Source organism: Desmodus rotundus, chromosome 2 (assembly GCF_022682495.2).
Source record: "Desmodus rotundus isolate HL8 chromosome 2, HLdesRot8A.1, whole genome shotgun sequence".
In the NCBI taxonomy this organism is placed as follows: domain Eukaryota; kingdom Metazoa; phylum Chordata; class Mammalia; order Chiroptera; family Phyllostomidae; genus Desmodus; species Desmodus rotundus.
This window is the reverse complement of record NC_071388.1, coordinates 60,814,565-60,958,743: the sequence shown is the minus strand read 5'-3', so window position 1 is coordinate 60,958,743 and position 144,179 is coordinate 60,814,565. Positions and strand designations below refer to the sequence as shown.

General features: G+C 36.9%; 1 protein-coding gene across 6 annotated transcripts; it reads right to left on the bottom strand.

Moving 5' to 3' along the window:
• Positions 1-49,535: 49,535 nt before the first annotated feature.
• Positions 49,536-141,661, bottom strand: NRIP1 (nuclear receptor interacting protein 1). 6 transcript variants are annotated; one of them, XM_045200056.3, is made up of 4 exons: positions 141,345-141,661; positions 121,743-121,799; positions 95,039-95,162; positions 49,536-56,725 (listed from the first exon to the last, which is right to left on the bottom strand). In XM_045200056.3, exon 4 carries the CDS (start codon positions 56,379-56,381, stop codon positions 52,941-52,943), a length of 3,441 nt encoding a protein of 1,146 aa, XP_045055991.2. In that variant the 5' UTR covers positions 56,382-56,725; positions 95,039-95,162; positions 121,743-121,799; positions 141,345-141,661; the 3' UTR covers positions 49,536-52,940. The 6 variants fall into 6 exon arrangements, with proteins under 6 accessions (XP_045055991.2, XP_053774240.1, XP_024422034.2 ...); XM_053918265.2 differs by lacking the exon at positions 141,345-141,661 and adding an exon at positions 140,522-140,916; XM_024566266.3 differs by lacking the exon at positions 141,345-141,661 and adding an exon at positions 139,834-140,049.
• Positions 141,662-144,179: the final 2,518 nt, after the last annotated feature.

Here is a 144,179-nt window from a genome sequence, read left to right as displayed (position 1 = left end):
CAGTAGCACTGACCCTTTTTCCATCTATAGATTCAAACTACACTCCATTTATTTGAGAATGAAAGTAAGCCAAAACCCAAAATCTAAAAAAAATAAAAATATATAAAAGAAAGAAGGCACGTCATTTTAGAGAAACTTAGTGTCCTTTCCTCCTACTCCCCATCCCCATCTCCCAACTCTTAGTTAAATATGTGAATAGAAGTAAAAAAGCAACACAAGGAGACTTGAAGACAATTCCAACAACAAAATTGGGTATGACTATTTGTTGGACCACACTGCATTTCTTAGAGGAACATACAGTACTTAGGAAGGCAGAGAAGAATATGGGGAGAAAAGCACTACAAGGTTTCCTACTTATTAGCTATAGACCCAGCTTATGCTAGGATACAAATTATGATAACCCATGTCCATGAGAAACAAACAATTTGGTATAGGCACAAGACTAGCCATCAGGAAACAAAATTATATATAGTGTTGTATTCTCTTAAGTATTAACATGTATATTATAAAATCTAAAAGGTCTAGAGATGAGAGGTAATGCCAGCACTCAGCCCAGTGTCCAATACATATTAGACTTGTAGTAAATACTTGATAGGTAACTGAGAGCTTCATAAATGAATGAAAAAGTCTTTTAGAAGTGAATCCTATTTAGGATCCTGGAGGGGGATGTCCAACACCAGGTCGGTGTCTTCTATAAATGATATTTCACTTTTCCCTGTCTCTCCATCTTAATGCACATGAGAGAAACTGTATTAACATTACGTAGAAAAGATGGAAAAGTAGAAAACCCAATTTTCCTCTTAATGGTATTGGTGGTCTTAGAGGCTGAAATGGCAATGACTCATGAGGCCTAGCCAATCAAATTATCCCTCTTAGGAATTAATTCTAAGAGATGCAGAGGACTGTGAACAAGGGGCAGTTTGCATTAGAGTCTGGATCCATGCAAGTTCATGGCCCCGGGACAGCCATCGGAGGCTCTGTGAAAAATAATCAGAAGAGGGTTGGGCCAGAGACAAAACTAGAATAAAAGCAGATTAAGAAGCAGAATCCAGAAAAACATGGTCCTTGGAAGGGGGCCGGCTTCAGAAGGAGTGATCTGTTCTGAGAGAAGGGATGATTTAGCCCTGTAGTTTCAACATTCAATTTTATCGGGAGACCTCTTTTCCTCATTTAACTACTTCAGGCCATTTTCTATTCCTTATAACTGAAAGAGCTCAGCTCAAACATTTACCTTTGAGTAATTTTTTTCCACTGAAATTTGTTAATACTGTGTTTTTCTAGCTTTAGATAATACAAACATAAGTTTAGTATTTACTTTTTAAAGCCATGTTAAATTAACTATTCAGTTATGCTAAAAGAGTTTCACATATTGTACTTTCATAAGATTTCACAGCAGTTCCAAGAGAAAAGACTAATTTATTGTTTGTGTGTGTTTCTATTTCATTCAAGTTGTAAAATTCAAAAAATTTAAATTGTTACAAACCAAACTAAGCATATAAGAGTACTATCTATACTTTTGAAAAGAATGTTTTGGGCTAGCACGGGAAACATTTATTGAAATGAAATACATTTCATCAGTCTTTATAGAGTTTTTGTATGAATTTAACTGATTTAACATTTATGCAAGGCTCGAGCACCATCAGAAAAGTTCTAAAAAGAATTAGTTATCCAGCTGATCATGTCCACAATACAAGGACAAGGTAGTACAGAATTTTTCTCCACATAGTTGATCAAATTGCTCAGTGATTTTTTAAAGTACTTTGTTAAAAGAGCTTAGGAGCTTCACCATTTGAAAGCTGACCCTGGCATGAGTTTGGCTCTTGGGTGTTTGTTTTGTTTCGCCCCAGGTAGTGTTTAAAAGCACGTCCCAGCCATCTGGACAATCTAGGTGACCTGAAACTGTCTGCTCTAGAACACCCAAGCTTCCTCTCCAGAGAACTTGGAACTACACCAAGCAGAACGGGGCACTTGTGCAGGAGCCACCCTCACTCTGCTGCGGGTCGTTAATTTACTTTGCTCCTAGAAGGCCTTATTAAGGAGACGTGCCAGGATGGGTGCTCAATGAGGAGACAGATCCTGCAGTCCTTACTCGCACCCAGAGTGTCTGGATAAAAACCAAGGGCCTCTGAGAGTGTGCGTGACCTATGACCAGTCATGTTTAAGGGGGAACGTGCTAAGAGCACGTAGGATTGTAAGTGATCGTACAGTGACCTCACCACCGATGGAAGACGGAAGGCTGGTAGTCTTGTTCTTGGAATACTTGTTCTATTAAGCTTTAACAAAACAGCTTGGCAAGTAGGTTATAAGGTTTGATGGCACTCAAGCCATACGACTGCAAACACTGCACCCCCAAAGTAAGGTCGGTTGAAATGCTTATGCTCCAGCCAGAAGGATACCTACGCCTCAACACAGCCCAAATCACATCTATAGTTTTCCATAGAGCACATCAGATTTGGCCCAGAAAAAAAAAAGTCAATTTATAAAAGTTACAAAGGAAAATTTGCAACATTTCAAAACTATTCAAAATATTGGACCTGGAAACTCAAGTCTAATTCTAAACTGAGACTAGTGGATGTACTATGTGTTCTGGGCTTCAAATCATACATCAATGGAAACAAAGGAAAGAGATTTTGAAAAAAGTATGTTCTCTTATCTTAAATATTTGTATATTGACAGATTTCTAGTTTGTTCTCTTTCCCGCCATGTAGTGGACCCAACATTCTCTTCCTCTTTTTTCCATAAAACCCCAATGTCCTATCAGGCCTCAGTCTGCAGCTGGAATAAAGGAACACTAATATCTGCTCACAAAGTTACAGTCTTCTCTCTGCCACCTTCTTACAAGACTCTTAATGCCCTGAAGAGTTTCTTCTACCACCCAAGAAACTCTGTCACTTTCTAGTGTTGAGAAGCCAAGTGGTTGTGCTGATTCAGACCCTCCTGGCTTTCTGCTGTGGTCCATGGGGCATCTGGGTGGCTGCCTATCTTAGGTCACTGATCCTTGAAGGGAATATGACCTTATCCAGCACAGCTCCTGGGTCCCCAACGCTGTGCAACACTGTGGTTTCACCATGTCACTGTCTTTCCTTCAGTCCTTACTAGTAGGTGGAAATGGGGAAAATAGTTCTAATTCCTGGATTCGTGGGGCTCAGAAATATCCATTTCCCCCACCGAATCCAGGAATCAGATGCCACATTTCCCTCTATATTTCCTTCATTCTCATCTCCCAAAGCCCTTCTAGGTTTTCAAACACAAAGCTTCCTCCTCCTTCCTCTCTCCCCACTTCTCCAAATGCAAATTAGGCATGCAAATATATACCTGGGAGGATTGCTGAATCCAAAAAGCTGCTCTCAGCTTGGAAGAAGCTAAGAAAAGACCACGATCTACATCTACATTTGCTCCTTTTGAACACCAGATGACGACAGTTAATAAAGCTGAGATGCAGAGTCACCTGTACCCCATAGTCTTTTGTGTTTGCACTAAGATGAACATCACAGTTCTCCCTAGCTTGCCAAAAAATCTGAATGAAAATATGCTGAACTCGGGACAAACTGTGCTGGCTAGGCAAAATGACATGGTGCTGTTCACAGGAAATAATGGCAAACAGAAAGATCTTTCCATCTTGTCAGAGAAATAAAATAGGCATGAATAGAAAGAAGAGAGAAAAATGGTAAACACCAGTTGTGAAGTTTACCAAGAGAATTACTAGGTAATAAATGTTCAAGAGATGGGCTGAAGTGGTTTGTAACAGTAATGAGTATATCTATCTTTCCAGTGTAATTTTATGTCCCCTGGTATTATTCATGGTATATAGAGTACAGATAACTTGCAAGTAGAAAAAATGAGTTTTCAACAGACGAATTGAATTAGTCCACTGATTGTAAGTGTGCTACCAATAGTGAGATGGCTCAAGAGTGACCCAGGACAAGGAATGACCCAGCTGAACATTTGCAAGGTGGGAGCTAAAACAGAGAAGAAAGGGAAATAGATGTTGGAATGAAGGAAGGTCACAAAAGCCTAAAAAAAAAGTGAAAAAGGAAGAATACGTGTTGAAAAACAATGATAACCCCCTTGCCAGAAATAAAAACTTGATTTAGAACTTAGTATGTATGCTCTAGAAACCCTCAATTATTACGGCAAAGAGGAAAGTAGTTCTAAAACAAGGTATTTAAAAATATTTAGATTATTATTTTCAAAAATAGAGACCAACCTCTAAATATAAAATCTTCAGATTTCATTCTGCTTTTCGTCTAACAGAGATGTAAGACACATTTTTAGATGCGAAGTTCTGCTCATTTGAATCGAGATATGATTGACTTCTGAAACACAAACTGGGTCATCAGGCTGTACGGCTTTCAGAGTCTGAATCAGTGCTTCCCCTTTTTCTGAGTCAATACGTAAGGATGTTTCCCAGGCATCACAATATTATGTTGGCCTAGTTACAAAAGAGAAAGTTCCTTTCTAAACTCCTTGCGTGTGTGCACACAAGCACGCTTGCTGGTGGGTTAAGAGGCAGCCTTTGGTCTATAAACATTCCCAAGAAGGAAATGAACTACTAGCAAAACTCTAAGACATAAACTAGCAGGACTTTAAAAAAATCATAATTTATACATCCAAATGTATGTTTTAGCTTTTAAAATATCCATTTGTGGAGCTGCACACTTATTCTAATAAGGTTGCTATTGCTCCAAACATTTTTTAGTTAACTCTTCGAAGATGGCCTTCATGTTGTGTGCTACCTTTTTTTGAACGTCATATGGTAATGTATCTTTTGATTGTAAATTTGAGTTAGAAGTGACCAAAAGTAAGAAGTAAATCCTAGGAACAAGAAGGGCAAATAAATTGGGCGATGTCATAAAGATGTAACGTGAACACTAGAAAAGCTTTGTCTGGACATTTCCTTTTGAGTGTATTTACCTTTTGTGAACTATTAATTTTGTTTTACCTCATAGTTTCAAGTCTTTTTAGAGATGATTTTGTTGTCTTTATTTTCAAAATTAGTAACATATTAAATTTGGCTCCTGACAAAGAGAATAGGTTAAGGATGTATATGTGTGTTTCATTACGTAATAAAAGCAAAGAAGCTACAGAATTCAATCATTTATAATTATCAGGAAAAACATGTTGCTCCAAATATTGTTTAATCCACCATTGATGACTGAGCAAAATATTTGCAACTCAAAAACATACTTTAAAAAAGATACATCAAAATATGAAATGTCTTTTAACTAATTTTTTCACCTTCTATGTAAAGGTCCACTCTGCAAGATGCTCTAACAGAAATTTTCATAATGTTTATATTATCATATCATGTTATGAAGGCTTTTTCTCCTTTTGAAAATATTTTTATAATCTCTCCTATACTATTTAGTTGTAGCTATTAATATTTGTACATTTCTTCTGTGATCTGTATGGAAAATTTTTGACAGCAAATGCAATAAAATAATTTTAAATTTTAGAACTGGAATTTAATGCAAAATTATTCTCCTAGCATTTGTATTGTATAAACTCGCCCAAACTTATTTATGCAAAATGTTTCTCTCTACCCCTGTGCTCATTGGCGAAGACTGCTGACTTGGGTGTTCTGTAGCTTCTAAAATAATTATTCAGTATGACATTAGGTTATAGGATGTGGGTTACAAATCCCTGAAGCCTAGAGCAGCCCTAGGAGCAACATTCTACTGTCTTTCAACTTTACCATGCTGCAGCTAGAGTCTCATGTCTTTCTTAATGATTTAATTTGTTTCCTAAAATACAGATACTCATGTACGTTTTGAAAGCCAAACCATATCAAAATCAACAGGGGCAGGAGAACAGTGAAAACGTGCGATGCGGTGAAGGGGTCAAAGCCTAGCATGGAAATAGGTGCGGCTGCATGCAACAAGGTGATTGACTTAGGGCCTAAGTTTTCTCTCTTTCACAATTTTATTTATCGTAGTAATTTTGCCAAAGGGCATAACATGATATCACTTCTCTGAGCTGTAGTCTCTAGAGCAGGATTGCTTTACTTCAGCAGTACTGACTCTTTTGGGGGGTGGCGTAGAGGCTGTGCTGGGCATTGTAAGATGTTTAGCAATATCCCTGGCCTTTGCCCACCAGATACCATTAACAACCCTACCCCCAGTTGAGACAGACACCAGTGGTTCCTGACCTAGCTAATTCCCACCCCCCACCCTGGGACAGAATCCTCCCTCCCACTGCGCTTCCTTCTTCTGAACTGAGAACCATTGTTTAAGAGTAACCATTTAGATGTTTAGAATGATTTTCTGACAGCAAGTTACAGAAGAGGGTTTATATCATGCCATTTATTATTCATGCTAGTTTTGTTTTACTACAAGTAGTTTAGGGTCAAGGCAATATATTCTAATCCATGTAATACAAATTCTTATCAACTATTTCCTACAGTCTTACATTATTTTTAAACTGTGCACCTATGTTCTTGCAGCTGCCTAAAAGGTTCGCAAGTAAGAAGAAAAAGTACTGATTATAGACAATACAAAATTTCATATGGACCTGACTAGCACCTACTAACATATTTGCAACATTTTACAGCGATGAAATTGCTGTAGAGTAAGTGGGTCAGAATTACCACTGGTGAAGTAATACTTGAAATACCACTGGAGTAGAGGCCAGGCCAAAGCCAGCAGAGCTCATCAGAACTGAGAGGCGTTCCTTTGAGGTGATTAAAGTATGAGCAGTCAGAAAGCATTTTCTTTCGAGAAACTTTGTCTGACTTAACCAAGGAAGCATGCAATAAGAGTTCAAACACTCTGAGAACAAGCCTGATTCTGAATGTTTTGCTAGCAGAAGTCCCAGCCTTATTCTTAACCAGCAACAAAATAGATGAACTTCAAATTTCACTCCAAGAAGTATCGGGCTTTATGGAACACAAAGCTAACCCAAGAGCAAAGCAAATCTTGAATAGCAAACAAACTCTGATACAAAGTGAATGAAGCATCCCAGTTACCTTTCAATTTCCTTAGCAACAAGATAAGCAAGCAAGCAGAAAGCATCAGTGAGTTTTAAAAACTCACACACACACACCCCCTTGATGATCACAAATACCTGAATATAAAGATGCTAATTGTACTGAGTGACAAAGTACAGGACACACTAACTCTGGCTCTGCAAGTACAAAACCAGTTATTCTACTCTTCACATTTTATTGAGTAGAACTTTCCCCATAAAATAAAGGCCACAGTGAACTGTGTGAAAGTTTGCAGGGCCTGGGAAGGGGGAAACTGGCTGCGTATCTCCAGAATCATCTAAATCTGTGACCCCCAACAAACTCCAAGCTCCTGAGAAAATGGCCAAAAGAGAATGCTGCTTCACTGAAGGTTAAGAATATGGGAATGCAGGGTGTGTAAATGCAAGCTATGCGACACACGTTGACTTTCACACTCCAGCTGCCTCCCAAGCTGGCTGGCTTATCACACTGCCCTGGAGAAGCACAGCACAAGTTAAGAGGTTTCGATTTCCACATGCTCAGTTACTTAAGTTGTTCACCCCGTGCTGCCTGAATCACGACCACATCTTCTTTGCCAGCGAGGCATGGGAACCTCTTCTCAATGGCCTAAAATTTCTTTTCCAAGTAACAGTTTTTTTCACATGGATTACTCTTTTTACTAATTATTCTCAGGTGCAGCATATCTTGTCACCACCTAAGAACACACTGATTGAAAGCTGAACATTATAAACAGTTATAATCATACACATCCAAAAGCTGAAAGTAAGAGCGGGCTGGGAAGAAAGTGGGAGTAGTAGAGAGAGGGGGAGACAAAGAGAGAGAAGGAGATTGGACAAAATGATAAAATACTGAGGAAAAGAAATAATTTCTATGTAGCAAGTAGGAGAGAGAAGCTATTTCCTAAGGCTTTGGGGGAGGCGGATTGCCCACACTAAAACGGAAGTAGATTGAAAGACCCACACAGTCTGCTTTTTACCCGTTCAAAGATTCTGAAACTGTGTGCCTTATGGGCAGGGTTGAAGCTTCAAACAGGTTCTTTTCCTCCTAAGCAAATTACATTGTTTTGTTCCTACGAGTGTCTCGAGAGACAAGTGATTATTTTTAGTGGCCAAGAAGAAATTATCGCCACAAATAAGGGCAGTTTTTTTTAAAAAAAAATAATAATAATGTACCCAACAGGGTCCTGTTGCTCTGGCTCGCATTCAGAATTAAGTTCTAAACCACGCCCAGTCCTGCAGAATCAGTCTGCAAACACTGCACACCGTCCAGCTGTACTATCGGTGCTGTCACCGTTCACACACAGGCCTTTCACCGTTCCTTTACAGGCACTTCAACTCTCTCCAGGTTAAGAAATTGTAAACAGATGCCTGTAGCCAGAAAAGCACAAAGTCTTGCTACTAAATTTTTTTGAAATCACAAAATGGAACCCAAGAAGGCAGAAATGAATATTTCATATTTAGCAGGTACAGTCTTTGAAATGTCAGGTAATGCATAAATTATTTTGTGATTAAACCTTAATCTGTTCATTTTAAAGATGCAAAGAGCCAGCTCAAAAACCCATTGTAACCCCACCCTAAAAACCTAATTTTCTCATTTTGATGTCTTCTTTAACTACTAATTTTTTCTTTTTTGTAAAATTTCTGCCACATGCTGCTATTTCTTTGACTTTTAATATATTTTATCTAGAGTTCCCATCATGTGTAAATGATATCTTTAAATAATATGTACAGGAGTTTTTAATAAGTTTCCACAACTATCCATTTAAAGCACAAATACTCTTTTTAAGACTCAGTTTGAAAGTTTCCGTGATAAATAGATAAATAATAGCTATTGGACAGCTGAGGAAAATAAACAATCACATATAAGTCTTTCTTTTGTGTTTGATAAAAAAAAATACTAACATTTCATTCATGATGTCTTCTTATATTAAATTTCTCGGAGTCACCAGACCTCGGATGCTAGAAGGGCAGAAGAAACAGATGAGAACAGCTATGAACTGGGAATGAAAACATATGGTGTCCATCTTGTAAGCATAAGGCTCCCTGATATTACTGCCACTCTCGCTGCGTCTAGAAAAGCTGGGATAAGCCAGTAGGCAATCTGGTGTCTCGTCAGAAGAGCGCCAGAAACAGGTGGGGCCGACCTAACCTTTCCTTCCACCACAGATACTCTTAGAAAACCCTACACTTGTCAGCATAATATTGCTTTAAAACACATTGATTAGATGGAAACCAGGGGTTCTAAAACGACAGTTCTTAAGGAGTTTGGATGCCTAAACTGTTGTTGTTGTTTCTTTTATATTTTAAAAATTATATAATTTTAAAATTAAAATAAAATACATACCTTTTAAGTTTACTTGTGAATACTTAACAAGGTATAAATTAAACAAGATATAACATATGATAATCACCCCGCATATTTTCTTCATGCCCCTTCCCAGTTCAACCCCACTGTAGTGACGTCTATCAGCACAGATTATTTTTGCTCGTCCTGGCAGCAATGTGCTGTATGCATCTGGCTTCTTTTGCTCAATATTATGTTTTTGAGATTAGTTCATGTTCTTGTGTATATTACTGGCCCTTTCGTCCTCATTGCTGAGTAATATTTTATTATGAATATATTGCAATTTGCTTACTCATTTTCCTGAATATAGATATTTAAGTTGTTCCTAGATTTTCTTTAATTATTCTTACACACGTCTTTTTGTAGAAAATACATTTCCATATCACTTGAATAAATATCAAGCAGTGAGAACCTTGGTACATAATAAAATGTTTAACTTTTAAGAAAATGATAAATTATTCTTCCAAATAGTTGCAGTGTTTTCCACCACCAACAATGTGTGTTTAAGTCACTCCATGTTTTTGCCAATTTTTTTTGTATTGTCAATCTTTTAGCCATTCCAGCGGGTGTGAAACGCTGTCTAATTATCCTTACATTGTATTTCCCTGCTGACTTTGATGTTCAGTATCTTTCATGTGCTTATTGGCCTCATTCCTCTATGGAATGGCTTCATTCCTACATTTTCTTTAGCAAAGTGTCTGTTAAAGTCTTTCTCCCATGGTCTGTTTAATTTTTACTTTTGACTTATAAAAGTCCTTTATATATTCCGGTTATGAGTTATTCACGAAATAGAAGTGATAAGAGTATTTTCCCAGCCCGTGGCTTGCCTGTTCATTTTCTTGTCATGAGCAGAAATTGTTAATTTTAATGAAAGCCAACTATTCTTTTATAGGTGGTATCTTTTAAATTCTGTCTAGTAAATCTTTGTATACCCCAGGGTGGCAAAGATATTCTTACTTGTTTCCTTCTAGGAGATTTTTATACTAGTTTTTATATTTAAGTTCATGTAAAGGATGCAAAACTTTACCTCTACCCTCTTAGGGCCCCTGGCTGGTTCTGAGAATTAAACTGACAGCCCAGAGTAACAAAGGAAAGGCACACAGATGTTTCCATGTGCATGGGGGTGCCCATGTGAAAGTAAAGGCCCAGATAATTTGCTAGGTCTCAGTGGTTCTATACTGCATTAAATAAAGAAAGGCAATTGTAGAAAAGTAAATATATGGAAAGACCAAAAAAATAAGAGTTATATTAGCAAGGTCTGTTTGTACAGATTTCTCCTGGCCTCAACTCTGTATCGCTGATGATAAGAATATTTCTTTCCTCCCAGTAGAAGGAGGACATCTTCCACAGAGGAATTTTATCCGTTGTTTTCAGGAAGAAAAGTGGAGGTCAGAGTACTTGCCTTACACCTGTACCTTTAGCTCAAAATAATCTTTATACCAAAGTGGTATATTTTAGTATGGCATATTCGAGCACACTTTATTCATAATTCATATCTCTAAAAACTTTTGTGTACTGAATGAGGTAAAGTCAAAATTCAAATTTATTTGTAATGGATATTCAGAAGGTTCCTGCATCATTTGTTTAAAAGAAATTTCTCTTTATCACTGATTTAATTTGCCACTTTAGTCATGTCAAAATATCTGTATATGTATTATAATATTTATTAGTGCATACGTATCATATAATGTATGCACATATAGTACACATACCTATTCTAGATTTTAAAATTATGTTCCATCAATTTATTTATCTATTATTATGCCAGTACCACACTGACAATTACTGTGACATTGTATTAAGTCCTAAAATCAAGTAGTATAAAGCCATCCAGTTTGTTCTTTATTTATTTTGCTTGGTTATTCTAGGTCCTTTGCAATTTTAGAATATCTTGTAATTTCTTCAGAAAAGCCTGATGATGTTTTTATTGAGATTTCATCAAGTCAATAAATAATTTTGGAGAAGGTGGACATCTTAACAATATTGAGTTTTCCAATCCATGAACATGGTATTTATTTAAGTATATTAAAACTTCTGTCAGTAATTTTTATAGTTTGCTCATCTTTTGTTAGTTTTATTTCTAAGTATTTAAGGGTGTTGTGAGACTATTTCGGTGGTATTTTACATTGCATTTTATAATTATTCATTGTTAACAATTAGAAATACAATTGGTTTTTTAATATTAACCATATGACTGAGGCTTTGATAAATTCACTTATTAGCTCATTAGTCATTATTTTGTATGTGTGGATTCTATGGAGTTTTATACAAGTACAATTATGTCATCTGTGAATAATAATGGTTTCATTTATTTTTTAATATTTATGTTTCATTTCTTCGTCTGCCCTCATTTCAGTAACTAGGACTTCTGATAAGTGAAATTAAAGTGGTGCCAGCCATGAAAATATTTATCCACATCTTTCTCATGCTGGTGTTTTACGTCCTCTCCTGCAGATCCTGGCTTCCACAGAATACATGTAGTTTCTCTTCCGTCCAGAGAACTTGTGTAAATATATGTTGTGGTACAGCTCTACTGCAAACAAATCCTCTCAACCTTATTACTTTCTGACACTATCTTCAATTCAGCTTTATTTTTTGAAGGCTGTCTTTATGGAATATAAATTATAAGCCAATGATTTTTTCTTTCAGCATTTTAAAAAGGCTGTTCTATTCTTTCTAATTTTCAGTGTTTGTGATAAGAAGGCAAGGATTATTTTTATCATTGTTCTCCTGTTTGTAGTTGTCTCCTGTATCTGCCTATTTTTAAGATTTCGTATTAATTTGGTTTTATGGTAGTTTGACTATGTACTTATGTGGAGATTTCTTTGTATATACTCCACTTAGGGTTTATTCCATATATAAGTAAAATCAAATGATATCTTTCTTTCTCTGTGTGACTTATTTCACTTAGCATAATACCTTCTATGTCCATTCATACTGTCACAAATGGCAAGATTGCGTTCTTTGATTATGGTTGAGTAATATCCCACTGTTTATGTGTACCACATCTATTTTATGCATTCATTTATCAATGGGAATTTAGGTTGCTTCAAGACCTTGGCTATTGTGAGTAATGCTGCAGTGAATAGAGGTGTATACATTCTTTTGAATTTGTGTTTTGAATTTTTTTCAGATATATACCCAGAAGTGGAATCATTGGGTCATAAGGCAGTTCCATTTTTAATTTTTTGAGGAAACCCCATACTGTTTTTCACAGTGGTTGCACCAGTCTGCATTACCGCCATGAGTGAGGGAGGGTTTACTCCTCTCCAACCATTTTCTTTTGATGTATTGATGATAGCCATTCTAACAAGTGTGAAGAGGTACCTCATTGTAGTTTTAATTTGCATTTCTTTGATGATTAGTGATGTTGAGCATCTTTTCATATGTCTACTGGCCATCTGCATGTCATTTTCTTTATGTGGTATATCATGTTAATGGATTTGTGGCAACCAATCTTTCATTTCAGGAATAAATCCCAATTGATCATGATTTACGACCATTTTAATGTATTGCTTAATTCAGTTTACTAATATTTTGCTGAGGATTTTTGTATCAATGTTCACCAGGCATATTGGCCTATACTTTTCTTTCTTTGTAGTCTTTATCCAGTTTTGAAATTAGGGTAATGCTGGCCTTGTAAAAATAAACTTGGAAGTCTATATTCCTCTTGAATTTTTTGAAATAGTTTGAGAAGGATAGGTGTTAGTTCTTCTTTGACTGTTCGGTAAGTTTCACCTTTGTAGCCATCCAGTGTAGGACTTTTGTTTGTGGGAAGTTTTTTGATTGCTCCCTTGATTTCATTGGTTGTAATCAGTCTGTTCAGATTTTTTGTTTCTTCTTGATTCAGACTTAGAAGACTCTATGTTTCTAGGAATTTATCCATTTCTTCCAGACTGCCCAATTCATTTTAATATTTTCTTACACTCCTTTCTATTTCTGTGATGTCAATGGTTACTTCTCTTATTTCCAATTTTATTTATTTGTGTTCTTTCTTTTTTTTCTTGATGAGTCTGGGTAAAGGTTTATCAATCTTGTTATCTTTTCAAAGAACCAGTTCTCGGTTTCACTGACCTTTTGGGTTGTTTTTGTAGACTCTAGACATTTTTTTTTAATTTCCACTCTAATTTTTATTATTTTCTTCTTTCTACTCACTTTGGGCTTAATGTGTTCCTTTTTTTCTAGTTCCTTTAGGTTTAAGGTTAAACTGTTTATTTGAGATTTTTCTTGTTTCTAGAGGTAGGCCTGTATTGCTATAAATTTCCCTCTTAGGATTTCCATTGCTGTGTCCCATACATTTGGGGTTGTTGCATTTTCACTTTCCTTTGTCTCAAGCTATATTTTAATTGATTTCTTGATCTCATAGTTAACCCACTTATTGTTTAGTAGCATGTTATTTAGCCTCCATGAGTTTGTGGGATTTACAGGGTTTTTTTGTAAATTGATTTCTAGTTTCGTAACATTGTAATTAAATAAGATGCTTGATATTATTTTAATCTTCTTAAATTTATTGAGACTTATTCTGTGGCCTAATATGAGCTATTGTGAAAAATGTTCATGTGCATTTCAAAAGAATGTATATTCTGTTGCTTGGGGTTAAAATGTTCTGAAAATGTCAATTAAAACCACCTAGTCTATTGCATCATTGAAGTCTGCTGTTTTCTTGTTGATTTTCTGTCTGGAAGATCTATCCCTTGATGTCAGTAGGGTGCTAAAATCCCCTACGATACTGTATTACTGTCAATCTCTCCCTCTATGTCCATCAAGATTTGCTTTATATATTTAGATGCTTTTACATTGGGTGTATAAACATTTAAATGGGTTATATCCTCTTGTTGAATCGATCCCTTTATCATTACGAAGTGTACTTCTTTGTTTCTTGTTATAGCCTTCTATTCAAATTCTGTTTTTTCTATACTTGATCTTAGCCAAAATGCCAAGAAGCAATCAAAGTCTGTTTTTTTTTTCTGATATATGTATTGCTACCCTAGCTTTTTTGTTCTTCTTTCCATTAGCATGAAATATTTTTTCCATCCTTGTGTGTATTTCCACCGGAAGTGGGTTTCTTGTAGACAGCCTACATATGGGCTCTGTTTTCTCACCCATCTTTCTTTCCTATGTCTTTTGACTGGAAGCATTTAATGTATTTACATTTATAATAATTATTGATAGGTATGTATTTATTGCTATTTTATTATACATATTTATGTTTCTCTTTTTTTTCTTTTAAAAAATTTTCTTTAACATTTCTTGTAACACTGGTTTGGTAGTTATAAATTCCTTTAGCTTCTTCTTGTATGGAAAGATTTTTATCTGTCCTTTGATTCTAAATAATAGCCTTCCTTGGTAGAATAATCTTCATTGTAGGTCCTCATTTTTCATCACTTTGAATATTTTGTGCCAATTCCTTCTGGTCTGCCAACCTTCTGTTGAGAAATCAGCTGACAGCCTTATAAGGGCTCCCTTGTACATAACTAAATGTCTTTCTCTTGTTGCTTTTAAGAGTCTCTTTTTGTCTTTAACTTTTGGCATTTTAATTATGATGTTTCTTGGTGTAGGTGTTTTGTGGTTCATCTTGTTTGGGACTCTTTGTACTTCCTGGAATTATATGTCTAGTTCCTTCACCAGGTTAGCAGAGTTTTCCACCATTATTTCTTCAGATTTGTTTTCAACCCCTTGCTCTCTGTGTTCTCCTGTTATTTGTATGATGTAAATATTGATATACTTGATGTTTACTAGAGGTCCCTTAAACTGTCCTTATATTTTAAATTATTATTTTTTTCTGTTATAATTGGGTGTTTTCCACTATCTTGTCTTCTAAATTGTTGATTACTCTAAATTGTTCCATAGTCTGCTTGATCAACTCTACTGATGATTCACTCTAATGCATTCTTCATTTCAATTATTGTATTCTCCATTTCTGACTGGTTCCTTTTTAATGTTTTCTTTTTTATTCTAAAGATTTTAATTAGTTATTTATTTTTAGAGACAAGAGAAGGAGGGAGAAAAAGAGGGAGAGAAACATTTATGTGAGAGAGAAACAGATTGTTTGCCTCCTGTACACTCCCAACTAGGGACCAAAACCATAACAACCCAGACAAGTGCCCTGACTGGGAGTTGAACCTGCATCCTTTTGCTTTGTGGGACAACACCCAACCAACTGAGCCAGATAGTCAGGGCATCTTTTTATATGTTTTCTATCTCCATTGTTATGTATTCTATCTCTCCGTTAAAGTTTCATGTGATTATTTTTAAACATCTGTGTCTCTAGTTAAATTTTTTATCTATTCACACATGTAATCCATTCTTTCCACATATTGTTTATAGATATTTTCAAGTCTTTATCTGGTAATGCCAATACCTACAACAGCCCTGCTTTTGCTTCTATTGACTATGTCCCCTATTTAACATGGATTATGTTTTCTACTTTCATAACTTGTCTCCTAATTTTTTATTTTATTCTAGGCACAGTGTGTAATAGAAGAGTAATGACTTAAGTAAAACATTATTTTTCCACATAAAAGTCAAGAACTTTATCTGTCAGAGTGTAAGTTTACTGAGCTAGGTTAACCTAATATATAATTCAAGCTATGTTTGGACATTTTTACAGGTTTAGTTAAATTCAGTTTACCACTGGCTACAAAATAATTGAGAATCAGATCAGGAATGTCTGTTTGGTTTGTTTGGAAATCCTAGCTCTAGTGTTACTCTGGGGATTTATTTGTGATGTTCATCCAGTCTTCAGCTTTCTCAACCATGGGGCATCTCCTTTATTTTTATTTTTATTTTTATTTTTTATTTATAGCCTTGTTACTAGATTTTTGAGTCATTGGGGAGTTTACTTTGCTTTTCTGCCAGAATTCCTGAATTTTAACCTTGGACCTACCAATGACTATTGTATGACTTGGGTGAATTTACTGAACTCTTTCATCTCATTACTAAAACAGAATAAGAATCAGTAATCTCATGTATATTAAGGAGTAACAGCACCAAGGAGATAATATACATATAGGAGGAGCACCGTGTGTCTGGTTCAACTGAATGTGAAAGTCAACATCAGATCTATTATATAAAATCAAATATTTTCTAGATTAATCTCTATCACCAATATTTACAATCCAATAGTATTGAATCAATTGCTAAATTAGCAAGCATTTACCATTTTCTACTACAGGCCCATTTCCTTACAAATAAGAAAACACTACCAGTTTAAGTTATTAGAAGAAACAGTGGAAATACTTAAAAAAATTAAAAACTATATGAACATTGATACAATTTTATTATTTGCAATTTTCGGGTGACCTTCCAGAACTTTAGAAGATATAATATTTTAATGCTGAAAGACATACAGTGTGAATACCCACAACCTGCTGCATGCAAGAAACAGAGAGAAAAGGGAGACCACTAAAAAGTTAATATTCGGTGTTATTTTATCAACCATCTGCACAGGTTTCTAATTATTACTGTAGAATTATAGCCATACAGAGTAGCATAAGGTTTCTGGAGACTCCATTGGTAACTGTGGTTTAAAATAAGAAGTTTGCATCATTGAAATTACCCCATATCCACTGCCAAATGCACATGATCCAGTGGCTAACATGTGATGATACTATTTCTAAAAATTGTGTGTAATTAAATGTCAAACTCTTGCATACATTTTAGACAACTCAGCATTCAAGTCACTTCAGGTCACTGATAAAACTTATTGGTCAATGATCCCATAAAGCAAATGAAAGGATGCTCTATACTCAAAATGACTTCATCTTCTCTAAGGATAAAACCACCACGTAATCTCACCCCCAAAAAAGTCTCCTTGTCTTCATCAGAACTCCATCAATGCCTCAAACAATTATAACAAACTATAAGGAAATTTCATATTACTTGTGGTAAAACTTTATTATGATGAGAACATTGTTACAAAAAAATCCCCAAATAGCTGGGTATAAATAAAAAAATTGAAAGAACATCTTCACCTTATTGTCTCACAATAAGACCTAAGAAAATATTTGCCCTTCATGGTTGCTTGTGAGGTACAATGTACTGTGCCCATATTTATAAAGTCCCTTCCTGAGGGCCAATTAAATTCTTGAACTGAAGTGTTTTCCCTGAAGTTGGGGAAAATGATTTCACTTTTGTAAGTTCTTTTCATATGAATGATTTCTTATAAAATATGATGGTGGACCCAAAAAATGGAATTTATTTTTAAAAAGTTGTGTCTTTATTCTTACATGTTTAAACTTCAGTAACCTTCAAAATACTTTTCATCTGATGCAAAACATCTATCGAGACATTTTTTTCCAATGCTCAAAACAACTTTTGAACTCTTTGATGTTGATGCCTTTTAGTGCTTCTGCTGTTTTTGTTTCACCTCTTCTACATCAGCAAAATGTTTCCCTTTGAAGAGTTTTTTCATCCAGTGAAACCAAAAAAAAAAATGTTACTTGGGGAGACATCAGGTGATTAGGGAGAGTGGGGCAAGCAGGTCACACCATTTTTAGTTAGAAACTGCTGAACACTCAGCATACTGTGGGTAGGTGTGCTCATAAATCATCCATCATGAAATGGACAAATGCATTAAGTCTTCAAAAAATTTACTGAAGCTGAATGCAGCCTCTTGCAACAATACCAGCTGGTACACTGATATAGGTGAGTTCCTACAACACTCACCTAGTCAGGGAAGACTGTACTACAAGGGCCCACCCTCCAGAAGATAATTTTAGGTTTTTTGGGTCCCCCGTAGCAAATTAAGTATACATTGATATCCTCCTTCTCTGAATCACATAAAATTTTAAAAGGCAGAAATATTTTTTAAAGTATTAAAAGCATTTTAAAAATATTTTATTTATTTATTTTTATTGAGAGGGTGAAAGAGAGGGAGAGAAACATCAATTGATTGCCTTTCACAAGTGCCCTGTCCCAGGACCAAACCCTCAATGCAGGTATGTGCCCTGACCAGGCATCAAACTAACAACCTTTCGCTATGCGGTGCAACGCCCAAGCAACTCAGCCACACCAGTCAGGGCAAAAGTATTAAAAGCATTTTTTGAAGTACAAAAAGTAGAATCATTAAACTACAGAAGTTTTGAATCTCTGACATATAGTGAGCATATACAATCAGATCTGCAGCAAAGCAAAACTAGAGGAAACAACAGGCTTTAACACAGGTAGGAGAAACCTGCTATGGAGTTAAGAGGTTTGAAAGTCTCTAAGTCTCTAAGTCTAGTTCCTTTTTTTTTCCCCATTATTAAAAAATTTTATTGTTGTGCAAGTACAGTTGTCTGCCTTTTCCTCCCACCTCTCCCTCCCCACCCAGCCATCCCCACCTCCCTTCCCTAATTTCACCCCCCTCCTTGGTTTTGTCCACGTGTCCTTTGTAGTTGTTCCTGAAAAACCCTCCACCCTTCCCCCGCCTCCATTAGCCCCTGCCATCTCCCCTCTGGTTACTGTGGTTATTGTCCATTTGTTCTTAATTTCAATGTCTCTGGTTATATTTTGCTTGCTTGTTTATTTGTTGATTAGGTTCCACTTATAGGTGAAATCCTATGGTATTTGTCTTTCACCCTCTGACTTATTTCACTTAGCATAATGCTCTCCAGATCCATCTATGCTGTCACAACGGGTAGGAGCTCCTTCTTTCTTTCTGCTGTGTGGTATTCCATTGTGTAAATGTACCATAGTTTTTTGATCCATTCATTTACTGGTGGGCACTTAGGTTGCTTCCAGCACTTAGCTATTGTAAATTGTGCTGCTATGAAAATTGGGGTACATAGGTTCTTTTGGATTGGTGTTTCAGGGTTCTTAGGATATAATCCTAGCAGTGGAATTGCCAGGTCAAAAGGCAGTTTCATATTTAGTTTTTTGAGGAAATTCCATACTGTTTTCCACAGTAGCTGCACCAGTCTGCATTCCCACCAACAGTGCACTAGGGTTCCCTTTTCTCCACATCCTCTCCAACACCTGTTGTTCGTTGATTTGTTTATGATGGCCATTCTCCCCTGTGTGAAGTGGTATCTCATTGTGATTTTAATTTGCATCTCTCTGATGGCTAGTGATGCTGAGCATCTTTTCATATGTCTCTGGACCCTTTGTATGTCCTCCTTAGAGAAGTGTCTGTTCAAGTCCTTTGCCCATTTTTTAATTGGTTTTTTTGTCTTCCTACGGTGGAGTCATGTGAGTTCTTTATATATTTTGGAGATCAAGCCCTTGTCTGAGGTATCATTGGCAAATATGTGTTCTATATGGTAAGCCCAGTTTCAATAGTGCCAAGATTTAAGGGAAAACATTGGAACAGACAGAGGGAGATTTAATTGTAGAGCTTCATTTGGAGCAGCCAGCTAGTCAGTTCTTCCTTTCTCATGCTTTTGTACTATGTGGGCTTTAAAACTGACTAAAGAAGAATTTGGGGTTGGAGAAGTTTTGCAGTGGTATTGATTCCAGGGGTAATGGGAAAGCTTATATCTGGAAGACAAAGTTTCTATTCCAAAGGCTTTCTCCATTTGTTGAAGGCTGGTTATAGAAATTCAAAAGGCACATTAATGATGATTCTCAAAATCAAAGCTAGAGGCAACCAAGAAGCACTAAACCTTTTAAGAAATTCAATAATATAGAAGCTAGGCAATAACAAAAATAAGAATGAACCCCCAAGGAAAGAGTTAAAAAACTTAAGAGAAGACTTAGAATAAGTATACATATAGTCAGAAAGATTTTTAAAATCATTCTTCTATGAAAATATATTTTCTAGAACTCTTAGAATAAAAATTTATCATAAAAATTTTTTTCATTAGGTACACAATAATAGTAGTAATGCATACTACATAATAAATGAATGGGTTGAAAATTTGAGCCAAGTTATTCTCACATGTAGCAAAACATATGGACAAAAGAAGGAAAATGTAAGTGTAGAGTTAAGTGATAAGAAGAACATATCCAGAAATTCCAACATCCAATTTACAGAATGAGAGAAAAGAGAAAATGCAAATAAGTGACAGTTTTGACCCTTGAACAACATAGGCTTGAATTCTGTGTGTCCACTTACATGTTGACTTTTTTCTAATAAATATGTCAAGCACTATCAACATAATCTCTTTTCCTTATGTTTTTCCTAATACCATTTTCTTTTTTCCAGCTTACTTAATTATAAGAATATAGCATATAAGTATAATGTATAAGATACAAAATATGTGTTAATTGACTTCTTTATTTGTGAGACTTCCAGTCAACAGTAGGTGATTAGTAGTTAATTTTGGGGGATGTCAAAGGTTATTCACAGATTTTTGATTGCGTGGGATGATGAAAGTGGTGGAGGTTGGTGCCCCAAACCCCCTCATCGTTTGAGGGTCAATTGCACGATTGAATAAATACCAACAAAAAAATGCTCAGGTCTTGAGAAAGCATGGATCATTAAATTAAAATTGCTAAACTAAACTTTCAAAAAGCTAAAGCCACATGCACCATCGTTAATTTCAGAATTTTATGGATGAATAAAATCATAAGGACTTTTTAGAGAAAATAAAAAGACAAACAGGTGACCAAAAAATAAAACCTGAGATGTCAGCCTGCCACCAGCTTAACATCTCATGAGCGTAATTCAGTGTTAGCAGATTACTGTCTACTGAGTTAAAGAGGGGGTAATTTGACCCCTATAAGCCCATTCACTCAGCCAAAGTGGCATTAATGTAAAAATAACATAAATAAATATTCAGAAAATCAAAGCCTGAGAGTGTTTATTAAGCTAAGCAATCTCTGAATTAGTCAAGGACACATACCAACAAATAAGCAGTACATCCAAAAATAGGACATGATGTAGTTCCCAATAAACCAAGAGCAGTAGTAAATTTATGGTAACACCTAAATAATGATTGATGGGTGATGCAAAACCAAAAACACAATAAGCATTTTGAAAGAAAATTCCAGTTAAACCTACTAGGAGAGGTGGAAGAGTTGGTGAAGAATAAGTTGAAATTGAGATAAGATCCCCATTCTTTTGGGGGAGTAAATGCTGATATTATTAATACTAAATATTAATATCATATACAAATTTTTTAAAGTGTGTTAAAATGCAAAGAGTAAGTTTTAAAAGACTAGGATCTACAGCTTCTCAACACAATGTAAAAATAAATGGATCTTAGAAAAAAATACTTATTTAATAGTACCAGGCTTTCAGTCTTCTTCTTGTACATTTGAGGTTGATGCCAAATGCAGTCATTTTCTGCCAAGAGTTCACTATCTTTAACTGAAATGTTTTCTAGCTATTTGTCTAGTAGTATATTATTTTACAATATATGCTACATCGTGTCACAACACCAAGAATTCCCTTACAGCTTACAATTCTCTGAAGCTAAAGGAAACTATTAGATCTACCCAGGACAAGCTGCCATGTGTCTTCAACTTTCTTCAAGCTGACCAGGTTTCATCACTGGCTCCCCTGCAACGCACTTGAAAAATCTCTAAAATTTCCCATTCCAAGTCATTACTGGGTTATTGGGTCCAAGCACGGCCTTTCTGGAGTTTGCAAATATCTCACTAACGCATTCTAGTATAAATCCCAATCTGAAAAATATCCATGATTTTCATGGATGAGGAATGCACTCTGATATATAGAAACTAGTCTTCCCTTAAGTCATTCAGACACAGGAAAATAAATTCAGAATAGCAAAATCACAAGTAATTTTATTAGCATTGCATCATAAAAATGCAGCCTCTTACAGAACTAGATTGTGTCTCTTCAGTTGGTCCAATGAAGCATCTTGAGGAAGGTGGGGCAAGGAAGGACTTGAAGGAAAAACTGGATCCCTGGGGTACCCAGAGATACTGTTTATTTAAGTACATTGTACCCGGGGTCTTTATTGACATAATGACAAACCTTAAGGTAATTTTTTAAGTTTTGAGTGATGGTTGTTCTTTCATAGATGTTTTTTATGTTTTCATCAGACCATATTTGATTTTAGTAAATTTAACTGATAATTAGATGAATACTTGCAGATATCATTCATACATACAATATAAGTGAAAAAACCACTTGTTTTAATTTATCTGTAATTTGTATCATTTAAATGAAATCATTTGAATAAATGAAAGTTCCCCAGTGTATTTAATCTAATAAAACTAAGAAATAAGTAGTGACTTGTTAGACAAGTGTTAATGAAATCCACCTAACAGAATGTATAAAGTCCTAAAATTACTTAAATGACATAGAGAATACAGTTTGCAAGAACAAGCAAATACTCGGCTTTGTCAAACAGCACACGGAAACTCTCTGTAACAGGAGATTGAATTGAATTGAATCTCATGTGTTGAATTCATTCCTTAGAAGAGGTAAGATTAGAAACGGAGTTATTGACACTCCCAGCAAGTCTCTCCTTATATGCCCAAACACTCTACCAACAAAAGCAACTGATTTCTGGGGTTGGAGGGGCAAATGGAGACAACTGTACTTGAACAACCATTAAAAAATGAAAAATAAGAATTAAAAATAAAGAAAAAGCAAATGATTTCATCAGAGAAGAGAGTATAGGTAGGGGCAATGTCTAATCCAGCCACAGGGACTAGGAGATCCCACAAGACAGCTCATACAATACCAAACTTTCAGACCTCTTGCTGTGTAGACAAGGAACACGGAAGCTCTGGATTTAATAGCACCACCTAAAATGCTGGGAAGGCCTTGATACTTTGTCTTTTTTTTGGCGGGGGGGGGGGGGGTTGGTTGTTTGGTTGTTTTTAACAAAGCAGAAAATTTATGTAAGTCCTACTAACTTTACGGGGTAGACCAATAGTACACAGTAAATGTTTGCTTTTAAAAAGCTTTCTGATGGGAAGGTGAGATGTTTAAAGTGAGAAAAAAAAACAGAATACTTTTGGGAACCTCTGTTTTGGAGAGCTTTGTTTTGTCTCAAATACAAATCTGTCGTGTGTGTGCACACGCACTGACACGCACAACACAGTGTTGACTGAGCACCTCTTTGCATCCCCATTCATACTGCACTCATCCTGGGCATTGCTCTTAAAATAGCAATCATTTAAACTTTTCTACATGCCAGACACTATCTTAAGTGATTTAGGTACAGGGACACAATCTTCACAACAACTCTGTTGTTTTATGATCCCATTTTTTATGCAATAAAACTGAGGCTCAGAGAAGCTAAGTCACTTATTCAAGTTCACAAAACTAGTAAGTGGAAAGCCAAGCCCTAAACTCAGAAGGTGGCCTCCAGGGTCTACAGTCTTGTCACTGGACTTGCTAGGCTGCTTCTCTGTAAATTGTGAAATGACAAAACACATACTGCACGATTTTGTTCTCTAAGTAGTAAGCAAGAATTAAAACTGGACTTTCGCCACACTGGGAGTCATTTCAGTGCTGCCGTCATAGCCATAGTGAGGATTTTTACCTTACTTCTCAGGACAGAGCCGCAGCTCTGCAGCATTGGGACATGTCTGGACAGGGCTCCCATTATTTATGCCAGGTTGCACCACTAAAACAGGTTCTCCAAATAAGGTGGGTCTGTTCCAACATCCATTTATGTTCTTATATATTCATTTGATTTAATCATTAAAATCATATCTGTCCTCTTGGAAAATCAGCTAATTAACTTAAGAGATCCCCCACATTCCCCCTTATCTTTTCTTCCCAAGAATAACTCTCTTTTATGGTAGAGTGTGTAGCATGGACGACTGAAAAACATGAGTTCTCTGAGTTTGCTAGTACATGCCTAGGTCTAGTCATTTAACCATTCTGCACCGTGGATCTATCATCTGTAAATTGTAAGGATTACCACCAGATCTAAATCTCTGATATTCTAGTTCACAGCAATCTGTTTGGACATTTTCATAAACTCCATGAACATTCTAACAAGAAAAACTTCTTGAGAACAGGGGTTGAGTTAATGTTAGTCACCATTGCACACGTAGAACTTAACATTTAGTAAGTGGTCTTTAAATACTTGGTGAATATTAGGAAGTGTAAAAATATTTCATACAAGGTCTGTCTGGAAAAAGTCGAACCATTATAAATATAATGCGAAAGGTTTGTGTGACACTGATGTAAGCTGGCAACCAAAGAGATTGGACTGGAATATGCATGTGTGAACAATGATGACTTCACTGTACTAGTCAGTAGGGGGTGGGAGATACTGTTGAGTGAGTATGTGTACTGTGTGGCCATGGCATTCACAATGACTGAGCAGCAAGTAGAACAATGAATCTGCATCAAATTTTGCATTAAATTTGAACATTCTTCCACGGAAACTATTCCATTGATTCAGAAGGCCACACCTATGGGCAGCTGGTGATTGGCAGCTTCATCATGACAACATGCCCACTCATGCATCACATCTCATGCAGAGGTTTTTAGACAAACATCAAATCACCTAGGTGACTCAGCCCCCCTAACAGCCCAGATTTGGAGCCCTGAGACTTCTGCCTTTTCCCAAAACTAAAATCACCTTTGAAAAGGAAGAGATTTCAGACTGTCAATGAGATTAGGGAAATATAATGTGGCAGCTGATGGCAACTAGGAGAATTGTGTGAGGTCCCAAGGTGGCTACTTTGAAGGGGACTGAGGCATCACTGTCCTATGTACAATGTTTCTTGTATCTTGTATCTTTTTCAATAAATGTCTCTGCTTTTCATAGGCTGGTCAGGCCTTGTGTATTTAATATGTAATAAACAAAAAACAAAACCAAGTGTCTCAGAAAAAAAGCCCTGTATTTTGGATCAGTAAGTGAGGACAAGCCAGAAGTATATGATTTGCACAATTTATGCATTTTCTGAGACAGATTTCATGGGGTTCAGTACATGCTACCACAGAATATGGCATCTTGACACATTGAATATCTTAAGCTGAAGGAGTTTCAGAAAATGGCAAAAGCAAGAAGGCAACTCTGACCTCCCCCCTGCTTTTCTCCTTTGAAACAGCCATAAAACTCCCACGTGAAAGATACCCTCCCTGTGTCAGAAGGAAGGAGAACACACTTATCCTCAGAGACAGGGAATTGGGGGCACGAAATCTATGGTAATAAACTTTGTTAAACTAATGCTTATCTTCCCAGTTACTTCACCATTTTTCTCCTAGCCCAAACCTCTCTGTCTTGTCAATTCAAATGTTTCATTTCCTTGTCTAAAAAATATAAAAGCTTCCTACTTTGGTCACTTCTTTGAGTCTTTGGTCACTTCCTTGAGTCTTCCTTCTCTTGTACAAACCCTCAGCAAGGCACCCCATCCTTCCTCCTCCCCGCCCTCGCCCCACGCCCCACTACCCTGTGGGCTTGCATTACTGCCTGAGCTCCGCTTACAGACTCCCCCCTACCCTACCCCAGCCCGATGAAAATTTGCCTTCCATGACACTGGTCCCCGGTGCCAAAAAGGTTGGGGACGCTGCTGTAAATTTCAATAAAGTTGGCATGCTTCTCTCCTGTTAATCTGTCTTTGTCATTTTAATTTTCAGACCCAGTCAGATACTTTCAGAGGGTCAAGGAAAATTTTTCTTCCCCTACAGATCTAATAACAAGCCCTTTTTCTCATATATTCAATTTTTAAAAACTTGTAAGTACTTTTGCTTCTCCTGCAGTTTTTATTTAATTATTATAGCCTGGCAGTTGCCAATATATCTCATATATATAAGAAATGTCTTATTATGCTACCGTCCTTAATAATTTTTGTATTAATAAATGAATAATATTTTCACTGCTGATATATTTGAGTTCTTAGGAAATTTACAGTTCAACATTGTAGAGGTGGATATGCAAAATGAGCAGGTGAAACATTGTTGCCAAAGTGTTGTCAAGTGAGCACAAAGTGGGCAGTCCTGCTCCTCGTCAGCATCGCAAGTGACTCAAATACTAATTGAAACACTTTGTAAGCACAGTATTACAATGATATTCCTATCCTTAATCTTATAGCTGAAGCTCACAAAATACAATGAAAAATGGAAATGCTATCTAGATTTATGTATTGTCTTTTCAACAAAAATCCCAGTCTCACCAATGCCTACACTTTGTGATACCTCACCCAGTTTGATTTACCAACGTTAATGTTAGGCACACATACACACCCCCCCACGCGCCCCCTTGACACACAAACACACAACATTATAATTATCTTGGGGACCCGAAATGGCCAATGATGGAATGCTGGGAACTCTTCAAAGTTGTTCTGCAGACTTTCTAGGTCGAATGTTAAACAAATGCCACCTACTTTTGTACAGATATTTTGAACTGAAAATATCAACTTGAGTTTTCTTTCATTTCTACAAATTTTGTCCAAAAAATGCTATTACCACCCACAGTTTTATTTAGGTACAGTCAAATTACTTTTTGAAGAATAGTGTTAGTTCTGTACTGTTGTATCTATGAATTGTTCCTTAATAAATGAAGTTTTATGTGAGTAAACTGCTTCCACCTACTTTTGAGGTAATGCTGATAGGATTAAAAAAGAATAATGAAATAACTTTTAAAACTCAACAAACATTCGTTTGAATACAGATGTTGCCTTTTAGTTGAAATGTTTTTCTGTAACTGAATGTTAAAAATCCATGTAGTTGACTTAGATTAGAAACTGGAATTTTATATTTAGTGATGCTTATTTTGCTATTAATGTGTACTTACTATCCTAAATTGATATGGCTTGATAATTTTTACCCAAATCCAGTAATAAATCTCTGCCTTCAAAATATATTCAGAAGAAGAAGAAAATCTCCCCTGCTTGCATTTCTGTTGTTATCGTCCTAATCCAAGCAAGAATATATTTTCTGCTGGATTACCATAATGACCTCCTAACGCTGCTATTTCCACCCCTGCTTTACCACGTATCTACTTTCAGCAGAGCAAGTTAGGTAATCTTGTTAAATGTAAGTCAGGTCATGTTATAATTCTGCTCAAAACTTTCAAATGGCTACTCATTTCACCCAGAAAAAGGGTTAGCCCGTAAATGACCACAAGGTTCTGCACGACCCACCCGCAGACTTAGACATGCACCCCCACTTGCCTTGCTCACTTCACTTCAGCCACACTTGGTCTCCTGTGGTTCTTCAGGCCGACTGCGCTTACTCCTGCCTTAGAATTTTTGCACTGATTACACCCATTGCTCTTTCCCCAGATAACCAAATAACTAAATCTCTATGGCCTTTAAGAATCTGCTCAAATGGCACTTTGTCAAATTCCTATTATCCTATTTGCAAAAACATCTGACCCCAAAATAAAGACTTTCTAATCTACATATTCTCCTCTTTTTCCTTCATTAGAGCATTTTCTAATACTCTCTACAAATTACTTATTTAGTATAGCTATTACTAATTTTCTCTCTCTTCTTCCTTACTAAAATGTAAACTGTGGGGATAGGAACATTTTTATGTTTTATTTACAAATATATTTCATGCATGATGCCTGGGATATTGTAGGTACATCATAGATATTTGTTGCATGAATGAATGAATTTTAAATTCTAACCATTAATTAAATTATTTTATAATTATATTTTATTGATTATGGTATTGCTGTTGTCCTGATTTCCCCCTTTTCCTCCCTCCACCTAGCACCACCAACTCCCTCAGGCAATCCCCCCACAATTGTTCATGTCCATGGGTCATCCTTTAAGTTCTTTGGCTATGCCATTTCCTACACTGTACTTTACATTCCTATGGCTATTCTGTAACTACCTATTTGTACATTTTAATCCCCTCATCTTGTCACCCATTTCCCCCACATCCTCCTCCCATTTGGCAACCATCAAAATGCTCTCCGTGTCCATGATACTCTCTGTTCTTGTTTGCTTAGTTTGTTTTTTAGATTGAGTTGTTGATAGATATGTATTTTTGCCATTTTCATTTGGGCCATATTTTTTTGTCCTAACACACCTGTTAGGTTGTAAGGGGCGAAACCTTATGTATTCACCAGGGCAGGGCAACCCAGGTCACTGCGTTGTGGCACTGTATGTGGGGAGGGATCAGAGGGAACAATACCAGTTGCTCTGCTCTCTGCCAGCTTTCAGTCACTTCCCCTGCTACCCACAAGCAAATTGGGCCCTTCTGATGCTGATTACTGGGTGGGTGGGTTTGTGTACATTCTAGGATCCTGTGGGTCTCTCCAATGAGCTCTCCTGTGAGGCTGGGAGTTTCTCCCACCATTGCAACCCAACAGGTTGCAAACTAATTTTAGGACTGTATAAATGTAACTACTCCTTAACTGTTAAGGAGTCGAAATTACATTTGGTCCTTTGAAGGCAACTGTGGGGCTGATGTGGCCCCTGGAGAAAATGAGTTTAGCATCCCTACTCTAAACTCTTATTATTTATAAAATTCAGACCCTTGGTTGACATGGGGTATCCATCTCATCAGAAAAAATCCTTCTTGGGCTTCTCTTCAAATGAATCTTTCTTTTGGGGGTTCAAAATTATAATCACAAGGAAACTGAGGCTCAGGGATGTTAATTGATTTTTCTAAGGATACATGGTAGCTCTAATGGCTAACACAGGACTAGAACAAAGATCTTTGTATTACAGCAAAATGATTTCCAAATTTCATTTTGGTATGAATATCGTCCCTTGAAAAATAATCACAAAATAGCAATTTGTTATCAGCAAATAACAGGATCCTATTATTCTCACTTGGCCTTGCTATATTCAACTCTAGCTGAATTGCTAGTAAGTAACAAAAATTTGTTCAGATTTGGATAGGCCATAGCAAAGAAAAGTACTGGATATGTATCACAAAATTGGGGAGAAATTCAATAAGCAAAAGTCAGTGTTTACATACCTGAGTATAACTTTCACTGTTGACTGTGTGGTAGGCAGTTATTTAGACATGAGTAGAGCAAGTACAAGAGGCGAGGTATAGAAGGTCACTGGGGCACAAAGCCCCAGGAGACTAGCAATGGGAAAAACCTGAAAAAACAAGGACCTCACCCCTAGGATGACCCTTCTTCCCCTAGCATATCACTGTTCATGTGGTTTAGACCTCCTGACCCTTTTTTTTTTTTTAAATCTTTTGAGAGAGGGGAAAGGAGAGAGAAACATCAATTAGTTGCCTCTTGAATGCCCCCAACTGGGGACCTGGTGTGTAACCCAGGCATGTGCTCTGACAAGGAATTGAACCAGCAACTTTTTGGTTGGCAGGTCAGCATTCAATCCTCTGAGCCACACCAGCCAGGGCCCCCTGACCTTTCATGTTGCTGGTCATGTGATTCAAATCCTCCCCTGACCTTTCCCCCTCTTGCGTATTGCTAGTCATATGGGTTAGACACCTTTAGAGGGGGAACAAACAAAGGGGCCTGAGAATAGCCCTTAAGCATTAAGCCCCCAGGACAATGAGGTTCTGAATTATATAAAATATATTTAGGCCTCAGTTATGTTTGAGCTCCAGGCCCAATATAGCAGCAAAATCCAACCAAGTGATGCCACAGCTCATATTAGGACCAGCTGTGATGACTAATGACCCCTTGCCTGGCATCAACAAATCAGTGGAGGTAGAGACCATGACCCTGAGACGACACACCTGGAAAGCTGATGAACATTCTATTGAGTCCTACCCTGGAACTTTCCCTAAAATCCCCACCCTTAAAAGCCCTTAAAACAGAGGACCCAGCAAGGCTCTCTCTAGGGAGCACACCTGCCCCTTTCCCTAGCCCCTCCCCACCCCAAGGGAGTTTTTCTTGCCTGTTTCTTGCTCCTAAGCTCCAAGGGCCCTTCTTTTGCCTCTCTTACTTGTTTCCTGAGCTCATTTCTTCTATGGCTCACTTATTCTACCTCTATGACCTTCTAAACAAACTTTTGCTTGTATTTGAGTTTTGACTCTGAATTCTTTCTTAGCCAGAACTCAAGTACTGATGTTGCTGAACTGAGGTTTGGTCTGTCTCCACTGGCCTAACACCTGGAGCCATTTTGATGCCAACAACTGGACAGCTGTTAAATCTAGAGCTTAGTATCCCAGAAAAATATTCAATTATCAAAAGGGCTTCACTCACCAGCTGCACATTGTTGAGATTTTCTAATATTTAAAAGTCATAAAGGTTTCTATACGTACTTAAAATGACATTATGGAACATCACTATTCCTTCAGAGAAATTTGTCCTGTTACTATTTATTCAACTATTCATTCAACTGAACTCACTGAAGAGAACTGCACTGCAAATATTTAAATGGCTCTTGTTAGAGACAGAGTGAATCCGCATTAAGTAGGCTGGGGAGCTCCCTTGGCAAAGTCTGAAAACAAATATTCAGAATAAAGTGCCCAATTTTCCATCCAGGACACCAGCCTCAAGCAGTTCCATTATCAACAAGTCTCTGTAAGTTCACATTGTTTGTGCTCAATACATACAAAAGTGGCATTTTAAACTTAACAAATAAAAGTGGTCAGGACAGGGTTGAGGGAAACCCTGAGTCTGAAGCAGAAGGAAATGAAGTCACAACCCAGTTTTCCCTCTGGACCACAGGCAAGTGGTTGACTCTGGAGTCCATAATGACCTACGCGCCGATACTTGGAGTGACTAGTGCCACGTGGCTTCATGGCACTGAACACGCAACAAAGCCCAGGAAGAGAGGGGCTGAGGTACTGAGAAAAGGAATATATCAAATTACATCCTAAAACGTCAATCTTTCCCAACAAATGTAAACACTTAGATGCATCTGAATCATTCATTGCGAAAATCCAGCAGAGCCTTTCCTGGGCAAGCAGGGCAGATTAAGGCAACCATAACTCCTGCTTTGCTCAACTGATTGTCTAGATTGAGCTGACCAAAGTGATGTGCACAGACCTGGACTTGCTCCCTTTCACCTACAAAATTAAAATACCCCTCATGTTACAGTCCCAGAGAACCACGGTGCTAGAGCCAGGGAAATCCTGGAAGAGGTGCGGCACCCGGAGCTGAAAAGTCTGAGATAGAACCATGCGCTGACTGGTTTTATATATAAAATTATGATAATTTGCAGATTGAGCTAATTATCTCCAGCGACCAAATTCACCTGTGACTGTGGCTCATCACCACATTGCCAAAAGCAGGGAAGCTCTTGCAAACTCGGGGAAGAGTAGAGAAGGTCAGCATGCCTGGGAAACAGACTGTATAGGCAGGGAGGAAAAGGGAAAGGATAAAGAGTGACCAGGAAGTTAGCTGGAGGATCTAGGCCAGTAAGGTAGGTCGCTGTCCTACTGATTTTCTGCTTCCTGGTTTCTCAGCCCAAAGTGATATGGCTCCTCCCCACCACTCCTCTGAAACTATGTTTGTCAAAGTCACCCGTGACCTTCTTGTGACCAAATACATGAGTAATTTTCAGGCCTCATTTAACTTATCGTCTAGGCCAGCAGTGTGCCAAAAGCTGGCCAGTGAGTACATCTTGGGTATAGTCATTAAGGGGGTGTAAGGAATTTAAAAATAATAAAAACTTACAAAACTTGATCATTTTTTATTATTGCAATATACCAGCAACTCCAAAAAATGTAAGTAGAAAATACTCCTTCCCAAAATGCTTTTTTTAATGTAAGTTCCATGTAATTGCCATAGTTATTGTTACATTTTAGTAACATATTATTGTTATGTGTGTATATTATAGTTTGTTATATGTATACATATATGTATGCAAAATTCAAATAAATGCATTTTTATTATATGTTCTTTAACAAATATTATATTCTATCCTAAAGCTAATTTTAGGAGTCTGCAGTTAGGAAGTTCACCTGAGACACATACGGGCTCAGCTACACGCATTCATTTCCAGAGTAAATCCATAATCATCCAGACTCATTCAGGCTCGCGTCAAGCGTGGTTTGTGTCTCCAACCCTGTGGTACAAGTATTCACATCTTTCTTTAACCAGTAGGTTCAAAGTAAACATGACAACACAAAGATTGCAAAGACAAAGAAACAGAAATTGAGTTCTTTTAATTCTGTCATTTTGTGTTGCTACACTAGGAGTTTTTATTTGTATTTACGATTGGAAACGGTGAAACAGAGGGAGACTTGTGAGATGTTATTTTCTTGGTAAATACAAATTCTAATCTATACATGAAATAGTTTACTGAGCTGAAATAATACCTTTAAAACTGAAAATTGTTCTTGTTAAAAATGTGCTCATTTTAAAATTAAAGAACAAATCACGAAATGAAGATGATTATTTATTTTTGCATGATGATGACTGAAAATGGTTTCACCGTATGGAGGAGGGACCCTGCCCTGGGTAGAAAATGCATGGGTACTGAGGGAGGCTGCATTCGGCTTCTGTGCCCACGCCATCCTTCCCTAAACACTCTTTGCTTTTGGCATCCATGATACACACTTTTGCAGGATTCTCTTCTCATCTCTTAAAACACCATATTTCTCAGGGTTCTGTCCCAGGTGATCATCTCTCCTTCACCTACAAGGTTCCTCGAGCAATCTCTTTGGCTCCAGTGGCTTCCATTATTGACTGCATGCTGACAACTCCCAAATCTATTCCTTTGGCCTAAATCTCTCTCCTGAGAGAGATTTGGATAAAATAACTTGTTTATCCAACTGTCTGCTGAACATGTTGCCCTCAACATAACTTAAACACCTTCAGTACATTCGTATGAAACTGAGCTCAGTAATTGCACCTGCTACTTGGTGAAGCCTGGAAAATAAGGAGTCTTTCTTGATTTATCCCTCTCCTTTTACCCTATGCCCGCTCACTTACCAAGACTGACAAATATCTCTCCTAAACATTCCTCGTGTCATCCGTCTATCTGCTTCCTCACTATCACCACCATTACCCAGGCCACTGTCACCTCTTGCCACAGAGTCTCCAGTAGCCATATTGTACATTGTAGACAGAGAGCTCTTTCTAGAGGGTAAACCGGGTTGCATCACTAACCCAAGCTTACAATCATTTAATAACTTTCATTACTTTTACTCACAAAATACATATAAAGAGGTTTCTTTTTACCTTCCCAGCCTCATCTCTCAACCAGCATGACCTTATTTCAGTGTTTGAATGTTTCAAGTTATCTCCTACCACCAAACCACTGCTTACACTGTGCCCCTCCCCTGAGTTCCAAGAAATTATTGCTTCCTTTGCAAAGCCTGACTGCAGGTCAGGTTTGGGTTAGAGGCTTTCCTGCGGCACCTTATCAGGACACCAACTGGTAATTGCTATTTGTCTGTCTCTCCTATTAGTCTTTCAATTAATTAGGCTTTACATTCTTTAAGAACAGTCACAGATCTGTCTTATTCCCGCACTGTATTTCTAAGACATTACACAATGCTTTTATAGAGCGGGCACTAATAAGTCTTTTGTTACATAAATGAACATATTTATGAATCTCGTTTCCCCTCACGAGGATTTCTCTGCCCTGTGGATGACGGCCGCTTTGTCCATGGCTGACAGCAACGCTTGTTCCATTGTGACTTATTTCATTCCTAGAAAACTTTTCTTATGCTATATTATTCATAATCACATTAATTCTTTAATTCATAATATATTGTAGTATAAAAATGATACCTGCTATATGAAAGTTGGCAGGTTTTTTCCCACCCTCAGAAAGAAAATGTGGATGGAAAATACACTTAAAATCCACCTCCTGGGATGCAGTGCAGGGCTCTGGCCAACCTGAGAATTGTCCTTTCGATTTAAAATGCAGGTACCAACAGTGATGATCATTTTAAGTCTCTCTCAGTTCTGAGCTTCAGGGGAGTGTGTAGAGTGGATCTTTTCTGATTCCACGTGAAGGAACAAAAAAACTACCAAAGTCAAGGCACTTCTTTAAGAAAAGGATGATGCTTTCATCACTGAAGAGGTCCAACTAAAGTCTAATGCCAAGCAAGAGAAGGGGAGGGGCCGCGGCCTAGTCTCCAGCAGCGCGACCTTCCCTTCATGTCTCTATCAGCAGCAGTGGCTGCCTCCTGGTCTGGTGTTTACATAAAGATGAGAAGCAACTGGACACTCTGCTCATGCTGGCCCAAGGCAGAGCTGACAGCAGCAGGTAACAGGCACCTGGACGGGGCTCCCCGCAGGCCATCAGGGGTTCTAATCAGCTTCTCTTAGCTGGCAGATTTTGAACAGTGGGTATGTTCCAAATGTGTCAGGGCATATTTTTCAAACATCACTGCGGATTCATTTGTTATGTCTTGACTTTTTTTAGACCTTGACAATAAAGAGACCTTTTTAACCAAGGAAAGGAAAGAGAAGCTAGTGCACACTGATATTTTATGACAAGCTAGGATCCACAGCAAGATTAACCTATTTCTTTGAGATCTTTGGGGCCCTATTATCTGTGACTCCTTGTTATTTTCCTTTCTGCAAGTGCAGTTATATCTCTGAGGGTGGAGGGGTTGGGGTGGGAGATTCAAGCTATAGTTTCATGCTTACGTGCTCTGAATTCTGACACATTTCAAAGTGTGTACCTCAAGGTGGAGTCTGAGGAAGCTCTAGCTGCTGTGTGAGCGCTGTGCGTGTTGTTTGCTGTATGTCCAGGATAGAATATAAATACTTCAAGCATGAGAATGTTCTTGTTGCTTTATTATTCTCTCCCCAGCACGGCAAACACACGTTACTTAAATTTTCATACCCATAAAACACAAAGATTTCTAATGTATTTTGTGTGTGCTTACTGGAGTTTGCACCACCTCTAGGAAGATTTTTGTGAGGAACAGAATTGGGAGTGCTGAAATGGACTCTTTTTGGCCCTGATCGGTGTGGCTCAGTTGGTTGGGTGTCATCCCACAAAGTGAAAGGTCACCAATTTAATTCCCGGTCAGTGTACATGCCTGGGTTGTAGGCCTGGTCCCCTGTTGGGGCGCAAGCAGGAGGCAACTGATCGATGTTTGTCTCCCTCTCTTTCTCCCTCACTTTCCCTCTTTTTAAGAATAAATAATTTTTTGTAAATTGACTCCTTTGTAATTTCATATATTTCACAGGCAGCAACAAGTGATATATAAATGTCCTAGGGCTGCTGTAACAAATCACCACAAACTGGGTGGCTTAAAACAAGAGTAATTTATTCTGTCAGTGTTCTGGAAGCCAGAAGTCCAAAATCAGTTTCACTGAGCCAAAATTTAGGTATAGCTGGGCCACAGTCCCTTCAAAGGCCCTTGAGGACAATCTGTTTCTTGCTTCTGCAGCTCCTCATGGCTGCTGGCATGCCCTAGCTTGTGGCCGCGTCACTCCAATCTCTGCCTCCATAGTCACATTGCCTTCTTCTGTCTGCATTCGATCTCTCATCTGCCTCTCATTTGTGAATAGCAATTCATAGCCTTCTGGATAATCTTTGATGTACTTTCTATCTAAAAATCTTAGTCACATCTGCAAATTCTATTTTATCATATAACATTCATTCCAGTGGTTCAGATATGGTGGTCCTTTTGGAGGCTGTATTTAGCCTACCATAAGTGGTAAAAACATCATCTTATAACAATAAATTTCTTCTAGGATACAAGTCATCCAAGGGAAATCAAAGATAATAGGTATAAACCATGACAGAAAGAACCATTCTTAATAAAAATGTCATGCTGACTGTGATTCAGAAATCAGTGCAAAAAGAGGTCTTTGATTTTGGAAGATGATTGTGTTACAAAATTTTGTGATGCAATTGTGTAATATTTGGATCTTAGAACACTTTTCTATAAAAATAATACTCGAGATAGTTTTTATTCTCATGAGCCACAAAAAGCTAATTCAATGTAACTGAAGTATAGAAAGTTTACTTTTGTCTTCAAAAGTCTATGGAAACAATCAGAAAAGCAAAACTCAAAATGTGTATACAAAGGTGGTTTTGGCAACATTATGTATCATAGCATAAAATGAGGATGGGAGAACCTTGGCCATATAGCTTAGTTAGCTCAGTTACTTAGAGCATCGTCCTAATACAACAAGGTTCTGGGTTCAATACCTGGCCAGGGAACATATAAAAATCAACCAATGAATGCATAAATGAGTGGGACAATAAATTAGTGTTTCTCTCTTTCAAATCAATCAATAATTTTTTTTTAAAAAAGGATGGGAGAGAACTTTAAGAAATAAACAAAGAGGAAAGTTTAATATAAATTATAGAATATCCACATAATGAAATAATATTTGGCCATCTTAAATTGATGTAAAAACTATTTAAGACATTAGAAAATGTGCATTCACAACTTAAGAAATAAATGATGGCAATATTTGTTCTGTTTGTGAATTTGTTATTTGGGTTGGGCTTACTGGAGACAGCTTCTCTCTAGCTGCTCCAAAGGCTGGAATCATCTGAAGGGTCCCTAGGTCATATGTCCAGTGATTGATGTTGGTCAGAACCCCTATACATAGGTCCTCCATGGGACCTAGGCTTCCTCACAACATGGTAGATGGGATTCAAGAGCCAGTATCTTAAAAATGAGAGCCAGACAGAAGCTGTATCACCTTTTATGACCTAGGCTTACAACCACACAACATCACTTTCCCCACGTTCTATTCATCAAGGCAGCTGCAAGCCCCAGCCAGTTATATATGGAGGGAAAACAAGACCCCACCTCTTGATGGAGAAGTAAAATTCTGGCACCAAAAAATGTTTTGTGGCCCATTTTGGAAAATACAGTCTGCTACACAAGGACACAAGATATATACAGAGCATAATCCTAACAATGATAAATATACATATTTAATTACTAGCAGATTAGAAGAAAAATAAGTAAAACATTTTATCTTAATAGAGATAACTAATAACTTGTGGTAGACTTGTAATTTTTAATTTCTTCTTTGTGTACTTTTATGAGTCTCCCATAAATTTTATGAGTATATATGATTGTTATGATTGAAAATATAAACATCTTTTTTGGAAAGGAAATTCATGAACAGCACTTTAAACATTTTCCTATGTAATATACCATGTGACCCGAGCAATAATCCAGTGGGCAAGAGGTGCTAAACTCATTTTCAGGCCAAGAATCTGAGAATAAGATGGGTGCACGGCTAAAATGTAGTTGGTCTGGATTCAAAGTCCAGGCTTTTAATCACATAGGTTTGTTTTCCATTGTACCTTCATTCCTGTGGTTGCTCCTTGAAAATGAATTGGAAATTGCAGCCAGTATACTGGCCCAAGGGGAGAATCTCTTCTGCCATCCCCTTTCTTCTTACTGTCACAGTGATAGAAAGCTGATCTCTGCTCCCTCTCTGTGCCTTCGGTTTTGCTCGAGAGGGAGCTGTTGGGAAGAGGGAAAATTAAAAACCTTTGAGAAGTTTCTGGTAAGGTTCAGGGAAAAAAATGGTGAATGCAGAAGTGTGGGGTGGGGACTTGGGAGAATTCTGTTCCAGTGGAAAGGAGTGTAGAGATGGTTTGGGTCCCTGTTCACTAAGGCTCAAATAGCACAGGTAGGGGCAGGTCAGTCTTCATCTTGACCGTGGCAATGCTGAGAATAGATGAGGAGAAAGGCAGCAGGGATGATTTTCCCAAGCACTGCAGTTTCTGTAAGGAAGAGAAGTTTCTGGGAGCAGACCAGTAAAGGAGTGAGTTTCTAGTTCTAGGAGCTGATCTTAAATAAATAAAGGATTTTCATAAGGTGAATACTAATAAGTCAAAAATCACCAACAAATCTTGAAAAAAAAAGTTGTCATGGATAAGTGTGGTGATTGGGGCAGGGTGGGGGTATAAGGGGATTAAATGGTAATGAAAAAACTACGATAAAGTAAAAAAATAATAAAAAAATAAAATTGGTCAACAATAGAAATATTCTTCAACAAGTTAAAAAAAAAGGTGTCTATTTAGCTTAAGAATTCAAGAGCAATTGAACAAGTTTGACCTAAACTGAAATTGTCCTCTGAGTTAAAATTTGTTTCAAGATGTGTTTAAGTTCAAATGGAATATTCGATTTTGGAAAGAAAAGAAAAAGTTTAATAATAGAAACAAATTTAAGTAAACTCAAAAATATATAAGAACATACAGTTATGTGACACCACAAGAGAACGTTGTTATCCTGATCCTGTTATCTATTGTTCTCCTGAGCCTATTGGTATCCTGAGCCTAGATGAAAAGCACTCCTCCCCATTGATTTTGAGTCGTACAGTATCAATACCACCAATTCTACCAATCACCAGTGTTAGATCTCATGTTCAGACTCCTGCTATTTTCTTTACAATCAGCCTATAGAGCCCGTGTTACAAGCTAAGCCTTTTCCTTTGGATTAGTAAGTACTGTGTGAGCCCTTACCACCAGTTAATTTTAACTTCTAGTCTACTGTCTATAGTCTGAACAGGGAAGGCAAACATTCAAATAAAGGAAGGAGACTTGACTTGGGGTGGTGAACACAATACAATATAGAGATGATGTATTATAGAGTCGTACACCTGAAACCTATATAATTTTGTTAACTAATATCACCCCAATAAACTCAATACAATTTAAAATAAAAAATAAAATATAAAATATAATATAATTAAGTTTAGAGATCCAAAGATCCTTGTTTTATGCTCAGGCAAATTAAATAATATAAGTAAATATTACTAAATGCTCATCAATATTTGTGATTCTTCCTCATGTAGGTATATAACTACATTGCCTCCTCCTCTAAAGTTAAGTAGATCAAAGTTTTGTTTTGTGTAATGTGAGGAGGTGTTAGGCCTTTTCAAAGTAAATCAATGCTCAATTCACTGCTCTTTTCCCTTTGCCATGACATCCAGTGACATTTCCTGATAGTGGAGTCTCCATCACCTTGGGTCCCAGAGTGAGGATGACCAGAACAGAGCGCCCTGACGACTCGAGTTAGACATGTAGCAAGAATATGGAATAAACCTCTGTGGTTTTCAGTAACTCAGAGTTCAGAGTTCAGGTTGTGTGATACTGCAAATTAGCCTATCCAGGTTGATAAATCCAATGAAATTGATGGACTTGAAATTAATGTAATCATCACTTTCTTTTGATGAAACCATTAAAAAAGAATTTTTTGAGTATAGGAGTGATAAAACATTTTAATTCCTACTCTACCTCCTGAAAACACATATCAAAAACAAACAAAAAAACTTGTATCAACACAAAACCTTCACACAATTTTTTTTAGCAGCATTAGTCATAATTGTCAAAACTTTGGAACAACTGAGATGTCCATCAATATGTGAACAGACAACTTGTGATACATTAAATGGAATATTATTAAGAAATAAGAAGAAATTTTAAAGAAAGAAGAAATGAGCAGTCAAGCTACAAAACACATGAAGGAAACAATCACATGTTGAATCTGTGTGTACATACGTGACAGCAGGTTGTTGCACTGAGGGAGACCCAGTGGGTTCAACTGTGGACCATTCGATGGGCATGAAAAGTTATGAATCTGAGTATTATCTCAGCAAAACATGAAAAAATAAAATGAAATTGTTGGGGAACAGAATCAATGTAGGTATGATATGATTAATGGGAGGGAGTAAGAGAGCCTTTGAAAATGGTAGTGATTTAGCTTTCAGGGCCAGAAATATGCCATCCTATCGATGGGAACAATGCTGCAGCACCATGTGGCTTGAGCAGATGACTCTGGAGGAATGTGGCTTTGAGTACATTTATTTGATGATCAGAAATAAGATAAATAGGAAGGATCTACTTTGTGAATGGGAGAACAGGGAGCACTGCAAAACAACTCCCTAGCAAAACAATATAATGGATGAAAATTATTTTTGAAAAATACCCTGAAATTTTTCCTAAGGGCACACAGCAAATAAGAAACATTTAGCCCTGGCTGGTGTGGCTCAGTGGATTGAGCACCAGCCTGTGAACTGAAAGGTTGCTGGTTTGATTCACATGCCTGGGTTGCCCACCAGGCCCCCAGTTGGGGCCGTGCAAGACGTAACTGATCGGTTTGTCTCTCACAACAATGTTTCCTTCCCTCTCTCCCTCCTTTCCCCCTCTGTAAAAATAAATAAATTAAAATCTTTTTTAAAAAAGAAACAGAAACATTTATACAAGAACACGTCTATTAAATCTTGGCAAGGGCAGTGAGAGTCTATGGCATTTGAGCCATGACCTGCTCATTCTCCCCCGTCTCAGTTCAGGATGAGAAAAGCTCAACTCAAGTTGGGTGTGTCAACATAAGAAGCGTCCAAACCTGCAGGGGTTTTTTTTTTTTATGAGTCTATTTGAGCCAAACTGACGATATATGCTAGGGAACAAGATCTCAAATGCTCTGGATAATAACAGTTTTGCAGCTTCTTTCATGCATTTGGAGGTGGGAGAAAGCAAGTAGGGATTGGATTATAGGATAGTTCAGAAGAGTAAATGCTTTCTTGAGGCCTGCAAGGGGTATTACTTCTGTTATTTCAAAGGCGTGTTAAACCAGGTGCACAGAAACAATGGACAGGATATGAGCAAAGATATTTGCTCCCTTCAGGCAAAGATATGAGACTTTTTCTAAAGAAGTTAGACTCCTGGGGCATGCTACCTACCATGATCTACTCACTCAGCTAGTAATTTATGACCCGACCAACCTGTGAAGTTACTTTTCTTACTTTCCCCCTTTTTCCCCCATTGTGGTTAGGAAGATGAGGATCTCTCTCTCCAGCTCCCAGTTAAACATGTCAGTATCTCCTTGAAAGGGCCAGGTCACAAGTATTTCTCATTCCTGGGCAAAGCTCTGTGTTATAGAGGCTGAATTCCAGGTGAGTGCTGCCGAAGGTCAAGGATGCTTTGCCTCTACCCAGCCTCCACGCTAAGGGCAGAAAGTCTGCCCTAAGTGTGGCAGGCCAAGAATACTTGCCTTTGATTCCTCTACCTCCAGCTCGCTCACAGGGTAGAGGCTCCCCATCAGAAAGGGTACTGAAACAAAAGTCCTCATAATTCTGATTTGATTTAAATTACGGGTTTAAAACAAATTTTTCCTCCTCTCTCAGCACCCTTCACTAACCTGATCTTAGTCTCTCACCTTGCTCATCATTGACCCCTGAGGCAGCAGAAGACAATAGCCTGGTTCTGACTAATGCTCATAAGATTGAAGCCCTGGCAGGCTAAAGATAACATCTTAACCTAAATTATGTTTCAGCTCCTGAGCCCTAAAATGGGACGACCCCTTGTCTACCTTTCCTTGAAACCAGTTCTGGACTCTAGAGCTGACCTTGGAGTTGTCCTCAAGACATGGAGAAAGGATTTATTATCCTTATCTAACTTCTGACCAATCAGCTCCCAACACGACCCCAAACCCCTAACCCACAGTGTCTTATGATTTTGCTGTGTATAATCTGTTGTGTCTTTCAGAGCAAAAGCTTGCCCATCTCAGGATTGGCCAATTCTAATAAAGTAATTCCTTTTTTTTTTCTTTTTACTGCAAACCCCTGGTCATGCATGTTTTGGTCAGAGTGTGCAGGCACACAGACTTAATTACTGGGGTTCAGTAACAGTTAGCTGAGCAGACCAGAGGTGATCATCCCCGCCCAGCACCCTGCTTATAAAGCAGGAGAGTTACTCTGAAAGAGCAGGCCATTATCTTTACCACAGAAATGGAGCAGCAGCTCAGGAATTTTACCCGGAAGACAGAGGCAGGCAATATGGATAGAGCTCCGAAGCTCCTCCTTCCCTGAAGACAGAGTGTGAGGAGGTGCAAGCTTAAAGAGTTCTCAAAAACAATGAAGATCTTGGTGGTAAGCAAGTGAAAGAGGCTGGTAGCTTCATGAGAACAAGTTAAACTGTAGAGAAGCTAGTTCACCAGAGAGAACCACGAAAAGAGATGGCTAAGAAGAGCCCTACTGGGAACAACAAATCCCAAAGATCGGCCTCAAACACTACTCTTGAAAAAGGGCCCAGTGCACACTCTCCCTCTGGAGAGCAAAACTGCGCCCATCCCTACGCCCTCTCCTTTCCCAGAGGCGTGTATTCCTAAACTCCAGGGGCCCGCGTGAGACTTGCAACCAGGGGAGCAGTGAGCAGCAGCAGTTCTTCCTGGGCTGACCCCCTGAACCTGTCCCTAAGGCTCCCTTTTCTCTGATGCTCCAGTGAGCTGACAGCAGCCCCACTTAGGCTCGCTTTTTTCCTAAAATGTTTCTAAAGAGCCAAAGCAGGCCCATCTAGTCTTTCTAATATTGCTTCTTCTACCTTAAAGTCACACACACACACAAGGCCCAGATTTAATTGGATCAGACAATGGAGATATTTATGTCCCTGGGCATTGGCCAAAATAATAGAGCAGTAAACAGACAATTAGTGGAGCCTAACAGCTGGGTGTAACCCCCAAAAAGGCAGACAGTTTAACAGAGAGATCAGAGGAAGGGACTGTCCAAGACAGCCCTCCCCAAATCTGGTGATGTGCTGACAGAAATGAAAGGAAACCTAAATATTCAGAAAGGCACCCCATGTTCATGGATTGGAAGATTTGATTCAAATGACAGCACTCCCCAAACTGATCTACAGATTCAACACAACCCCCAGCAAAATCCTAGCTCTCATTTTTGCAGAAGTGGTCAATCTTATTCTAAAATTCATATGTAAATTTACAAAACTGACAATAGCAAACAACCAGACCAATGAAAAAAACAAACGAATTTGGAGTACTCACACTTCCTGATCTCAGAAATGACTACAAAGCTACTGTCACCAAGATGGGGTGGTCTTGGCATAGAATATTTATATAAACAGTGGAACAAAATAGAGAGTCCAGAGATAAACCTTAATATTTACAATTAAAATTATATCTTCACGGTGCATGTGTGGCAATACCCAAACCAAATTTTGGTAGGTTGTCCATCCTGCTTTTGAAGAGTGACTGTTACTGGACAGCAGTTGGGGTCCTGCTGCCCTCGGCCACCCTCTAGGCAATATTCTGGAGGCAAAGCTTTAGTGATAAAGGAAAGGAGTCTTTATTCAAGCTTCACAATTTTGGAATAACAGCTTTCCAATGCATTAGTCACTTAAACCTATAAATTAAGGCTAAACTTTAACACCTGAGTTCTCCTAGTATTTCCCCCTGGTTAGTTTTATCTTATTTCTATAGGGTTAGTTTACAAACTAAAACAACATAAGACACAGAAGCTACACAATTTTGGAAGAATGTCAGAGTTCTGCCTCAGAAGTCTTCCCTTCTAGAACACCCAAAGAAGAATAACCCTGCCACCCTCCACCAGGCCAGGCCAGGCCAGCCCCATCCTAGACTGTACCCGCAGTTCCTTCCCATTCAAAATACTGTCTGTCAGCACCCGTCCAAGAGCCTGAGAGCACTTCTTCTATTCCAAATCCTCTCGCCCATAATTCCATGTGCTCCAGAGACATTCAGCTTCTCAGCCAATCCTGTCCTAGGCTGTTCACCATTGCCTTGGGCAACCCCCCCTACAGCCCCTCCCTACTTCTCCCCAGTGGTCTGATCAGATTTCTTGGAATCATGACTACAACAACAAAGTTCTTAGCACAATGGTTTGTAATAGCTAAAAATGTAAACAACCCAAATGTCTATCAACTGGTGAATGGATAAGTAGAATATGGCATATACACATATGGGGAAAGTTATTCAGCAGCAGAGTGTCACCAGAAAGGGACTGGGCCTGAGGCAGGCCTGCCTCAGGCTGGCCAGTAGTATGTGGGTTCTTGACTTTGTGCAGGAAAGATTTCACAACATGAGTCCAGGTGATTCTGAGAGTACATTTATGGAAGCTGGGGGCAGTGAAACAAAGAAAGGGCTTAGGGTAGAAGAAGCAACAGGAGAGGGCCTAGACAGTGCTGTGCTTTGCCTCTCTCGATGAGTCATAGGAAAGGAGAGAGCCAAGGTGGGGCTGCTGTAGGCTCACTGAAAAGTCAGAGAAAGGGGGGCCTTGGAGACAGGTTCATGGGGTTAGCCTGCTACAAGGGGCTGCTGCTCACTGCTCTCCTGGCTGCAAGTCTGGTGGGAGCCCTTGAGGTTAGGAGATGAAAGTAAAGATGCACACCCGAGAGGGAAGAAAGGCGCGGGTGTGCTCCAGAGACAGCAGGAGCTGGGTCTTTGTCCTGAGGGTTCTTATCTATTTTCTAAAGGCAGGAATTTTAGGGGGCATTTTAGGGGAGAATCTCAATAGAATACTTATCAGCTTTATACTGATGTGCCAAAATGAGATTTATTCCCTACTTCATCCTTCCTTGGGTGTGGCTGGCACATAGGGCACTACTTGGATTTCTGCTATCTGTCACCCTGGGTAAGGTGATTTAAGCTATTTACCCTCTGGTTGGAGGGAAGTGTAAACCATTTACTCTGAAGTGTCCTTGGTTAGGGAAGATAGGATTTTTTGACTTTACTAGATGTCTGCAAACTGCTTGGTCGTTTACCTATCTGTCTCAGTTTCTCTATTCCGTTTGTCTCATCTTACTAATTTATCCCAAGAGAATGAAGTACTGAGACATGCCACAGTATGGATAAACCTTAAAACCTTTAAGCTAAAAGTGAAAGGAGCTGTTCACAAAAGATTACACATTGTGATTCCATTTATATGAAGCATCGAGAATACGTGAATCTGTGGAGACAGAAACGAGCTTAGTGATTATCTGAGGCAATGGAAAGAAATGGAGTTTCTTTTGGGGGTGAGAAAAATGTTCCTAAATTGATTATAGTAACTTTGTGAATAATTAAAAATCATTTAATTATATACTTTAAATGAGTGGATTATACAGTGCATCAATTTTATCTCCCTAAATTAATTACATGGGGAGCAGGAGAGAGGGACAGAGAAAGAGGGCGTAGGAGGGAAGGAGGATGCACTCTGTTAAGTAGGGTGCTCTGGCCTATTCCCGCTTGAGCAAAATTTCACTTGGTGATGAGCAGAAGTAGCCTCTAAATACTATACAGTCGTACCTCTGTACTCGTTCGCCTCAGAACTCACCTAACCCTGTACTCGTCACATTTTGACAAGAAAAAAATGTGTCAGCACTTGGTGCTTGTCACACTTGCTAGAATTTGTATGAGTCACAATGCCACCCTGCAAGAGAAAATGCTTCATCATTTGGTGCTAGCTAGTTTTGGCACTTGGCACTAGTTCTGGACTAAAGTAGCCACAAGTACCGAGGTAGCACTATTGTATGGTGCCATTCATCTAGTGGCATCGATGTCACTATTATCTTACGAGATGCACTTTGACTCCTCCGAGACCCTTGGCTTCTGGAAACCTTCCTCACATTACTATCAGTTACAATGTGAAGCAAACAAGAGTCCTGGAGAACAACTTTAGTGTGATTACCTCTCCCTTAATACATCACACCCCAGTTGTACAAGTCTACAACCTAACCTAAGGTGAAGAGCCCTGACCAGTCGGTCGGTCAGTTGTTGGGGCAACATCCCACAAAGTGAAAGGCTGCCCATTCAATTCCTGGTCAGGGCACATGCTTGGGTTGCAGGTTCGGTCCTGTTGGGGCATGAATGAGAGGCAACTGATCAATGTTTCTCTCCCACATTGATGTTTTTCTCCCCCCCCTCTAAAAATAAAGTGTTTTTTTTAAAGGATGAAGAGATGCTAGGAAAAATATGATTTTAAATGTCTGCTCTCACTAGAAGCTCCTTTTGTTTGATGAAAGTTTGAGTATGATTATACCATATTAAAATAGTTAAGATTAGTAGCCTTCTTGATTTGCTCAAACTAGAAAGGAACTTATAGGAAGAGAACAGATTAGGGAGGGTCCCCTCTTCCTTAGCAAAATTAGGGACACTGTGCTTCAAATTTCTCCATTCTCCCTCTAAATACATCTGTTTCTAAGGTCCCTCTAATTACAAAGACACCGTTGTGAAAATCTCCCCTTTATTTGAGATGGACACTCTTGAAGCCAGAGGTTGCCATCTGTTTCTTCCCCACAGTCTTATACTGGGCAGAAATCAAGAGTCATGTTTATCAGTTCCACTTGGCTAGGGAAAGAGAACTATTCCATTCTCACTGCAAACCAATCTCCTCCTGAATACGCTCTGTATTTGGATTTCGGACATACAACAAGCATGACTTCATCCAAGACCTTATTTCTTCTCTTGGGGTTTAGGAACAGGAAGTGTGGTTTTTCTACACAAAATGCAGCAGTTAAAAAATGTTCATTACATTAATTTTGTATCAGAATAAAAGGATGTTACATGTACTAACTCAATTCTACATATATGAGAAATAAGTGTTTTTCATATCAGTTTAACACACCTTTAAGGACCTACTGATGGTTTTTGTTCAGTGGAACATATGTATTACTTTTTTACTCTTTAAACCTGTTTTCTTCTGATGGCTAAGTTGTCATCGTCTAAGCCCTTTAATCACTGAATATTAATGCCAGTGGTTTAGTTTATGTGTGGCACTGGTTTCTTGTATTCCCACACCACAGGGACCCAGATTTCCTAGAGGGTTTGAAATAGCCTAATGCTAATTCCTGCTTCTACCCTGGTGAGGTTCTTATCAAGGAGTTAGTTGTACCACACTCACCGAGAGTATTTTCCGCCTGGGTTTGATTCCATATAGTTTGGGAGAACGTAGCCCTCTGGAGCATGAACAATTTCATGATTGGCGGGAGAGGCTATGCGTTTTTGTCCCAGGACTATCAGCACAGTTGTGTTGGGAAACGTTGATAGCTTCCCTGGTAAAGGCAAAGCTTCTAAGATGCTTCCTGTTGTTTGTAGGAAGATGCTGTACCACAGGTAATTAGCCTTATATCGACAAAACCCCTAGAGTTCCCATTCTCTTTTTAAGAATCAACTGTTGTCAGGAACTTCTGGCAGATGACAGTTATGCAGATTAGAGAAGACAGAGGAGGAATATCTGGGCTGGCCCACAGTTCACAGACCCTAGGGCTAGCAATGGCGGGGAGGATTGGCCTTGCTTCAGGGAAATGGATGGTTCCTATCTTATAAATCAGTTTGTTGGCATGGGAAACCGGGGAGGGAAAGGCCGTCTTTCATTTTTGTGTGTGTGGCAAGAAATCTCTTTCTTTCTCTGACTGGGCATCCGTTTATTAACTTGTATGTATTAGGATTTGGACTCGGTACTGAATGTAAGGTTAAGAAGACACACTACTTGCCGTTAGAAGTACAAGGTAGGTTAACCACTCTGAGTAGTACAATAAGGGAGGTCTACATAAAGCATTATGGGATTAACGGGGGCTGAACAACTTTGCCTAGAAAAATCACACAGGGAGGGTTACTTTATGGAGGTGATCTTTGTCAATTTTTAAAAGACTGAGATGTCTACATGGAAGAGAGAGCAAAGGAGGTAGGTATTTTAGGTAGACAATGTTACATGACTGAAGGCACTGATTCCAAGACCAAGACAGTAGACATGTTCAGGAAACAGTGAAGGGGAGGTTGGAAAACTGGAATGATTGGTGATAATTGGCAGTAAGGTGTTTGATGGTGGGAAAATCAGCCGAAGGTGTGACAAGCAAGGCCAGAAATCAAAGGGCACACTACAAAACATAGCAAGGCTAGCTGGCGCACCCAATGGGATGCTGAAGTCTTATGATTTGCTTGTGAAAAGATTAGCCTCAATCCTTAGAAATCCTCTCACTGCTCTATCCTTAAATGATCATTTCCTGTCAGTTAGCTAAGGGGAAATACCACCTCAGAAAACCATGCCTGCACTGTGGCTCTACTCTGTGGCCCTGTTGGTACAGCTTTCAAAAAACACAAATTAACACTCATACTGTGTTAGGTCATGTTCTTTCCCGGGTGTGATCCAGAGGTGAATGTTTATCAGCAAAATCAGACAGTCCAAAAGGACTGCGAACTTCTCTCCAAGGTTAGAGCATGTACCGAGGAGGACTGGTAAAAGCAGACTGGGAAATAGAAGCTTCTCCAAGTCTTTGTGTCAATCAAAAAGCTGTAAAAAGACAAGAATGGCTCAAATACCTTCTTCTGACTGCAAAAATATACTACTTAAAATTTTGGGTTATTATTGGAAAGGTTTATATATTTACTTTTAGACCCTTAAAAAAGAGGGCATTGTAAGTGCAATAGCATTTCCTCAGAATGGGATTTAATGGGATTTGAATAGTTCTGAGTATTCTCTACCAACTGAAGAGAACATTAATTCTGCTTTTTCTGTTTTTCAGAGCAGGGGTCTTTAACTTACCTGTGAAGATGGCATCTTTAAAACTGTAAATATTACTATACCAACCACTTGGAGAAACGAAGCAGTACGTTAATGCCAAATGATGCAGATTCCTCCACCAACCAACCCTTACAAGGTGCTAGTGTTAGATCCTTCCCTAAGTTTTATGGAAGAAACTAACAATGGCATGGCTAGTAACATTTAAAACCTATTTTCTGTAACCAAACAGGTCACAGCTTAGTGGTATCAGTGGTAGAACAAAATTTTCAAAATTACTTCTTTGTTGAGATTTCCACATTAGTAAGCCTGGACTGACTTTGCACAGCATGGGTGATCATACTCTCACTTGATTATTAGAGACCCTCCATATTCAAGCCATTGGCACGACCTTAGAGTCAAGAATCACTAACTGGTGGTTCTCTTAAAAATCCCTCTTGGACAATATATTACTTGATGTATTTGTCATGCTTTTTTTTTTTTTTTTTTTTTTACCAAATCAATACATAGAGCATGGTTGTAGAACTCTGATTCTGATATGTGTTTATACATACAGCAATGTGTAACATTTCAACATTTTAATAATGTAGAAAAGCTGGACATACTTCTATTACTTGGTATTTTTTAGACAGTATTTATCAACCTGCTAGGAGAGAGGCTGCAAAATTTTCACTGTTGGATAACAATACGCCCATTTTTGTTCCAGAAAATAGAAACTCATCTTTGGGAAGATGCCTTCCTCCTACACTGAATTATCATTAATAATATATTTGTAACAATAAAATCCCCAGGCCATCGGTTCACAAAAACTTTCTTTTGAAATACATTGTTCTCGATTATTTATTGTGTAAGTATATTGCTCATCATTCTCAAGTACTCATTCTTGATACACAGTACTTTTACATGTGCACACACACATTCTTTAATGCAAAATGACTGAAAACCTTTTATTTAAAATAAATTTAACACCCCCTGAAACTTGGGTAAAAAACCTTCTAATAAGATCTTAAAACAAGTATGTATCAAATTAAATTTACCTTGACAGTGTACAAACTCCCATGTTAAAACTATACAGTGATCACTCGTTATATAATGAATGACAGAACTAAGGCTAGGTGGGACAGACTACAGGCTGGTTGTCTTTCTGAGCTATGAGCTTCGACCACCCTATCTCTAGATACAATAACTCGCTGGCCACCTTGCTCTTTTATTCCTTTACTTTTCTGAGAAGGGCAAAGCCTCCTGGAAGGCTTACTGCTATTTTCATGACCACAGACTTTTATGTTTATGAAAAACCCAAACTCAAAGAAAACCCACAAAATAAGTCATTTCAAACCAGAGACAATGCATTTTTCTCATTTATTCAAATTCACTGCAGGAGGTAAACACTAAAAGATTAAAAAACAAAACAAAAAATTCACACTGCAGTATGTACAGTTTCATGACATCACATGAAGAAATTAAGTTTCTAATAAAAATGACAAATTATATACTGAGAGCGCATCAAAGTTGGTTGTGTAAACCCCAGAATTCATACCATGAATGGTAATGTGCCTGTATTCCAGCGTACTGGAACACTCCTGGTATAATGTTCCAATGGGATTAAAAAATTCATGAAAGTAGTTGTGTGAACTCTTTATGTTGAAAAGTGGTTGACTTGATTTTAAAAAGTTTTAAGACCCTTGGATTCAAAGCACATTCTTTCACAAATCTAAACCACAGGAGTCATGTCCAGAAATGGAATACTGTCGTGTTGGGATGAACATCTGATCTGACTTAAGACGTTTTGCCAAATGCACAGATGCACAGGGTCCCCCATGCACTTTTCATGCAGCAGGTAATCACAACTTAAATAAAAGGGTTATTCTATACATTTGTCCAGACTTGCAACTGTATACACACATGCACAAATTTTAAACCTGTCTGATTATATTTACACTTATACATGGAATATACAGAAAGCAAAGAGATTAAAAGGCTTTTCAGTTGCATTAGAACAATACAAAATACGTATTTCTCATTAAGGAAATCACTATTTACATCACCTTTAAAAACCGATTTTAACATCTTCATGTAACAAGTCAATATATATATACATATTATATATATATATATAAAATATATACTCTCACCAGTTTACTCTTCTGTAAGATGCAGCAGAGAATAAACAGGTAATGCTACCTTACTGATGTCAATGAGAGCTGTAGTACCTTTCACCAATGACTTCATTAGGAAATTGTCTAGATATCTAAAATAGTCCTTGAAAATGTGTGTATGTGTACTCCTGTACCTACATAGGCATAAACAAAGTGAATTTATGGGTATACGCCTTTCCTCACTGCTCTTCTTAAAATTATCCTAAACTCAAATTGGGGACATGCTTCAGTAAATTAGAACAGCACTCTGTGGCCATGTTCATGTATTACATATCCTCATTCCCTTAACTGTTAACAACAGAAACAACTAACCGACCAAAGAAACACACACGCAAAAAAAAACAGCAACGCTGGCCCTTGACGTTCTTTCCCCTGACCTAGATTTCATGCTCTTTTAAAAGCCCATTTTTTCCTAGCGTACCTCCAAGGATCCAGATTATTTCACAATGGCAGGAAAAAATGACGTGTTTAAAAGCTTACTGAAATAGTGTAGACAACATGATTGCCACGGCGTCAGTATGGGATGGAGCAGAACAGGCGCACTGGCCAGCGGGATTTTCATTGCAGAGTAAGAATGACTTCATCTCCCCCTGATGTAGCATAATACTCACTCCTATTATCTCATAATATATTCAATAACTATTTACAAATCATTTTGAGAAAAAAATAATCATTTAGGGTTTTAGGTCATATTAGGAAATAACGCCCATTTTTAATATAAAAATCTTAGAAACAACTTCAAGTAGAACAACTTCAAAAAGAATTCCTTCTAATTAACAGTTAATTATATAACAATTTTTTTTTGATAGGTCAGTTGTTAACCTGGTTCACAATTAAAAACAAAAATATCTGGTGAAAGAATTATGAATTGTGGAAACCGAACTGAAAAACACAGACTTGTTTCAAGATCGAAACCCCAGGTGGCTCAATAATGTGTTACATTCTTCCAAGACAACATCAATGCTTACTTTCAACCACTGCTGTAAAGCACATCAGTGTAGTGACTGTGTAGAACTCTGTTCTGTCATGTGTATGTGCCCTTTGTACTTTTTAGTTGATCTGAGTTTAGTGCCTTTCTTGGGTTTGAAATAAATGTTTCCATGTTTGTCAACATTGTTCTTAGGATAATGATTTTAATAGAAGTTAAGGATGTATTCAGGAGAAATTTCTAAACCATCCTAAAATCACCTGAGTTTGGTAAGTGGCCCTGTTATTCCATTCCCTAAGGCTAATTAAGTAGATGGTACTCATTAGAACACATAAATCACAGATTTTCCTGAGTTGTTGAGCCAGATATGAAAGTTTCCCCTCCACCCAATTTTTTTTTTGTCATAAAAAGTGTTCTGAACCCGATTTCCAAAGATATAACAATAATATATAAACTACAATATTGCAAATATTTAGTTAATGTGTGACTGTACTGGGGAAAATATAGGCATCAAATGGTTTTCTTTTCTTCTTTTATAGTCCTGTGTTCTGTGAAAAGTTATAAGCAATGGTTCTCAAACTTCAGTGTGTAGAAGAAACACCGAGGGGGTTTCTTCTTAAAAGTGTTCAGATGCAGATGGAAGACTCCCAGGTCCACTTAGCAGAGATTCTTGTTCTGTAGCTCTGAGGTGCTGCCTAGGAATGTGCATTTTAAAATAAATACTCCAGATGGTTCTAATGCAGGTGGCCCGAGTCCAGCTTTAAGAAACCCTGGCCATAAGACTCACAGGGACCAGAGATGGTGCAAACCGCCCAAAGAAAAGCCATTTTGCTTCTGTTAAAAACAACTTTTTAAATTTTCAGCTATTCAGGAAACCATCTGAAGATAAATGTTAACTTTCTTAATTCTGTAAAAGGAGGAATATTAATTTAATAAAGTAGTTAAAATACAAAAATGAAAATCTGCCCCTCTTTTTTAAAGGATCTATCAAACTTCAATCAATTGTAATCAATTTTTACTAAGTACTACAAGGTTTAAAGAAATATATATTGCAAAGGACCAGGGTGGGGAAGACACACTGGGAACCACAAAATCCTTTCCAAGAGTTAAAAATAAATGTATGTTTGTTTGTTTGTTTTTAGCAAAAGTGAAAAATGTAAGCACATTTTTTTCTAATTTACTTTTGAATTAATAATGAAAAGTGAATCAGCACTGGGCTTTTTATTCAATAATTATCCTTTAAAGAGTTATTTAACAGTTTGGGCTGAAAAAAATGTTATGTAGCCTGACTTCTGAAAAGCAAAATAAAGTACCCTCATAAAGGCAGCAAAATGCATTTATCCACTATGGATGGAGATTTACATTTTAATTTATGCCTATTGTCTGTGACTATAAAGAACTTCATTAATAGGCTACTCACAGTTGTCACCTGATGCATACAGAAGTGTTAAACAACCAACTGCTAGTTCAGTTGTCTCCTCATGACATCTAACATAAAGCAAAAAGCAGTATGCAAATTTAAACATCACCAGTAACCAATACTTTTCAAAATGAAAAAAGTTTGTTATACCATGCTTTTCTCAAATCATGCTCTTATTTATACAGATCTCAAGTTCATACTAATTAGTTTTAAAAAATCCAAAGCTGCTATCAGGTAAATTTTATTCTGATTCTTTTTTTATTGTTAGCATATTTCCCAGAAGTCCATAAACTTCTCCATTTGTGCTGTGTGGGCAAGAGGCATTATTTCCCATATGGCTATTATAAGGGCTTCTTAAATTGAAGAAAGAAGCTTTAGTTTCTGCAGTAGGAAGTAACTCTTCTTTGATTGTAACCTGTGGGACACTTTCAACAGATGAAGGCTCCCTCCAAATGTCCCTGTCCTGTGTTTCTTGACTGGTAACAGAATTGCCTCCTTTCTGGAGCATGTAATACAGTATTGGGTTAGTTTTGGTTAGTCTCGGAGAGTCTTTTTCATACTCACTCTTATCCACATCTGCAATAACCCACTTAATGGGTCCCTTGTCACTGGGCATGGAACACCCATTCAAAAGCCCAGACTCCGGTCTAGACCCCGCACAGCCCAAGTGCTCGGGAAAAGGAGGACTCATGGGAGTTTTTACTACTCCTGGGTATGGAAATGTCCTGTTATTCATGCAAGTGCTGGGCTGAGCAGAACTGTACATCAGTCCATTTACAGAAGAAATGCTCAAGTCAGGTTTGCTATTGGTCACATTACTTTTGTGTCCTTTCCTTTTATTCTCCACGACAGAGTTACTCCTGTGCTGGGAAAGATCTCTAACACAATTTTCGGAGAGAAGCAGCTGTTTCAGAACATTGAAGCTTTTGCTCTCTCTGGCCCAACTCCTATGTTCACTTTCACTGGCTGAACCATGACTGGCAGGGTATTTAAATTCTAGATCATTTCTGCTGAATTTCAGCTCTTGCTGGTTAACCAAGGACCCATACAGTACCTCTGGGCCACTGTTGTTTTTCATCTTTTTAAATGGGTTTTCTAATGGCTCAGTGTAAAGCTTCCTTTTTTTAGGGACCATGCAAAGATTCTTAGATTCTAAAAGTGTTAGTTCACTGTTCCTATGACTATTGTCCAGATCATCTGCTGGGTAACTCTCTTGATTTTGTCTTAGCAATCGACTTAACAGACCATTCTTTGAGAAAGAAAAATCCTGAGGTGAAATGGGCTCCGATTTAAAGTCCTCGGAAGCTGGTAAGGCAGCTGCACTTCTCTGCACGAGAGGAGCCATACCTAAGAATGGGGCACCCTTAGCTTCATGGCTCAAGTGCACATTTGTATTATGAATGTGTAAGTCATCGCAAGGCTCAGATTTTATTTTTACCATCAAAATTTGTTCACTTAAAGCTCTATCTGTATGTTCCTGAGTACTTTCATCTCTTAAAGGAATTTTCTCTTTTTTTTCACTCCTCCCTTTGTTGGGGTTTCCCAGGAGCAACTGAAGCACAGTGCGCCTTTCAAGAAGATTTTCTATTTCAGAACCAGAAAGTCTCGGTTCAGAACCTGTTGCTTGACAACTGAAGGCTTTATTTTCTTCAATTGCGTTTGTTTTATTTGAGAGCAGAGGGCTACTGAATCTGTCGATCATACCCAGGGGTTTATCTGCATTCACGCTGAGCTGTTTACTGGGTCTCTGCTCTTCCCCTGAAGTGGAAGACTGCATTCCACACTGCGCTAAATTCTGTAACAGTTTACTTGCACTGAAAGTTGCAGAGTTTTGTGCACTTTCATTTTGGACTGGTTTCTCTTCTTGCGATTCTTTGCTTTTTGTGAGGTCCATCAGGTGGTTAGATGTGGCATTTGTTGGCTTTTCGGACTGAGTGCTGCAGGCATACGGTGAGGAATTCCATTTGATGACCAGAGAGTGCTGGGACAGATTGATGGGAGACTCTGCTTTGGTGGATGCAAGTAATGGAGGAGTGCTCACTGGAGTAGTCCTGTGTGCACTGGGACTTTCTATTACAGACGTTCTCGCGTAAGTCTGTTTGCTGAACTTTGTCACATCGCTCTGTACTTCCTGAGGGCTGCTGTTTCCTTCTACATTTTCTTCATTCTTATGGCCAAGTAGCAATTGAAGAAGTGTTACTTTCTGGTGTGAATTTAGCTTAGAATTCTTTGAGGTATCTTGATCTTCTTTGATATCTACGTCGGGGACTTTTGGATCCCAAGTGTTCAGCAAGGATTGAGTTAAGTTATCCAGAGAAACAGGCTGGTCAGGTTCTGGTTTTTCAATTCTGTGTTTGCAAGACAAGTCTATGGGAACACAGTTGGAGTAAGAACTTTCATCACCACTGCTATCATCTGTGAAACTAGGGTTGTTATCTGAATATTCATCAATAGTTGTAGGTGTACTGCTATCCTCAAACATGCTTCCTCTCTCACCGTGACTGTGTCCATTCATTGGCTTAGGTATGGTCTGGCTTTTAAGAAGATGTAAAAGCAAGCTATTACTAGCAGCTTGTTTTATGTTGTTTCTTTCCTGTGAGTTTTTATAGCTTGCATTTTTGGGGGAAGAAGGAACAGTACCCACTGGATTTTGAAATGTACTTTTGCTAGCCATTAGTTTGCCTGATGATGTTCTTGCCTGACCATTAAGATGGCTTGACATTCCTTGTGAGAGCTGGAAGCTGCTGACGTCCTTCTGGCCGTTTTCTTGTAACCTGGCCATAGCAGCAAGTCTCTCACTTGCCACTTGATTTGCATTTTGCGTTTTTAAAGCATGTTCCCGAGAATACTGCTGTAAATGGGCTTCGCTCGAAAGGAGTAATGCTAATTGACTACAAGCGACACTAGGTTTGGGTGAAGTGGCAGGACTAGCCCTTTTTTCCACCATGCTTGCAACAGCCTGTAATCTTGCAGCACAGGATAAGGGTTCACTCATGACCTTTGTTCCACTTTGCCCAACATGATGAGGTGACTCCACAAACCTATCTCTGATGAGGCTTTTAGTTACGTCAGGAAGATTGGAATCAGTCTTTTGATCTTTAGCTTTACTTTTCTTCAAGAGAGTTTTTAAGTGACTTGATGCAACACCATAGCACCTTAAATCTTTCTCTACTTTTAAAGAATCATGACTGAGGGCATATCCTTGCTCCTTGAGGCTCTGCCTAATTTGTTGTGACAGAGCAACAGTCTGCAGCCGAGAGCTGAATGACTGAAGCAAAGAGGCCAGTAATGTGCTATCCTGCTTGCCTTTAGGTACACTGTCAACCATGCCAGCTAGCAAAGCTTCCTTCTTTACGTTTAAATTTACTATGGAATCAGACAGCCTTTTCCGCTTTGCTGCATTCCAGTCCTCAGAAGACTGCAACAGTCGGGCTTTTTTGAGATGCAGCATGCCAGATCCCTGATATGTATGTGTGTTGAGAACTGGACCATTACTGTGACAGGCAGGATATGCATTACCAGAAATGTTAAAGTTCTGATCTTCCTCATTGCGCTCAGCAGACTTTTTGTCGACGGCAGTACCTGATCCTTCTGCTGCCTGATGCATTAGTAATCCTTCTAGGTAAGTTAAAACAATAGAATCCTGGTGCACATCAGAGCCAAGCTCTTCTCCATGAGTCATGTTCAATAGAAGTGTTCACGAGGGCTAGGTTTCTATTCACTTTAAAGAATGGTTTTCTGTGGGTGAGTGAGATATAACTTTAATAAATGAGTGTCAGTTCATCATCTTCCACAGTAATTAAACAGTGAGGTACTGTTCCATTCTGACCAGGGTTTCTTCTGGCAATGACAAGAGGCAAGCAAACTCCAATGCAGTCTGACCACAGAGCTGATCAACTCCTGAGCAAGAAGCAGCAGAAGTCCTTAACCCACAGGTGTGCAGCAGCAAGCGGACTTAATCCTTAGTGAATATCCTGCTTCTCCTTTTTCATCTTCTGTTCCTCAGTAAATGTAAATATCAGTGTTCTAGAAAAATAAAAACAAAAAAGTTAAGAAGGTGTAGAATTAGAATTGTGCTATGATATCTATAAGCAAAAAAAAAGTATTTTATTTTTTATGTATACATACATGTAGATATATATAAATGCATTTATCACTTCTTTAGTAATTATTTCCACTTCTATTAAATTAAGAAATCTCTACTGGAAATGCTATGAATTAAATCATATTATAAAAATGATCAAATCAATTAATATTTTAATATTATATAACTGTCTTCAAAGGCCACCAAGTTTTTGAATTTTCCTAAGTACACTTCTGCAAAGTAATGTGAATACTAAGTCTACTTTATAGCAATATAGCTCTATCAGGGAGGTGGATTTAGCTTCCTTCTATTACCTGAGCTCAGGAAGGAACAAAGGCTGAAGTGCAGATACAGGGAAAGAGATGCACACGATGGACCCCTCTGATGAGTCTGATGTGGGGCTGAAGCCTATAGAGCCGACTCACTTCTAACATCATCCTCCAAACATCAAATATTCCACTAAGTAATTTTTAAAATTTCTGTTTTCAAAGAAATAAAATCACTAACAAGTATAAGATTATTTTGTAGGTCTTTGCAGTGTTGACAGTCTTAGTCATATTCATAAACACTTATATACAATCACAATTTCACCCCACTTTTTACCATGACATTAAAAACAGCAGAGAATGATTATTTACGTAATCATACAGCTCTATTAAAGGTTTAATGTGTCAATTTTTAAATCTTTACTTATGTGCCCTATGTAGAAACTTTAATGTGAGGTCCATTCCTACCAGAAGCAAGGAGACAGGTTACAGGTAAACCTGTAACCCTAACTTTGTAAGATGTTTCTAATATAAAATACTCTTCTCCCCACCCATGCCATTTCTTTTTTTGTGAGTTTGTATCAATAAGTATAATAAATCAAAATATTATCTGTGATTTAAAAAATCTTTACATGAAAAACAATTTAAAAAATGTTTAGGGTACTTGCACTAATTTTTAGCTTAGAGAATATGATGACTATAATGCATACACATATAACTATGACCATACACAAAGCTAGCACATCATCCTGTAGAAAAGTAGCAAGAAACAATATAGAATAGAGTTAAAGGGAAGATGAATAATTGCTTCCAGAAAATTTTGTCTAAGTCAAGGTGGTTATTTTTCATTGATTTCTTTGAAAAGAAATTCCATAAACAGCACCAACACATGAAGCAGAGAGAAAAAGAGCTTCTCCTAGAAACCTGTTTTTTTAACAGGAAAATCTGTAAGCCAAACTTTCAGGAGTCTCTCTCCCGAGAGACTGCTCCAGGTGCCACTCAGCAGCAACACCTGCCACCATGCCGGCAGAAGACACAGTGCCTAGGAAAGCAGTACGTGTGAGACTACACTTAGGCCTAAATTTACGCAGACCCTTAGGAAAGATCCAAGCCTCAACACAAAAACTTCAGGAAACTGAGCCGAATTTCTTTAGATAACTTCCCTTTCTATCCTATAAAAAACGTAAGTGTGAGGAATCGTTAACAGTCCTTCTTACATATTTTCTAAGTGCTGCCTTTTCATTTTGACAGTACAGACTTTAGTGGAGAAATTCAGGGAAAAAAGGAGGTATAAACTTGGATACCTACAGTTCATTAGGACATACAGATATTAGGTTATTAAGAATGTAAAATATTACTATGCCTATTAAGTATGATTTTTAATATTAAAATCATTTACTTTTAAGTTAGGATTAGCCTGACTCATTTTCTTTTAGTAAAAAGACAACCACATTATTTTCAATCACCAACATACATTTCACTTGCTTGATTTTATAAACACATTACTTCAGAATGTTCCCAAAAGTTTCTAACACTACTTGAGTATATTCAGTTAAAAATATCTCAATGTTAACACATTTAAGGACTTGGCTTCTTCTGTACCCAATCTATATGCACACCCGTGTTACCTGCAGCATTACTGACAACAGGGAAGATACAGAAACAACCCGAATGCCCATCCCTGGGTAAAGAGATAAGAAAGATGTAACGTGTAATGGAATATTATTCAGCTACGGGAAATGGGCACCAAAGATAATCCCTGAGCATATTATGCTAAGTGAGGTAAGTGAGAGAAACGTAAGTACTATATAGTATGACTTGCAGAATCTAAAAAAACTCAACCTGTAAAAAAAACAACTGAGAATAAAATGGGGTTACAAGGGGACAGGGGATGAGGAGATATGACTGACAGTGTTTAAGGGCACAAACTTGTGACCAGTAGTAAAGAAGCCATAGAGATCTATTGCACTGTATAATGAATTCAGACAATATTGTACTACAATGATGTAATGTGATTATTTTGCTTCAATAGCAATCATATTGCTATTGAATCACACAAAACACAACATGTCAAAGTTAACATCAAGTAAAAAAATAAAAAGAATCAGTAGACAACTTTAAATTTGCAAGGAATATATTTATAACTAGAATATTTATAAAATAATGTGATTCACTGGCCTGTCAGTGGACCCACTGGCTTGTCCCTAACCTCAACAAGAACTTTACTAGAGTTTGTGTACATGTCTATTTAAAGATTCTCAACATTCTCTTCATTTTCTTCATAGACTCTACTTGTATGGAATATACTTGTTAAATTACTTCTGTGTAAAGGGAATAGAATTTTTCAAAACATTTGGTTTATTGAGGGCAAGTGTGACTGAAGAGAGTAAAAATAAGGATGGGGCAGGAAAAAAAAGGGTAAAAAATTCAAATGAACACCTTATCAATTTTGCAACTCATGGAGTTTTAGGAGATTTCATTTAGAAACTAAAATAAATTATATTAATATCCTGTCTTCAAACATTAGGTTGGTGGATATGACAGGCAAAGTAAAGGTAAATTTCTTCATTGAACATTAAAAATACGTTTCTTGAAAGATGATACAGTATTAATAGGCTACACAATAAGAAAACAAATAATGATAACTTATTTCACTACTGTATCATCCTTCTAGGCACTTCCAAATTTTCCAGTTAACTTACTATTTTAGTCTTTATTTGACACAGCTGGAAATAAATTAATTCCCAAGATAAAATGGCAAAATGCTTAAAGAGAGAGGAACAGTATGATCACTAAGATTCCATAATGTATCTTTGGTTTATAAAAGGTTTAAAACATATGCTAATAGCAAGATACAATATTTTTTCTATTAAAACACACTCACTAAAACCTTTTAACAAACAGAATATAAATCATGTAAGATAGCCATTCCTACTAGTTAAAAATATTTTGAAAAAGAAAAACTAAAAAAACCGAAACTGGGTCCCAAGGACCCGGATAGTATATCAAAGGTTAATGTATTTCAAAACAATTTAATAAAATTCATGCGTAACTACTTTTACAGTGTTAAAGTTATAAACTAATCTTCCTTTTATTAATTTAAAATTGTTCATAAACATAAAATACTTCTTAGATTTTAAGATCATTGAGATTTTACTGGTCCACTAGCATGTAGTAAACAAAATTAATGGTCAGGCAGAATTATTTTTAAATTGATAAAATCAAACTGAATTATGAAAGAATTCCATGGAATCTTGACCGTATACACTGATAGATTTTAAGAAAGATCCAAATTTCAACGCAAAGACAAGTTTAATGAAATATATAGTCAAATGCTTGAATTCATATGTTTTTTAAAAAGCTACACTTTCTTTTTTTAAATACCTAAAAAATATGAAATTATGTTGAAGCTGAAACTTTCTTCAGGGCTTTAATCAATAAGACAGTTATAAATAATTCACAAATGAATAGTTTCCAAGTAAATGTTATATTGATTCTCTCAAGTAGTTAAACTATTTCCATTGCCATGTACTTGGAAATATTTTATTCAGCAAAGGGAAAGTTTGGAACATTTTTAAACACTTTTAAAATAATAAAGTCCAAGTAGTAAGATTTTACTTGGGTAAATGAAGAATGCCTCTAGTAGGATTCTTACATGTGAGACTACTTTTGGTTGACTGATAAATAATAAGGAAGGTTTTTCTCCAGCTATTTTTAAGGAAAAAATTCAGTATCTTACTTGCAATCAAATTCTCCATTAAAAACACATTGTACAAAGTCACTTAGTATGCTATTTAAATTATGTCTAATGAATATCTCATGTTTTGTGATTGTTTCCATGAAATCTACTCCGATTTCTTCTGCATTATCAAGTAATACCTATGTGAATACTGAGTTTCAAGGTATGTCTGCAATGCTGTGTTAATGAGTCTTTGGATTCTTGGCTCTGGTTCCTCAAAACGCAGAAGTGATGGAAAGGCTATTTAACTGTGGCATTCAAGAATAATTCCTATCAAACAATATTATCTAAATTCCACTATGGATTATTTAGGAGATGCTTTTGATACAAAGGATAAGAAAATCATTAAGATGTTTTATTAAGGATTAGAAGAAACATATTTTAGTACAAAGTCCTAATTATTCATCTCTTTTTATTTAAGGAATTCAAATCCAGAGGAATCACTGAGAGAACTCTTGTTCTCTAAGATGAGACTTTGAAAGAAAGTTTTAAAAGCTGAACAGCAAACAAAAACTCAGAAACAATTTATCAAGATAGCAACAATTTATCCAAATAGGTATAACTTTCCAAGGACCAATGAACAGTTAATAAATCTCAATACTTAATTTCACAGAATAAGAAAGGAAAAATAACACTTCAGATAAGAGTTCTAGGGCTTCATTGAAAACCAGAGACTGCAGTAAATCCTCTTTATAAATTAAATGTTTTTGAAAAAAAATTAAGAAAAAGAATAAAAGAAACACTCAATTGTTGCCATTTCACAGCAGGAAATAATAAGCGCATAGTAAAAAAGTAGGCCTGAGATTTCATTTATCAGATAATATTTCTATTCTTGAAAAAGAAGTTATCAAAATCACTGTATGCCCTTTGAAAATAACTTTCTTAGTAGTATTATCTTTATGAAAAGATAGATATGTGGTTGTACAATTTAATGGGTGCCAAGAAAATAAATTTATTTAAAAACATTTTGTTCAAGTGAGGGCCTCAACATCTGCAATTAGACCTTAAGAGCTTCTTGCCCTCTCCCAGGGGCTGGCATTTTAGATGAAAATGGTCTTCAGGGATTGGTGACGGAAACTACTGACACAGCAGTAAGGCAGCGGCCCAGACTCCTCTCCACTGCAACCTGAGGGACTTACACATTTTTGCCCAAGGCCAAATTTGCTTCTAACTTCCAGGTCCATCAGCTTTAACATGCTGTCAGCTGCTTCCATAGGAGTGAAATACTGTCATTCGCATTCCTATTAAAAGAGACTCACTAGAACACACAAGTGCTTGACTGACTCAGTGTTCAACACAAGGACATATGAATCTCAGGAACTCTTCAAATTTAAAATTTTATTCCTATGATTCCAATTAACTTTTCAATGTAGTTCATAAAAATGACATGCATTTTACCCAAAAAGATGATATGTTGTCAAAAAGTTGTAGAAAGAGCCGTGTCCAATACGCTTTATAACCTTTTTAGTGAATTCTAGGGGAATGAAGTGATTTTGAAATAGCCATACCCTTTACTCATGCAATCTCCAAAAGTTATTTATCTACACTACTTTCTTCAACGGAGTCATCAAATTTCAAACACATGTTTATTTATAAGCTAAATATGAGCTTATTTTCAAACTGGATCTTTTGCTTACCTCACAATGGCTATGTACTGAATAAAATGCAATAGTAAGGGTGTAGGGTCCCTAAAAACAGATAAATTCATGAGGGAGGTGAAATAGTTTCCTGGCAACAGACACAAATGTCCCCTATAGCTGATACAGAGAATTAGTAAGAGCTTCTTTGTTCCGAATTCTCATCAGAAGGCTTAGGTATATGAATTCAGACTCAATAAAATCCACCATCTATTTAACTGTCTCTACAATGTATTTAAAAAATTTTAAATCAAAATTAAGATGAAAAAGTTGGAGATTTTAAGTTGAAAAGGCTCATGGAATCAAAGGAGCTGAAGAAAGAACCTAACTGCCAAACAATTTCTATTTCAGAAATGCAGTACCTTCCTGGATGCTGTGTTGCAATGTCTTAGACACACAGCAAACTAGAAATTGCTAAATAAAATTAACTCTAACTACAGTTTTAAAAATACTGGAAGATAATTATTATATGATAAAAATACATATATTTATTTAGCATTAATATTAATGTCTGTTCACTGCCTTCTACTGTTCTCAGAGAAACAACAGTTTCTCTGAAGAAACATAAAATTATCATTAACCAATTATTTTGGTAGCACATAGTGTGACAAAAACATTTAAATATAAAACAGAGTAGGTATAGTTCTTCCAATAGCTCTTTAAAGTGACTAGTGCTTCCTATCAGTTTTCAAAAGCATAAGTTTCCACTCTTTATCAAAGTATGAAATATAATGGAAAATGGTTTTTTTTTTGTTCTTTCTAGAATTTAAATACATACACACACATCTTATAAGATTGAGGCCTAAATCCTATTGAACTCAACTATGGTCCTCCCATCCCTAAAATAGATTTGACATACAGACACAGCACAAGGTCAAGGTCACAGATCAGGAAGAAAAATTACCAACAGAACTGATGTAACAGCTGGCATTTGATCAAAGCTCCTGGGGTTTTAGCACACTTACCAGACACTCTGCATTTACTCACAGGGTACACTCTGTTTTAAAAACGTTCTCCATCTTTGAAGACAAGACCTTCATGTACTTTTTGTTATAAAGCATATTTTGTGTGTTTTAGAATCATGAGTTTTACATGTGTGCATGTATGTGTATATATATGTCTGCATATTTAATATTTTGTATGTTATAACCAATCACTACCATGTGACAATTTTGAAATTAATTTAACTTGCAGGTCCTTGAATCAACCAACTTCCCCCAATCTCCAAACTTTTACATTAGCTAAAATGGAAATTAATTGTATATTCCTCAATATCTTGGGCCACTTCTTCCCAAATACATGGGTTTAACTGCTAACAACTTGTTCAATTAAGTTTTATAATGTATCCATAGTCTTCCATGAGACTTCCCAAAATATACATATAGTAATAACTTTGGTTATCAATTAACAGCAATAAGTGATTCTTAATGCATGTATTACTAAACAATGCAATTATCTAACTAAACCAGAAATTGCTTCAGCTCTTCAAACAAGAAATTAAATTTGCCTTAAACTACATTTAAGAAACTAAGAATTATGAGATGAATGTTGTTACTTAACTAGTCCAATCAAAAAATCATTTTAAGTATACATAATGCTGTTGAAGTAAATTTATAATACAAAAGCTTTCCTTGATAACTCACATTATCATCTACTACAGCTTTCTTTATATAATTTGCAAATTATGATACATGTACATGTAAATGTTCTCAATGATCAGTTTTCCATTTTGTAAAAATATCTTTTCATGAATTAAATAGGTTTGAATAAAAAACAAACAGAACTGATATATCATAGAAATACTGCTGGTGATTCTCAATAACAAAGTCAAAAGAAAATATATTTATATCAAGTTTTCAAATTAAATACCACTGAAAATGTAATTTGCTTTCCCAGGAACAACCAAATGTGGGTATATCAAAATTACTAGTAATAGATACTAATTTTATACATCAAGCTTTGATCATAAAATTTATTGACTTAGTTTCTGTTAAAATAGAATTCTTTTTAGGTCTATTTCTAAACAGTTCTTTAAAGGTCTATTTAGAGGAAGCACTTATCAATTACTAAATGTCTTCTTTACACGCTGCCTGGGGGAAAATGCTGCAGTGTGGTAAATGAAACATGAACTTTGACATCACTCTTGCCCATAATTTCCCAAAACACAAAGCTTTCTAGATCGAAGATTCTGGTCAGACTGTAACCGAGAAGTATCACTACCGACACCATCCACAGACAGAAAGACTGATGATATCTGTCAATATGAATTCAACAAACTAGAGAGAGGATTTAATAAACAAAAAAAATAAGAATATTCACAATGTACCTAGAGAATCTCTGTCTTTAAACAGTCACGGGTAACTTTAAAATACATTCTTCAAATAGGAAAATCAAGCTACTGGCACACCATCAGTAGGCTATTTACTTTAAATGTTTTTGTTTTTAATGAAGAAGTTGCCACCATACTTTCCCCCTGACCTTTCTTTTGCCCATCTGTACACATAAGCAACTGTCTGCAGTAACAGCAGCAACTATAACCAGTGACTGCCAATCCGCGGCCCAGCTCTGCCACTGTCCAGGTCTCAGAGATGTTCAGTCCGAATAGGAGGACCACTGGCACGTGGACCTTGCCAGGGCACCTGACACTGACACGCAGATGTAGACTGAAGAGGGGGGAGGGGTAGGAGTGAGGAGGCTTTAGAAGAGGCTACTATGAACTATGGAAGAAACAAGAACCACAGTCTAGGTAACAAGGTCAGGCTTTTTCTGACTTATTAAAAGAAAAGAACATTAGCAGTTAAAAAATCATTAAAAACAACTACTTCTATCTACTATTAGCATTATTTTTAAAAATTAAATACTTAAGCTTTATGAGAATCTCAATGTTTATTATGCACATTTTTCCTGCCTTTGTGTTTTTCTGGAGGTAGAATGATATGTGAAATGGCACATAAATACTATGCTTCTCACTTCTGTTTCATAGTTTGTTCAGCCCTAGTGTCAATTACTTCACATTTTACATCAATATTTCCTACTGTTGCTTTCAGTTGTAGCATTTATATAAAATAAATAATCTTGTTTTATATTTTTGTCATTATACGCAACGATAAAAGTAAGATTTAACGGTGGGAGAAATAATGTGGTATAGAATAAAGTAAACCTTTTGTTTAGTGCCCCTCCCCCCAATCTCCCATACAATCCCTACTATCATCATTTCATGAAATACATCAAACTTAAAAATGCATCATATAATGCATTTTTAATCATATAATAAGCCCCATTTGCCTATAATCAAGCTAAAAAATATCTTTTTTTATTCTGAGTTTCAGCTAAGCACTCACACCTATTTGGACAGCCTTCCCTGAACTCCACAGGCTGAGGGTAGTTTTCCATCTCTGGGATTCCACCGGACTCAGTGGGTCCTTCTATAACTGCATTAATTTTGTAAAAAAAATTTCTCCACCCTGAGTGCCGGCCTGTGAACCAAAGGGTCCTAGCTTCAACTTCCATTCAGGGCACACATCTGGGTTGTGTGGGCCAGGTCCCACAGTAGGGGATGCATGAGAGGCAACCACACTTTGATGTTTCCCTCTCTTTCTCTTTTCCCTACCCTGTCTCTAAAAATAAATTAATTAATTAAATTAAATTAAACATTTTGGTTTATGCCTGGCCCTTACCTACAGAGTAAACTCTTTATGGGCAAAGATTATGTATTTGTCATCCTTACGTCCCAGCACCTGGAAAAGAGAGCACTCCTTGTACAGGCAACAAGTCAACCTCTGCAGCCTCCAGGGTCTGTGAAGTGAGAGGTGGGCTGTCACAATTCTACGGTACCTTACGATTTAAAATGGTATGATGTTATTTACGTTGTTTTAAATTCAAGATACCCCCCCCGAATATAAACTAACAAAAAAATCACAAAATTTAAGAGTAATAAAGTATTTTATCATACACAGGAAGTTCTGTGGGTTTGGAAAACATGGCCAGTATTCTGTTAGAAGAATACAAGATATAAACATTTCAGAAATATACATATTTTTAGAAGATTTTAAAGTTTTTATAAGAGAATCTTTGTTTTATTATCTGTTTGGAAAAAAATAATCATATTCATTTAGTTTCTTTTAATGGCACCTCCCCAGGCAAGGTTTCTAAGATCTAATATGCCCACAGCCTATACCAAGAATGAGCAAATGTTTCAAAATACATCTTTCCCTTTCAAACAACTCACTCTAAAAAAGTTGAAAAAAGCTTCTTTTATATTAACATATTATTTTGTTAACTTTTCTCAAAATATTTATTCCCTAAAACCAGATAAATACAATTCAGCCTAAAACACAGTTATGACAAAATGGGGAAAGAAAGCCTTTGTGAATTAACTTTGTACTCGGTCAGCCACAATGGAGAAACTGTTTCCCCAGTCCCATTTTACAAAATCAGTCACTGGAGTCAATAGTCATGCCATACTAGAGAACCTGAACCCTATACATTGGGCCATAGATCAAACCAAATTGGTCAAAGCTACTCTTTGAATGATCTGTTTCATTTGAAGCTGTATTTGTTGGAGAGTTTCAAGTATGAGCTGTCACTGTGTGTGGCTAAATAAAAACATTATTCTACCATAAAGAGACTCAATTAGAATATGTCAAAGTACTCTTTTACATAAAATTACTTCTTAAAGACTTTACACCTGAAAAACTAAAAACCAACTCAACAAAAGAAACATTAGCCAAGCAACTCTTGAAAAAGTGATGCAGAGTCAGCATGTCATTGTCCTGCCTTTTCTACCCTTACCATGCCTGCGTTCACTCCTTTGACCTATACTAAGGGGTCAAAGCTTCAGATTTCCTCTTGCTTCATGGCATGGTATTCAACCTAAATAATGTTTCTCAGGTTCAAGAAGACTAAGAAGTCATGTGAGTCCAGAAAATATCTAACTTTGATGTAGATGGGTAAGATTTCAAAACCCAATTTTCTAAAATGTACACAGCAAGATACTGTTAAGTATGTACTGAAAACAAATCTTATTATGTATAAAAGCTATTTATTTAAGCATCTGTGTAAAGATACTACACCATTCAAATCAAACTTCCTTGTCTATTATTACAATTTTTTTTTGGCAGACACTTTAGTTACTTGGACTAATGACTTCTTTTAAAAACTAAAGTGGCAAACATCCTAGCCTCCATAATATTGGGAATAAAAAATAATAGAACTCGTATGAAGCTTGCAGAGCAGCTGCTACCTTTTATGAAAAGAAACCTATTTTCCTATAGTGATTCTATAGTACATCTTGCAAACTGATTCTACAAACACGATAGGATCATAGAATTTAAGGTTAAAATTTAGTTCAAAGGTCATCTGCCTAACCAATCATCCTTTATAACCTATTTGCTAACTCTAGTTGTATAGTTTATTTCTGGAAACCTCTACTGACCCTGCACTGCCTTCCAATATGGTATATTTTGGGATCATGTGGCTTCGGGTTCAATTTCTGGCTCTTCCAGTTACCAACTGTTCGACCTTGGGCAAGTTAACTGCTCTTGAAAGTTTTGTTTATAAATGTGCAAAAACCAATCCTCTTTCATGGGCCCTGGGGATTAAATATAACAATGTCCACATAATGCTCAGCAGAATGCCTACATACCAATCAGGTGCTCAACAGCATTAGCCATTATTCAGAGAACTTCCCTATTTGCACAACTGCCGAAGTATAAAATTCTTCCCTGCACTGGACTATAACCTGTCTCCTGTCAGTCTGATCCCTCCCTGGTACTTTTGGGGACAGCGAAAACAAAACTAATCCTCCAGTTATCCTTCAAACACTAGAAAATAGAGGCTATATTCCACTAAGTCTATAACGTCTAGATAAGATAGTTAAATTCCACTGTTGACAATAGTCTAGCAAAGGGCAAATAAAAGAAAAGGAAGATTCCTGGGCACCTGTCTGTAGTGGGTGCTGCAAAGATGCAGTTCTTTACAAATTCTTGACTGGCCGAAGGTGTGCAAAAAGCTCCTGTGAGCTCTCTGCCACAGACTGATGGCTCCTGTGGGGTTCACCATACATTAAAAAAGCCCTGCTTTTTCCCAAGTGCTTTAAGCCATACTTCCTCCTCAAAATACAAAGGTATATTTGATTTGTTTCTCCTCATCAGGTTGGCAGAATATTGTATTATCCTCATTTACATTTTAACAAACCAAGGTCAAAGCAATGGTGTGACTGGTTAAATTGGCCAGTAAGAGGCTCATCGAAACCATATTAGGGTCTTGTGAATTCTAGCCTTTCTTATTGTAGTATATTGCCACAGATTATGACAAAAGTGAATTTGGAAACATGTGATAAGGCAAATGCTTTTGCAGCACTTTGAAAACTTTGGATTACTTTTCCTACTTTCTGAAACCTCATCTGTGGTTTTCAGTCTCTTGTTTTTTACTAGAAAGGCCACAAAAGCTCAGTAGTTAAGCGAACACACAGTCTTTGGATTCCTGACTCTGCAATTCATCAGTGGGTGATTTTGGTCCGTTATCTATGCATCTGGAACTCACTTTAGCTGTAAAATAGTATCAAATAGTATCTAGCTCACAAAACTGTTGTATTAAATGTGATATGCATGTAAAATAGTATAACATCTGGCATTTTATAAGTACTTGTTTAATGTTAACTATTCTATTACTCAGGGATATAGCACCAGACCAAATTTTCCTCCCACCTCCCCCAAATCCTTTTCTTGCCAGTCACTCACATAAAGTCCCTTGAGATGTGGGACTGTGTTTTGTATTTGTATCCCCATGCCTGATAGCTGAGAGTCACTCAAAATTATCTGTTGAATGCTTTAACATATACCCTATAATATATCCTAAAAAACTAAAAAACACTTTGGCTCTATAAAATAATTTCATAACCTAGCTAATTAATTCTTTGATTTTATAAAACATGTTTACTTAAACCAAAGAATAATTTCATGTCCAAAGGATGCCTATCATTTCTTTCTTCCCTGGACCTTTTTCTTAAACAACCTGTTCCCGGTCCACTAGCCACGGGAATGGACCAAGTTCGGGAACCTGACTAAATTGGACCAATTCATTTCCTCTCTTGGGATCCGAAATTCAAAGAAACTAAATCCTTCATTTTTGGATTGCTTTAATGAGGCCACATCTCACAGATAAGTATGCAGAGGGGTCAGTATGCTGAAAGAGCAAAGTAGTTGCCTACAGAGAAGCAGAAATGAGGAAGGCAAAAAGAAGAGAGAAAAGAAAGCAAGGAGTGGCTGAATAGTTTTCCAGTTTCAAGAAGGTGCAATGCACTCCTATAATTGGGTTCCTAAAGAGCCTACTGTGTACCTCTAATATTAAAAACCCCTGTGTTTAAGCTTTGTTGAGTGGGCTTCTGTGTAATCACAGTATCCCTATTACTAAGATATTGTAGTGGTAATATGTAAGACAAACTGCACCTTTTAATCCATGGTCCTAAAGACCTCTACAATACCAACACTACTTTTCCTCACCTTTCCTACAGCATCTCTGCCTCATTTACGGTCTAAGAGCAATATACATCTCCAATTTTTAAATGGGGAAAGCTAATGACACAGAGAGGTAAGTAAGATGTCCAAGGTCATACTTGGGAGTTTGTAGGAGCAGGGCTGGTAAGAGAATTTCAGATTTCTTATTCCCAGGAGCTTGAACTAACCAATAAACCAGCTGCCTCCCTTGATGGAACTAAAGTATGCCAATTATCCAAACTGTGTAGAAAACATTGACCAAAACAGGGGTTAATTGGACATTGGTTGTTTTAATTCCATAATCAGCTCTTTCCCTGAGCTACCCTGGGAGCGAATAACATATCTTTTGCAGGAGTGGGAAGCAGGCCAGCACAGGCCATCTGGATGAACATGTCCTTTCGTCAAGTTATCCCTGCAGCTGTGTGAAACTTACTGATGTTGAAGAACTTCACAGTTTAATTTGTTTTATCATTTCCTTCTACTCTATTAAATTTAAAAGTAGATAAATCTTTATTTTCGTATTAGCGAAGCAGTTTAACTCATTCTGTCCTCACTACATGAACATATATATTCTGTGTATGTGTATGGGCAGAGAAAACAGATTTTTGATGTTAAAAATAATTTCTTCTATTTAAAAAAAGGCAATTCATTTAGACCACGGCCACTAGAGAAGAAATGAAGCATTTGGAGCCTTTAGGTACAACTTGACCTTACCTGACCCAGGATAACCCACTCAGCTTCACTAATGAACATGAAAATTAAAACAAAATATTGGTCTTCCTCTCAATCAATGAAAGAAGGAACCACGAACAGCCCATTTCCTTGCCCACTCCTGACTTCTTCCACGTTATAATTTTGCTAAAATGACAACAAATCTAGATTAAATTCAAGAGAACCTCCTAAGACAGAGGTGTCAAACTCATTTTCACCGGAGGCCACTCAGCCTCACAGTTGCCTTCAAAGGGCTGAATGTAATTTCAACTCCTTAACAGTTAAGGAGTAGTTACATTTATACAGTCCTGAAATTATTTTGGCCCCTTGAAGGCAACCACGAGGCTGTTGTGGTCCCCTGTGAAAGTGAGTTTGACACCCCTGTCCTAAGACCTCAGAGTCAGATTCATAACCACTGAGTGGGTTCAAATCTCACTCTAATCCTGCCATTAGACTAGGGTTCAGCATGTACCCCAATTCCTTTTCTCTTCCTGCCTTGCTTCACCACTTCCTTCTCTCAAATTACTTACTCTCTCCTCTTCTTTTTTTCCAGCTTCCAATTCTTCAGTCTTAAATTAATTCTACTTGTGTCACTCACGAATGCTGCTGGTATTCAGAAGTACAAAGTCTCCTGATACGGATATGAAGGCCACATTTCCTATGTTGGGAATTGTGTATAGGGGTGGGATGGGGTGGGTTATAAATACTTAATAATACAAGTATCAACGTCCAACTGTGGGTCAAACTAGACTTGTCCAAGCCCTAGATGACAAGTTTTGAGCAAGTTTTAAGACCTTGAGAATGAATGGATGGATGGAAGAAAGTCCAGCTTCCAAGGAACACTTTTAACCAGTACACAAGCTAGGTGCTAAGCCCATTCAATGAAGAGGGTAAGGGTCAATTAAGGGAAATGAAGGGAACTATAGCAGGAATCAGACAAGAGGGAATGGAATCTTAAGGGACACACTGATATTCAAGCTATATGTGGGAGTGATTCCAGAAAATGAATTTCCTAGCACAAAGGGCTGGTGAATGGGTTATATTGAAGTTTACAAACAAATAAAGACCAGATGGTTCTTTTTCACAGGGCTAGATGGCACAATATTAGATAAGAGGATCTTGATTCAGCTCTACCATCTCTAGCCAAACATGCCCCATTTCTAATGGGACGTGGGCAGGGCATGGCCTCTAGCAGTGGGCGGCAGCACACTGTTACAGTGCCTGCAGTCAAAGCCCATTAGTGAAGCTGAGTGGGAAGCAGGGTTACCCTGGGTCAGGTAAGGCCAGGTTGTACCTAAGGGCTCCAAATGCTTCTCTTGTTTCCTTTGCTGTGCTGTAAACTATTGGGTTTCTACCTGTCCCCAATTCTTCTGAAATAAACTTTGGCAGCTTTTGATCCTAGATTACAGCCTTGGCCCAAAATGATTTGACAATTATACCCAAAGGAAGGAGTCAGAAATAACAATTATTCCATGGTGGAATAAACAAGAAAAAAGAGATAGGAGGCTATACCACTATAGTTCTACAACTACTTCTCACTCAATTCCTCCCTTATCATGTAAAATGTCTCTTCATATTAACAGGATCTAGGTGGCATCAACAAAAGTAAGACGAAGAATCTAGTCCTGTGAACTAGTTCTAGTTCAGCTCCTGGAACTCTCGGACTACGAGCAATATGGAAGAAAGAAAAAAGTGACCATATGTTGTTATTATTACCTCCTTGTGCCTCGCTTCACTCATTTAAATGAAGAAGGTTCAACAGGATTCTATGGCTTCTCCCCAGGCTCTAATAATCTTAGCTCCTTATTTTAAAGTCCTTCTTGAGGATGTTCTTCAGGCAGCTAAGCTTAATCACTCTGTTTTCTCTCTTCTCCATCTTTTAGCTGATGCTCCTTTCAGGAAATAAGTATGTACTCTCATTCTAGATGGAATAAAATGACTTCTTTCATCTTCCTCCTTTACTCACAAAAGGGAGACTTTTATAAGTGTCACTCCAATTTTTTTTTGCAGTTAAAAGATAATTATCGTGAATGTCAAAAGGTAATAAAAGTACGATTGATCCTTGAACAACGCGGGTTTGAAATGCATGCATCCACACTGATGGGGTTTTTTCAATAAATATACACTATACCCTCTGTATTCCTGGGCTTCGTATCCATGGATTCAACCAACTGAGGATCTAAAGCAGTATTTTTGATCCCTGGGAATTTGCAGATGGGGAGGGCTGACTATACTTTGTTCGATGTTATTTTATATGAGGGACTTGAGCAGCTACAGATTTTGGTGTCTGCAGGACTTAAGGGGATGCCCTGAAACAAATCCCCTGCAGATACCGAGGGTATATTAAGTTTCTGAGGAGTTGAAAGTTGTATTCAAATGTCTGAATGCACAAGGGTCAGCGCCCATAACCCCCATGTTGTTCAAGGATCAACTACACCTACATAAATGTACCTACATAAACAAATTTTTTAAAAACTGAATAGAAAAAATTAATATACTCTTCTATGAGAAAGAAAAAAAAGTCAGAGAAAACATGGTGCTCGTTATTCCATTTGCTTTCTCCATAACATTCTTATAGTCCAGACAGGTGACAAAGATTTGACAAACTACTCCCAGTATTAAAGTGGAACATGACTACAAATATCGTTCATTTATACCCGGGGTAGTACAAAACCTATTCCAGGATTTAAAAAAATGGCTTTTCCTTTAAGAATTTTTTTCTTTTCCCCATTTCTCTGACCAGTGTTTTCTCTTTTATTCTGAATGTTACAGTAGCTAAGGAACTCAGTCAGTTTTTTTAAAATAAATTACAGAGGGAAGAATATCATTTAAACAATTTAACCTACAAATTCAGTTTGAGTGAGTTTTGTGGTTTATGATGTATTTGTAAAAATGGTGTTACATTTCTGCACTCCATGTACATAAAAGAATACCATTCAAACTTTCAAAATCAAAAACCGTATTTTCCCCAAGTCTTAATTGTAAACATGGATTTGCTACAAAATAATTATCTAAGTTGATTTACCACGTGTCTCCCTCACTCCCAAAATGTATGTACACTACAGAAATGCTATCAGAAAGTGTGACACAAAGAGGAGGGAAAAAACCTTCAATTACTAAAAAGTCTATAATGTAGTAAGAAAACCCCCCAAGTGTGGCAATATTTTTGTTCTCAGAATTGTTCAGTGGCATCCACATTGCAGAGCAGAACTGGCTGGGACACAACACCGAGTGAGAGGGCTGGTGGAGCTCCGTAGGCCACACAAAGTGAAAGAACAAAATTATACATTAAAACCTGCATAATGAACAAAACTAAGTAAGACTATGCCTTGAATCTCTACTTTTAACATATAATTAAGAAAAATGGTCATTTGATACTAGTCAAATCTTATTAATAAATTTATGGCTGAGAAGAGATAAAAATGATTAGACTTTCTTCCATCTGTTCAATTACCAGTTTTTAGTTATTCAAAAATTGTCAACATGAAAAAAACACTTCTGAAATTGCAGAGGGTAATCTTTGCATTTTGCAGTGTTAAGTATTTACATCTTTGTATCACCAGTGATGAGCCTAGGGACAAAAGATGATTGGTGGATGTAACCAGCTAAAATTGAGACCAGTAACAATGAAAATCAGGACCGAAAAATCTGACTTCATAAACTGTTTCACTGCACAGGCTACTCACAGGACTAGACACCACTCCAATGCACCAACTATCAATCTCAACAACTTAAAATGAAGAAAATCTAGGAGTCAGATTTTCCACAGTTCACTTCCAAAAAGCTCCTTTTACACCTTCCAACAAACTGTATAATCAAAAATTCATTCCAGTTTTCATTTCTAAAAGAGACCATGAACCTTAAGAACACTGACACCGGGGCTCATCCACTAGCTCTGTAACTCTGGGCAAATCTGCCTGAACCTCAGTTTAATATGTATGATACCACTTATCTAATGGGACAGTTATGAAGATTGAATTACATATAGAAAACATCCAAGAGCAAGTCAAATGTTAATTTACTTTTCCCCTTTGTGTGCTGCTTATATCTCTTGTAGACATTGATGGCAATTTACATAATTGTTTTAATATGATTTTATATTAATTAGGCAAAAATCTACCATTTCCAAAATCAGAAAATATAACGAAAACTGAAGTGGTACTGTAATGTTTTGGATACTCAAGTATTTTAAACTACCTTTTATATAATAATACCACATACCAAGTACGTGGTACTTTTAATTCTTAACTTACAGAAGCTAAAATCTAAAGTGAACAAGATATTATATTTCATGATGACTTGGTATGTTACGTTATATGACACTGCTTAGTCACAACAGTTTGGAGTCCACTACTCTATTGTCCCATTGTTTGTAAGAACATCCATTAAAGGCAAAGTACTGGATCTTTATGCTGTACAAAGAGAGTTCCCTTGAGTACTACCTGTTTCTCCTTATTTTCATTTAACTAGAAGAAATAAAACAGTTTACTGAAAAGTATCAGCCTTGCTAATGATAAGACAGGGATCAACTTTAACTTCACTAAATAAATGTGATTTTTTTAAAAACCTGAAAATTCAAATTTTAAAAACCAAATTTCAAATGACCTTTGCTTTTTTACAGTGAAAAATATTGTTGACAGTGTGAACGCTCCATAACAAGGATGCCGTGAGGATAATTTATTTAGAAGATACCTGAAGACTGGATAATATACCGAAGCTAAGAGTTCAAGCTTTGAATCTTAGTTTGGATATAACTTCTCTGAAGATGACATTACCTATTTAATAGGGCTATAGAAAAGATTTAATGAAATAAAACATGTAAAGTACGTAGCATTGTGGTTGGTATCTTCTAAGTACTCATAAGTGGAAGCTATTCTATAGCAAATAAAGTGTATTTTTCCCTCTAAAGCAAAAACAATAAAAAAAACCCCTGAACTACAGCGAGTCCTTACTTAACATCGCCAATAGGTTCTTGGAAATTGTGACTTCAGGCAAAATGACATAGCATGAAATCAATTTCACTATAGGCAAAGTGATACAAAAAAGTTAAGTTCCTAAGGCATATTTCTGGCTACAAAAACATTGCCAAACTTCTAAATAAGGATCCAAAACACTTATTATTAAATACTGAAATAACTGTAAGCTATACATACATTTAACAAATATGAGTAAAAATGAGCAAAAGAATTATTCCAGTTCGGGGTGGTGGATGGTCAAAGCCTCTCCCAGCAGCTCAGGGCACAAGGCAGAACACACCCTGGACAGGAAGCCCTTCCATCACAGGGCTCACTCCCCCCTCCCCACATTCAGTCAGGTAGGACAATGCAGACATGCTCACTGACCTAAATAAGCCTTTGGGATGTGAGAGGAAACCAGAGAGCCCAGAGAAAACCCACGCAGACGTGGGGAGAACATGTGAACTCCACTCAGACAGTGGCCCTGGACAGTAATCAGTTATTTCCCTCATCAATGTTATAACAGAATGACATTATTTGACGACCTGCTGTATACTGATACGTCTTGTATTTTTTTAGTGCTATGAAAAATAAATCTAAAACCTGTACCAACACAGAGTGCTATTAGTAACAGTAAAGAGCCAAGAATTAAGATTTACTCCAACTTTATACAAATTGAACAGTGGGATTACAAACACAGCTTCAGAGCCAAGTAAAACAAATAGCAAGTCTAATTCGCATTCATGCAAACACACACACTCACACACTACATAAAAGGAACAGTTAGATAAAAGGAAATCACAGTGTACAGCCCTGAACAGTGGTTGTATAGGACTGCATGATCTTACAATGTCAACAGCTTCCATCAAGTCATCAAATAATTACTTGAACCTCAAAATATTAAGAAATGTTGCAGGGTTGTGAAAATCTTGAAAATCGTTAAAGCTATAGACAATTTTAAAGTAGGCATTTCTACTTCTACACATTACAGTGTTCTGGGAGGCTGGCAGAGATTTTAACTTTGTAAGAATTTTAATACTCCATGAACATGGAGGAAAAAGAAGTCTTATAAATGTAAACCTACACCAATGCCTGAAGTAGCTTAAGAAATTCCATCAAATAAGACTTAGAAAACCATTGATGATTAGAGAGGTGGTTTTTATATAACACTATCTGACAACTGGTGTCATAACTGTTTTTGCTGTCTTTGTGTATGTTTGTGTCTTCTATTGTACTCCTTCCCTAATCAGCCTCGTCCACTACATTCTCCACACTACAGCCAGTGCTCTTTGTAAATGCTAATTCCCCTCCACTGAAGGCCCACAGTAGTTTCCTATTTCACTTCAAATAAAGTTGGAATTCCTCTTTATGAGTTGTAAGGCCTGGCATAATTTGGCTCCAGTGAATCTAAACAATCTCATCTAAGTCATTTAGTCCCTTGCTCATTACATTATTCAGGTGCTGTCCAACAGAAATGTAATGAGAACTACAAATGTGAGAAAAAAATAGCCATATTTTTAAAAAGTAAAATTGAGTATATTTTATATAGCCCAGTATACTTAATCCAGAATATTATGGTATCCATATAAAATTTGGAAGATATTTTACATTCTTTTTCTCACACTAAGTCTTCTAAATCGGTAAATATTTAACACTTAGAGCACACCTCAACTCGGACAAAACACATGTGGCTTGAGGCTGCTGTACTGGACAACTCTAGCTACACAAACCTTACGGGTTGCAGGACACAAGGCTCCTCCCAGCCTGCCAGCCCCTGCATGCACGGATCCCTCTGCCTGGAAGACTTTTTTGGCTGTGTCTGCTTCCTTCTCCAACTCAGCTGAAATGTCACCTTCCAATGGCCTTTATAAATGGGTCTCCCCACTTTTTTCCCTAGCAGAGTACCTAGGAGATCACAGGTGTTTTAGGATTCCTTTCATTCTGTAATTTTTTTTGCTTGGTTTTCCTTTTATTTTTATTTTTGTACTTAATTATTGCCTGTTTTCCACCACCACACTGTAATTTTTGTTCCATAAGGACAAGAATTAGTTTTATTTTGTTTGCCACAGGCATGATTGAGATACTTTTTGCTGAATAAGTGGATGTCTATATGTATTTTCAGTTTTTCTTTGTTCTTAATTCTATACACAATATTGAAAAGCAATAGGAAGCATAAGAAATATAGATACAATTATTTAAATTTATCATGTAAGTCAATTAAAGATGCTTATAAGGTATAACTTTAGGAACTCCTGATTTTATAAAGATTAAAAGAAATAATCACTTCATTTAAAATTATAAGTACTATCTAAAAAAAGTAAGACTTTATTTAAACTGAGGTTAAATCATAAGTCATTTCTCTTTTTTTTTTTTCTGTGCCTTAGAGAAAAAACTGTTAATTGCTGTTTATTTGGCACTCACATTTGTAAACTCAGATCACCTCAATCTCTTGAAGACCTAAAGAAGTCTATAATTGCTAAGTAATCTTTATAGTTAAAGGGAGAAAAGTCTGGAAACTATGCGTAGTACTTGAAGAATGCTTCATTTTTACAGCTAAGATTTAAACAAATCTAACTTACCTGCTCTAGCTTCTCATTTTCCAAATTATTTATTATAATTCTAAAGTGAAAAAACCAACCAATCAGAACAGCAAGAAGAAAAAAGAATCCAAAAATATGAGGATAGTGTAAGGAGCCTCTGAGACAACTTCAAGCATACCAACATTCACATCATAGGGGTGCCAGAAGGAGAATAGGAAGAGCAAGAAACTGGAAATCTATTTGACACAATAATGAGAGAAAACTTCCCTAATTTGGTGAGGGAAATAGACACCAAGTCCAGGAAGCACAGAGGGTCCCAAACAAGATGGACCAAGAGGGGCCCACTCCAAGAAACGTCATAATTAAAATGCCAAAGGCTAAACACAAAGAGACAATTTTAAAAGTAGCAAGAGAAAAGCTGTTAGTTACCTACAAGGGAGTCCCCATAAAAATGTCAGCTGATTTCTCAAAAGAAACTTTGCAGGCTAGAAAGGATTGGCAAGAAATATTCAAAGTTATGAAAGCAAGGACCTACAACTAAGATTGCTCTATTGAGTAAAGCTATCATTTAGAATCGAAGGACAGATAAAGAACTTCCCGAACAAGAAAAAGGTAAAGGAACTCATCGTCACTAAACGAGTATTATATGAAATGTTACAGGATCATGTGTAAGAAGAAGAAGATGAAAAACATCAACAATAAATACATATAAATAATAAATACATATCAACAATTAAATCTAAAAAACAAATGAAACAAACAAGCAGAACAGAAATAGAATCATAGATACAGAGAATGTTTTGATGGCAGCCATATGGGAGGTGGGGTCAGGAAGATGGGTAAAAAAAGTGAGGGATTAAGAAGTACAAATTGGTAGTTACAGGATAATCATGGGGATGTGAAGTCCAGCGTAGGGAATAAAGTAGTCAGAGAACACATATGCAGGACCCATGGACAACGGCGTGGGGGATTGCTTGAGGGAGTGGGGGGGTGTTGTGTGGATGGGACAAAAGGGGAAAATTTGGGACAACTGTAATAGCATAAACAATAAAATATAATTAAAAACTAAAGTGAATCAATGATTCACTTAGGCATTTTACACTGTTAGGTGGAAAGTTTGTCATCGAAGATTATGCACAGTTCTTGATACATATTTTAATAAAGTCAATACAAATAAAAATCTCATAACTGATCAAGACAGAGTATGTACTTTTGAGAGGGAATCATTAAAATTACAGACTATTTTTGGGGGTTGAAATAGACTAAATTGACAGGTAAAAAGTAGGAATAAGAATTTTACACAGCTTCACCATACTGCATATAAAGAAGTGGAAAGACTCTATCATTCATTTGGAAATACCAAACAGCTCTACCACAGTATACCGCGGTTACCTGTCAAGTCTTCTGTCACCAGTGGCGGTGTAAAGAATGCATCTGCAGAGGGCAGGGCTGTCTCATCTTCATACACACAAACCCTCCAACAGCTGTCAGATATACCTAAAGACCCAGGCAACATACACGTGTCTTCTCATTTAATTTTCTAAATTATGTAAACAGGCAGATATTATAATAATCCCATTTCTGAAGATGGGCAAACTGAGACTTAGAGAAGTTAAAGAGTCTGCCCGCGAACTTTGCTCTGCCCAACTTTTGAACCAAAGAGATATAGGTGTGAAGATTTTTTTCCCCGCTAATTGAAGGGAAAAGCTTAAAAACAGTTTACTGTTCAAAAAGAAACTTAATTTTGAGTATGAAATAGCCAAGTTCCTAAACCACACTTTTACTCACTGGATTCTCCACTGCCTAAACGTTTGGTCAGTTTGGTTTCCTGACAATGTGTCTAGTTCTCGTTCATTTCTCTGCTGGAAATAAAACCTAGCTATGGATCTCAGCCCAACTGAATGAAGGCAAGTCCAATCTTATCTACCAGGCAATGATTTCTGGATGGGACTTCTCCATCTTTACCTTGGACACCCAATGACATGTACTTCCGGGACCTATCTGCAAACCTCAGCTCCATCCCCTGGAGTTTAATCTTTCTATGAACAATCTGAATTAAGAGTATTTATTGTATTTGGCAATTCAGTATTTAAATGTGCTTGAAGAAGGCCATGCCTGACTAGTATCTCCCCATGGAGGTCCCTACCCAGCAAGAGTCTCATCCGGCTGCCTGCCTGCCTTTCTGTATGCTCAGCCACGGCTTCGCTATTAAAGACAACATTGCCAAAAGTCTTAACTATCAACAGACTACAGTGTATTTATTCGTGATTGCACTATTCACAAGTTCTTTTCTTTTGTAAACACTCTAATTTTATATAAAGCTTTTTCTTAGTTTTGTCCTTTTTAGTAATACCCAATATTTTTTCACTCTTTCTGGTATAAAAATGTACTATCAGTTTAATTTACATTCAATTTGGGTATAAATTAAATTTTACTATGGCTGTATGAGATTTGGCTAGCATCAACATAACAATTACTAGTATAGAAGATAAAAATTGGGTAAAAGATTTGATAGTATGTGAAATAATGATCACTTTTTATAAAGCCAAGCAATTTACGTTTTAGTCCCAGTTCAGCTACGAAATAGTTTTATAACAGTGGGCAAGTAAGCAACCTTCTAAAGCCCAATTTTCTCATTTGCTAAACGTATTCTTTATATCACCAATTTCTAAGGATCTCACTGCTCAAAGACTCAGGTCCAAGCCTAGCTAATATCGGACACCAAATAATAAAAACATCCACTCATTACCCATGCGAAAGAAGTGTAGCCCACTTATTTAAAGTCGTCCTCATGGACGGTTTCATTGGGTGACTTAAATAAATAGTCATAATGACATGCCAAACATGTGGGTCTTCTCCACAGACTCACTACACCTAGTTCTCTTTGATGAAAGTCAGTGTGCAGTTTTCTTGGATTTTCAAAATAATTTGATGATATTGGTTAATATAATGTACCTAGACTCACAAAATGAATCTAATAAATAGACTGCACAGCTTTAAAAATTCAACATCACAGTAGGTCAGCATGAGGAAAAAGATGGAGGCAATGTCAGTGAAGAACTCCAGGCGTGTTTGTCTATACATGTTTGTCTACGTTCAGACAAAGAACAATTTAAAGCATGGACTAAATTCTTATTCCTGCAACACAGAATACTTTCAGAAGAGAAGCTGATGTATAATCTCGGTATAATCACTACCATGAGCTGAGCACAAATTAAAATAGTAAAGTGACAAGAGAGAAAAAACCAGGTGTGTGTGTGAGAGAGGATTGGTTGAATACTTTATTTTATTTTTTTAAACTTACTGATTTTAGAGAGAGAGGGAGGGACAGAGAGAGAGAAACATTTATTTGTTTTCCACTTATTTATGTATTCATTGGTTGATTCTTGTGTGTGTTGAACCTGCAACCTTGGCATATCAAGAAGATGCTCTAACCAACTGAGCTACCCAGCCAGGGCAAGGCTGCGTATTCTTTATTCACCTGACCAACAAATATTTACTGAGCAGTTATTATGTGCCAGGTAACAGTGTTAAGCATTGCGGATAGTTTGGTAAACAAAAAACAACCTCCACACCAACAGAAAGAAAGATAACAACAAGAAAACAATTATCAATTTCCTTTATATGGTATTTCTCCTTATCTTCCCATTTTGAATTTGCTAAATATTAAATATATGAGACCAGGGACTTCATTTGAAAAGTTGAAAGATTTTTACACCTTTCAAATTTGTAAGGTAATCATAAAATTAAAAACTAAAAATAAAACTAGGAAAAGTTGAGAGTATTTTATTCTGGAAAATTAAATAGTCTGATTTTTAATTCTATGGTTTATTTTTTCTCCACATTTTCTCAATTTATGTATTTTTATTCAATAAGAAAAAACCTCCTACACAAGTAAATATATAAGAATACGGAACTAATCATTTCGATGCCTATATTCACTGAAAACGTATAGAATACTCTTGAATTTGCCATGAAGTTAAAAAGTTCTTTAAAAACACCTTATTTCCTTTATAAAAACATGAGCTCAAATACTTAATTTTAATGAATGTTTAGGTTAGGATTTGGTGTTATTTGCATTTGTTATTTGAAAAATGCTTTAAAAGGTGTCTCCATTCACCCATTTTCTATGAATTTATCTGAAAGCAAGTCTAAACCAATGCCCATGGCCTCTGATTGTATCAATCTTGTTATCAGGATGTTTTTATAATACATAATTAGTATATATAGAACAATCACTCACACAATTTAAGTGGAAGTGAAATGTAATCTAAAAAATGTAAAGCTATGTAGTACTAATTTCAAGAATATAAAAGTAAACAGTAGTAAACTTCAGTTTCATCAGTGAGCTGTTCTGCTTCCTCTCTCCTAAATCAAGTGCTCTGATTATAATCAAAGGATCAGGACGGGGACGGAGGAGGCAGAGGGCACTTGCAGTTCATGTGGCTAGAGGCTTGCACTGGAGGGACTTCCCCTCTCCCCTCCTGGCACAGATTGATGCGTAGCCTGAAAAGTGCAGCTACCACAACATTTCAAGAATGCCTGAAAATGGCAAGGGGGCAAATCCCAATCACAGATATTTCAATCATTTTGTGAAATGTGAAAATGTTTATTCAATTCATACTGAGCACGTCTCTACCTAAAAAAAATTCACAGAACAAGAAAAAAAAGCTAGAAAAAATATTGCAGTTTCCTTTCCCCCAGTACAATCAGCACAATGTTTACACAAATGAAACTAGTAAAATATAAAGTAAATAACACATTTTAAAATTTCCGTAATATAGTTTAAGGTGAGGTAGTGGCTACCTCTACATTGTTTTAAATGAAAATCTCTTTCCCGTTCTCTGAATCATGTTATGTAGGACCTTTAACAATATAATGTATTGAAAAATAATTATAAACCATTTCCTAAACTAAACCATTTCCACCTCTATGACTTCTCCCATTCATCTTGTGGTTAAAGCCTTACAAAATTAGCTTGAATTTCACCTCTGCCTGACACATTTCAAGCAGTGATGCAGATTAGTGCCTCAGAACACTTTACAGGGTTTTGTTATCAGTCAGGTTATGTTCCCTGTGACGCTTTCAGCAAAATTATCTTATTAGAATGAACTCTCATGGACTGAAGTAAATAAAGCCGTAGCCCACTGCTCTCGCTTACTTTCCATTCATTTATATCCTTTTTCTTTACCTATAGCACGTGCCATAGAAAGAGCACATGTTAAATATTCCTGGAGTGTCACGATATGTAATACAATAAAACAGATTACAACCCTACCTTTCTTTCACAGCAGTGGTGCCAATCACAGGTACACCGGAGCAATCAATTTGTTCTGCAGACAGTAAGGCTTTCATGGAATACTAATGCAAAATCTCTTTTCTTTCTCCTTTGCCTTGACTCCCCAATGCCCAGGTCCCGACCAATACAAGGAGGAGGGCGGTATGTCTTCTGCTGAGATAACCACAACTACTAATCAAGTCTACGTGTACAAGGGCATAGGATTAAACCTCCACCACGCTTGAGTCAGGGTTTGAGAGAAGCTAATACATACACAGCAGGGTCAAAATTAAACAGGCACACATACACACACACTCACCATGCATGTTCCATGAAAATACAGATGTGTCTACTTCAGTGAACTAATTTACTACATTTTACTGACAGGTTTGTTTTTTTTTTTTTAGATTTTTTGTTTTTGTTTTTTTAAATCTCAGGAAAAAAAAATTATCTCCTGTTGAACTGCGGGCTTAGATCCAACAGTACCCAACAACAATTATATTTTTTCCAGAAACTAGAATGATGATCAGTATTCTGTGCATTAAACTATTTACTGTTTTTAAAACACAGCATTTTTCTAAATTACACTACCCAACAGAATTTACATGGATTTATAGTTTCAAGTATTAAAATAAGGTTAACAGACTCAGCAAAGATTCTTAAGATTTTGCACTTAAAAAGGTAATGTAATTGTAACAGCTCAAGTCTGCTTCTTCAAGAATAGCAGGTACATTGTCAATAATGAAAAGATGTCCAAAAGACTTTCATTTATCTTGAAGATTTTACATTAAATAGTATAACCCCAAGCTATTTAAAAATATTTTCAGGTCTTGAAAATTATTTTAAAAACATCTTTAATACTCTATAGTTATAGTAGCACTATGATACACTGAATTGCATAAGTATAGAGTTTTGAGGTTCCTTTCAATTAAGTATTTTCACTTGGCTTATTTTTCTTTTATTCAAAATATGAAAAGGTATGCCAATCATTGAGTAGAGTGATGACAGGCATTGTTAAATATTTTTTAACAGCACTTTTTACCTCATTTTAATTGGCCTGCCTTTATTTTCAAATAACTCTTGAACAGTACTGAGAGTCAAGGGGCTGCAAATTCAGCAATAATTACGAACAAAATACTCTAGATAACTGGAGAAACTTATGAGGAAGTTTTCTAAACCAGCTCTATTTTTATGTACGCAAATGCTTTAACACTGCTAAAATAAATGTCTTATTCTGTACTCTTTCATTAAAAAAAAAAAAAGCAGAAACAAGTAAGAAATACTAGGGCCTTCACTAAAGTATTGCAATAATGTTTAATCGATACTGATGCTTTTGTCCTTGACACACTGACCATGTCATCAGGCTACTGCCATGTGATATCATGTCATTTCCCCACCTGGCTCATGACCTTGTCCTCTAAATGACCTAAAGCTTCCCTCAAGTAGCAGGAGGCCCCTCCCCGCTGTCTCAGCAAGGTCGAATGGGTCAGCATGTCCTCATCTATAATCCACCACCATTTGTCAGCAGGGAGGCTGGAGGAGGCAGGCTTGCTACAAGGGGAGAATGCCCAATTAGGCAGCTGTCACACAAAGCATAGGCTGCAAAATTATCCCCTGTCAAAAGAAAGAGCAGCTGTGGGTGCCAATTACAACAACCTTTCAACCCTTTAGGTACTGGAAACTACACAGAAGTAAATGAAGAACAATTAGTGATAACAAATCGATGAATTAGGACAGTAAATTGGAAATTACTAGCAGGTGAGCTTGGGTCATACACGACATAAGGGCACACCAGACTGCAGGCAAGGGCAGGGACGTACAAAATCACACCATCCAGTGCCTTGCAAACAGATTTCCCCTCCAGCATTTTCTTTTTGCAAACCTAAAATCCCTTAAAATACCCACAACGGAAAGCATACATATCTTTTTACTTTTCACGGAAACCCAAACAAATTGTTCCTTGATAGGAGGAAAATCCTTCAGACTAATAAGTCTATTTAATTCTAAATTGTTCTTATGTACTCCATGCTGTTATCCCACAAAATTTAAGTGGGCCGCAAAAATTCAAAGTATAAGTTCAAATAATCACATTGAAAATATTATCTACCTTCATAGAGTACTTGCTCTGAATCTACTTTACTCACACGTAAGGGAAACATCTTTTAAAGAAAGCAACTAGATATGAATTCTGAGAAAACTGTTAATACCATAATTATCTACACGTGATTCTGTGTACCCAGAAATAACTGCAGTGTGTGTTTTCACATTGATATACAGGGTCTGCAGAAGTCACCCCTGCCTGAGTGTGGTTGGTAGGGTAAGAATATGGGTATAATAATTTATAGTTTTAATTTGAACATTTCACTTAAAATGTCATATGGTGTGTTTGACTGTGATATTATGTTACAGAATTACATGCTTATGATTTTGTAATAAATGGGGGCGTTATTTGTGCCAGACCCTGTATATATAAACTATTAACTATAAAATTACTCTCTTATTCTGTTAATCCTACAGAGGTGATATGCACTGTCTCAAGCATAGAAAAGCCAGCTCACTTGGACTCAGTCCAACTAATGCCTTTGGTGGTTAATCTAAGAGAGGCACCAGAGGAACAACATGGGGAAACTCGCTCCGCAGAGGAGAAATAACCCAGTACGGGTGTTCAGTGTTTACGGACATGGTTTCCTTGTGCCTTAACAAAGTTACATATGTTCAGAAACAACTTTCTTAAATTAAAGTCCATTTTAAAATACATTTACATTTTTCCCTAAAAAAAAAAGCATGTGTTTTTCAATACCGTTTCTCTGAGTTGAGAAACCTGAATGACATGTGGTAAATTTCTAAAGAAACTGGGGCAAATTGCTAAACTAGAATTCTAAGTCACAAAAGGATAAAAGTGAGGAGGAGAGGAAGTAAAGAAGCACTTTACTCATTTTCCTCCAACACATTTTAAGTAAATTACAATTACGAGAGGGAAAAGTTTATAATTCCTAGTTTCCAGTCAAGCCATTTGATAAAATTTCTAGGAGATAAATATTATGGGGAGAAAATGTTATTAAAAGTTTATCTGAGAATTTGATTTATAAATAATGTTTCACCCTTTTAAAAAATGGGCATTTATAAATTTTCTTAAATTTAGAAGCCAACCTTCTAAAGTCATACATAAGGAATTCAAAGAAAGAAACAGCAAGTAGACAGAAATGAAGGAGTTAATGCCTTCAGAATTCAGCTTCCATCATACATGGGTGACTATCTCTTTAAATAATTTAAATCCTCTCCATCAACTACAAAGCTGTTTTGAAGCCATTTAGCTTTGTTCTTTACATGTGTTCTAATTAAGAAATGACCTTGTCATCACATACACCAGAAATCCAGGATTATTTCCTACAGCAAAAATTCACAGAGTCCCCAAAAAAAGAAAAAAAGGGGGGGAAAAAGACTTCTTTCCAGTTCCTCACTAAAGGAAGTTGTTGGTTGGCTGAATGCTGAAGCAGTTTCACCGCATAATTTTTTTTGTTGTTGAATGTCACAGGGCGGGTTAGTGTGACCTTGAGCTGCATCAGCAGCACAGCAAGGGTCGAGATGCCTGCAGGCGCCCTTGTACTGGATTTGCAAGACAAAAACCTTCAAACTGGCTGAAGGACATCTTAAATCTCTTCAAAGGTTTTCTGAACTAATCTGGGCTGCTCCTAGCAGGATCTGTGCCAGTGAGAGAAGCAAAATTAAAAACAAGGTCTTTGACAGGATGCTGTCTCCTCTTAACCCTTCCCAAGCAGAACAGAACAAATCACAAGCATTCTGGAGAGATAGTTTACCTAGAAGCATTCTTTCATAACAAATTATGTAAACAAGCAATCACAGAAAATGGGGCCGCTATTCGTCCTCAAAACTAAACCTTCCCATTGTGCTTATTAAAGAAATCAGGCAGACTTTTTTCTTGACCATATTTTAGTGTAGTGAATGTAAATCCTAAGGCTCTATTTGTTATCTTTTAGATTTGCAGGACAGTAATAGGTTAAGATAAAGAATGTTTCCATCAACATCAAGCTCTCGAATTTTTAAAATAGCTTTTAGCCTATTAAGTCACAAACTTCAGACATATTACACAGTTCACTAAAATTATAACAGGTAAATTGTACCTCATGTTTAGTCAATGCCTTATTCCTAACTTGATGGATATACCGTTAAGAGGGGGAAAGAGTCACAATAGTGAAAGTGAACATTAAGTGGAGCAAGATCGTGTTATAAGAGATCAGCAGGACGTTTTGTTACTGTGCTGTACTGTTTCCAATGCGGGGCCCAAAGATGGGGATTAATGCCAGCAGAGAGTGTGAGTATTCCCTGGCGATGCTCGCAAAGTTTAATTTAGTAGCTATAGCTCTTGAGAAATAAACTGGGAGAGCAGACAGTTGTAAAATCAGTGTATCTTCACCTATTACATGTTAGTTTGTCATCAGCAGGTATAGGCACGAACAGTGTTGTAAAGTTATTTAGTATAAGGTATAAGAATTTATTAAAGGCCGGTAGATTGCAAATTATGCCCTTTTAGAAAAACTAAGTAAATTCAAGATTATGCTGCTAACAACCATATTTTTACTCACTTGAATTCAGATATGCTTTCCAGAATGGAACAAGAAAAGAGTAAAGTACTAAAAGTACTACCTAGCAAGTAGGTAACACATGAGAGTGACAGTAACGTGAACTTCTTCTGTAGTCACCATGCAGAAGGAGTCTGTGAGAAGTGCTCCAGGAACAGAGTGGGCAGTAACTAAGTTTTCAGTACCTATGTGTATGTGCCCTACAGGGCAGTCAGTGATGGTCACAATCAATGAGAAAGGGCAGCAGAGAGGCTGCAGAAGTAGTCCCCACAGGCAGGTGAGACAGTGTGGTCCAGGAAGGGGGGTGGTCCAATGTGACCAGAGATTAGGCTGGAAATGCAAGTGGGACCAAGGACTTTGAATCAAGGCTACGCCAAGGAGCTGGCCTTATCTGGTAGGCAGTGGGAGGTTTACAAGCAATGGTATGATTAAATGCATGTTAAAAACAAAAACAAAAACAACTGTTGATGACTTTAGAAGGGAGAAGAAATGGAGACAATTTAGTACACAGCAGAAAAAAAGGCAAAATAAGGTAAGGACAGGAGAGTTGAAGAAAAAGACAACTGAAAAACAGTGAAACTGGTTTGAATATTTAAAAAGCAGTTTGTACAATAAAAATAGTGCTATAAAAATACGGTATTTTTAATAGCAAATTCATTAAATCAAAAATAATGAACATGATCATTATATCTCAAAACTGTAAAACACTATGTTGACATAACATACAAAGTTTCAAGAAAACGAAGAACTCCTATAGAGGTATTGAACAGTCAGAATCAGATTCTGTTAGAGATCTGAATTCTGTGCATTTCAAATACCAACTTCCATTAAGTATCAGGTAAGGATTTTGCTTAGGAAGGCAGCAACATGTGCCTTTTCAGAATGGTGTGATGGCATACTTCCCTTGGCTACAAGAGAGAGGTCCAGCTTAAACCATAATGTGGTTGCTGGAGCTAAGATCTTCATCTACAAACACTAATGAGAAAAAGATAAATTCAGTCATTATTTGAGTGCCTACTACGTTAGAACATAGAATTAAAAAATAAAAAAAACGCTCAAGATTTGATTAGCTTTGGGTTTCTAGTTTATTACTCGCAATGTAAGTTCCTAAATTACAGCTCACACCATGACACCAGCACACAATACAAAGGTGACGAGTAAAACCAACACTGAGGTGTCAGTGAATGAAGAGTCTGAACCTGCAGCCGTCTTGGCGTTCCCACTGACAGGTACACAATGCATTCCCAGAACTCTCTGGGAAGACCCAGTACTCATGCAATTTGAAGAGAGTCATCAAATACTCTAGAGACTGACTGTCCTGCTAAGACCTCAGAAAGAATTTAACAGAGTATCAGCCAAGGTAAGAGGGTGGGAATGAAAAAGAACAGGAGTCACTAGGTCCAAGTAACTATCTGCCAGAGAGCAGACTGTACTCTCAGCAAAGGAGAGCCAGCCTCAGGGATCAGGTTGAAGTAAATGGAGGGGAAGGTGAAACAAAGGAGAGAAGCAGCAAAGACTTCCAAGGGAAGACCTCGTGCTCCCCAGAAGAAATAAACTTCACTCTGAAAATTCGTTAAGAAAATGACCAGACCTCCAAACCCCCTGGAGTAAGAAGAATCATCATAGGAGAAGTATGGAGAGGTTCGTAAGTCGTTAAAAAGGCTAGCACTTGAAAGCCAGGGTACTGACAGGGCACAACGAGAAATGACCTTACCAACAAGTATCCACAAATAAAATGACTTCTCCTTGAGTAAGCATCTCCGTCTCATAGCTGCCCAGCCAACAACAGCAACAAGTCCCAGCAGCACATTTTATGTCTAGACATTAATAGAAGAGTAGGTAATATGATAAGCTGTGTAGATGTTTTAAAAACCTAACAATTTACTAATCCACAAACACAAGAGCTGGGTTAAAACATTAATGTTCTACTGGTAATTAGACAAGTGCATTCCTGTAAAGTAGTAGTTCTCAAAGTGTGGTCCATAGACCTCCAAGGTCCCCATGACCTACGCAGGAGGCACATGAGGTCAAGACTATTTTCATAATACTAAACTGTTGTCTCCTTTTTTGTCCCTTTCCCTCGGAAGTGTAGAGGGAAGCTGTCCAGGGGCTGCCCGGTACGTGTCTCTACTGACGGCTGATGGAATACATTCCTGTGTGTTCTTGTGCTTACAAATTTTTCATTTAAAATTTCTAATATGATAAATAGTAGTTGATATGGTTGCCAGAAACAAAAGATCTCTTGGGTCCTCGATAACTTAAGAATACAAAGGAGCCCTGAGACCAAAAAGTTTGAAAACTGCTGTTAGTCTACTGAAATAAACCATCAAGAAATACAATATTGATTTTTAGCAACAAACAAAATTTCCAGTTTTTAACTGTCAAAAATTCAAACTGTAACTATGCCAGATAAATACACTCTGTGCAGATATCTCTCCAGGCAAAAGAAAAAAACCGATATTTTTAAAAAGATGAGTAGGCTCTGACTACAGGGATATGAAATATCTCCCATATCTGCACAGTCACTACTACTATGAATTTACCACACAGAATTAACAAATCCACGAATATTTATTTAAAAAGCCGTCCTTATATAGGTCATGTGTTATAGAATTGTACACCTGAAACCTATATAATTTTAGTAACCAGTATCACTCCAATAAGTTCAATAGAGAAGGAAAAAAGCCATCTTGTGTTAAAAGCTGAAGACGGGAAGATCACTAGGTGATAAACTAGCCTTTCGAGAGCTCAGAATCCTCTCAGGAAAAATTAGATCATCAACACAGTGAGATACTGTGAGAAAAGGCATGAACAAAGTGAAGAAGGCACAGAAGGGCAAATTCTGGGGAAGAAGGTAAGTGAAAAGGCAGGGAACACTTTTCTTCGTGAAGGCACTCCTCATGGGTGACATGGAAACCGACCCGAGCAACAATCAAGGCTTTGCCCGCTGGAAAAGGAGCTGACAGGTGTCCCTCAGGTAGGAGGAGGAACATCAGCCGCAGCAGGCAAGCACAGCAGCACACAGTAGTACCCTGAAGAAAGTTGAAAGTAAGTCATCTACTAAAAACAAGGCAAAACAAAACAAAAAACCCCTCAAACCTCAGAAATTGTAATTAGAAACTTACAGAATTTGACAAAGTAATCTGACGTCTGTTGAGTTTAATGATAAAAGATTGGGACTTATAGTTTATATTTCTTTTTCATAATTTTCAATCTGTTATAGATAGGAGCTTTTAAAAATACAATGAAAGTAATTTATTTAAAAAGTAAAATGAAAACAAACAAAAACTGGTTCCTCATGACTGACCCTTTGAGAAGCTCGGGGAACCAGCAGCAAGACGGAGGGTGGGGGAGTGGCAACAGCAGGACACGCGAGCTTTACACTGGAAGCCTGTATGGACTGTACTAGCAACAATCTTGCTACCAGCAGGCGCAAAAATACATAAAGAAATAAATGCTGTCTGAAAATTACTAGCACATCTCTAATCCAGAACGGGGAAATTCTAATTACCTAAATAAAATGCATAATTAGCTCAACTGTTAGAATCACAGTAATTGTTGCACAAACCACAGGCCACTTGTTTGAAAAGTAAATGTAGCAGACTATCAAGGAGAATATCAAATGCAGCACAGTTAATTTAAGTTAAAAAAGACAAGGGTCTGTGTAAGAAGAGAAAAGTGAACTGACACTTTCAGCAACACATTTCAAAATTATTTGAATTATTTTATTTGAATCCTTTCTTGGGAGAGAAAAACCCTGATCTGATACGGAGGCTTGGTATAGTGGGGAACTCTGCCCTCCCCCCACCAAAATGCTGTTAGTTCTATCAATTAAGGTATTAATTAAAAGACAAGAAAAATCAATTATTTAAAAACACCAAATTTAGAATAATGTTAATTATATTAATGTTTCCCACTATAACCGTAAATTAGGATTGATTAAGGAAGGCCTATTACTTTTTGATGGTCATTATGCTATTGAGATTGCTGAGTTATTCTGATCAGAAAAGTAACACCAGCAAGCTGGAGTTTTAGGAAAATCTGGTGTCTATGAGAGAGGGGGGTGCGGACACAGTAGAGGCTCAGCAGCACAAACACTCCGGATTAGAAACGAACTCTGAACCAAGACGCCAGTTATGCGAAAGAGAATTAAAGAGCGCTGGGGAACAATGCTAGAAATTAACAATAACGATTTGAGCCAAGCTTCCAAAGTTTCTTGCCGATGTTTTCCATGAAACCAGGAACATCAATGAAATAGACAAGTTAGTTTACAGCCATTAACTCCGACTCAAATGATTTACCAAGATTCTTGATACATCTAGACTGTTTCACTAGTACCATGTTCTCAATGAAGACTTCGTGTAGTTTAAACACGTTTTCAAAGTGGTATTTCTTCAATTAAAAACATTACTTTGAGGAGTGTTGATAAAGTCTGGGAAGGCTACGTAGATGATTAGCCTCACTCCACCAACCTGTTAAACCGATTTGTGAGAACGCTGCCAGTTTTGCCTTTTCATACAGATACTTCTGTATCTGACATAAAAGTTTTCACACTTAAGACATCTGTTGAAATAGTTGTAACAACTTAATTGAACTAGAAAAAATATATACAATAAAAGAACTCTTCCCAGTGAGAAATCCTGAGCTAAAACACTAAAAACTCCACTTTGTGAGAAAATGAGTATATTCAAGTGTTTAAGCTAAACTGATTTACAGTCAGCCATCGAATTCTACCTGTGTTACTCACCATTTTTTGTATTATCAATATTTACCTAAATTAGCTAATGAATGTTACACTCTGAAACAAACAGTGTAGAAAGTACGTGGGGTCCTATAAAATACAAGGAAGGGCAATTTTATTTTGTTAGTTATATGGGATGACTATTTCTTCAAAAGAGGGAGCTAACAAATGAGTAAGGAAAACCTGGCCTAAGACGCTAAGAAGGTTTATAAACACTTCATGCTTTACATGGTTTGCAATATTCATTTCATCAAATCTTTTCCTTTTTTCCTAATCATCCTAACTGGCTTCTCATTCAGATAAACATGAGTGTATTTAAATAATAATGTGACTACTTTCAGAGTGTAGTTGTATGACAGACAAACTAGAGTAAAACCTCATGAAATATATTAGTTCAGCGTCTTCAACCCTATTCTATCAAATACTAGCCTCCTGAGACACACAGACAAGATTCCTTTGGAGACTGACGATCTCCTGGCTGATGAAAGGCCTAATGAAGGATACATTACATGATTCAACTTCTCCAAACTTATGTGACCATGGGTTCCTCATTCAAAGGGAAGAGGAACATATTTTTAGAGAACATACACTTTTAAAAATCTTAAAATATTTTTAAACATATATAAATAATATAATCACTAATAATTCATTTTTACATGCTTTCAAAGTTGTTCACTGTACATTCTCAATACTCTATCTTCTTTTCTATCTGGGTGAAAGATCTAAATTTGCTCATTTTTCAAGGACAACTTATTGCTATGTACCTTTACCAGCTGGCCATGTACAGTGTGATTTATCCAACAGTCAAAAGTGGTCACTGGCTACTTGGTAAAGCAAAGGTGTTGACAAATTAAGAACACAAAAACTAATTATGTTGTGCAGGTAACAAAAGTATGTGGGGTTATAATTTTCATTTTAACAAAATTAAAAGTTGAAAATTGGGGTTCAATATCAACTGTGTTTCATCAAATATACGAGGAGATTTTGGTCAATCAGTCATAAACACATAACTATTACTGAATGAAAGAATGCTTAATATTTACAAATAAAAAGGATTAATTTTAAAATTTCAGTTTAGAAAATAAAGTAATATATGAATATGTGAAGAATGACTAGAAACCAAATAATTTTACAATTATAAAATCAAATACTTTGGGTTTATTTAATATATATGTTTTTAAAGTTTTTCTTGCCTAATTACAAGAAAGGATAATCACAGTGATTAAAATATTAAAAGAAGAAGAATGATTACAATAAAAACTTCATCACTAGGCGTTCTGAATATAATCAGAATAGTACAGAAAAAACGAGTATTACCACTGTGCCAACCAGACTGGCTATAGTAAAAAAAAAAACAAAAAACCCCCCCCACCTGCCAAGTCTCCTTTTGAAACATCATGGTCCATTAAAACACTGTGAAGTTTAGGATATTCTACCTGCTATCCATCTCTCTTCTGACCAGAGTTTTCAGTTAGCAAATTAAAGTGAACTCTTCACGACTAATGGTAAGTACAATAATCAATCACTGTATCTCTTCCCAGTTTACTTGGATTGCTTCTGCCCTGGCAAAAGCAGCATAAGGTTCAAGAGCTTAAGATATGACAAATTCTTTACAGGCTGTAGCCATACTGAAAAACAAGAGTGTTAATCCAAATAGATTTAACCACTCAGTCCTTTGTTGTATTGCCTACCTACTTGTGTTAATCAGATTATTTTAAAATTTCTCTGAAATGCTAATATACTATTTGCCTTGTAAGAAAGTAACCATTTTATATAATTCAAAAAGTAATCATTGGCTTACGACTATAATAAACCAACAACAACCAAACATGCTTCTATTTTTCTTCAAAACAATAATTAACTTTTTATCTGAAATCAAATTGCTATTTCAGGTTTTGCATTAACTATTTTTCTCTGGTTTTTGGTAAAAACAAATTAAGTGCCACCAACACAAATACAATTTATTTCAAGATTCCCAACCCTTCTCTCCAGAAGTAATATACACCTTTGAATTCTCAAGAATATTTTTAGCATATAACCTCTTTCTACTGTTTTAGTAAATTTATTTATCTATACTTATCCTTGCCCTGTAAGCTCCTTAACTATAGAATTGTATCTCACTCACTTTTTAAAAAACATTGCCTAGTGAAATAATTTGCACAGATAAAACAGAAAATACAAAGCTGGTGAGTATAAACTAATTTATGACTTTATAATCTTTTCTAAGATTGTCTAAAATATATTAAAATCACAATCATTAAGCCTTAAGAACTCGGGAAAAATATTCTCACCATCTGTCTCCCAAGGTTTGAGTCTTTGCTTTCTGAGAAAGAAAACCGAGAAGGCTGTTGAAAAGTAACTCTGATGTCATCTGGAGTCTTCAGATTCCTTCTCTTCCTCCAGTCTAGGGTACATCTTAAGAGGAGAAAAAGTGTTTGTCATCTATTCCACACCAGATTCTGGAATATGTTTTATAAAGTTCTCTAATGTATTCCTGGTACCTTTTCCTCATCAAGTCCAATACTGAAGTATTCATTTGATAGAGAAATACAGATTGTTCATAAAGTATAGATTATTCATTAAAAGGAACAGATCCTTGCTTTCTAGACAATACATTAATTTGACAACAGTAGGTGCTTCAAGAAAACAAATTACAAAAAAGGTTTACAACTGCTATATTTACTAACCTTCATTAATTTCAAATTTCTGTCAAATTAATTGAATTAAATTACATCTAAAAATTGTAAATGCTCCCCAAAATATATTTCAAAAAAACGAGAGAGAAAAAGCAGGAACTAAAGTTTTCCATATCAAGCTTTTTCTGTTTGAAAATACTACCTCTTTAACTTTTCCAGCACAAAATTTATCATGTATATCAAATGCCTCATGTCCACAGAAAGACTTATATACCAATGTCCAAAGCAGCTTCATTTTTAATAGCCAAAATTTAAAAACAATTCAAATGCCTATCACTAGGTGAATGAATTATGTATGGTATGTCCATACAATGGAATATTTACCACTCAGAAACAAAAAAGGGATACATTATTGATATAAACAACATGGATGAATTTCAAAAGTAATTATCCTGAATGCAAGAAACCAGACAAAAAAGAAACACAACAGTGACTCTATTTGCATAAAATTTAGAAAATGCAAATCAATCTACAGGGAGAGAAACCAGATCAGAGGTTGTGTGGGGATGGAGAAGTGAGAAGAGAAGGGAAGGGGGTGGGGGACAAAAGGGCATTATCTTAATTATGGTGATGGTTCACAGGTGCATATATGTCAAAACTTATCAAACTGTAAATTAGTGTAGTTTATTACATGTCAATTACACCTCCATGAAGCTTAAAAAAAATCAAATTTCTTAAAATGTTATATGCCCCTTTATGTAGCATTTTCAAGACAGGGATTTATCCTAGTGAAAAAAAAACAAGGATATGTATAAATATTTAGCCATAAGAATGTCATCATATGCATTATTTTTAATGTAAAAAATTTTAAATAGACATTAAATGGCAAAATGAAAAGTTTAGAACTAGTTAAATAAATTATAGTGGGATACCAATGTGTCCATAAAATATATAATTATAGTATATCATTCCATGTAACTTATTACATAGTAAGTGATCAAACAGGAAAAGAACATTAAGTCCAGTAGAACTGAATTTATAGCAATTATTTCTACATTTAATGGTAATTTTAATTTTTCCTTTTTACTAGTTTCTAGTTTTAGAAAAACTAGTTTACTAGTTTTCTAGTTTCTTTATAGTAAACATGTAACAAAATAAAGGATGAAACTAGCAACAGCCCATCAACTGTCCACACCTCAGTGCACTATAAAAGCAGCATCCCTCAGAGGCGGTACACATCAGAGTTCTGGGCTACCACGTCACCCCACTCAACAACCTACCGCATGGTAGTGAGAACAGAGCAGGTGTGACAGGGTGAACTGAGCAATAACACTGAGTAGTAAGCTACATGCCTGACCAGTTACAAAGTGCTTTCATGCATGACCTAATTTGATCTTCATAGCTCAGTGCAATGAGCAGAGAACACGTTACCCCATTTTCTGGAAGGGAAAGAGACAATGAGTAGAGCCTGTTATGTATCATGCCCCCAACTGGTAGATCTTGGACTCAAATTGGGCCTTGACTATAAATTCTGACAGGAATTCTAAGAGGAGTAGGGAGAGGTCACTTTTCCTGGTAATTTATAAGAGCGATTTATGTGTGAACTTACAAATAACCATATTTGCAATCACATTAATATTCCTATTAGAATGTGCCAGGGATGCGGAGAATTTTCTAAATCCTCAGTACCCAATCTCAGAAATTATATACAAGGCAACCCAAACTGTCCTCTTGACATTACCTACTAAACCACTGAAAATTCAAGTAGAATTTGATTGTTCAGTTTTTCAATTGCAATTGAAAATTAAAGGTATTACCTTTTATTTTAAAGTTGGAAAAAGAAAGTACCCATAACTATATTTATGAATGCTGAAAATAGTGACCTACAAGTTGATGTCAAAAGCTCTAACGTAACAGTACTTTAAAATACTACCTTTTGGGCTAAATCTTTTTTGGTCTGTGCTGTGTGCAAATAGGAAACAGTATCCAAATAAGGCATAGTCAGTGAAGAAAATGAGCAACTTTTGCCAAGCGTAGAAATAGACATCTTCATAGGAACATCACTGTCAAACTGGTCAGGAGCATAAAGAACACTGACAGCTACTACTCTCCCTGAACGCTGCCAGGACTACGAGAGACCAGCCAGATCGCCAGGCACTCTGCTAAAGCTTCACAAACGTGACATGTACAACAACCCTGCGAGATGACTGCTATCACATCCCCATTTTACAGGTGAGAAAACTAAGTTCTGGTTACCCCAAATCACAAAACTAGTTATGAACTTAAAATAGAATTCAAATTCGGGCACATTTTCCTTGAAACAAAGACGGGGCCTTGGCAGTTCTCGGGAACACAAACCCTGACTTTTTCCGAGTTCTCGAAATGGCAGTCTCAGTTCAGGCAGTGCAAAACGCTTAGCAATGGTACATAAAGTTCAAGTCTACATTTTCCAGATGAAGAGTTAAAAATATCCAGAGCCCACAATTTGTGTCTTACTTTTGCATATTCTAGAATTGTTTTAATTGTTGGTGTCTATCTATTAAAGCAGTTTTAACCCTTTTGAACATAATGTATGATCACATGAAAAATAAAAATTTAAATAAATATTGGCAAAAGATAATTTAAAATACTCTCACTGATTAATACTCACAAAGCCTTATATTAATAAATAGGTAAACTAGCCTTAAATCCAAGTCAATGAAACAGAATATGTCAGATGGGTTTTGAATCGTGAATACAGAAGCATGTCTACGAATAAGACAATGTTTTAATACCTTTGTTATAATTACACTGTGGAATATTCAGCAATCATTAAAATATAAGTTTTCAAATAACATGTAATGACAAACACGGTAAAATGATGTTTAGAAAGCAAGATACTAAACTATCCATTTGTTAAACAAATTTTAGGGATTGTGCACTATATGAGGTGTTGGAATTGCAAAGTAAACAAAACAGGTATAATCCCAAGTGCTGGGACTAGGGCTTATGGTGTCAGCTTAAATACCATTTCCTGAGAGATGCTTTTCCTCATCACTTTATGTAAAGTAGATTCCTCTCTACATCTTAATTTGTTTAAACTCTTTATTTTGTTCATTTTCTATGTCCTTGATATCTTTATCTGCATCTACTGACACACTCATGTGGTTCTTATTCTTTATTCATTAATAAGGTGTATATTACATTAATTGATTGTGTCAATGTGAAAAGAACTTTTCCTTTCTGAGATAAGTGCTTATGAGTAACACCATACTTAATGGTGAAAGACTGAGTTGTCTTCCCCTGCTAACACTGGAAAAAAGGCAAGGATGTCTACTCCAGCTGTACTACTATTTAAGCACTATACCAGAGAGTCTACCCACTGCAATCAGGCAAGAAATATAAAGACATATATATTGAAAAAAAAATTATGGGAGAAGATATTTGAAAACAGCAGATCTGACAAGGGTTGAATAACCAAAATGTATGAAGAACTCATATAACTCAATACCAAACAATCCAATAAAAAATGGGCAGAGGACCTGAACAGTCAACAGGTATATGAAAAGATGCTCAACATCACTAGCTATTAGGGAAATGCAAATCAGAACCACAAGAAGATACCACCTCACGTTCTACTGTCTTGTTGACAAGAGAATGGCTATTATCAACAAGACAAGTAATAAGTGTTGGCAAGGCTGTGGGGAAAAAGAAACCCTCATTTGCTACCGCTGGTGGGAATGTAAACTGGGGCAGCCACTATGGAAAACAGTATGGAGGTTCCTCACAATGTCATGAATACAGAGTTACCATATGGCTCACCCCAATTCTGGGTATATACTCAAAAACTTTGAAAACATTTATTCACAAAGATATATGACCCATCAGGTTCACTGCAGCATTATTCACGGTGGCCAAGAGAGGGCAACAACTGGTGTCCTTCAATAAATGACTGGATAAAAAATATGTGGTACAATGGATTACTACTCAGCCATGAGAAAAGATAAAATACCGCCATTTGTGACAACATGGGTGGACCCTGAGAATATCATGCTAAGTGAAATAAGTCAAACAGAAAAAGAACCATGTGATTTCACTTATATGTGGGCTATAAAACTGAAAGCAACAAATGAACAAACAAGAAAAATAAACAAAAACTCAGACACAGACAATAATCTGTTGGTTACCAGAGAGAAGGGGGGTCAGTGGGGATAGTAAAGGGTAAAGGGGTCAAATGTATTGCCATAAAAAATGATTTGACTGTGGGTGGTGGGCACACAATGCAGTACACAGATCATGCCTCATAGAAATGTACACTTGAAACCTATATAATCTTATTAACCAATGTCACCCCAATAAATATAATAAAAAAAGAAAAAGAAGTTATAACTATCTTTACTTGTGGCAACATTATCTTCAATGTAGGTAATTCTAAGGAATTTACAAAAAAGTTACAAAAAATAAGAAAATTTAGAAGAGTTGAAGAATACAAAATCCATATACAAAAATTAACTATTTCTATATACTAAAAATAGCACAAAAATAAAAATGAAAGAATTCTACTTGTAATAGTAACAAAAAAATACAAGACTTAAGAGTACATTTAAGAAAAGTATAAAACACATACTGAAATCTATAAAACACTGTTAAAAGAAATTAAAGAAGATCTAAATAAAGGTATATCCCATGTTCATGGCCTGGAAGATTCAATATTGTAAAGGTAGCACTTCTCCCCAAACTGACCTATCAAAATCTCATTGTACTTTTTTTTTGCAGACCCTGATCCTAAGATACATGCAGAAGTATAAAGCCTTAGAATACCCAGAATAGTTGTGAAAAAGAAGATTAAAGTTACAGGACTTAAACTACCTAATTCCAAAGCTTACTATAAAGCTGTAATAACCAAAAGAGTATGGTACTGGCATATAGATGATGCAACAGCACAGAGAACCCAGAATAAACCCTCACATTCATGGTTATTTGATTTTTGACAAATGTGTCATGATAGTTCAATGGGTTAAAGAACAGTGTTTTTAGTAACCGGTCCTGGAATAATTGTATATTCACATGAAAAAATAAATCAATAGATGAATAGATAAATAAATGTAAACCATTCTCTCACAATAAAGAAAAATAATAACTAAAAATGTCTATTAGTTTGAATTGTAAGAAAAAACCCCGAAACTTCTGGAAGGCAGCACAGGAAAAAAAAAAGACAAAACCTTGTCACCTTAGGTTAGGGAAAGATTTCTTAAATATGAACAACAAAATACAGTTTATTATTTTAAAAAACTTGACTTCATTGACTTCTTCGAAAGACATTATTTAGATAAAAGACAAGCCCTAGAATGAGAGGAAAGATTTGCAAATCACATACATGATAAAGAAAAGGTACCCAGGATACCAAAACTTTAGAACTCAAAAATAAAATGGAAAAGCAATTATTAAAAGTGGGAGAAAGATTTAAAGACATTTCACCAAAGATACCTAAATGCTTAGCAAACACATAAAAAGATGTCATGACCTGCTAACAGAAATGCAAATAAAACCACAATGGGATTCCACTACACTTCCATTAAAACAGATAAACATTTTTAAAAAGATTAAACAATTCAAAGGTTGGGGAAGACAGGGAGAAACTGAAACCCTCATATATTTTCCACTTTGGAAAAGAGTATGGCAGTTTCTTAAAATGTTAAACACACACTTAACCATATGACCTAGCAATTTCACTCCTGGGTATCTAACCAAGAGAAATGAAAACAAATGATCATAGAGGCATCAATCATAATAGCCCCAAACTAGAAACAACCGAAATATCCATCAGTGGGTAGAGGGATAAGCATAACGTGGTTAACAAAAAAGAAAAAAATAATGAACTAAAAATGCACGCAACAAGAATGAATCTTAGTGACAGAAGCCAGATACAAATACTCTATTTGTCTGACTCCATTTGTATATAAAATGTCTAGAAAAGCCAATGTTACAGGGAAGGAAAGCAGATCATCTCCAAGGACAGGAGAAGGGAACAGAAATTCACTGCAAAGAGCACAAAAGAATTCTTTAGAGACATGAGAATGTTCTAACACTGGACTGTGGTGATGGCTGCACATCTGAATAAGCTGACTCAAAATCATCATACTGAGTACTTAAAATGGGTGAATTGTACAGTATGTAAATTATACCTCAATAAGACTGTGAAAAATAAAAAAAAAGCTCAATGGAGAGTCATAACTATTTTTAAAATGAATCTGATGTAAAATAAGTTGTCATTTCTCTCATTCTTTAAAATAATCATAATTTAAGATAAACCAGATGTATAACAATTATTCTTTGGAGAATGCAAAAATAGACATAAGATCACAATTCACCTCTCTCACACTGCTGGTGGAAATGTAACATGGTACAATGACTAAGGAAAACAATTTGGCAGTACCTTAAAAAGTTAAACGTAGAGTTGCCATTGGACTCAGAAATTCTTAGTCGCAGGTATAAAGGGAAGGAAATGGAAACTTAACATCCACGCAAAAATGTATGTTGATTCATGCTCGTAACAGCCCAAACTACAAACAACCTAAGTGCCCACTGACTCATAAACGGATGAACAAAATGTGACATATGCAACACAATGGAATAGTATTATTTAACCATAAAAAGGAATGAAGTATTGATACATGCTGCAACTCAGATGGACCTTAAGAATTATTATGCTAAATGAAGGAAACCAGTTGCACACACACACACCCATAAACATATATTGTATGATTCCATTTATGTGAAATACCTAGAAGAGGTGAGTCCGGAGTCAGAAAGCAGACTTAGTAAGTTAGCTGCCTAGGGCCATGAGTCTTAAAGAATGGGATGGGAACTGAGTGCTAATGGGTATGAGGTTCTTTGTTAGGTCATAAAAAATGTCCAAAATTAGGTGGTGATGGATGCATACCTACATGACTATAAAGGATGCTTTTTAAATGGATGATTTTATTGTATGTGAATTCTATCTCAATAAAGCTGTAAAAAAAAGATGACTTTTTACCTTGTACTTATTAAAATATCAAAATAATTTTAGGGGGAAAACCTGGACTTCTAATCTTATTTATTTGCTCTTGAGCATATCTCACATTTATATGAATAGGTTTATATTTATTCAATTATTGTGGCTAAATATAAGTCACTTAAAAATCAACTTTTTTAAAAATGTGGTTCACTGTTTTTCCCCTATATGAAGATTTGATTGTTTTAATATCTTTTATTGAATGGTTCATTCTTCCTCTACTAATCTAAAATGTTATCTTTGTCTGGACTCTATTCTGTTGATCCAGATATGCCAGTAACAGAATCACTATGTAAATCCAATTTCTTTTTTTTAATAGTTTATTTTTTATTGTATTTTTTCCATTACCATTTATCCCCCTAATACCTTTAAAATCAACTATTTTTATACACCAGGAACAAACAGAAAACAATACTTTAAAAATATCCAACAATAAAACATATGTAAAGAGTAAAAGTAACTTGCAAATTCTGCAAATTCTATATGGAAAAATATATGGAAAGACATTAACTACAACCTAAATAAGTGGGATGACATACCATGTTCATGACAGAAAGACTGAATATCAGAAAACAAAAATTCTCCTCAAATTAAACCAGTACACTCAATGCAAAGCCAATCAAAATCCACAAGGTGTATAAGATGATTCTAAAAGTTGTAATGGAATAAAAAGCCCCTAACAGACAAATCATGCAGCTAGAAAACAGAAGACATGAGGGAGCTCGGCCTGTGGACACCGAGGCTTGTTACAAAGCTGCACCAAGGAAGTTAGTGCTCCTGAAAGAGACAAACTGACTGCTGGCCAGAAAAAGACCTTCACACACGTGAAAAGTGGTATCTGACAAAAGCTGACCGCAGATCACTGGTGAAGGGACGAGTCATCCAAGAGTGCTGGATCAACTGGTTATTCATTTGAAGACAAACAATGGAATCTCTATTGTATAATACATGAAATAAGTTTCAGAGGGATTAAAGTTTTAAGTAGAGAGGTAAATCGTCAATATTTTTTAAGTAAAATATAACAAATACTGTTGTAAATTGAGAGTAGGAAAAGTTTTCTTAAGATGTGGGAAGGCCTAACTATAAAGAATATGATGAATAAATTCGATTACATTTTAATTAACTTCCATTCATCAACAAATACAACAAAGGAAAATGAAAAAATTGTAACATCACAAAGCACACTGCAAGAAAAAATGTTGGTATCTGAAATGTGTGTTGTGTGTATACTATAACATTTACATTAAAAATGGGTAAAATGGACAGAGGTTATCCCTAATAAGGCGTGTTACAGCCCGAGCAGAAAGAGGCGGGGTGTGTGGTGAAGAGGAGGGGACAGTGTGGTGTGGGAGCCACAGTCCGAGCTCTGGAAGGGCAGGTGGGTTGAGCAGGACTTTGCGTAGCAGTGGTCCAACAATGGGTGTCAAAGCCTGAGCAGGGAGAAGAGGGTGCCCATAAAAAGATGTACCATGGTGTACAATGTAGGTATCCGAGGAGGGTGAGGAGGGCTTCCACATGAAGGGTCTTTGAAGCTCCAATAGAATTTGGTGGGGAGGAGGTACAATAGATATGGCAGATTGATTACATACAATGAGACTAATCAAGTAAGTAAAAGAAAAAGTAAGTAAAAGAAAAAAGTAAGTTAATAGTAGGCAGGTTTCTCACAGTTAGAGAAGAGGCACAAAAAGGGAGAAAATGTGATTTAACTGTATAGTGTGGGAATGAAAATGGAGGTAGCAATATGATTGATGAGTAACAGGTCAAAAGAACACAGAAGCCAACTTGAAAGGAATCCCAGTGGCTAAGCCAAGGCAAGAAGAGCATCAAAACAAGTAACCATAGTAATCGAGTATAGTTCTCTGCGTAAAATACTGAATCATGAACTCATACTGGTACAAATAAATTAATGAAATGACAGTTTGAGCAGGAAGGGGATATTTACATAATTTCAAAGTACCTCCACATAAAACACAGAAGAGACTAAGTAATTTCGCAGTAGAGAAACGTGGCAGATACCGTCTTAATCAAGTAATCCAAGTGAACAGCAAACAGTAATGTGTCAAAATGAAAACTGTGTGCCACCTGATAAGATACAAAGAGAAGGCGCACTCCAACACTGGTGATATAGTGCCAAATAACTATCCGTAGCTTGCATTTAATCATTAGGAAACAGCAGACACCCCAAAAGAAAGACAGTCTACAAAATAATTGGCCTATATAGTCTTGAAAAGTGCCAACGTCTTGAAAGTCAAACAAAGACTGCAGAACTGTTTCACACAGAAGGTAAATGAAAAGATGTTGGCAAGTAATGCAAGGTGTGATTTTAAACTGGATCATTTTGCTATAAAGGACATTACTGGGATGACTTGTGAAAATTGAATGAGATCTGAAGATTAGATGGTAGTAATGCATCAATGTTAATTTCCTTATTTTGATGTTTTTATTGTGGTTTATAGGACAATGTCCCTGTTTGCAGAAAATATACACTTGTTTATTTAGGGGTGATGGGGCTCAAATCAAATCTTTGAAGGAAAATTTACTCTTTATTATGATTGCAACTTTTCTGTGTGTTGTTACTTAAAAACTTAAAAATATAAAAAATGAACTCATTTAATGCGTAGTTTTAGGTACATAATGGACAAAGACATAGACAAGCATTTTGTGAAAGAATAATACCACTGGTGAGTAATCACATGAAAAGATGTTCAACCTCACTAACAATCATGAAAAAGCAAGTTAAGACCACAGTAAGATATCACTTTTAGCCACTATATCAAGAAAACTTAAGAAGCCTGACACTTCCAAGTTTTGCCAATGTGAGCTTCTGAAACATTACTAGTGGAATGTAAATTCATACAATGACTTTGGAAAATAATTTGGCATTATCTCATATAATTGCACATTCTCTACACTTCTACTCTTTGGTATATTTCCTGGAGTCCTACACATGTGCACCAGAACACATATAAAAGAACACTAACATTAGCAATGCTTGTTATAGAATGGGATAAAAGTAGGTTTATAGTTGTGAAAATGTGCAACACAGTGTTTATTCTTGTATTATTATTTGTTACTTATTGTATTATTTTTGACGTGAACAACTTGTACACTTTTGTCCTACCCTGAATATAAAGTAGCTATACACACATGCACACAGGTACACAGGTATCTGTACCGATGTATCAACAGTTATATCAAAAAGAAATAAGACAAGCAATATAATAATAATCCAGCTATCTACAAAAGAATAAATAAACTCATACAGTGGAATATTACTCAGCAGTGAAGCAGATTAACTACAACTACATATAATGATATAAATAAATGTAAAAACATTTTAAAAAGCAAGTCACAGACTACTTACAGAATCTAAAATTTTTGCAAACTTAAAATGTAAAATTAAACAGCATATTATTTAAATGTCCACATGATAAAATCAGTATTACTAAAAAGAAAGTAAGTAACACAAAACTGGAGAGTAAAGAGGTCAGGGAGGGCAGCAGGGGCAAAGGCACAGGCAAGGAGAGGCACGCATGCTGTATTCATAAAGTTCTGCTTCCATGTTGGTTGGTGGCTCTTTGGGAGATCATTTTAATATTGTGCTTCAAAAATTTAAATATATTCCTGTTTATATAATAAAATATAAGCTTCTATATTGAAGCAAATTATAGTTTTACTTTGACAATAACATTGTTTAGGGAATAATTTGACACATGAACAAATGCTAATTGCTAGGCAACAGATCTTCCTAACTCTACTTTTTTAAAAATAAAAACAAAGGAGTACATAGAGATACACCCCAAAGAACTTGAACAGACTTGTAGATAAAAACTTACAGCTTGGTCAATCAAAGAATGAGGCTAATTCATATCTATTATCAATCTGGTCTCAAATAAAACTAGCATAGATGCTTGCTTAATTATTGCAAATTTGCAGAACTCTCTCATGGGATACAGTCATTTTGCAAAAATTACTTAACACGAGAAACAGGCAAACTGAAGTAACTCAGTACACTCATTCTGAACAAACAGTATTTCTCCTCTAAATAAAAACGTTACCCCTCATTGGTCATACAGGCCATCAGTCATACATTTACCCTGATTTGCAAAAGTGTAATGAGAAAAGCCTAATAATCCATTTTAAAAAGCAGAATTTCTTTTCCCAGTAAATAATTTTATTTATTTAATAGTACTTTTATCTAACAAAACAATTATAATTCAATTTTCTCAATTATTTTGTATTATACGTAGGGCATATATTATCAAGCAGTATCTACTTTATGCAAGATAATAGTTTAAAAATTCTAGTAAGTTAGGAATGTTAATGACGTTCTAAATCAAATTTTTTATCTAAATATTTGAGTACCTATAATATGAAAGGTACTTTATGAGGTGTTCTCAGCATTTTATGTGATGTACACAGTGAAAATCTTAGCTATGCGTTTTATCCCTGTTAATGAAAACAAGTACAATAATCTGATTAAAAGGTACCTTGGACTAATTCCTCTTCAAGAGGGAAGCCACTCATCCTGATTATGTATTTATATATACAAGGGCTGTCTTGAAAAAGTCCAGCCATTGTTAATATAACTCGAATGGTTTGTGCGACATCAATGTAACCTGGCAGCCAAGGAGAGTGGACTGGAAGGCGCATGTGTTCTCTGCACTAGTCACTGGGAGCAGCAGACTCTGTTGAGTGAACATGTGTACTGTGTGGCCATCACATTCAAAATGACTGAGCAAGTCGAGCAACGAATCTGCATCAAATTTTGCATTAAACTTGAACATTCTTTCACAGAAACTACTCGGTTGATTCAGAAGGCTTTCACAGATGATGCAATGAGTGCAGCACAAATAAAAGTGTGGCACAAATGCTTCAAAGATGGTTGAGAATCTGTTGAAAGGGATCCATGTTCTGGAAGGCCTGCAACAAGCACAACACCTGAGAATGCTGAATGCTGATCAACAAAGATCAGGAACGGACAGTCGAGAACTAGAAGCTCATCTGGTGATTCCAAATACTGTGTTCTAGATTTTGATGCAGGATCTTGGCATGAAACGTGTTGTGGCAAAATTCTGCAGCCTCTGCTACCAGAGCAGAAGGAACATCGTGCTGCAATTGCTAATATTTGATTCAAATCACTACCAATAAACCAGATTTCCTCAAGAAGGTCATAACCAGAGATGAATTTAGATTTACAGCAATGATCTGGAAAGGAAGGCCCAGTTGTCCCAATGGAAGTCGCCAGGTTCTCCAGGCCCAAACACGGGCAGGGCAAAGTTACAGCAAGATCAAGACCATGTTAACTGTGTTTTTCGATTTAGAAGGTGTTGTCCATCATGAGTATGCCCCTCCAGGCAAAATAATTAGTAAGTAGTACTACCCAATGTTCTTCATTGGTTGAGAGATGCAATTTGATGCAACGGCCACACCTATGGGCAACTGGTGATTGGCAGCTTCATCATGACAACACCCATACTCACACATCACATCTTCAGAGATTTTTGGCAAAACATCAAATCACTCAGGTGAGTCAGCCCCGCTACAGCCCAGATTTGGCACCCTGCGACTCTGGCTTTACCCAAAACTAAAATTATATTTGAAAGAGAAGAGCTTTCAGACCATAGATGAGATTCAGGAAAATACGATGGGGCAGCTGATGGTGATTCCAAGAATGGATTTTGCAGAATGTCTTGAACAGTAGAAGAGATACTGGGAGACCTGTGTGAGGTCCCAAGGTGCCTACTCTGAAGGGGACTGAGGCACCATTGTCCTATGTACAGTGTTTCTTGTATCTTGTATCTTCTTCAACAAATGCCTATTTCTCATAGTACACGGCTGGATACTTGCTGACCAGACCTCATCGTACATACCTATACATCACATAAGATACATAGTAGTGATTCTTTTTCTTGGCTTAGATTGCTACTGAATGATATGCTTGAGCACTACCTATGGGCTGCACAATACTAAGGAAGTTGAGGTGGGGAAATTTACAGTAGTTGTCAACAACACATGCCCTGTAGAAAGATCATGTCACATGGTCTTGGAAATGGACATGAATTAAATCTATACCACCCATCCTCCTAATGTATTTCTTTTTCTTTTTTTTTTTAACACTTACCTGAGGATATGTTTATTGATTAGAGAGAGTGGAAGAAGGAGAGGGAGAGAAGTAAAGGGGGAGAGCAAAAGAAAGAGAGAGAAACACTGATGTGAGAAACATCGATTGGTTGTCACATCCATGCTCCCACCAGGGACTGAACCGCAACCTGGGAATTTGCCGTGACCAAAAATTGAACCTGCAACCTTTTGGTGTACAGGAGGATGCTCCAACCAACTAGGCTGTCCTGCCAGACTGTATTTCTTTTTTTATGTATATTTTGAACAAGGTTTGGGGCTTTAAAAATGAGCCACTGATATTTAATATGCAATTTTTCCCTCCTAACTGCTTTCCTTGCTTCCATTTTTAACACAACAGCCAAAGTGATTCTGAAAATGTTATACTCGGTCAGCCCTCTGCTCAAAACTGTCTAGTAGCTCCCTACTCTGACCTCACTTCCTGTGACTCTCCTTCATTCACCCCACTCTGTCCACAGGCCTCGGACTATAATACACTTCTCCCCAGATAGCTGTGTCACTACGTCTGCCTTTAGCCAAGTCATCCTTCCCTGGACATATAATCTAAAATTTCATGCAATTTCCCCTCACCCAGACCTCCGACACTCCCATCTGATTCAAATTGTATTCGGCACTTGTCATAATATACCATACAATTGAACAGTTTTACATTGTTTGTCTACCTCACCAAGAAAATACAAGCTACGAGAGGGGCAACATTTTTTCACTTTTGTTCACTGCACTATCCTTAGTAAGAGCAGTGGAATTCAGTAAGAACTGAAAAAATATAGTGAATAAATCATGGCATGACTGCCTACATTTTGTGATCTCATAAAAATATTTGCAGGAGTTAACAAACTGTGATCTTCCCCAGCTGTGACAGACACTGTGGTACCCTCGCACAAACACATCTCTCATTTGCTGGCAGTTAACATTCACCCTTTTCCCCTCAGGAGGTGGGTGAATCTTGATTAGGTCAAAGCCACCAGAACAAGTAATGTTTACTCTTCCAATCTGGTTTAGGCACAAGCATATGATACAATCATGGCCAATGAACTTTGGTAGGAAATGTTTTCCTTATTAAAAAAAAAAAAAAAAAAGTAGCAGGGAAAAATGGCCATGCTGCAACCACGAAGAGGACACTGCCAAACACTGAAGATGGCAGAGTAGGAAAGTGAAAAATACCCATGTGGGTTCTCAGTAACATCAGCATGGCAGTTAATTAACTACCTGTACTCTAAACTCCCTGGGGGATGACACACTGATACATCCCTTACATGATGGTATGTCCCCTCATTACGTAGTTTAGTAAAGTCTCCTTATATGTCAAACTGAAATAAAGATGGCTGTCGGGTATTTTTCCTTTTTTATACTGCATGCCTAGAGAACATGTCATAGGACAATAAAACAAGTCATATTTTCTCATAGGAATAATCTTATAAACAATGTGTTTGGTCTTAAATAAGAAATGAAAATAAATATATGACTAAAGCTAAGGCAGTCCAAATATAAAGTTTTAAAATAACTTACATAGTAAAATTATGCTCTAAAAATCACTATGTGCCTAACCAGGGTCTGCAGAACTATTAGTACTCAACCAAAGGAAAGGGGAGAAGGGAGAGAGAAAGTTAGGTAGGGAGGAAGGGAGGCCTCACAGCCAAATAACAGCAGGACGTGATGACTTGAACATAATTATGCTTCCTTTCTGTGTATACACACAGACAAGGCAGTTGGGGGACACATAACCTCAACGGTCTGAGATGCTCCCCCTTACCCTTGAGGTAATCCTAGGTGGGAAGGGGCGGGAGGTTGACCTCAATGATGGTTTGAGTCAAAGGGCTAAGAGTCATTAGGTTTTGATTTGTAACTCAAAGCCAAACCTCTAGTCAGTAACAAAGCAAAACTATAAATACCATAAATTCAAACTCAACTTCTCAGTATGACAACCAACAAACCACACTGCCTCCTCATAAAAATCTTACAAACTTTGAAAACTTCCCTAAGTGTAAAATCCCCATGACATTACATAACTTACCCTGGTCATAATGGGCTCAAAATAGAGGAAATAAACTTGACTCTATACTTAATAAAATACCTAAAATGTATGGTAACTATTTAATTATTCATCTTTTATGAACAGTCATCTTGAAAAGTTATTAAACAAACTATGGCTCTGAAAAAATTTACTGAAAGTTGCTGAAAAAAGTAGAGTTTTCCTTTAAAATTTCTTCACCATATTCTACAATAGCAAACAAAAGCAATAAAAATTATTCCATTGGTAAAACTTCAAAAAGTATGAACCCATTTATACCTGATGATGATAAGGCTAACTATCTACTTATGTCAGATACAACCTGTGCCTTTTCCTGCCCTCCCCTGCTTCTCCTTTGGGTCACTCTACATCCAGGAAATGAAGCAGGAGGGAAAGTAGATGAATGAACAAAGACTGGATTAAAAGTACAGAGACAAGGAGTGACAAAAAAATAAAGGTGGTGTTGGTCCACTCAGACTGCTGGAACACAATACTATGAACTGGGTGGCTTATAAACACCAAAATTTATTTCTCACAGTTTTAGAGACTGCGAAGTCCAAGGTCAAGGTGTAGGCAGATGCTGCATCCACTGAGAATCTGGCTTTTTGGGTCAGCCAGCCAACTTTTTGCAATACCTCACATGGCAGAAGAGGAAAGGGACCCTCTCTCTCGGGCTTTTTAAAATAAGGGCCCTGATCCCATTCAGGAAGGTGGAGCTCACCTCTTAATACCATCTTCTTCGGGGTTAGAGTATCGACAAATAAATTTTGAGGGGACAGGAACATTCAAACCATAGCAAATTCAATGTAAAAACCTGTTTTTACAAAATATTAAAGTGCTGTTTTGTCAGGAGATTCCAAGTATTTTAGTGTTTTATCTTAACGTGAGTCACCTAGATAGGTATTATACAAATGAAAAAAAGTGTTTAATCCCCAAATTCCAACATTAACCATTACATTAAAAAAATCCAGAACTGTATTTTACTCTAGTACTCAAGGCCATGTCCGCAAGAGCATCTATAGACTAACAAGAATAACTAAAATTACCGTGCCCATGTGCCATGTACTACAGTAAGTACTTGCTATGGTTTAAGTCCTTTAATTCTCAAAACAATCCTATAAAGTTATCCCCATTTTACAGGCAAGAATACTGAGCTTTAGAAGGTAAGATGATTAGCCCAAAGACAACAATCCACTAAGTAAAGTGGAGGAGTTCGGATCCACATCTGTTCAAAACCACAGTGTCTCAATCCTTATCAAATCCATCGCTTTATACATAAACACTGCTTTGGCTCTAATGTGGTTTCCTAAAGATTTTAAAGAAACTTCAAACATATTTATATACTTTAAAGACTCTAAACATAGAATGCAAGTATTTAAACAATATTTGGAGGGTTAATCCCCAACTATTATGATTAAATTTTATTAAATGGATAGCAAGTACATGCCAGTTATTGACAACAGTACTGTGTCATATATTATCTCACTTAATCATTACCTATAAAATAGATATTATACAACTTTATAGATTTAGAAGAAACTAAAACTCAGAGAGCGGTAGAGTGATTTCCCCAAAGTTGTGTAACAGACAAAGAAGGGTAGACCTGGATTCAAATTCAGGTCACTATGGTTCCTTAATACATTCCACAAACGGCTACCTAATGAAAACCCCCACAGCGTCAGACCAATTAATTTGAGCAATCTGTCTCCTGATCATTTCCTGAAAGACTAACAGTCTGTTTTCAAATCACTGGTCAAATTTTCTGCATCTACAGCTATACTGAAGACACAAATATAATTACTAGTCCTTGATGCCTCCACTAGCCTCTTTAAATAAAAATACATCTCTAGGGTACTTTCACATATGGCAATTTCTATTAACAAACTCACCAACTACATTGCTTTTGTTACTAATGGTATAAGCACCCCAAATTTCCCTTCCGGGAATAAAGCCTATTAAACCTTTTTTTGCAGGAAAATCTTAGGACTTCTGTTAGTATCAAAAAAGCTGAAGAAATGTTGATACTTTAAAATAAATCTTGACCCAGTAAGAACTGGCACTAGGCCTTTTATTTTCTTGCAGTCAGCAAAACTACAAACTTATAAAAATTCAAATAGTTAAGGGCATGCATTTTGAAGTACTTGCGTATGTGGTGAGTCACTTCACAAACTTTACATTGAGAACATTTTTAACCTGGATATGTAGGCAGAACACACTTAAAAACCTTTAACTGCAATACAAAGAAAGAAAAAGCAAGTCCATGTAGGGTTTTACCAATTGTTTTCTCTGAAAACTTTTCTCAAGTGGGAAAAAAAACAGCATTATTACTGGCTCCTATGCACCTTGATTTATAGTTCCAACACATTTAGAAGCTGTTGTTTCTAACAGTGTATGAATCTAGATCTTTGGAAAAATCAAATGAAGGCCAGTTTAATCGCCCAACAAAAACAAACAAGTGTGTAATGGGAGAGCAGAGTTGGAGGAAGTTGAGAAAATTGGGTCAGTAGGTGGCAGATGTTAACTGATTCAAACTTCCAAGAAGTTCAAAAGCATGGACCAGGCTTTGTGAAAATTCTTACAGTAGAAAACAGAAAGAAAAGTACAAAATGTGTGAAAGGCTGTGCTACTGAGTAAAACAGTGGTCATGCAAAAACCTATTTTATTTCTTTTGAAAAATATAGAATTAACAATATTTTCAGTAACACATTATTACCTTTCTAAATCATTACATTAGTGACAGCAAACTTTATTTCTTCATTTACTTTGCATAATATTCCTGTGATATTGGTTTAATCTTCATTTTTACAGATCAGAAAACTGAGGCTCAGGTTAAATGATTTGCTAACAAAGTCTGCATTCCACAAACTGCTACCTAATAAAACCTCCACAGTGTAAGACCACCTGATTTGAGCAATCTGTCTCCTGATCATTTCCTGAAAGACTAGCAGTCTGTTTTCAAATCACTGGTCAAATGTTCTGACCTAGGGCTATGCTGAAGACACAAATATAATCATTTAGTCTGTACAGTGAGCTACAGCTCAAATATAAACCTTAACTATTCTAAGACCAGCATTTTATATACCACCATATTAAACTATGGCCATGATGGTGGTCACTCTTAGTATCTACACTAGAGGTAAAAAAGAAATACTTCCTTTGGGTTAACTTTATATAGATACACCCCCACACACACAACAACAACAACAACTACTTCTGCCTTTCCTATCCCTAATAAATGTTTTCTTTTAAAATACAAGCTTCCAACAGAATGCCTAGTGATCATGTGATAAACCCATCAGAAACAAGTCTCAATGCTAGACCTTGAAAGCTTTAAACAGTTCACATACACACATTCATTTCAAACAATTTCGGTGTTAAAAAAAGTCGGTATGATAACCCATTTTACATTAAATTAACCACGCTGAAGAGTGGTCACACTACTGCAAAAGACTAAAAAGCTAAGAAAATAGCATTCTATGGTCACCAGGCTAAGTTTTAACTCTATTTGATTTTCCAACAAATACTGTAATGATGCTTTTCATGTTTAACAGAAACTCATGACAGCACTTAAATAAAATAAAAATAGTATTCATTTCTTATTTCCTGAAATTACTGTGAAAAACAGCCAATTAGCATGAACTCAGTATTAATATAAATTCCATGCACATTTTTAATACACTTACCAAAATAATTTTAATAACATTCACTGTCAGGTTAGATCCATTTCTGTTAGGAAAAACATTTAGACTTTCTTTCAGAATTTTAGTCTGTAATATAAAATAAAACCAAGGGATAGACTTTTTAAATTACCATTACAAAAAAAGCGAAATCTTCTCTCAACTTTACAACCTAGGTAATAAAATAAGCGCTCTGTATACTGACTGCCTAAATATATCTGGGTGGCCTATGTCAGGTTAACTGCCCGCACCTTTTTAGTTGCCAAGACTATTATCCAAATTGCACACCATATTTTGTTATAAGGAAGACTTAAGAACCACAATCATTGTCCTCCTTTCAAATCTGTCTCTTATCACTTCATGTCACCAAAATCTGAGCATTTAAACACAAAGCCTGTGAAGGCCCACATTCAGGGCCTAGTTTGCACATGACAACAGTATATGTGGGCTAAGATGCTGGATCTATAAAACTGACTTTCTCCCTGAACCCCGACTTATCTCCTTCTTTGAACTGATTTATATGTACCATCTTGATACTCAAATTTTTTTTTTGAAGGGAGAAAATCTCCAAGCATCAGAAACTTATTCCATTCCTAGATACTGGTTTTACCACTGGAAATATACCCCAATTAAATAAAAATATGTCCATCATCCCAAATTCAGTCCAGTTTAGAACTTCCACTAGCCAGGTACACTACTTAGTTTGAAATACTCCCAGAAAATAGAAGTGATAGGGATGGGCTCACCTTTAAGAATTATAGATCAATTTGAAAAATTAAGAAACTTCAAATTCATTCATCTTTTAAATGGTTGCATTCCAAATAGATAACTTGTTACTTTCACCAAAGGCATCTGCATTATAGGTCCTGTTTCAGATGAATAATAAACTTATAGCAAATATTCATCTTACATATAAATCAATTTTGCCATTATTCAGGTAAGAAACGTTAAAATATTCTACATATTTCATATTAAGTTAAGCCAAAGAAATTTAAATATTCAACAAAATACAGCTTGGGTACTATAACAGATACTTGTATCACACTTTGGAACCTGCAAATGTCTAACACACAGGCTATCATTTCACTTTCACACAAAACACATGCAAAAACTGTTGCATAATAAGTTTAAATAACTTGCATAGTATACGTAATGCAGGATCAATTTTTATCCTTTGTTGTTTCTAAAGCTCCAGGATACACTCTGGGAGTTGTTTGATCAACATTTTATCACTCTGTACCTGTGAGGCATCAAGCAGAGAGCTTTGTAAATCACAAATTTACAAAAGATGTGGTCACTTTTTTTAATAAGTTTACAATCTTGCTGAAAAGAGGAATAAAATATATGCAGTGTGAATGATACTCAGCGACTTCTCAGGGAAAGCGGAAGAGGGCATATATTCTTTTTTTTAGGGTGATTATACCAATCACAGGATGGGTAGCGTTTTGATAAAAAGAAAACTAGTGGGGGTCACACCACATCTCAGATCACAAGACATCAGAGATAAGGATGGCATAAACAGGATGGCAGTATATAAGAAATGTGCAATTAACATATTTAAGGATGAGGCAAAGGGGATTTGATGCTGGGATAAGCAGGAGCTAGAGAGAAACAGGACTTGGCCTTTATCTTGTGGGCAAAGGTCTTTGTTCACAGTAAGGATACTTCCTTCAGAAAGTTTATTGTTCTACATTATGTAGTATATGTTGTATAATAAAAACTAAAAGGCAAAAAGACTGGTTAGAAAGCTACTATAGTAACTGTCTAACAGTCACAAGACAGTAAAGCTTGAATTTGGAGGATGACAGTGTAAAGAGAAGGAAAGAAATAAACCAAAACTTGCAATTATTCCTGTTCTAATGAAAATGAAAACTGAAATAATCATGTATACAGGAGTCTGCTATCACATGTCGAATATACAAAGACATAATATAAAACCAAAAACTTGCAAGAAACACTTTGATTAAATAATCTCAAAGTTATATTCTATAATAGAATAAAAACATCTCCTTTCAATGTGTTCTAAGTTTGCAAATACCATTTCTTAATATATACCATTTGATTACATTTTTGTACCATTTAAAAAACATTTATTGTAGGTGGTCTAAAAATAAAACTTTCAAAACTAAAATTAGAAAATATCTGTATAAAAGAAACAACTACACTTTACTATATAGAAATTACTTCTTAAAAACTACCAAGGTCCGTCTGATCCGTACTGAGTTTAACATACCAAATACAACGTATGCTGTTGTATTTTATAGGAACAAATGAAATAACTTATAAAGTACTTCTCAAACTGATACCCAACTTTATTTTATGACCCATATGGAAAAACACAAATATGTATGCCCAAAGATAAATTACTTGACCAGAATAATAAAACCTATTTTTTGAAAACCTCATATTTACACATTACTTTTCACAGGGACATATGGATCAGTTTGATGAATAAATTATTTTCAACTAATTCAAATTATCAAGATGTATTATTATACATACAACTGAAGATTTTTATTTTCTCTTGCTTGACCCTGCCACAGAAAATCAACAATGGCAAATTTTCAGAAGTTAAAAAAATAAGTTTATCTTCTCCATGCATTCAATAAATATTTAGTCAATAAATACTTATAAGCTCCTTTTAAACGCCTAAAATTTTTAAGTTATATGAAGGTATAATTGATATACAAAAAGCTGCACATACTTATATACAACCTGATGAATTTGGAGACAAGTAACTACACACTTGTGAAACCATCACATAGTTAATGCCATAAACATCACCTTCCCAAGTTTCCTCCCACGCTCTTTATTTATTTTTGTGTGTGTGAAGAATACAATGTAAGATCTAACTCTGAGCAAGTTTTTAAATTTTAAATAAAGTACTGTTAACTCTATGTATGATGTTGTACAGGAGATCTCTATTCATTTTGCATAATGACAAGTTTGTACCTCATGACCAACACCTCCCTGTTTCCCCTTTCCCCTAGTTCCTGGTAACCATTCCACTCTGCCTCTATGCAGATTCCGCGTGAGCTGATCACGTAGTATTTGTTCCTCCGTCTCTGGCTCATTTCCCATAGGATAATGTCCCTCAGATTCACCCATGTTGTTACAAATGACAGCATTTCCTTCTTTTTGAGGTTGAATAATATTCCATTGCATGCATATACCACACTTTCTTTATCCAGGCAAATGCTGATGAATATGTGGGTTACTTCCATGCCCTCATTCTATTTTTAACGTTCTGTGGAACCTGCATATTGTTTTCTATAGTAGGTGCACCAATTTATGCCGGCATTATTCTAGGTTCTTTCAGATATGTCAGTGATGAATACAACAGGAAAAGATCCCTGCCCTTACGGAGCTTTCATTTTGGAAGAAGAAAACAACCAATAAGCAACTAATTAAAAAAAAATCTTATAGTAAGGTGTAAGTGCCGTGGAAAAGAAAAGAGAGAGAAAAGAGAGGAGGCTTCTGCTTTGAGGGGAGTGGTCACCAGGCCAGGCCTCATTGAGAAGACTCAGCTGCTGATACAAGGACTTTAGTTTTACTAAAACTAAGATGAAGGCTTTTAAGCAGAGAAATGATTTTCTATCTTCTTTTAAATAGCCCAAAAGATACACTATTAGAACTGGGTGTCGCAAAGTATGGTGGACTTCATTTAAAGGGAGAAGATAGTACTGTAAAAAGTATGTTGGTGGGTAGGACTATAAAACAACTACCTCAGACATGGAACTCAAACTAATAGGTGGCATGCAATTATGGCAGGTGCTGATCAAGGGGCTTTACCCCTCGGGACCACTCCTTACGTGACGATTTTCACGGGATATGTAGTCTCTCATCCACATTCCCAATTCTGAGCACTGAAACACTTAAAGCAAGCCAATTTGATAGCGAAATCTGACCCAGGTTCATATAAGACATCTTATAGTTCTTGACTCATACTACTTGGCAAATATATACATAAAGAAACATTAACCCAAAAAACCCAAGTAACCTTTAAATATCCTAATTAATGAAAAGCCACAGGCACATCTATATGTATACATTCAACCTTTTTTAACTGCTCCGTTTTATTCAGAAGATAGTAGAGTTATATCATATGGATTATCAAATTCAAATTAAACCAGGTATGCCTTAAAAAAAACAAACCAAAAATGTAAATTTCTATCCAGCACATAACCTAGAGTAAGATGAAAGATGCAAATCTGTTGTTATGACTTTGATTTTACAGTTTAAAAATACGATTTTTCATACAACATGCCCCCAAAACACTGGCTAATTGCTTTATCTGGTGTTCAACCAAAGGAAATGTTGTTTATCCCAACAATGACGGAAAAACAGGCTGATTGAGACCTACTAAAAGATGTTATGTTAGCATACAACATGGCATCTTTCTACTGGATTTTTAAAGATAATTTTACTAGACATAAATTTGACTAAAAGATAGTCTTTAAACAACCCAAGATATAGCACCATAGCTGTGCTGCCCAGTATAGTAGCCCCTAGACACCATCTAATGTAGAATACTAAAACGTGACTAGTTTGGATTGAGGTGTACAGTAAGTGAAAATACACACTGAATTTCAAAAACTTAGTAATGAAAGTGATGCAAAATATCATAGTTTCATATTAACTATGCGATGAAATGAAAATATTTAGCAGATACCAGGCTAAATAAAATATTTTATTAATTTTATCATTTTTCCTTTTTTAATGTGCCTACTAGAAAACTTGAAATTACATACGTAGCTCACATTATACTTCTACTGAACATCACTGCTTTATAGTAAAGACTGAGAAAAATATTAATATAAAATTGCCCAAGTACTTATGTTCTAGAATGAATAATTTCACTTTAAAGCACCAAACAGATTAATACACACACAGATAAAGTTAGCAAGAAACATTCAACAGAAATGCTAAAGTAAGTTTTTTGTAACTCAAGTTATCTACTAATTTAAATATTCAAAGAGGCATCCAAAATTTCAACAATAAGTATCTTTATTATACAAAATGTCTAGTTTGTTTCAAAGTCTATTTTCAGTATTTCCACAGTTACAAGTACGTATTAGGAGGATTCTGTGTTCTACTTTCCTTCACTAGGATTAGGATCGATCTAAACTTTATAAATCAAATACATCATAATGGAATCAGAAAGCAGGCAACATGTTTTTAATGGATAGGGAAAATGTATAATTCTTAAAAAACAACTTTAGAGTTTACATAAAGTTGGAGAAAAATAAGTCCATCTCACAATAAGATGTTATTCGTAAAAGATACACTGATTGACATTTCCTAAGTATCCTTAAAACATATTCCAAGCCTCTATTATATTAAAGTGAGACATATGCATGTTCCACAATTCAGCAGTTCCATTCCTGTGCATATATTTATCAGAAATGAATGCTTATTTCTATCAAAGATACAGTGAGGTTCAGAGAAGCCTTATTTGTAGCCCTAAATTGGAGAGGTACTCAATGTCCATTTACAGAAGGGATAAATGATGATAAAATCATGCAATGGAACAGAGACAATTGCACAGGCAGGACACAAATGCTACACAAATTCACAGTCACAATACTGATAACAAATTCTGATACAAAAGAGTTCATACTGCATGATTCCAATTCTGCAGTTTCAAAAACAGGCAAAACTGATCTACGCTAAAAAACAACAAAGACTGTATTCTGGTGGGTGGAGGCAGTACTGACTAGGAAAGACAGCCCTCTGGGGTAGGGTGTTAATTATGCAGGTAGTGCTTATGTAAAAAACCACTGAACTAGCAAGTAAGAGTGTCTATTTAACCCTATGAAGTTATACTTGAATAAGATGTTTTTGAAAATAAGTTTTTTTAAAAAAGGGCAAAACACATCATGAATTATTTTCAAAAGAATGTTAAACTCAAACAAGTCTTATACTGAATTATGTGAGAATTTGTCTTTTTTATCCTGTATCTAAACTTAATTTCTTTGCAACTTCTTAACAGTAACCAGTTATTTGAACCTACTCTTCTCAATTTTGACATTATATAACTTTCAAATTGAGTAATTCATAATGACTTTAAAAGTATAACAATCCTCTTTATGACTAATAGGTATAAATAGTTTGAATGTTTATGTCTTCAAATATTTAATTGTTAATAGTTAATTCTTATTTTCAATTTAAAAAGATAACTTTAAATTCCACATATTCCAGAATTTCTGACATCACTTCTTTCACCGATAAAAGTATATACAGTAAAAAATTTAATACATGGGAGTTCATTTAACAAGTTCTTTTACAATCCTACTGTGTTTATTTAAATTTCTTATTTGCTTTTACCCTTCCCCTCAAAACTGACAGGAGGGAGAAAACGCCGCTTTCCCTTAGTGAGTAATTCTGAACACAGAGTTTCTACTTTAAAAGTTCGAGATAATACGCCACGGAAACATAAAAAACTATATTCATCCAATTCTAGAAATTCACACTCCTTAACAAGTGATTGAGAAAATATGTAGAACTTTTGTTATTTTTGTATTTCACATGAATATAAGTCATATCCAGTTAATAAATATGTACTGAAAGAAGTTGACCTATTTACTGTAACTTTAAATATATAATGTTATTAAATGTATTTATGTGTCCTTCCTTCATCTGTTTCTACTCCAAGCAAGATAGCTAGCAAGTTTTTTTAAAAGGAAAACATAAGACCTAGGGGAGGTATAAAGGTGGACACTAAGAAGGAAACCTTGGGTATGGCTTAAGGGGACAATGTTTAATTACTATTGACTTTAGTCAGATTAGCTAGTATATTCACATGTGGTCTCGGGGTTGCAAAGACAAAATACAAAGCAGCTAAGTTTCTCAACTGATAATCTTACTATCTATCTCCTTCCTTCCTAGTAATACATCACATGTTCGGAGACTCGGGGCCAACAAGCAGATGAACTGTTATGCTACATCAATGTAACCACATGTGACAATCCAGACAGAAAATTTACTAGGTAGACATTCAGAGGCCAAGTCAGGTGACCTGGCTGCATATGTCCATGGATCCTGATGAAAGACTGATAGGAATAAAGATGGCAGCTGATCCTTAAACTAGAAGGTAGAGTTGTCACAGGCAGGAGGACTTTAGAATGGCCTGATTTATTTAATCTGTATTTCACACTGTCTTAGATAAACAGGACTCTTTTATATCTCATTTCTGAATCAAAACATTCTTTAAGATAGTTCTACACTAAAAAGATAAAGTGTAAATACTTCAGATGCTTAAAACAGGCAAAACTGGTTTCATCTAAACCAGATTTCTTTCACTCACACTAAGTTCAGAATTTACCAACATTGAAATGTATCCCTCCCCTCTGTTACAAATGTCAAACATCTAATTTATGGATATCTAAAACTTGAAAAATAAAAAGCAAAATATGAGATAATATTCTTTCTTTCCTATAATTGAAAAGGCTTAACTACATTTTTTTAAAAAATGAAGAATAAGACAAAATACAATACCTTCTAGATGTGTTTCCTGAAACGGAGTTCTGAAATAGCTCACAATTCAAATACTCCCTGAAAATTAAGAGAAATAAGTGTTACTTCAAGTGCATCTTATCTTAAAAAAAAATCAATGGCATGATTTACAACAAAATCTTAATTCAGAAAAAAACAACAAAGATGTATTGTAAGATGAAAAATATTCTTAATTATATATGCTTTCCTTGGGCAAAGCTGTTGGGCAAAGCTGTTGACCACATCTGATAAAAATCTGCATTATGATATTATTTACCAAAATACACTACATGTTATCTGTCTTGATATTACATAAACACTACCACCTATTCTCAAGAATTCTGGGAGAAAAAGTATTAAAATTATTTAGTAGTGAACAGAGTTGGAAACACCTCATTTTTTTCCTAGACCACTATAACAAAAATTGTTGAACTCAGAACTAGAATCATTGTAGATATAAAATGACATCAACTTGTGGGAAAGTGTATACTTTCAGGAACAAAGGAGTGGGTGAAAATATTTTGGGCAAGAGAGACAGCCTACATTTTAATACTGTGGTGGCTGAGGAAGCTTCACGTTGATCAACAGGCCAATGGACAGTGAAGCTAGCTGGTAATAAGGAAGGCAGGATGCAAGCAAGCTCCCTGACTCCACTACAGCAGCATTCCATCCGTATCAGCCACTGTACTTGCATCTGGTTTACACTTCTAGAATCCTCATTTTCTATCCTATAGCCTATACTGTTCTCATGGATGATGGCTTAGCCCAAAAATAAATCCATAAACCTGAACTCTAACCTCCCAAAACAAAGTAGCTATTTTTCATTATCATTTCATTTCACCAGTGGCCTTCAGTCTCCTTAAAACCATACACAGGTACCAAATGCCTCTGAGTGACGCTTCCTCCGCATCCTAGCAAAGTAGGATCTTCAACAACTGTACTCTAGGTCACTGTCTCTGCATCTTATTATTCTCCCTGTGATTATAAACTCTTCATTCGTCTTTGAATCCCCCAATACCTAGCATGGTGCAAGGAACAGAGCAGATGCTCAGTAATGTTTGTTTAACAAATCAATGAATCTTATGAGACTTTATCAATTAATATACCATGCTGAAATAAAAATAATACTATTAAGAGGAAAGAATGTTATATGGTTCAACTACAATACACTGGAGAACACCTGCCTGTCTTTTAATTACTTCTTTTTCTTTCTCTCTCTTATTTTCTCTCCCTCTCTCATTCTCTTGCTCTCTTTCTCCCCACCCCTCTTCCTCTTCAGTAAGACCCTTCTAGTATTTATGTCAGCACTCCGTCAACCCCTACAGACAATTAGCTTAGATGGGTAGCAGGTCTCTTTCCAGGTGAACTGGGACTCCAGTCCTTCTGTCTGAGATCCTACACCAAGTGGCAAGTGGACATTAACACAAATCCCCTAAGCATGTTCAGCAGCTCCTAAACTACCCTCCTTTAGCAGCAGAAAATGTCACCCATATGTATATGATACCTAGAATCAAAACTAAGGGAGGCAGAATGTTCCCCAAATGTCAGAAGACAAAAGGCAGTATCTTAAAATAGAATCATAACTATTAGAAAAAACAAACACCCTGAAGAGTCCTCCTACTGATTAAAAAATATAAAAGAATTATAATTTCCTAGTAAGTCACTACTCTTTCAGCAGCTAAATAAAAACATTACCAAATCATTTTATATAATAAAATTTAACCTTATTCTGACCTTCCACATAGAGCAAGCAAACCTCTCTATCCAATAAGATTCCATCTGAACTATGTAAAATGATAAGCCATACCTTAATTGCATTCATTTGCATGACTTTGAAACTATTCTGGGCTGAAGTCACTGACTCAAGGTCACAGAATACAAAAAAGTAAAATGTATGCAATTTACCAAGGAGGAATGATCTACTTAATACAGTGGTAGCACCATCTCCCTCTTTGCTTAGGAGATACCACATGCTTAATGCAATCAACAGGTAGACATCCCTTTTTGAAATGTATTACATATATACACATTAATTTTTTAAAGATTTTTAAATATTTATTTTTAGAGAGAGGGAAAGGGAGTGAGAAAAAGTAGGAGAGAAACATTGATGTGTGAGAGGAATAATGATTGGCTGCCTCTCATACATGCCCCCAACCAGGGACCTGGCCCCGCAACCTAGGTGTGTGCCCCGACTGGGAATCAAACTGGACACCTCTTGCCTCGCAGGCCAGGGCTCAATCCACTGATTCACCAGCCAGAGCTACACATTAATTTTATACATATGAATTTATAGAAAATATACTAAAAATATATATTTGAATAAGTTTACCACATATCACAGCTTCCTTGTTACAACCAATCTGCCTGAATAAAGGCAAATGATAATTCTATGCTCTAGTAACATTTAAAATCAAAACATGAAATAGAGCCATTATTTTTTCCAGTGTCTCATAAAGATTGCTAACAACTAAAATTCAGGTTACAAAGCTATAAAAAATTTTTAGGACAAGAACTGCTAACACAGCAACCTAAGTACAGACAATCCCTGACTTCCGATGGTTCCACTTATTTTTTCAACTTTACAATGGTGCAAAAGTGATATGCATTCGGTAAATTTTGAATTTTGGTATTTTCTTGGGCTAGCAATACGCTGTATAATCTTCTCTCTCTCGAGACACTGGGCAGTGCCAGTGGGCTATAGCTCCCAGTCAGCCAGCGATTACAAGGGTAAACAACTGATGCTCTACAAGGTTCTGTGTTGCCAGCATCTTTTGGATATTGTATTTTGTGTTTCAATATCCCACCAGGTCTACAAAATACCCACTTGTGTCTCCTGCTTCTGGTGCTAAGATGAGGAAGGTGATTACTTTTGATATAAAACTAAGATAACTGCCCAACTGTAGGCTACTGTAAGTGTGCTGAGCACTTTCAAGACAGGCTAAACTATCATGACTATACGTTGGGCATATTAAATGCATCTTTTTTTATGACATTTTCAACTTATGATGGGTTTATCAGGATGTAACCCCATCACAAAGTGGGGAGCATCTGCACATTAACAGTTTCTGCGTCCATTGTTTTTTAACCTAAAAAGCATTATATCCAACTAATTTGTTTAGAGGAGCAGAAGACTTAAAGTGTCTCAAAGCCAATAATGCCACATTAGTAAAAGTAAGGAAACACAATAGACTGTCAGAAAGTAAATACCACAGATTACTTGGGACATTATATATTCTTCAAAAATCTCAGAATATGTGAAAACATAAAAACACGTTAACGCTACAAAATACTTCCCTTCAATTTAGTAAAATTCTAACACAAACTAGGTATTATTGGCACTTGAGCTTACTGGAGAAAAGAGAAGAAAACTACAAAAAATTGTATCTGGGGTACATTAAAAATGTTTGTCATAGTAGTACAAATGTAGATTGTCAAATATTTGCAGGCTTATTTTAACATCAGTAGGAAATTCATTTAAGAAGTAAGCATCCATTAAATTAGATAAATCTCCCACATTTAATTTACTACCAAAATACTTTTATACTACTCGAGCCAATCTTTTGCAATTTAAAAATGATTTAATGAGCTCTGACCAGTGTGGCTCAGTTGCTTGGGCATCATTCTGCAAAGTGAAAGGTCCCTAGTTCGATTCCTGGTCAGGGCACACAACTGGGTTACAGATTCGGTGTCAGGTCCAGGCGCAGCCACATAGGAGAGGCAACGGATGGACGTTTCTCACTCACATTCATGTTTCTCTCCCTCTCGTAACTCCTCCCTTCCCCTCTCTTTAAAAATGATTTAATGAAAGAAAAGCAACAATATTAAAAATTTATGCTCCTGTACCTTCTCTTCCTTCATAGAAGGGCATGACTATTTTACATGTAAACCTGTACAAATCATTTCAACTGATGTTACCTCACAAAGAACAGAGAGATGACTACCTATGTAAGTACCATATTCCTAAATAAATTCCAATAACATGATGTTACTTGGTCTTTTCTAGATGAACAATAAAGATCTCAATTTCTCTATGAGTCAATTTCCTTCAGAATAGTTTAGTAGTAAAATAAATGCATACATATATTTTTAGAAGTACTAGTTACTGTTATGAACCATGTGTAACTTTCCGTGACCCTATCTTTGTTAGATATTTTATTTTTCTCTCTCTAAGAAGCAATGTACATATACACAGTTGACCTCTAACAACATGGGTTTGAACTATGCAGGCCACTTACACACAGATTTTTTTTCAATAACTACCTGTACCATTTTTGATCCACAGCTGGGAATCTGTGGATATGGAGAGCCAACTGCGTGCCATTCTACAATATATAAGGGACTTCAACATCTATGGATTTTGGTATCCACAGGGGTCCTGAAACCAATCCCCTGAGGATAAGGAGGGACAACTTAAGTTTTTGAGCAGTCGAAAGTTATACAGGGATTTACAACTGTGCAGGAGTAGGGGGGAATGACACCCCTAACCCCACCCTAACCCCTATTCCCTGGCTTTAAGGGTCAACTGTAATCTGTATAACTATGCAACAGGCAATTCCTGGTTTACATTCTTTATGAAGGATAAAAGGAGTGGGGCCAATCAAAATCTTTTAACATTTTTTTCAGTGTTCTTGGTTATATTTTTATTTGAACTCAAATCTCAGGCGGATAGTAATTTGATGATAAAGGTAACTTTTTGTTATTTCTCAAATACTTCCTTCTGTCCACCCCAAAACACTGAAATCTTTATTTTTCTAAAGTTCATTGATTATGATCACAACGTTTAAAGTTCTATTTCATCTACATAAAATTAGGATTTCCTTTCCTTGGATGTGTTAAAGCCAGCTTTTATAACCACCAGCTAGTGTATCTTTAAATGGGCTACAACCTTGAACCAAAACTAAACTATATTAATGGCATCACTCTTGCAGCTCTCAAAGTTAAATGAAGAAATAATTCCGAGTCGAGGTTTAGACACACTTCATTCTAACACAATCTATCAATTTCAGGTGAGCATAGTAAATCCTACCCACAAAGCCAAGTATGTGTCTGTGTGTGTCTCCATTTTTTCCTTTTTTCTCCCTTCCCTCCTCCACAGGAGGTCAATGAACAAAATATATATATGATGGGCATGAAAGTAAACTACCCAACGGTCTGAAAATGAGGTACCTAAATACCTTCCAATTAAGTATGCAAAATTAAATCCTGGACTGACATGGCCGCTTAGGTAACACTCAGAAAAGAACAATGTGACACCGACTAGAAGGAACAAGCCATAAACACTCCATAAATCACGTCTATCTAGGGTAGGCCACATTTCCACTTGAAACAGAATATGTTAATTCACAACTCCATTTAGAAAATATTTTTCTTCCTTTCTCACCTGTTCCCCCACCCATCTTGCATTCAACTCCATAAATAGCAATTATCCCCCATTATAAAACAGTTGGCAGTTAAAACAATGAGCCAAGGAAGAAAGTACAATATTCCATAACTGACATTTACTGCATTGGCCTTGGACTTCTAATCTTTACCAGACGGGCACACAAATCAATCCATCAGCTCATAAAGGTGTGCTTTTTTAACCTCTAAAACAGATGGGATTGGCCAGAAGTGTCTGGCATGTCAAACTGCTGATCACTGCTGCCCTTTGCACAAAATAACCCACTTAAGTTGAGGCATGGTTGCACTGTAACCGACATTAGTCTGTGGGAAACCCATTTAACTGTCACACACTCCTGCCATTCCTGCTCTCCCTTAATTAAGCCTAAAGCCTTGTGCTTTGACCTTTTGTTCTAGCCTATTAACCCTATCTAGTACAAGTTCAATTATGCTAAACTAAAAAGTTTGCTGTGAAATATTAAATGCCAAGCTCAAAAAATTGTAAGGGACATCCTCCCAGCCCACAGTTGTATGCACCCTGTTACTCAATGCATGTGACAGTAAAAACCTCACTTTTGGAGTGATACTGATCTTCAGAGTCTAGAGTGGAGAAGAACAAATCATCACGCTAATCCAACCCTCTTACTGTACAAACTGAAGCCCGAAACATTAAATGACTCGCCCATTTCATGGCATCAGAGGAGACTGGACTCTATCTACTCAAGCTCTAATGTTTTATTCTCCATGGTATCTCTGATTCACAGTTAAACTACTAATATTTTCACCACAGATTATTACATTTCACCATCTTCTAGACTACACTACACGAACAGACCTAAAGCAAAATAAATGGGCACATCAATAGAGTTTAGAAATAATTTTTTCCTTTCCTCCCCACACCAAAACTTTCTAGCCCCTCACTCCTGCTTCTTCTTTTTAAAAGTAGCAATGGCCATTGAGAACTGCTAAATTCTGCAACATTCACAGACAATATCCATGAATGTAATTTTTTTCTTTCCTGATGCTTCATTTAAGGATTCAATAGGGCATATGACTTAAGATTCATAAAGCAACTGCAACTTGCTACTTATCCCCAAGGCAAATTCACAGATGGGTATCTTTAAAAATATCTCTCTCTCTCTCTACACACACACACACACACACACACACATAAACTGCTGTTCATATTTACCAGAATTCTAAAAAAGACAAAAAAACTTTAAAATTCACTGTAAAATAAAATCAAATATAGTCCAAACTATAACAATAAGCTATCATCACAGGGGTATTTTTATTTTAATATATAGTAATATGTGCTAGCATTTCTTCTTCCACTAACTTCATATAACTGGAAAAAAACTTTACAGAGTAAAAAAACTTCACTCTGACATATAAAAACAACTTAAAGGTCAACAACAAAATAAAATTTGATTTCTATTTATAACTCATGTAAGGAAATGTATATCAATTTTAGATTTTTGAAAGACCTAAAGTCAGATTTTAATTTCATCTTCTTTTGTTAACTTCCCAAAGGCCCATTTTTGCCTATTTTCAATATTAACAAATACTGTCATTTTTGCTTTTAGCAACCTGGAACCTCACAGGTTAATGGCATTAGTAAATGGAACAGAGAATAGTTTTCAAAAAAGATCATTCAAAGTTGTGTTAAAATGATGAATAATTGCAATGACAGAATTTACTACTTCTTAAGGGGTAAAAGAGAACGTAGCACAAGAGTTTAAAACACAAAGTGAACGCATTCATGCTATCAGAACAATGCCTTCAAAGGAAAACGTCCCTTGGAGGATATACACAAAGATGTATAAAATGTAAAATGGATGGATGAGTAGTCAAAACTAAAACAAACATTTGTAGCAGTAAACTGATGATTTATATTCTCATTCACCTTTTTTTACTGCATTGGCCAATAATGTTAATTTAAATGAGACATCATGCCTTAGTTACAAAAGACAGTTCATGAAAACAGAAATTAAGTTTGGGTGTCTGCTGAGGAATCCAGCAGGGAAAAATTCATGCCAGTGTACAGAACTGATGCACTCTGTAACACACTGACTGGCAACGAAATGAAAGGGAAAGGCTGTTCAGATACGCAGGGTAAGCACTGATGAAAGCACGAAGTAGAATATACCACATGAACAGCAAATGCTCTTTTTTTTTTTTACCTTTAATTTAGACAACAGCCCATTAGTCTGAATGTCTTCTTTTGCTATGATTTATAAGCACGTAAATAGGTAGAAAAATATATGAGCCATGAGAAGTGATGATTTTTCTGTTTACAAAGACATCCACTTCCACACACGCATAAAATTAAATTTAGTAAAAAACTTTTGTCTTCACAAAGCAAGAAACTGGGTTAAAGTTATTTTAAGAGCATTTGTTAAATCTCAGTGCTGTAAATATATATCCCAGATAATCTATACATTTTTTAGCATTTGAAAATTGCTAGTCTAGAAATTTCTTAGCTCCATTTAAAAATGATTTTCTGCCTTAGCATTGTTAGTGTAGCTGAACATGACAGTGTTCTACCTCTAGAAAAGAACAATTCCTCATTAATAAAATGTAACAAAAGGGCTTCATATATTACTAACATCCTATAACTGACCTGGTTTGCATCAAGTCATTCTTGGTATCCTCTAACTTTTAAGATTATTGAATGCCCAAATTAACTCAAGACATGCTATTTGAGAGGCCTCCTTCTTACCATTCAGTCAAATCCGCTGCCATTAAAGGTGTCAAGCTGGTGGATTCTGTGACTACTGGAAGTGACTAAGGAAACTGCCTGTAAGGCCCTAAGCATATTTTGTTTCATTTCCTTAAGAAAAATTTAAATGTTGCTACCAAAGATTCTGCTGAACGTGTTTTCTAATATATTGTAAATTGAGTATTTCTAAAGAAACTTAGCATTACAAAACAATTTCAAGTGCCAAGTAATTATAATGTCAACCACCAGTTATTTTCAGTTTTATCTTCAAATTAATTGCCTGGAAAAACAGATGATAAATTTTAAGGACAAAATATTTTTCCTTTTAGAAGTCCTAATTTAAATACTTAAAAAATGTAGAACGGCAGCTATTATGCCCAAGTTATACATAATAATTAGAAGCTATTCTGTCTTATGTATTTATGTATATATAAATACATAAAGGCTCCGTTCCTGACTCTCCTCCACAAAGCCGGATTTTACCAATAGTTGTCACTGGTACAGTGCAGCCCAACAACTGTCTGTAACAGCCTTCTCTGTGCCAGGCAGCGACAGCACTGACAGTACACTGATGAACATGCTGCTATTCATGAAGCTTCCCCTCGAAGACTGGGTAGGCAGACCCAGACACTCAACTAAGCAAGAGTGACTATGACAATGAGGGGTATGGAGCACCATGAGAGACAAGTCTGACGTTGTTGGAGACTTGGGGACTGGGGTGAGCACTACACTCTCTTCCCCACTGTCCAAGGAATGACAATATTCCTTTCTCATCTGCTTCACCACGGTCGGTCTGCGGCCCACGTCACCAGCAATGGTCCACACGGCGCCCTCTCATCTTATCTTTTATAGGAGAATACAGAAATGGGGCCCATAATCTTTGCATTGTGTTCCCAGATACACCAACAGACCCGACCACCTCTCTCCACTAATGGTTTTAGGACATTACTCTTCATTAATCAGTACAACTGGCCACGAGTGTTGTGATCACACCGGTTAATCTACAAAAAGAAATTCCCTCACTGATTTTTTTAAATAGAACTATAAATGGATGTAACATGTACAAACAAAGCTGATGAACAGATGTACACCTGTACTGTAAAATTTCTTTTTAAATTCTAGCTGTAGAAAGTACATTCCACATACCAGAATATCAAATGAATCATAAGACTACTCTGAAGACCATTATTTTAGTAGCATGGGAAGAAAACAGGCTACAAAAACAAGGGTGATACCATTGGCCTTTTCTTACTCTCCTTCTCAAGAAGATCCCGTCCTTCTGGTTTTCACAGATCCTTCCTTGGTGTTCACCTGGACTTTACTGCTGGATCCATTATCAAAGTTATTAACCACTCCTCATCACCTGGTACATAAGCCCCTCTTTAGAGGCTGATTTAGCAAAAAACAAACAAACATGAAAGTGTGAAATAAATCTAGACTTGGTTTCTTATCCTGGGTTTACCCAACTGCTATCTGTGCAAGTTTAATTTAAATTCTTAGGGGCTCAAGCACTGGCTGGTGTGGCTCAGTAGGTTGAGCACCAGACTGCGAACCAAAGAGTCCCTGGTTGGATTCCCTGTCAGGGCACATGCCTGAGTTGTGGGCCAGGCCCCAGGTAGGGGGTGTGCGAGAGGCAACCACACATTGATGCTTCTCTCCCTCTCATTCTCCTTCCCTTCCCCTCTCTCTAAAAATAAACAAATAAAATATTTTTATATTAAAAACAATAAATTCTTAGGGGCTCAATTTCTTCCTGTGTAAAATGTGGACAATAAATGTTTTAGAAAATTTAAATTACCAACAATAGCAAAAATGCTGGAAGATAAGTAATCATGTACCTCATGGTATTACATGGATACCCTTGAAGAATTAAAAAAAGGTGGGGGGTGGGCAAGTGAGAAATCGAGAAGGAAAAGCAGGGAAAAGAGAAAACCAAAATAAAGAACAAAAGACCAAGGGATGATAGCATTTATCACTATCTGATGTACAGTCCATACCAACTATCTACCCTACGTGCTTTTCCGTTGCACAAGATGCCTCTAAAAACTGACTAGTTGGAAAATGGGGAAGTAGAACAAGGGACCGCGAAGAGAGTGTGCTTAAACCCAGAGCATCCATATCAAATTCCCTTCCAACCTACAGACCTGAGGATTCTATGAACTACTTCAATTTGTGAAAGCTCAGCAAAAAATAGACAAACATAAACTAAAAAATAAAAATAATCAAAGTTAAAAGAAAAGCAGAAGAAAACATGACATTGATCAGCTCAGTCAGGGACTGCCAGGACAGGTAAGAGCAGCGTCCCACTAACAAAGTGAGCACTGCATTCACAGCCTAACTTCTGCTTCGGTAATGCCAAACATCTGGATGTTGGGAAAGAACCAGATGGTGAATAAACAACTTCCATCTCCAATCCTTGGCCTCAAACAGACTATTTTACTTAATTTTTTAAAAGGCATGTATGGGTTAGAGAAATAATATAAATATATTTCTGAACTCCAGAAATTATATTTATTTTCTCCCCCCTCCCCCACCCAAGACTGTTCACTTAAACAGTCTCTCTCTTATTTGGCTAGATACAATGTATTAATTTAATAAATTGTAATAAAATATTCCTATGCTGCTTTTACACAAATACTTTTGTCTGTCCAACATTTACTTGGCAATTCAAAAATCCAAAGCTCATTAGAAAATATTATGTATAAGAGCCTTATTGCTTATGCTTGTGTCTCCAATATACAATTTGACTATGCCTTTTAGCGTACAAGGAACCAATCAGCTTGCTTCTTTTGGGTTCAAAATTCCATAAATTTTAAATGAGGCAAGTAAAAAGAAGTGGAGAGGTTTATAACTCCATTTCTCATGACTTCAATAATAGAACAGCATGCCCGATGTATACTTTAAAAATATTTTACACTACACACGGCTGCATCTCAAAAACTTCTTTCCTCACCATGATCTACTTCTAAAATGAAGCCGAATACTCTTCCTCCCTCTACTTCTGCTTTCCTCCGATAAATTCACAAATGCACTATCAATTTCTTCTTTGTATTGCAGAGCCCAGTTTAATGGTACAACATAGTCTTTAAAATAAAATTACTGTGGATGAAGATAGGGCAATAAAAAAAATCATGCTAAGAACTGCAATAGTCAAGAGGTTTAACTTTTCAACCAGGAAGACTCATGGCTCTGAATTTGCTACAACCTCTCCTTGAAGTGGACAAACATAATCAGCCTTGGGAATACCTGGATTAAGACCATGACAAGCTACTTTAATGAGTTATATCAAGAAACACAGTTGCTGTCTCTGCCTCAAAGAACACCAGAGTAATTCTGCGGTGCACTTCACAGGGGTTAGCATCTGGGAGGGAAAAGAAACTGCAGAGCTGCCCTCGGTGACTACTCTTCCCCGGTAAGCACAGGGAGCAGGACATCGGCTCTCTGAGAACTAACAATAAACCGCTGCAGAATCATACACTGGAACTGACGTCCCTTCCCGGTGAGACTGGTCTGAGAGTCCAGGCTGGGCAGACTGTACGTGCTGCCTGAGTTCTGTGGCTATCAGACTGGGAACAGTGTTTTTTGATGACTTTCTAAAAATTGAAGAGAGACAGATTTTCCCTTCAATATTCTCATGAAAAAAAGCTAATTGTTATCAATGAAATTAACTGTGTGACCTCAGAAAAGTTACTCAGGCATCTCAAAGACTAGGTTTCTTTATCTATAAAATAGAGAAGATGATACCTATATGTCACTGGGGAACTGCAAAGTGGCCAGCACAGAACTGCCACCAAAGAAACCCTCTTCCTTTCCCTGCTTTTCCTCCCAATAAAAAAGACAAGGCAAAAGGCAAGTATGTAACTAAAAAACAACTATTTTACATTTCAAGTTTTTACCCAATCATCTCTACTCTCTTTTTAAAAGGACAGGCTCAAAATCTTTATTGTGTATTGTCAACAAGAGCATATACTGATGGTATAGAATCAGAATTTAGAAATCAAATTTCACTGCCTGTTGTACAGATGTTGCCCAGAGATACAAAACAATGTACCTTCTAACTCTGTCCCATGTTTCAGAAGCAGAATCTAAGCTAGAAAAGTGCATGTGGAATAACAAAATAAAAATTATACTCTTGTAAAATGTTTTTCAAAAATCAAACTTGAGTCTACATGACCCATTGTACAAATATTCCCTTTAACTGTGATTAATTTATTTGGAGGATATTTCTATACCCTATTTGGGAGTGTTTCACATGTGTTCAAATACTTTCTCTTAATGTTCTCCACTTTCTTCTGTTCTCCTTCCTTTCCTGAATTTCTTTTCCACTGTATACAGTCATCACCCTACTGCAGAATATTATAAATTCATAAATTCAGGAGTCAAAAAAATCTAAAAGACTGTGTTTTGAAAAACCAGTTGTAATCCCTTAAACATTTCATATCTCTCAATTTCTAAGTAGATTCCATAAGAAAGAAGTTCATTTTTTTATTCTGAATTTCTAATTCTCAGACCTTCATTGTGTCCTGTTGCGGGTCAGGCTGTTATCTACATTGTCATTAAATCATCAAAACAATTATAATACTATTCCCATGTTAAGGTTGAATATAATACAATTTTCTTCCTATCTTACTATTGCAATGCTAAATTTTCATCTTTTTTAATGCAGTAACATATTTAACATGTTCACACGTACACCATAGTATAAGCAAATTCAACAATTAAAAACACACCACTACGAAAACCTAGCTTACCCTCAGTGTGGGGTAAGCTTTTACCTATCTAAACATGATGACCTGACTTGGCCCTGGTATGCTCACATAGCTGGTAAAGATAAGAGGAGAGCTCTGACTGGTGTGGCTCAGTTGTTTGGGCACCCTCCTGCAAACTGAAAAGTCTCGGGTTCGATTCCTTGTCAGGGCCCATGCCAGGGTTGCTGGTTCAGTACCCTGTTGGAGCACATCTGAGAGGCAACTGACTGATGTATCTCTCACACGTTGATGTTTCTCTCCCTCTTTCTCCCTCCTTTCCCATCTCTCTAAAATTAAATAAATAAAATCTTTAAAAAAATAAAGATAAAAGCAAAATAATCAAAGCATACTACTAACAACAAAAGCTCCTAATTCCTAATTTCCTGAGCTGTTCTCAACCCATTAGCTAATTACACATTTGAAAACAAGGAGTAGCCCTGATTATCATTTAACAGGTAACTAAAAAATTACTTTCTCAGTTAGAAGTCCAAGGGTAAAAGACTCCTTTCCATCTAAGCTCTGAATAAACACCAACATCAGGTCAATGAGAGTTGTCCTGTCTCAGTGATATCTTAAGTAGATGACTCAAATTCCCAGCAGGCGTCTAGTTTAAGATTTCTTGAGACACTGGGCTTAGTCACACAGTGACCTGGAATTTGAGGCAAATAAGGGTCTCTACCTTCTATCCTTAAAGATATTTTTGCTAAATGACACTAAGCAAAAGAGGCAGATGGGTTTTAATTTAGAGCCTTATTCCCTGAGGTATAACAAGTTAAAAAACGTTCTGGGGAGACTGAACCATGCTAGCTTTGACTTTCAAACATAACTATCAACCCTGTCAGAGAAGCAATTCTATTTCAGAAAGGAAAACAGGAAAAAAGGAAGGAAGTGAGGGAGGAAGGGAAGAGGGATAAGTGGAGTGAAGAAGGTGGGAAGGGAAAGAGGGTGGTTGGATGGATGGACGGATAAATGGATGGATATCACAAGCACCTTCCTAGCACCTTCGACATACTCTGGCACTCTTCATGAATTTATTTTGACCAAAACCAAATCGGATAAATTATAATTTCTTTAACAGGTGATTTATCTGTAACATTATTTTGAAGAACAATCTATCTTAAAATCTGTCATGGCCTTTAAAAACAATCTTAATACAACTAAGTAAATATAGTGGAATCTTTTTTCATAACTCTAAGAATATCTTTTTCCTACATTTTTGAATTGCAAGTCTTCTAAATTTTTCAAATCTGCTTCTCATTATATTACTCCTTGAGTTCTAGGCTAAATGTTACCCCTACCATGGTTCCAGGTATTAATGTTAACAAAATCCTAATACAGTGGTAAAATTATCACATTTTTATTTTCCTCATTCTTATTCTTCTCAAGGTTTCATGATGTTAAAAAATTATGTTCCTATAATACCACAAGTTTGGTAGTGCTTTATTTGTAATATTTGTAAAAGAGTACAGGAATCCATTTGAATTTGCATAACAGAAAAATTAGTATAAGTTCCTACTTATCTCAATACCCATATTTATTCTGAAAAATTAAAACCATCCTTCCTGTAATTATTTACATCAAGTTATTTTTATCAGATATCCTATGAAAGAGTTCTCCAGCTAACCACCCAAACCTCAGTACTGTTTTCCATGTTCAGTAAGACCCCTGGAAAACACCATATCTTAAATGAGTAACTTTTTTTAAAAGTATCTAATATTAATTCATTTTCTTCCAAACTATAACTCCTGGCTCTATTCTGGCAACCAATTTTGATCCTTTACCTATGTATACTTAACAGAAATTCAAAAACAAAGTGTACAATACATATATGGAAGTCTGTCATTTCTCCCCCTCAAACAACCACTATTTATGTAATATTGCTGCCCTCATAAAAGGGAATCCACTACCATCAGCAATTCATCTCCCTGCTTCAGCATCAAAGGCAAACAGGATACAGAAACACAATCTTTCTCCTCCATTTACTTTTTGTTCATTGCAACCTCTGGACATAATCCTCACCTCCATTCCACTGGCCTGCTTCATCATCTGACTCTCCTAATTTTTACCTTCTCAAGTCTTAGTGACTATCCTTGTGTTGTATTTCTCTGATTGCTGTGTTATCTAAATACTATAGAATGAGTTTCCTCATCCCCCCACCTCTCTCAGTCCCTTCAAAAAACTTTAACTTAAGGAAATGCAGCTTGAACAATTAAATTCACAGATTCAAACTCATTATCCTGAAGGCACCCTGCCCCACCCACTCTGTTGAACACATTCAACTTTTCAATAGCAACCAAAAATTGCTTTTCATAAAAATAGTTCTCCAGTTGGAAGACATGAGTACAAACAACTTTTTCAGAAGAGCAAATGCCTTTTCCCCCAGTCTTCATCCATGTACCAGTAAATCACTATTAAAACAAAACAAAACCCATGCTGACTGTGTATTAGCCATGTGAGGAGGCACTGAGAAAAAGCACAACAGTAAAGAACCTTCACCCCTCCACAGACAAGAATGGAAGCAACAAATGAAGGAGGCAATTTTTATGGAAGAAAACACCCAAAGATGTAGAAGCTATTTATCTTAGAAAAGGGGACAAGAGAGTGAGAGAGCAGTAAGAGAGATACTTAGCATACACAGATAAACTAGGACTCCTTCTTCTCTACTAACCTACATTTTAAAAACTAATCCTAAAGCTTGAAAAGCAAAACTGAACCTATCAAAATTTAAACTTTTCTTGATAAAAATGAGATATTTTTTAACTTATTTTGGGCAGAATTATCTTTTAACTTGATATACAAAACTATTACTGCTTTTAAGTTTCTTAACAATCTTAAAGTTTTAAAATTAAAAACCTAAATCCTTTAACTTCATATATCCTAATCCTCTCTGGTTTAAAATTACTTATGCCAGCATCTTCTAATACTAGTTTGCAATGGAATCTGTACAATTAATAATAACCTTCTTCCCTCTAATCTTTACAGAGAGCCAAGGATGACATCTCCTTACCTCCCTATTTGTTCTTTTAGATTGACATATTTTGCTTCATCTGTCACCTTCCATAAAACTCTGCCTTCAGATGAGTTAATTCATTTTTAGTTGTCCTCAATGTTCTAAAATAGTGAAGTTTGACAGAATTAATACAGTGTGCTAGTTCTCTCTGTTCATCCAGTATTTAATTAAAGATTTTGGAGGCCATCTTTTTTCCCAGTTATACATTTTAAAGAAGGAACATTACTTCTTCCATGGACAATATGACAAGCCCTGTGGCAACAAGGCTGCCTTCCTAAGGTCTCCCCTTTACCAGACTGCTTTATCATGTACAAACTACCAGCAAGACAGATTACCACTTTACTTCACGTCGATTTTACATTCCACATCTAGGAACCACAAATCTGCTATAGTCTACATTCTCTTTTCCCTTTGAACTTCCAGAATTTGTTGAGTTTTAACACTCCCTTCCCTTATATTTTTACTTTATAATTGCTTTTGTTTCACCTGGACCTCACGAAGTCCTAATGGAATTTGGGTTCTTAAAGATTCCTCCAATCTTTGGTAACAGTGCAGAATGTCTTTAAGCAATCAGACCTACCTTGGAACACAAACTGAAAATTCATTCCTGCTTTAAATTCTTCTGAATTAATATCTTTTGGAGAACAGCCCACTCAACTTGATATGTCATAATTTTCCATTCTAAAGGTAGCATGAATAATTTAAATTGGCACTTGCTATTTATTACATAAATAATAGTTCTCTTGGATGGCCTTTTGTAAACTAGCAATTCTTAATCATTTTTTAGGTCTATTAGAGCCACAAGAGACATGTTAATTTAAGCAAACTTCAGGAGCAATAAATTAGCAAACAGACTCTAGGTGGTGGTATAGGTTATTTTTTATCATGATGTTTTGCTCTTAAAACTGCAAGAGTCATAGAAGAGCCCTCAGCTTCTTTTACAGACACTTCTTTATTGGGAACTTAAAGTATTTTAGAGTGTTTCAATTAGCAAAATCCAAGTTCTGCATAGTTTAGAGACACATGCAAGAAGTGGGTCTAAATCAAGTCCTCCCATAGGTGTTAAATCTGGTTTTCAACTATTTCAAAGGCACTATACAGAACTCATTTGAGTAAAACCGAATATATATATATTCATATATTTTCCCTCCTCACACGCTTAGGGCACTTTCAGGTCTCAGTATGGTAAAGAGGCCTTTCTCCATGAGAATGTAAGAAACAGACCAGAGTAAGGCACAGTAAGTATCCTGCAGCATGCAGCCCTTCCACTAACTGACCCTTCTTTGTTTCCAAGAGCTAATTCCAGGCAAAGTTACTATTGGTCATGAAGCCACTAGCCCCTGAATCAGTTAACCCCAATCCACCAAATGGCTCGACAAAACCAGTGTAAGTTACTTCGAAGCTGAAAAACATTTCAACATACTACAAGCAGCAACACACATTAGATACCAGGCAGTTGAAGCACCTTTGTTTAAAAAGTCCACTTATTTCAGTGACTCTTCAACAAAGGTAAGAAACTGGTGATTAAACATTGAATAATCACATCAGAAAGATCCCACCCACTTGCTAAATATGATTCACTAATAAGCAGGTTCAATGCAAATCATAACTTTAAAAGAATAAACTGCCAGCCCTTTGCTTCACAAATTGCTCCCCCCATAATGTATAGAGCATACATCATATATAGCCCGATAACCATTTTTACTTTGGACACCCACAGACAGTCTCTCTTCCTCTAAAGACAATTTCCCCCAAACAATCTCACATTTAATAATTTACATTACTGGAGATAAACTCCAACTCAATTCGACCAACTGAGTTAAAAGTCTTTGTAGCTGGGAATGTCTCTATTTTTTTTTCCCCAAAATAGAATGTCCTATTATAAAAATATTTTAAAAACTCAAAAGCACTTATCTTTCTGTACTTTTATTATCGTCTGGACTCAATTAAGTCCCTAACGAGATATAAGGTGGAAACTCCTGTAATGCTTTAGCGATCAACATGTGTCACAGACTCCCAGACTGCTCGCCCCTAAGACACAGTTGATTCCTTTGTTCCTTAAGACTGAACACCAACTCCAGGTTAAAATTTGGGAACTACTTTGGAAAGGATGGGAGGATTTGTAGAATATTTCCAGGGACATCCTTCACAAAAACAACAACATTCACTAGTAGTAAGGAGAACACAGATCTACCAGGAGAGAAAAGAAGCCTCCCGAAGCCTCCCAGGACTCACCCTGAAACCTGAGCCCGGTTTCTGACTGTGGGGTAAGGTGATGGTTGCGGCCTCGGGTCCAAGGAGCCTCACCCTCAGGAAGGGAGGACTAGTACCGACGGGGCGGGCCTGGGGCTTTGGTGGGGTCCGGGAGTGCTGTCCCTTTTCCTACTCACTTTCCCCGGCCGGGAATCCGGCGACACGGAGCAGGGAGGCACCCGGGCGGGAGGCGGGGAACTGTGCACCGCGCCGCCCTGAACGCCCAGGGCAGCAGGACCGCGAGCCTCGCGGCGACAAGCGCCCCGCACGCGGAACTGAGCGGGCGGCCGAGCGGTGCGCGACCCCGGCCCGCTCGCCAGGCTCGCGGGGCGCACGGCAGCCGCCCGGGACCCTGGATTGGCACGGACCAGCTGGCGAGCCCGTGACCAACTCCAAAACTTGCCAACCCCACTGCCGGGGCCCCGAGAGTTGCCGGGGAGATTCGGAGCCAGTAGGACGGGCGGGACTTCCCCGGAAACGATTCCTCCCCGCCGCGGAGCCCACCCCGCCGTCTGCTCTAGCTCCCGCCACCGCCGCGCCGCCCACGCCGCCCCGACGCCCCGGCGGCCCTGCCCGCCGACGCCAGCGCCGCCGCGGGCCGCGTTCCTGGGCCGTTTCCGCCGGCGCCGCCGGCCGCCCCTCCGAGCCCCGCGCCTGCGGCCGCACTCACCCGAGGCCGCCGAGCTCCCAGCCTCAAGCTCCGTCAGGCTCACTCCACGAAGGCGCCCGCGGCCCCGTCCTCCCCCGGCGCCCCAGTGAGCTCTCCCCTCGGATTGGCAGCGCTGCCGAGCTCAGCGGCGGACGCGAGGCCACGGGCGGGCGTGGGGCCGGTCGTCCCTCCGCCTCGGCCGCCGCCTCCTCCTCCTCCTCCTCCTCGTCTGCCGCCGCCGCTGCCTCCCGAGTTCGGGGCTCTGCTGCAATGTCTGCGAGGCTGACTTTGAGCGCCTCGCTCGCCGCCCGCCCGCAGCCGCGCTCCTCCCTCCGCCGCCGAGTTCGCCGCGGCCCGGTCCCTCCCCCTCGCCTCTCCACGCCATTGAGCCCTTCTGCCAAGTTTCTTAACCCTTTTTTCCCCCTCCCTCCCATTGTCGCTGGGGCAGGAGGAAGCCACTCGGGTCCGGGCAGCTCGCGGGAGCTGAGGACACCCCTCTGTGTGTTGGTTTTCCCCTCGCCCGCCCTCCAGATGGCCGGGCGGGGCTGCAGGGCCCCGAGGCGGTGGGAGAATCTCCTCGGCCGGGAGTGGGGGGTTCTCTGAGCGCCCGAGCCGTCCCCCTGGGCTCTCGGCTCTGTCCAGTCGCCCCCCGACCGCTGAAGGCGACTGGACAGCTCCTCCCCGGGGGCCGGGGCGTCGTTCTGGTGACACAGGCCAAAGGCTTGCGTTTAGAGCTCTGCCTGGGGGCCGGGGCGCCCAGGATCCCCGTCTGAGTGCTGACGTCCCCTCCTCCAATTTCACCCCACAACCGCGTTCCCTTGGCTCCCTCAACCCCAACTTTCACCTCCTTGTAACCTGCGTGTCCTGCTTTAATCTTGGGGGCTGGGGGAGACGGGCACTAACTCGTTGCTTTGACCCCACGCCCAGCACGTAGTAGGCACCCAAGAATAAACGTGCAGTGCCTCCAAGAAGCAAATTGGGCGGGAGGCCTGACCAGTGCCCCGTTCAGCTCCTTGGACGGACGTGGGACCCAGGAGCAGGGTGTATCTTCAGCTGCTTTGGCACCGCGAAGTCTCTAGCGGAGGCTGTCAGCGAATCTACTCATCCCTGGGAAGAATTTGACCCTACGAGACGCGGCAAAAGGAACAGGGCTGCCACTCCTTCGGCTGCTCTGTTCGGTTCAGTCTCGAAATAAGAAATAACTATTACATCACGAGGCCCGGGCGGCAGCGCTGTGGAGCCTCCGTGTTTTCTGCAGCCCAATCTCGCTGAACCCGCCTCTAATTTGGGGGGGATATGGATTGGTGAAGAGAGAAAGTAGAGGGAGGAGAGAGTCATACGACACCATAATTTCCCCGTTCTTGTATTTGCTGTTACAGAATCTCATCTTCAACGCTCCCCAAACATCTACCTAGATCTATTAACACCCCCTCAACACCATCCCAGACGTCAGGTTTCTTTTTGACTCCAGCATCTAGCATTTAGCTACTCGCCATGAAAAAAAAATTACCAGGGGAAATCAGTGCCGTTGCTGAAATTGTGCTTAATTGGAGAGAAAAAAAAAAGTCAAAGTACAGTTTAGCTTCATCTTAAACTCTGAAATGGCATGTCTGTATTAAAACATTTATTACACAAAACAAATGAGTAGATGAGGCGCTCCATTCTTTTATGTAGGTTTTCACATTCTTTAGAGTAATACAGCATTTGAAAATAGAGTTGCTAGTGTATTCGAAAAATAATACAAGTCTTAAACGGTATTCTATGCGTGTTATATAATGGCTATGCTGTGCGTTTAAAATTTTATTTAACCTTTAAAAATATAAGTGAGAATTTTGAAATATCTTCGCAATCTTAAAAGTGAAAGTAATTCTTAAAATGAATCCTTAATAAATCTAGCACCTAGCACAGTGCTGGGCACATGGTAGGACTATTTTGCTTAACAGTAACAGTGCATTTCAGAACAATTACATCACCCTAGTGATTCAAATATGCAATCAGTTGCCAGTCTATATAGTCTAAATCTCAAATGATAACTTATTATTCTCATATACCACAGTTTGAAGTCTGCTCAAAGCAACATAATACATTCTGCTGTTCTATGATGCATCATTTTTCCAGGATCGATTCAAAGCAAACTGTTCCAATTAGTGATGATCAGCATAATTAGAGCTTGGCCCTTTAAGGAATCAAACATACTTTTTTAAAAAAATGTTTTTAACTGTTGTACAAAGATGTTCTAAAATCTATTACAAATGTTTATTTTCTTAAGCAGTTTATTGGACTTAATTTGCCTTTTTCTTCAAAATTTAAGGTTAATTTTACTGAAAGTATTTGTTGTAGTAGGCTGAAATGTATTCAACAAATATATCAAGTTCCCATTCTATACATGCTCCTTCCTAGTTGTTAGGGATGCTCTGGTGGGTATGTAAACACTGAAGGACTCTAGGACACCATGACCTAGTGATTATCTCTGCCTTTTGTAGTTTCTCTCCCCCTTCACTAAACCAACAATCTGTTGTCCTTTCTCTGTTGCCAGCATGCCTGCCTCTAATATCCTCCTCCTCTTCCGATTGGCAGCTTCTAGTCTGGTGCAGACTGGGAACCCAGATAGCCTCACTTGCCACAGTTCAATCTGAAGTAAAACTAAATAGGTTCTGTGTGAGGGACTTGTGCTCACCAAGGCATAAGGCCTATCTATGAACCTTAGACCATAGACTTTGGGGCAGATATTTGGAGTGCTCAGATGTTGCTTTGAAAAGATTTTTTTTTTTTTTTTTTTGCTTCTTAACCTGGCTTTGGATCATTGAGGTTGGTAGATAAACAACCTCCTAATAATTGAGAGTACACAATTAACCCAACAAGCCAAGCACTGGTCTTTCCCTCCGACAAGAGGTCCACTGCCATGTGTTAGATGACTTAACAAAGTTACTCACCTCTTATTATTAATCTATTTTCCATCCCCACAGAAACCCAACCATTGAAATCCTGAACTCTTTTTGATAGTGCATTAATGTTAAGTAACGTATATATACCTTCTGCGGAATTCATTTTTACTTAAGCATGCTAACTGTAGCTATTTTGTTGTTGCTCTTTGTTTTTAAAAAATCAATACCTAAATTTCCTGGCTAGGAGAGTCATTGAAAGGATACTGGGGCATATATATAATATAAGATTGCTTATTCAGTAATTTGTAACTTTTTATTTTTTATTTTCAATTACAGTTGACACTCAGTATTATATTAGTTTTAGTTGTACAGCATAATGGTTAGACATTTATAAACCCTAATGAAGTGATCCTCCCGACACCATACACAGTCATTACAATATTGACTGTATTCCCTATGCTCTACTTTACATCCCTGTTAACTGTTTTGTAGCTACCAATTTGTACTCCTTAGTCCCTTCACCTTTTTCACCCAGTCCCCCAACCCCCTCCCAGTAAGTTGTATTTTGAAGACAATTCTCATTCTAACCGATTGTGATGTGAAAACAATGCCCTTCAGTTTATATACTTTGAAACAGGAGTATTTTTATGAACCAAGTGTTCCTATGGGATCACATACTTACAGCACAAGCTCGACATGTTTATCTACCACACAGAAGTAGTCTGGGAGAGGTATGTTTATGATGTGCTCCCTGAATCTCTCCTATTATAGTACTTTCCACGTCATTTTGTGCC

What these genes read in the sequence shown, in the direction of transcription:
- NRIP1 (XM_045200056.3), bottom strand. Translation starts at nt 56,381, where the DNA reads ATGACTCATGGAGAAGAGCTTGGCTCTGATGTGCACCAGGATTCTATT.